This window comes from Artibeus jamaicensis, unplaced genomic scaffold, assembly GCF_021234435.1.
Source record: "Artibeus jamaicensis isolate MK-2021 breed Jamaican fruit bat unplaced genomic scaffold, CSHL_Jam_final scaffold_3128, whole genome shotgun sequence".
Taxonomy (NCBI): Eukaryota; Metazoa; Chordata; class Mammalia; order Chiroptera; family Phyllostomidae; genus Artibeus; species Artibeus jamaicensis.
Window position 1 is genome coordinate 2,066,446 of NW_026522036.1, and position 144,179 is coordinate 2,210,624.

Here is a 144,179-nt window from a genome sequence, read left to right on the forward strand (position 1 = left end):
TGTCTGTTCACTAATATTTCCCAAGTTGTCCTCTAACTGTCCCAGTATTTGAAAGGCAGTGAAAGACAAACACCATGTGATCTCACCTACCAGTGGAACCTAATCAACAAGACAAAACAAGCAAGTAAAATAGAACCAGAGACATTGAAACAAAGAACAAACTGACCGGAGGGGAGGAGGAGGGGAAATAATAGGGGAGAGAAGGGGAAGGGTCATCAAGGAACATGTACAAAGGACCGGTGGAAAAGGACAAAGGGGGGTAGGACTGAGGACGGGAGGTGGGGTGGGTGGGGCAGGGGAAAGAGGTGGTGGGAACGTGAAGATGACTGCATTTGTACATTAATAAAAAATATTAAAAAGACAAAAAGAAAGGTCTATTTAATCAAGCCATGGCAGTTAGCTATGTAAGTCTAATTCAAAGGAATGGGAAAATAAATACCACAAGTCTTAGATATGTATATTACATAAACAAACAAACAAACAAATAAATAAATAGTTTGTTATCTGTCTCCTCTACTTTGAGAGGAAGAATTTTATCTGCTTTATTTTTTGTTGTATAACTAATGCCTAAAAACACATTGCATAACATATAGAAGACATTCAATATGCATTTATAAAATAAATGACTTATCAAAGAAGTTAATCAAAAATAAAATAAAATTTTATCATTGTACGCTCGAAATTTATATCTGCTACATCAGTACATGTTTTTCATGGTTGCTCATGATAGATAAAGTTTGATTCAGCCTACAAACATTTATCTTTATTGAAATTACTTTGCACCAGGTACTATTCCAGGTACTTTATAAAATTATCTCAATCCTTACCACAGTCTGCCAAGTGGGTATTACAATGCCCACTTTATAAATACTCTGAGGCCAGGGGTCTAAATAATCAAGTCACACACCTGGTAGTAGTGAAAGGCCAATATTTGAAATCAGGCTTCTTTGTTGTCACATGATACGTGTAAATAGCACTAGAGCTGGTCAGTGGATTTGACTTCTGATTATTCCCCATTGGGACCATGGTTCTGGGAAGGAGCATAAGATGCCATATCTGCCCTGAAGGGGTAGGTGCTATTGGTTATATGAAACATGAGGCCATATTTAGGGTGACCTAAACAATCATATTTGAGAACAAGATATAATGTACTTAGGTGAAGTAAGTACCTAACAATACATGAGAACATAAGAACATGTATGATTGGTCTCAATGCTTCAGCCCTCACTCCATCCATGTCCTCTGCCCTGCAGCTTTGTAGGTCCTCCTGCTAAAGGGACAGGGACCCCTCCTCTCCACCCCTTGACTTTGAATTTTCCCATGAGCCATGTCGTGACCAATAAAATGAAGTAGAAGTAACGGTGCTTCATTCTGAGCTTAGACTTTAAAAGACTGTATTTGTTTCTGCTTTTCCTCTTGCTTTTTATCTCAGTGAAAAATCCTACCCTGATTAGCTGCTATTTTACACTTCTGCTTCATCCTGGGCTCAGATGGCCAGATATTCAGTAGACCTGAGCCCAGACTTCAGCAAAGAGCCAAGTTCAGCCAGATTCATAGCTTGAAGTAAAGCCATAAAGGTAAACCCAGCCTAGATCAACAAATGCCTCTGCCTTACCCCCATGTAAACATATTAATAATAACAAATACTTGTTACTTAAAGCCACTAAGCATTGGGCTTAATTATTACACAATAGTAGCTAAGTACTGATACAGAGTGTAAGATGGCATTTCTCTTTCAGTCCTTTAGTATCGCAAAGTTGGAGAAACCACCGTGAACACACAAACACACACATACACACCTCAAATCCTTTAGGCTCCCACCATCCTGTTGTTACTGGAGCTGACATGCAAGAGAGCTCCAGTTTGAAAACTAGACTTTATTCAGTGTACTGCTACAGCAGCAGACTGAACGCTCGATGGATCAAACATACAGAATTATACTCATTGCACTCAGCCGTAACCCATTGTGAATAAAAAGAATTGAAAGAAAATTAACTTCTAAATCTGTAATTCAAGATTCTATTAAAAAAACTGAAGGAAAATTGATGCAAGGCAGAGCTAATCAACATCTCACATCAGAATGTCTGATGTTATTAGGAAGAACAGAATGTAAAACAAGTAACAAGATGTAATTGGAAGAGATTCTTTATTAATTTCTACTGGTGACTTTCAGGGGCCATAGGATAGTACATTAAGGAGCTCCTCCATGGGGCATTAAAGTTAGATTTGACAGTGCAGATTCTAGTAAAGCATTTCATATAAACACACGCATGCACACACATCCAGGAGACTGATGTGTTTTCCCTTGAGGGTTTATGTAAGTAAAAATTAATGTTCATTGCCACATAAGTTACAAAAGTAGTCTATTCACTAACATGTTTTATCTGTTCCATTATTTGGATGGCCTATTTCAACAAAACGTGGCAGGTAGCCATAAAAATCAGGTACTGATTCAGAAGGGAGGGGAAATACACCATCTTGGGGTAAGAGCAAGGTGAGAATGTAGCACTGGACAGGGATGCTAGCTAGCTTCTAGGGGAGAAGCTAGCAGGTAAGAGCTAGCCAGCAGGTCATAAGGGAATAAGGAAAGCATCTAAGGGGTGTATATATATGGATCAAATCCATAGATATGGAATCCTTATGATATATACATATGCATATACATATATATATATATATATTAGGGTGACTTTGTAGAAGTTGAACAGTGTTCTATCATGGATGTTCACTTATGAGAATTACTAAGACAGCTATCTGTTTGGTGATGTTCTGAAGAACCATCTGTAGAGTAGTCTGGCTCTAACACAAATACACATTAGTCTAAGGTACTATTTAGTCTGTATTGTATCACCCTCTTTCTTTCTTTTTTTACACAGAAGATGGAAATAATATACAAAAGTAAATTTAATTTCCAATTTTGTCCTCATCATTTATTGGTTACATGGACTTGGATAATTCATAAACCCTTGTGGCTTTAGGAACAAATTTTATAATAGTGACTATCAATTTGTTTACATGATTTATATATATTATTACATGGAATATAGTTCTCACAATAATCCTATGGGGTAGATAGTATTAGTATCATTTAATAAATTAGATGCACAGAAGTAAAGGGACTGCCTGAAGGGTTTGGATCTGGGATTTAAATGCACGTCTACCCAACCTAAGGTCAGAGTATATTAAATTCTACTAGAGTTCAATGGAGGCTTCTATAATATCATACTCAGGGTTGCTGGGGAAGCACTGGGTCTAACATCTTCAATAAAAAGCTTATAGAGAACCATTCTTCATAGAAAGAAAATTTAGCTGAGTTTAATGGATATGCTCTATAGGCAGGGCCCTGCACCAGAATCATCTTGAATAAATAGAACACAGTTATTCCCTGGCAAAGACTTTAAGACAAGGTGAAAACGGTGGGGGCATGCTCCTAAGCAAAATATTTTGGAAACTAGATTGCAATGTGTGTCATAAATGAATGAAAGCCAATTACTTTGAAGATTAAGAAGAGGCGGGGATCCTGTTTGACAGAGGGGAAATCAGGAGAGCCTTAAAAAAGACGGCACTTTGCAGACAGGGCCTTGAGGAGTAAAGGGGATTGTCGAAGTTATTGTTGCTGGTTGTTGGAAGAGAAGGTGTGATGGGAAATCTGTTGGAGAGGAGCTAATTTAAACAGAATGTGGGACACAAAGGATGCTGTGTATTTTAAAAGTAAAGAGTTTGTGGTTTTATTAGTGCTTAGGAAATCGACAACATGGTTTGTGGAGTGAAGTTGGAGCGTGCGCTGATATGTCACATAGGATCTTAAATGGCATTTTTAGCAATTTAGATTATTTATCAGTTTATTGACTTTTACACGTAAGTGAGCATTGTAGTCATCTCCAGAGCTTGTTGGAACATAGATTGCAGGGCCCACCTCAAATTTTCTGACTGAGTAGATGTAGCGCAGGGCCTGAGAGAGAACCTGTACTTCTCTCCTGTTCCCATGTGATGCTGATGCAACCATTTGAGAGCCACTGCAGGAAGCAAAAGTAATCCAGATCCAGAAAAGGCTTTGGAGCAAGGAGATAACTGGATCAGGGTGGTGCTTTACAAATCGATGTTGTAATAAAGTGGCGTACAGTTTCCATTATGCAACATGAGTAACTTCTAGAGGTATTCTGTACATTGTTCCTATAGTCAACAAGACCGTGTTTTACACTTACAGTTTTGTTAAGAAGTTAGATCTCATTTAAATATTCTTAGCATGATAAAATAATTTTTAAAAATGGGAGGTTGCTCTTGCTTAGGAAACAATTACAATAGTACAGGAAGTACTTGATTTGGGTTGTAATAATATTAGTGAAGAAAAAGGTTAAATAAATAGTCAGAGATTTCCAATTTTATTCTCGTCCACCGTTATTTCAACCTTCATCTACTTCCCCCTGAGAATCTGAGAATCTGAGAAGGGAAAACTAATATAGTTCTAAGAAAGTAAACTAAAAAAAATGTGAATAATTTTATGCAAGTCAATTTAAAGAAATATGCATAGCCAGAGGAAGCCCCGGCTGTTATAAAATGAGAAGTAATAAATTCTGTGAAGAAAAGGCAGATGTATTCGGAGAATGCTGTTGAGTAGCCATCGTGGATCTCACACACGGGAGAGGGCCACAGAGTGAAAGGCTGGCATTACCTCGCCAGAGCCTGACCAGGGACAGATCCTGGCTTCCTGGCAGACATCTCTCCAAAGTCAATATAAATACATGTTTTCTGTAGGATATATCCTTTTTCCTAGTCAATGGCTAAATGAACATTCAAGCTGAAGATTCCATCTCGTGAACCATGGCCACAGTGAAAAGACCAGAAAGGAAAACCAAGCCAGTGACAGAGAAAAGAGTGCAGACTTTAGAAAGAAACCGAGCACTTAAGGACACACCCTAAACAAGTTCCACGTGGTCAGAGTAAGCTGTCACTGTGACTGGGGACTCGAGATGTTAGGTTAGATTGTGAACTTTGAGGACAGTGAGAGGTTTGTATTACCCAATTTGTATGGAAAGGCGGATTCCTGCTCTTCACTGTTTGTGATTGGGTTAACAAATTCAACCCAGACAAAATGAATCTAGTGATATTAAGTAAAAGAGCAAAGTAAAAAGGATGACAGAGGTAGATGCGATGAGAAAATTGATGGCAGGAGCATAGCATATTAAATTCAGCATTCATGTGTGCGTGTGTTTTATCAGAAGCAGGGAAGAAGTAGAACTCTCTGTCCTGTGCTAGCTAATACAGTCCTGCTACATTGCTACTTTTTAATTTGTTTAGCACAGCGATTTGTGCAATAAATGTAGAATTTAGAGGGAAGCACAGTTTCCAAGCTGTCTATATTTTGGACAGGGAGCTACACTGTAACACTGACAGTTTTTAGAGAAGAAAATTAGGGAGCCAATCAACCCATCCCAAGCAGGATTTGTGAGATCAGCAAAATGCTATGTGTATGGTGAGATCAGGGACTCTATAAATCCTGGGATTAGATTTTAAAGTGAACATTGCAACCCAGCGCCATGCCAAGAAAGAGGCAGGGGAGTTGGTAGTAATGGTGATATGTTGAATCTTTTGCCAAATGTTGAGAAAATGAAAAAAGAACAGGGAAATGTAATCCTATTGTGTCTATCCTGAGAGCTTGAGAGTATAAATCATTTGAAATTTATTTTGGTAAAATACAATATAAAACTCTAATCACTTGAAATCTCTATCACTAGATTCAAAGAGAAGCTTAGCTATCAATATCTCCAAAGACCTGGTTCTAATTGCTAATTTTTTTAAAAGACTAGAGACCAAGAAAAGGGATGGAGAGGGACCAAGATTTATATCAGATTTTATTCTCCAAGAAGTAGCACTCATATGTGACCAAGAAACCATGGTCAGTCAGCAAAATATTTAACACATAATTCTGCACCTGATACACTAGATGATTGGCATACTGTGGTAAATTTATTAAAAAGTGCAGAAGGAGATGGAATGTTAGGTACATAATTACAGTTATGATGGGTAACCTAAAAACAAGTTTCAATACAAATGTTAGACAGTGCAACATGACCCAGTTTTGGAAGCTAAGGAAATCTTCCATGGAGAGCAACTAAAGTTTGTCCCTGAAAAATGGGTTGTGATCAGCTAAGTAAATATATGTGTGAAGAGCATATTGGGTGAGGTGGTGTCATACAGACAGGCTCTAAAATAGGGAGTAGCTTGTTATATCCAAGAAACTGATGGAAAGTTGTAGTTACACATACTGACTGAAGTAAGAGAGAACTAGTGAGGCAGAAAAGGATGCAGTGTATAAAAAGCCAAAGAGCAAATAAATGCTGTGTGTGTGTGTGTGTGTGTGTGTGTGTGTGTGTGTTGGAGTATCTAGAGGAAAAGTAGTAGAATCATATATATGTTGCATTTATGTACAAGGTCTTTCCAGGAAGTATCCAGCCATGTAATAAGAAAAATAGAGACATTTATTGAAGAAGATACAAGATACAAGAAACATTGTACATAAGACAATGACACCTCAGTCCCCTTCAAAGTAGGCACTTTGGGACCTCACACAGTTCTCCCAGTTGCCATCAACCACCCCATCATATTTTCCTGAATCTCATTCACAGTCTGAATCCACTTCCTTTTTAAAGGTGGTTACAGTTTTGGGAAAAGCCAGAAGTCACAGGGTGCCAAATCTGGACTGTAGGGGGGCTGAGTCACCTGGGTGATATGATGTTTTGCCAGAACACTCTGCATGAGACATGGTGCATGAGTTGGCATGTCATTGTGATGAAGCTGCCAATCACCAGTTGCCCATGGCTGAGGCCTTCTGAATCATCTGAATATTTTCGTGGAGGAATGTTCAAGCTTAATGCAAAATCTGTTGCTGATTGGTTGGTCTACTTGCTCAGTGATTTTGAATGTGAAGGCCACACAGTACACAGGCTTGCTCAATGGTGTCTGCCACCCCCACTGACTAGTACAGTGAAGTTCTCATTCTTCACATGTGTGCATTCCAGTCCTCTCTCCTTGGCTGCCAGGTTACATTGATGTTGTGCAAACCATTCTTGTTATATTAACAATGGCTGGACTTTTTCCAGACAGACCTCATACATATACACATATATGTCAAATAGTTATTATTATAAGTATGGTTGTCACTATATGTTGGCCTTCTTGGCTTCTATACAACTAATAACAGGAATGATTTTGAGCAAGTTTTTGTGATATTTATTAGGACAATTCACAAGCACTAGAGTTTTCTCTTCCAGTCCTATGCAGGATTACACTTCTCTGGACCTTAGAACTTAGGTAAAGCCTTATGACTTGCTTACCCAAGGCAATGTGAGTAGGGCTTTGCGCATCCCTTGCGTGCTGATGCATGAAGAGTTTGTGTGCAGTGTACCATGTTCTCTTCCAAGGGTGTAGCAGTCACGGAAGCCCATGTAGGGATGAGTCCTTCATCATCCTGAGCTCATGAGGAATAAAGATGAGCAGAGTGCTCTGCTTGAGCTACAGCCCAATTTGACCCTTATTATATCAACAGGAATTTTTTTATCATCAAATGATGGTCAGATTGGATTATTATTTTGCTTCCCTGTAACACAACATGGACATTCAGAATATTCTGATCACTGGATAATTGGATTTTGAAAGTCATTCAAATGGTGAGATAAAGTACGGTCTTCTGGGTGCCAGAACTTACCTTTCCCTCACAATTCAGCAAACAGAAATGCTTGTGATCTGCCCATATACATTCTAGGCCAGTTTTAAACAGGTGTAGGTAAGACATTTGTGTTGCATTTATTTGCAAGCTAGATAATAAATTAAAATAGTAAATTGTTATTAAGAATATGGTATTATTAAGAATAATCTTATGAAGAAGTTTGTGAATTATTGACTTCAATAATTTGAGTAGATTTAGCATCATTCTCTTTATTTTGCATTATCATGCTGCTTTGTGTGAGAATGAAGAATGCTTGGAAATATAATATGCCTGAAGCCTAGGGTATACATTATTCCAGTCCAGGTTACTATGTATAATCATGGGAAGGTTGCTTATTTCCATTTCCTCATTAGCTAAATAATGAAAATCCTACTAACCTGCTTTCAAACAAAGGTAGTTCAATGTGTAATACAGAGTAATAGATACAGTAGTTATTTGTAATAATAAAGTTCTGTACGTAGGTTAGTGTTATTGCTAAATAAGTAAATAACTACCACTTGTATTAAGTATAATCAGAAGGTAGACAGCAAAGGGAAAATGTGCCTTTGTAGTTTTCTAGTTGTGGATATAAGTTGTACACAGGTTAAAAGATGTCTAATAAACTGAGACACACTACTAGGTTGTAAAGGGAGCAATCCAGAATTCCAAGGTAGAGAAGATGACTGTGGGTGAAGGAGCAAGGAAAAATTTCATCAAGGAGCAAATATTGGAAATGAGCCTTAATTGCCAGGGAGGATTCAGAAACTTGGATACGAGGGGGCACGAGCCTGTGGAATATCTGGACCTACATCCTCACTCTTGTCTGCATTAGCCCCACTGATATCTGGCTTTACACATCTTGTGGAAAGATACTCCTAAATTCACAATGCAGTTACTGCAGCCCTAATGCAAAAATTAAAATCAGCGGTTGTGGCTGCAGGGATATCTGTTGAGTATCCACTGAAAGTAAAGCAGAATAAGATGTAAATTTCAGGGACAAGGACAAAATAGAAGGGGCATTTTTGAGTGTCAACTCAAGACAAAGAACCAATAGGCATTTTGCATATATATCATCTAATTCTCAGAAAACCTTGTTAAGTAGATATTATTGTCCTCGATGTAAAAATTAAGAAACCGGGATTCAAAATGCTTAAATAACTCTCTCTAGATTGTATAGCATAAATGGTAAAGACAGCATGTTAACTCAAACCTGTCCAATTCCAAAGCCTGTGCACATCTCACCACACCATTATTCCTTCTCTCAAAGATTTTACAAGTTAGTGGTGGTTGATGGGAGGATGAAGGGGCTAGAAAATACACACAAGTAAAAAATGTAACAACACATGATCAGGTCCCATAGACTATATTTAAACTAGGGTAGAAACTCTAGTTGAAACAGACTTGAAGTACAAGGAGATGCACTATTTTGGGTAGGACAAGATTTGGGACAGGAATAGCAGGCAGCTTATTTGTGAAATACCCTGTTCATTTTCATCTCTGCCTCTGTGTTGTTTTTAAGCTTAGACTGACAACAAGATGACTCCAAGGGTCACAACCAGAACCAACAACATGCAGAGGGAATATGAGACATCCTTTGGTCATGTGATTTGGTTTTAGTAGCAATGGGACTTTCCCCACAGGCTTCCCAGCAATTATTCCTTTTTCTCCCTTATCCATAAATGTGCTGTATGCTCACTTCTGAATCCTGTAAGTAGGAGGAATGGGTTGCATTTAATAACACTAGTAACATTTATTGAGCACTTACTAGGTGCAGACAGTATTCTACCTTCTTCACATGCATTTAATTCTCACAAAAGCTGTATGATACAAACGTTGTTCGCTGTTTTTGTTACTATTCAACAATTTAAAGTTGAAGAAACTAAGGAAGAGAGAGATTAGGTCATCTTCGAAGTCAGGGAGTGAGCATGCAAGTCAGCCAAGTCAACTACGTACTTGAGTCAGCACTCAGTCTCCATACTGCACTGTGCCATATTGTTCTGCTTTAAACTAAACAGACCAGTCCTGGAGCGGGAAGTGAGGTCCGTGTCCCTGAGATGCATGGCTCCCAGTAAAGGAGGCAAGCAAAATGGAGAAATTAGCAAAATGATGAAGGAAGGAGATACATGCTCACTGAGACATGCCTGAAAATGGAAGAGGAGTTCATTATTCCTGAGAGAGTTAGTGAAGACAGGAAGGAGAAGGCATGGGACTTGATGGATAGGAAGAATCTCTTCCCTTTTTTTAGAAGGGTAGGGGTTGGTTATTTTTTTAAGTTTAGTTTTGTTGAGCAATTACACAGAGTCTGTCTGGAAAAAATCCAGCAATTGTTAATATAATGAGAACATTTGCATGCCAGTTATATAACCTGACAACCAAGGAGAGTGGACTGAAATACACATGTGTGAACAATGACAATTTCACTGTACTAGTCAGTGGGGCCAGTAGATGCTGTTGAGTGAGCATGTGTACTGTGTGGCCTTCACATTCAAAATTACTGAATGAGAAGACCAACCGATTAGCATCAAATTTTGCATTAAGTTTGAACAGTCCTCCACAGAAACTATTCAGATGATTCAGAAGGCTGCATCTCTGGGCAACTGGTGATTGTCTGCTTCATCAGGAAAATGTGCCCACTCATGCATCACATCTTATGCAGAGTTTTCTGGCAAAACATCATATCACCCAGGTGATTCAGCAAACCCTACAGCCCAGAATTGGTACCCTGACACGGTTTTTCCCAAAACTGAAATCACCTTTGAAAGGGAAGAAATTTCAGACTGTCAGTTAAATTCAAGAAAATACATCAGGGAAGCTAATGGCAATTGGGAGAACTGTGTGAGGTTCCAAGGTGCCTAGTGAGTCAGGTATACCAAGAGTACTGAGGTGTCATTGTCCTATGTACAGTGTTGCTTATATCTCACATGTTCTTCCATAGATGTCTCTATTTCTCTTATTACATGGCTGAAAACCTTCTGGACAGACCTCATTTATCAAGTGCTGTGGTAACAGTTTCATATACTTTTCTAATTTGATTTTTGCAACAACCATTTCAAGTTATTTCTGCTTTTCCAGGGCCCGCTTTGCAAATGAGGAAACACAGAGCTTGGAGATGTTAAGGTCCAACACCCACCACTAGAAAATGGTACTAGGATTCAAACCCAGTTATGGGTCTAAAGTTTAGCTTTTATAAACTACAATAGATTTCATATATGAAATACAGGTAGGAACTTGAGTAGGAAAATTTCCATGATTCAGTACAAGCAGCAGCCCTATGTCTGCATGGTTATAAACTCCACTGACCATCTAGTCAGACGTCACACAAATCCATTTCAAACCACCTGACCTACTGATAATCAATAAAATAAATTTGAAAATCTGTCTTTTTTTCCTGCTCTGCAATCCAAATTAAATAATTCACCTGTCTGTCTCTATCTTAGTTTGTACAGCAATGCAGAAATCAGGCTTTTGAAGGAACTCTGGATGTCCTTCCCTTGTCCATTTTTAAAGTGTTGCCAGGGGTAAGCATTACTCTTGCTAGGGAAGCTGAACCCATTGTGAAGTCCACTCAGTTGTATTCACAAAGCATGAGGCTGCCTTGAAAGACTGGGAGCACAGGCCATGCTAGTCCACAGATTGATTGTAACCAGATTTCAGGTAGTTATTCAGGTCAGCAGTCTGGCTCCATTACAGGCATTTAATAATGGGAAAATAAATATTTGCATAGCTTTGGTGCTACTTTGGATGTTGAAACCTACATCCAAAAATCCATATAAATCTTTAGGTTCCATGTGCTAAGTGCTGCCAAAGAGAAAAAAAATTGGCAGTCTCTGCAGTTCCAACCATCGCTTACATAGTAGCCCATAAAGTGGGGTCTGTGCAACTCAGAATTTCACTTTAGTGGACAGTCCCCTAATTTTCAATGGCAAATGAATACAAATGACAGCAATGACATGGCCATTAGCACAGATCTCCAGATTAAAAATTAGTTTCACATCTGTTAGAATTTTTTGAATAGTCAACATGAATCCTTTTAATGGTTACTTAATTAAAGGGAATTGGAACTTTAGCAATATGGCAATTTAATTTTAAAAAATGAGAGTGTGGCAGCTACATCTTTCATTTATTTTAATTTGGGGAAATGTATTATCTTTGCAGAGAATATAAAAGCAGAGCTGAAAATCATTTTTTTCCCAAAAGAAAAGTGGGTTATAATATGAATCACAAAGTTGCCTCATATCCAGTTGTCATTTAGTCAATGTTATTAACTTGGTTTTATAATAGCTTAAGTGGGTAGATACTCATAGAGTAATTCAATCAGCGAGAGCAAGTTCCATAACCCCTGTTATGGCAAATCTCTTCTATCGATCTACAGGGCAATGTGGCAAATGAGAAGAAATGAAAAGCAATCATAATGCAGTATGCAGTATCGGACCTTGCAAGTTGGACCTGGGAGCTCATGCTTGTGCATTCATTGCTACCTGAGCTTTCTAGTCCATCTACTTCAAGAGTGATTAGGGCACTTAAAGTACAACTTCTAAATGTCACACGCAATTTTAATTCCAATATTTTTTTCATTTCTTGGAGACCTCTGTATGTTGTGAGTTCAGTTTCCCAGCGGCACTGGTGTAGATATGTGTAGCCTTGTGAGTGCTACGTATTTGCAGACATGCAGCAAGTCAAGGGCTCCAAGCATTTGATACTGTATTTGTCTGAAATGGGTGTTTGGAATTATAACAGAATTTTTCATTAGAATAACAAAATCACAAGAATAGGCAATGTCTATTTTTCAAGATTTCAACCTGTTTTTTTTTAGGTGAGAGCATTGTTATGTTGCTGGCAAAGATATTTACCTTGTACAATCTTACCCTTGTCTGCACTTTAAAAATCTTCTGAGTGCCCTGACTGGTGTAGCTCAGTGGATTGAGTGCAAGCCTGTGAACCAAACAACCATGGTTCGATTCCCAGTCAGGGCGCATGCCTGGGTTGCAGGCCAGTTCCCAGTAGGCAACGACAGGCAACCACACACTGATATTTCTCCCTCTCTCCTTCCCTTCCCCTCTAAAGATAAGTAAATAAAGTCTTTTAAAAAATCTCCTGAGTGATTCCATGCCTTTAAAGAGATGCAGAAGCATCAGTCCTTGGGGCTGAGAAATAATGAAGAACAGAAAGAAATGAATAAGGAAAAAAGTATATCTGGGGTCTTTTAGGAATCAATCTCCTTTCAAATTCTGTGTATCTTATTTTTCCTGCTATCGATATACTTGAAATTTATTTAAGTGTTTGTTATTCAACTTCTCCCTTGGTGCAGTGCATACAGCAGAGAAAGAGCATGTAAGAGACAAAAGACTAAATAACATCTAAGAGTCCTGGCTCAGCTCTCCTTGAAGAAAATCAAGTAGACTAGTGTGCCTGGGCAAGGGGGTAAGTAAAGGATGGTGGGGGACGAATTTGGAGGGAGGCCAGAGGCCAAGCAATATAAGGCCTAGTAAGGACTTTAGATTTCTTTTCTATTTTAACACAAAGTTAGTGGTGGGGGGTGGTTTGAGCAAGTGAATGACATGATATCATACTGAATCTCAAATTTTATTATATTTCATATGAAAATATTCATATATAAACAGAGAATTGTACATTGAACAGTCATATACTTATCACTGATGTTTAATCACTATTAAGAATCACTATTTTGAGCATATTTTTCTATGCTTAAAATTATATCTATGAATCTCATTTTTGGTGCCATTTTATTCTTTTATTATATTTTGATGAATTACATGCATATCCCAGATCTCATATATATCACTTCTACTTGCTACTTTTCCACTTAACAATAGTAATATTTCCTTGGTATGTTTACTCTTTAATTCATATTTAACTTACTCTCCTAACCATGGTCTCCTATAGCTACCACACTGGACTAAGATTTCAAACCCGTCACACACATTGCACTTGATTATCATTTCTCTGAAATCCCCTTTAATTTGGAGCAGTGCCTGTTACCTCCTGCCACCACCATACTTTCAACATGCCTTTGATTTCTCGAATGCACCTGGTCACATTTGCCATAGAATCTCTCACAGGAGGCATTTGTCTGTTTGCTTCATTGTGGTGTCTCTCGACAAGTTTTGCCTTTCTCTCTCTCTTTTTTTAAAACCTTTGTAAACTAGAATTTAGCTGTGAAGTCTTCATCAAATGTTTTCCCCAAAGGAATGAGGCTGTGTACCTCAGAAGACATCCCAGGGGGAAGCACAGAGTGTCAGGCTGCCCCTCTGCCAGTGAGACTGGTCTGCATGTTTGGGGGTGACAGCCATGTCCCTGTGTTGGAAAACCTTCCATCTACACTTCATCTTATCATCCATTGATGATGTTTTGCCTCAATCAATAATATCATGAGGGTTAACTGAATGACAATTTTCTAATGGTCAGTTGTTCCATATCTATCACTTGAAATTATGCACAAAGAATTTTTTTCTAAATACTTAGTGCTGTTGTTCCCTTGAAATACAGTTCGCACAGGAAAGGCAAGATATATGTTGAAGTCTTTTTCTCAAATGGCCGTTCTTAAAGGACTTCGTTTCCCACTTACCATCAAGACTCTATCTGTGTTTCTTTTTCTTTTGAATGTCTATGTGAATTGATGTATGTTATATATTCATTCTGTTGTAATAATTAATCTTCTTAAGCTCAAATTCTCTCAGGTTTTGTTCCCTGAGAATCACTATAGTTAGGACATACACTCTTGTCCTATTGACACAAACTCATTCTTCTTTGAAAGCTTCTTTGCTACTTCTTTTTTCAATATATATTTTTATTTTATCGATCATGCCATTACATTTGTTCTATTCCCCCTCTTCATTCCCCTCCACCTTGCACACCCCTCCCCCATTTCTCCCCCTTTAGTTCATGTACATGTGTCTCAAGTTCGTTAGATTCTATATTTCCCATACTATTCTTACCCTCCCCCTATCTATTTTCTACCTACCGTCTATGCTACTTATTTTCTGTACCTTCTCCCCTCTTCTCCTTCTCCCACTCCCCTGTTGCTAACCCTCCATGTGATCTTCATTTCTCTGGTTCACTCCTGATCTAGCTGTTCTCTTAATTTGCATTTGTTTTAGGTGTGGTTGTTAATAACTGTGAGTTTGCTGTCTTTTCACTGTTCATCTTTTTTATCTTCTTTTCCTTAGGTAAGTCCCTTTAACATTTCATATAATAAGGGCTTGGTGATGATGAACTCCTTGAATTTGATCTGATCTGAGAAGCACTTTATCTGTTCTTCTATTCTAAATGAAAGCTTTGCTGGATAGAGCAATCTTGGTTGTAGGTCTTTGGACTTCATGACTTAGAATACTTCTTTCCAGCCCCTTCTTGCCTGTAAGGTCTCTTTTGAGAAATCAGCTGACAGTCTGATGGGAACTCCTTTGTAGGTGACTGTCCCCTGACCTTTTGCTGCTTCTAGGATTCTCTCCTTCATTTTAATCTTGGCTAATGTAATGATGATGTGCCTTGGTGTGTTCCTTCTTGGGTCCAACTTCTTTGGGATTCTCTGAGCTTCCTGGATTTCCTGGAAGTCTATTTCCTTGCCAGATTGGGGAAGTTCTCTTTTATTATTTGTTCAAATAGGTTTCCACTCATGACTGTTCCTCTTGCCCTTCTGGTACTGCTATAATTTGGATGTTGGAGCATTTAAAGATGTCCTGGATGTTCCTAAGCCTCTCCTCATTTTTTTTTGAATTTTTGTTTCTTCATATTTTTCTGTTTGGTCATTTTTTTCCTTCCTTCTGGTCTTCTCCCTTGATTGGAGTCCCAGTTTCCTTTCCATTACTTTTGGTTTCCTGTGCATTTCCCTTCATTTCAATTAGTTTAGCCTTCATATGTTCCTCTAATTTGTGACTATAATCAACCAATTCTGTGAGCATCCTGATCACCAGTGTTTTGAACTGTGCATTTGAAAGTTTGGCTATTTCTTCATTATTTATATTTATTGGCTCTGGGGCTCTGAGTTGTTCTTGAGCCATGTTTTGATCTGTTCATACCTGTTACTTATGAGGAGAGGCACCCTAGGTGTTCACCAGGGTGGGGCTACTCAGGTCACTGGTTTGTGATGCTGTATGTGGGGGCAGGGTCAGAGAAGGAGCAATGGTGGTCCTCTCTGCTTGCCTGGTCCGCCTTGCAGCTCACCCCCACCTGTTTATCTGAGTGCAAGTGTGCGAGCCCACTGGGCCTGCGAGCTCTGTCTCAAAGCTGTCTCTTCACTGGTTTATCTGCGCCAATGTGTGACCGCAGACAGCCAGCCTCGCCGCACCTCCCTGGATCCGCCTGTAGCTACCCCGAACCTGGGATCTGCACCCTCAGCTGCCTGCATGCAGCCTGGGTCAGGGGATCTTTTTTGACCGACAAGCTCTGCTGCTAGCTTTGCCCCTCTCACCGGTTTAGCTGAGCATTTTATTGTTTTCGGACTCCGTATTGTTCGATTTTCTGTGGTTTGGTTGCGTTTATTGTTAAAACTTTATTGTTTTCAGATTTGATTGTGCGAGGAAGCAAAGCGTTTCCACCTACGCCTCCATCTTGGTGGAAGTCCTCTTTGCTACATTTCCTACCCCATCCTGGAATGAGCTAATCTTTGCAGGACACTAAATTTATTGCAGTGAGGAATGATGGAGACCATTGTCAGAGAAGCACCTGTGCTCACTGTTATAATCTTGTTGTTTCTTGATATTTTCAGTAGCTAGAATCACAGAATCAGTATTTGGGGGAAAAATCAGAATTTATACTGGCATATCTAAATGAAATGTAAAATAGTTGATTTTAACTTATTTTATACTTATAACTATTTTCTCTTAACTGGGAAATACTAGTTACAAATGATATTAAATAATAGTGTAATTTTTTAAATTCTCTAATGTATGAAATGGTTTCAAAATAATAATATTACTACGTGAAATGATAACAGAGTGAACCTTAAGATTCTTCCAAGTCGTGTTTGTCCTTTCCATATATTCCAATTTACATATATAGTCAAAATATTGTGTTTTAAGTCACCTGACAAATAGTTTTTTTTCTTAATCTAGACTTATTGATATACAATTAGGTTTATTCATTTCTATTTGCTCTTACTTTAGGGATAAATTTTTCATCTCTTTGTTTAATTTTATTTTTGAAATTATACTAACTTTAGATGATTTCAAAGTCAAAACTATACTGAGGTTTGTCCAGAAGGTATCCAGACATGTAATATGAAAAATAGAGACATTTATTGAAGAAGATGCAAGATACAAGAAACATTGTACATAGGACAGCACCTCAATACTATTCAAAGTAGGCACCTAGGGACCTCACATGGTTCTTCCAATTGCCATCAGCTACCCTATTGTATTTTCCTAAATTTCATTTATAGTCTGAAATCTCTTTCTTTTAAAGCTGATTTTAGTTTCAGGAAAAAGCAGAAGTTACAGGGTGCGGAATCTAGGCTTAGAGGGGCTGAGTCACCTGAGTGATATGATATTTTGCCAGAAAACTCTGCACAAGACATGATACATGACCAGATGTGTTGTCATGATGAACCTGCAAATCACCAGTTGCCCATGGCTGTGACCTCTGAATCATCTGAATAGTTTCTGTGGAGTACTGCTCAAACTTAGTGCAGAATCTGATGCTGATTGGTTGGTCTACTTGCTCAGTGATTTTGAATGTGATGGTCACACAGTACACATACTCCCTCAATGGTGTCTACCACCTCCACTGACTAGTACAGTGAAGTCATCACGGTTCCTGTTTGCACATTCCAGTCTACTTTCCCTGGATGTCAGGTTACATTGATGTTGCACAGACCATCCTTGTTGTATTAACAATGCTGGACTTTTTCAAGACCTCATATAAGAAGGTATAGTTAGACCTCATATAAGAAGGCATAGTTAGAGGATTTTTGTTTACATTGCTGACCCCTCTCATTCTTTTGGTTGAATTTTGTGTTTGTTCATATGTCCAGTGTTTCTTTTTGTAGACCTAAGGAAACATATACCTATTTGTGCCAACCTCTTTCATACTATATGTACTAATCTGCATTTTGCCTTTCTCACTTAACACTGTATCTTAAAGATTACTTTCTTTCAATATATATACATCTTTTCTACTCCTTTCTACATCTTCATGTTATTCCATTTTCATGGAATTAGTGGACATACTAGTTTCTAATTTGATAGGACAATATGTTGTAGAGTAGGGATCAAGGGAAGAAGTAGGAAGACTAGTTGGATTAGAAGACTGTTTCAGTAGATCACATGAAAAATAGCCTAGACCAGGGCAGTAGTGGCAAAGGTGAGGAGAATTAGTCAAAATCAGGAAATATTTTGGAGATGCTGCTCTTTAGAGATACTGGTAAGTTGAATATGGGATGCAGGAGGGGAGGGAAAAGCCCACATGTTGTGCCTGGACAGTGTAGGACGTGAAGTGCTGTTGTACACACTGAAGGAGGAGCTGGTGTGGGTTCGGGGAATAGCGGATGTTCACCTTGGGTCTTGTTACTGTGGAGTGTTTTTTCAACATGCAAGTGGGAATGAGATACAGAGTGGGGAAAAGTAGGTATACAGTTTGTGGGGAAAATATAAGATTAATAAATAAATAATGATACAGGAATAAACTGTGTTTCATGTACTTGTATGTGAACACAGGTTTTTCTTATTATTTATTAATTATTGTATTTTCCAAATGAACAACTGTAAACCTACTTATGTCTCACGCTATATGAATAATTAAATATATGAATCTAAAATTCAAGGGGGAAGTCTAGGATGGAACTCTAAATTTAAGCATTAATAAGTTAGTTCTGTTATCTGATTCTCCATTGACATGATGATTAAAATTTGAAGTTATTTTTCCTGACAGGTTTAGATTTTTATCTTGACTCTGGTGTATACTCTGTGACCTTGGGAAAATTACTAGAGTATTCAAAATATTCTTTGAACTTATAAGATGCTGATAATAGTACCTATTTAAAAATTATTTAATGATTTAAGATACTTCTTAAATTTTTTTAGCATAGTGTCTAGCACTTTGTATACTGTTAATTAATGTTGGATATTGTTAAATTTATTATTGATTTGTCAGGGTACTATTAAGATATATGTGTGTGTGAAATTAATTTAGCAAATATTATTTTACCTTTTTATCTACCACCTATGTTCATCTAGTATCTACTGGGTATGGTCGTGTGTGTGTGTGTGTGTGTGTGTGACATAGACCTGTTTTTTGAGGACTTCATGGTGTTCTTATTTTTATAATTGGAGAATTTGGCTCAAAGGAAGACTTGCATTTGTTTAAATAATGAATTAGTGTAGTATTATTTCTCCCTTTTAGTTATGATTTGAACAAATTTGACCAAGCAAAAATATGAAACCTAGGAGCAAATTTAAATAAAAAGTGCATCTGACTATATTTATATTTTGTCAAGGAAAAACCAATATGTGGGCTTTTTATTTGGGATATTGGACTAGCATATTGATTTGTAGAAGCTACAGATCTCATCTCCATCTAATGGCAGCATGTGTGATAAATCAGTTGTTAGTTCAAATGGACAGGAGGATCCAACAAGCAGTGAGCAAGGGAAGCTAGAGGGCAGTAGAAAAAACAGAGCTTTGCTTGGAACTTATCTAAATGTATTAAGGAAAACGGGATGAAGTGCTGAAAGGGAAGAGAGCTGATTTCTGCAACCCTGAAAAAGGAAAACCAAAATAAAGTACTTAAAATATAGCCAAAGAATGATTGCGGATAGAGCAGAAAGATTACTCTATGCTCTCTTTACATATGTGCATTTTCTAACAATAACAATACTGATAACAATTCTGTTAGGGCTCCAAGTTACAGACAAAAACCTGAGGATTTAGAGAGGATGAATAACTTACCCAGAGTCATTCAGCTAATAAGCGAAAAGCCCAGATTCCCAATTGTTCATGTAGTGACTATGAACCCCCTGCTCAGTGTATCACACTGCACTGCAAGTCGCCGGAAAACTCAGAACTGAACGACTTCTGCTGGTGTCTTTCCTTTTACTTCAGAGTTGCTGTTCATTGCATTTGGTTGGAGGGAAAGACTCAAACATCTAATGAATATCACTTTATATTAAGAACTTATATATTTCTCTTATTAATCCACAAGCCAATTCAGCAAAGTAGAAAATATTTTTTCTTTTTAAATAAGAAAATCATGATCCAGAGATTAAATATGTGTCAAAGCTCTTACAATTCACACAGCCATTAATGAAGCTGGGGTTCTATCTCAGATTTACTGAATCCAAACCTCGTACTTTTTCCTCATCTAACAGAAAAACTGTGACTTAGAGCAAATGGATTCGAGCTGTCAGCTTTTTACAGCTTAGTCTCTGACTCCTTCTCTGCTTATTTTATGTTTTATGATGGTAGGAAAGCGTCATTTCTATAAGAACTTTTAAGAATGATCTGGGCAAGTTATTTATTCCCCCATTGTGCTCCTGCGGCAAATTGTCTATATTGCTATTCTCTTTGCTGCCCGTAATCTGCTGGAATGACTTTATCACTAGCCTTTGAGTTCCTTGTGGCAAAGAGGTTGCTTAAGAAACCTTTGAAACTTTAATGAACTAAATAAGTTTCTTTCCACAATTAAAACAGCATTGTTAATTAGAAGGCCGCATTATTCTCTATTTTTGCAGTTTGTATTTTTTAAATAAACCTGTTAGATATGATGAGTGAAGGAGATAATGGGATGCATTTAGGGTAGAGAAACAAAGCAACTTAAAATACCTTTTCAATAACAGAATCTCATGGGCAAAAGGCAGAAAAAAGTTAAAAATAAAGTCTCATATTTGACAAACTAGTGAATTATTTGGGCTCAGATGAATATTGATACTTTTGCTTCAAGAACTGACTGGAATGTAGAGGTAGCAGTGGTGATTAGGTAACCCAACATACTAACCTATTTTTTTTTAATCAAGAGGGTTGGTTAAAGATAAGAAGAGAAGATAAAACTGTTAGAAATGATTATTTAATAGTGTGTGGGGAATACTTGACTGGATCCTCAAAGCTTGACCTGAGCAGCCAATGCCACAGATCAAAAGAGAAAAGAGGTTTGCTGGTGGAAATGTGCAGATGTGTGAGACTCACTTCAGAGGCCTCAGCAGGAGGGATTAGAGAGAAGGGAGCTCTAAGGAGCTCAGAATAACTAATCTCTTCTGGAGGATGTTGAGTTGGAAAGACTTAAAGGATTAGTGAGGAGGTCCTGTGGGGTGCGAGCTGCCAAAGGGAATGCACAAGAAACTAGGATAGACGCCCCATAGCAATCTTTGACTGGAGGGACAGCTATAATGGATGTAACAGAGATGCTATAGGCTTAGAATTCACCCCAACTAAACAATCCTCTGAACTTTATTTTCTGGGAGATGGGGAACATGTAGACTAAAGAAACACCTACTCAGTTCTTTCAAAAGTATAAATGACATAATGCATGTAAAGAACATAACAGTGTCTGGTACATTCTAGGTTATTAATTTCTCTTCCCTCCTACACCCTGCACTTCTGCTTCCTTGAATATTATTAAAGCTCTACACTTCTCATCCACTTAGCATGAATTTGGTAATGGGAGCAGATATTGAAATCTATTAGGGTAATACAAGGAAGATGAGATAAACTAAAAGGAAATGATGTCACAAAATATCAATAGAATAATAGATAGTTTGAAATAAAATTCCATAGCAGATAATGCTTAGAATTATTTTATTGGTAAGACAACAAAACTGGCATTTCAGCTCCAACAACGGGACCTTAGGACACACATGACTAAACCCTTCTGTTTTCTGCCTCTGCTCTTTACATCTATAGAATAAATGCAGTAGAAACTGGACATCTCTGTACATACTTGGGAGAAGGTAGAATATGTATGTGTAAGTCCATTAAAGATTTTTAAATTCACAACCATTGAACTGATTGACTTCATCAAATTAGAACTGAATTGACAAGGTATACCCGTATCTGTTAATTTTCTATCCCCAAAATTCTGATTGCTACACACTTAGAGGTATGGTAACTTCCTAGGTGTGCGAGTAAATAAACATTGAAATTATGCTTCTATTACTAATGAGTGGGGAGCTAGAGATAATACCTGATCTAGCTAATTCACATGCTGCCAAACAAAACAAAAATTTATTAAAACATCAGTGTTGTTATTAATCAAACATTACCACAGAATTTAATTTTAAATGATATTTAATTCAATAACAATAATAGCATTCATAAATTTATGAATGATGTATATAAACAAATATATAAAATATGATTATTTCTATTATCAATCATGATGTTAATGTTATCACTTTTAACTAAGTATTACATATGGGATTCTCAACAATCCTGAAAATTGATAGTATTACCTTACTGTTGATATTTAATGCCTGAAAGAAAATGATGCTCAGACCAGGTTATTAACTCTCAGAGTTAATAAAGGGAGAAAACAGAACCAGGACTTGAACCAATTCTGCAGACATCACATATATACTAGTCAAACTATGCTTTGAAATATATATATATAAATTCAGGATAGACTGTTTGGGGACTTTTGTGTATTAAAGTGTGAAATATCACTATTTAGTCTCTAATTTTTTTATTAGAAACTATATCCCTAAATCTCTTCCAGGCTACTCTTCCTAATTAAGCCCCTGTGTTGGATTTCTAGGGCAGACATAACAAAGTATTAGCAAAAAAGGTAGCTTAAACAACAAAAATTTATTTCCTCACATTTTGGGAGATGAGAATTTCCAGATCAAAGTGTCATCTGGGTTAGGTTCTGCTAAGTCCTCTAGTCTTTTAGATAGATAACTTCTGGTGTCTTCACATAGTGTTCCCTCAGTGAATGAGTGTGTCCTGTTCTCCTGTGGACAAAAAGTGGTGCTGTAGCCCTGACCCGTGTGACTCAGTTGGTTGCTCATTGTCCTGCAAAGCAAAGGACCACTTGTTCAGTTTCAGGTCAGGGCATATGCCTGACTTGTGAGTTGGATCCTCCGTTGGAGCACATAGGAGGGGCAACTGATTGATGTTTCTCTCTCTCTCTTTTCCCCTTTCTTCCCCCTCTCTAAAAATAAATAAATAAAGTATTTTTTTTAAAGGAGGCACTGTAGTAAATACAACCAAAAGTAATCTCCGGAGTGATCTGATCCTAAATTCCTGACTGAGAAGGTCACTTTGGGTGGTCTGGTCTCTGGCCTCCCACTTCCCTAGTACAAGGTTTATATCAAGTGAATCCTGTACATTGTTTTTTGTGGTTTTTTTTTTTGCATAGGTTAACACATTTTTGAAATTTATCTTTTTCAGACTCCTGGGGCGTTTAAACATCCTCAAAAGAGCATATAATCCTTGTAACTATCCTGTAATTTAACCTTCCTCCTTGCTTTCTCCCTCCTTCACATAGTCTTCCTTATGGTCCCTTTTTAATTCCAAATGTACCAAGAAAAGGGAAAACTTGTCATTCTTGGGTGCATTTGACATCTTGCTTCACAGCAGTGTTGTCAGTTTATTTCACATAAACTCATAAAAATTCTCTACAAGTTTGAACATTTTTACGTTGATACAATTCTTACAAGAAACTAGCTATATTGAATTAGGGACCACACATACAGCCTCATTTTAGCTTAATTAAATCTTGAGACCCTATCTCTAAACACAATCACATTCTGATACCAGAAATTAAAGTTTCAATATAGGAACTTGGGAAAGGGGGCAAAATTCACTCCCCTATCTCCCCCCAATTTTTAATATCTAATTTATATTTAACATATATTAGTTTTAGGTATATAACATAATAATTTGAAATTTGTATATATTGTTAAATGACGATCACAATAACTTTAGGTAACATTCACAACACATAGCTACAATGTTTTTACTTGTGATGGAAACTTTTAATATCTATTCTTTTAGCAACTTTCAAATATACAATAGAATGCTGTTAATTATAGTCACTGTGCTGCACATTACATCCCTGAGAATTTATTTATCTTATAACTAGAAGTTTGTAACGTCAACATCTGGTAACTACCGGAGATTAAAAAATATTTTATTTATTTAAATCTAGAGGGGAAGGGAAGAAGAGAGGGAGAGAAATATCAATGCATGGTTGCCTCTCATGCATCCCCTGCAGGGAACTGGCCTGCAACCCAGGCATGTGCCCTGACTGGGAATTGAACCATGGTTGTTTGGTTCACAGGCCCATGCTCAATTTACTGAGCTACACCAGCCAGGGCTAGAAGTTTGTAACTTTTAGTCACTTTTACCCACTTTCCCCCAAACCCCACTTTCAGCAACCATAAATTTGTTCTCTGTATCTATGAGGTTTTTGTTTTGTTTTCAACAGTTCACATATAAGTGATATTGTATAGTATTTGTCTTTCTCTGTTTGAAATTTCACTTAGCATAATGCCCTTAGAATAACATTGTTGCAATTGGCAATTGGCAGGGTTTTTTTATAGCTGTATAATATATCACTGCATATGTATATATTCTTTATTTATTCATCCATTGATGGATGCTTATGTGGTTTCTATGTCTTGTCTATTGTAAATAATGCTAAGATGAACATGCTTGCAGATATTTCTTTAAAATAATAATACCATTTCCTTCAGACATATATCCAGAAGTGGAATTGCTGGATTATATGGAAGTTCTAGTTTTAACTTTTTGAGGAACCTCAAGTCTTGAATTTGGACATTGTGTGAAAGCACCAAATAAGAGATACAAAGTGATTCTGTCCTGTTTTTTCCTCCAGCTCCATTCTGGCAGCATTGAACAGGTGAGTGTTTGGAAGGAGCCAAGCATCAGGAGCCATCCCATTCAAATGGCACCTGGGGGAACTCTGGCTGCCATTCTGTTGCTAGCAGCAGGGTGGTTTTTGTCCATCTGCAGCAGGAAAACCTGAGCGTTGTTTTTGTGAAGGACATCTCCCTTTGATATCCTAAGAAATCGAGGAGTTAAGTTTACAGTTCACAGTCTTGTATCAGGAGTCTATATCAGCCAGTGTCTTGAACTACCTTTTAAGTAGACCCTTTGTTTTCTCTCTCTACTGACTTTATATGCTGAAAAATCCCCCATTGTTATGCCTCCACCATCTAAATTAAGACTGTAAAATTAAGCAGCAAACCTTCAAAGCTTGAATACCAAGTGTCTGCACTTCAAATTGCCAGATGTTTGTGGGGGTTGTTGATGGGGCCGTTGTGATGTAACAATAGTCTGGGCTATCTATTGGATAATTGAGTGAGTGAATGAACGAATGAATGAATGAATAATATAACCTCTGAATTCTTCGTATTCAGTTCAGACTATTTTTTATCAGTGATTCAGATATTTATATTACTGAGCAAAGGTATGGGATCCAATTATACTTTTTAATGCCTGATTTATAATGTAGCAAGATAGAAAAGAGGGCTTAGTGAAAGGTAGTCTTTGGATTAAATTCTGATGCCAGTCTTTGTTAATTGTGAAATTAATCAAGATATTTCATTTTCATAACATTAACCTCCCCATCTGGATAAACTTTCCTAGATTCAAATACTGGCTTTGTCACCTATTAGTTATAGTACTGATAATTCTTAACCTTTCTGTGCTTTATTAAAAGAAGATTAAAATGGCACTTATTCTGAGAATTAATCATGTTAACTGTAAAATAATTAGAAAATGACTGATACATGACAATATTTTTATTACAATCTGTGCTATTGTGATAGACGTCTCCTTTCATGGGATTACTGAACAGAGTTAGGTGGGCATAATGTAGGGTCTGTGATATAGCAGGTGCTAAATAAATATTGGACCAGTTTGAACTAGAACTCACATTCAATTTGAATTGAAGACACATTTTTTTTTCTTCTCTTCTGGCTAAGCAGGACCTCAGGCCATGGGTTTGGTATGAGGATGCCCCAGAGGTCTGGCCTAACATGCAGATCAACTGGAATTCGAGCTCTGGATAAATGTGCGAGGCTGAGACACTGCCAAGGAGAGAAAGCAAAGATCAAGTAGACTAGTTGGTACAAAGAAACCAAGAGACATAGTATCTTCATATCAGATAGAGATAAACTCCAAAATTCCTGAAGTACATAAAGATTTTGAAGGATGATAGGAGAGGAGGGGAGGGGAGAGAACAGAAAATATGCCAGGAGAAATGCATTTCTTAGTTTACTGGTTTATAATGCTTGTACTTTTAAGGCACTGAAATGAAGTATAATGTTGACCCAACAGTTGCTCAGTGCCTGTCCAATAGACTGTTTCACTGTTGGGGAATAGGAAGGGCCTCCTGGTGAACCTACTTTTTTGCAGCGAGGTGGAGGTAGGGAGCTCCTGTTTCAGCCCTGAGAGGCGCTATATGACATCTCCAGGCTCTCTGCCTTCATTGATTTCCTCCTCTCTACCAGAGGGAATAATACTTCTGACTGATGGAAGTGGAGCAGTGGTGAATTATATCTAAGCCTTGTAGATCTTGCTCGCTCCTTCTTGGAGCTATTTACATTGAGACGAAAGTAGTTCATTTTCACTCTTTCTCTTTGCTATAGCTGACCACCCTTAACTCCCTCCATGTGTTGCCAATGGAAGTCGGGCTCTTTCACGGGATCCTGAGAAAAGCATTTCATGGACCCACACACAGGAGGTTATGGTGTAGCAAGCGTTTTTCAGGTGGAAATAGAAGACTGCCTTTGGGTTTCCTGTGTCCTACTCTCCATCCTGCTATACAAAAAGTTCAACCATGTCTTCACCAAGGCCCAAACCAAGACCAATATCAAGAGTTTCTGTTTCATATTAGAGCTTAGTTTTTTGGGGTTTTCGGGTGGCTACTATGGGGTGTCAGTCCCCATCCAGGTAGCTTAGCACTATTCTTGGCTGCACTGTTGTACAAAGGCACCCTCCTGGAACTTGCTTTTGAAGTCCCTGTGGCTGCAAGCAATGCAGCTGCTAGACCCACATGGTTACTGCAGAGAGAATGAGCAAACAGGGTGAGTGTGTGTTCCCGAGAGAAGGGGGGTATAGAGAGAGAGAGAGGGAGGAGAGAGAGAGGGAAATTTTTAAGCTGGGTTTTATTACTTTGGGCTTGAGACAGACTAGGATTTTGTTTGTTTGTTTGTTTGTTCAAAATAACTAATCACTCTGGCCAGTGTGGCTCAGCTGGCTGGAGCATTGCCCCAGTGGACTGAAAGGCTGCAGGTAGATTCCCAGTCAGGGCACATACCTAGGTTGTAGGTTTGATCTCCAGTGAAGGTGCATATGGGAGGCAGCCAATCTACTTCTTTCTCTTACATGGCTGTTTCTCTCTCCTCTCTTCCCCTCCTTCTCCCCCCAACCCTCCCTCACTTCCTCTCTCTTTAAAACAAATAAGCATATTTATAAAATAATCAACATCTGAAGATTTTGAGAGCTCCTGATGGGTCCATTCTGTAGCGACTTGGTACCTTTCTCAGGCTAGACTGACAGGCCACTATGGTCAAGCGCCTCCCCACCCCCACCCTGCAGTTTTGACTTCTATTGTGCATGTGCTCAGTTCCCCTGCTCGCCCCAACAATCCAGTACAGAAGGGCAGGCAGTGCTTGTGGGGAGATTTGGTATCTGCTTGGAGAATGAAGTCTCCTCTGTGTCAGTCCCGTGGATTGTGTGAGTGAGTCTGTAAATGCTGTAGCTTCCTGACGAAGCAAACAGGCTCACGCTCTCCAGTTGATTATGTTTAACAATATCCAATTCCCTTTGCTGCCTTCCTTTATTAATGACTAGCTAACTACCTATGGTAACACATCCATCCACACCAGACACAGACAAAGTGGGGAAGCTGCACTTCTACAGTTGTTAATGCTTTTGACTACATATGAGTCATTTAATTCAATAAGCACAGAATTACTCCATTTTCTAATGCTGCTTTATTAGGAAACCTGCACTTTGGGTTATGAGGCTGATATCTTATTGTAATCCTTGTTTAGTGCCAGTTTCTATTTATTCTTTTATGGCCCCATGTGTTGTTGGGGCTTAGAATGTTAATTAATCAAACCCTTCCACCATTATCACCACCAAATGACTTAATCAGTTTGAAATGAGTCAGAGATGGGGGTGGAGAGTGGTACTGAAAGTCTTCCTGATGCTCTTCCCTCTTGGGTATAGATAAGTCAGTCATTCTCACCTCTGTGAAAAAAATAATGGGGATGGAAATATTAGGATAACTGCCATTTTACACCCAAACAAGAACCAACCTGAAATTATGGTGCTTGCATGTCACATATGGATATGATCTTACATTTCAATCTAACCCTCTAGTTCTAAAGCATTGATACTAAAATACCAATTATCCACAAAAAGCAATAAGCCTTACATAATTTGAGTGAAATTAAGACCGGGCATGAATTAGTTTTAAAATGTTTAAAGATGCCTATTTCTCTTTTTATGTACTCCTAATCTTTAAAAATAAAGTCATCTTTATAGACTGATGCCAGAGAGCAAGTTGATAAAAGACTAACAGCTAAAAGAACTGATAAATATAAATGCATCTTGTGGGGGTGTCCAGGTGGGTGTCTTGAGACTTGTAAGAGATCCAATTTAATTAGCAGCTTGGCTCTTCCTCAGAATGGTGTAAATATTACAGGGAATTTATAAATTAGGCCAATTTGAGAGATGTTTCATACACTAAGAAAAATAGAGAAATTGATCAGAAAAAGAAGTAGGAAAATAACAGCAGAACAGAGAAATTAAAGAAAGTATTTGGTGGTGAGCATAGAGTGTAAGAGATTGGAAGAGTCTGTGAAGATTTTTTAAAGGTTTCTTTAGATGGCAAACATGACCTTTATTTAATATGTGGACTTTTTACAAAATTCTACATAACTAAAGTTTTCTCATTCTAATAATTAAAAAAAAACCAGCTTAACTGAGATATATTTCATGTTCAATAAAATTCACTAATTTAAAATATACACAGGCTTTAGAATATTGATGATATGATGTCAATATGATATAGACATTATCACAATCTAGTTTTTACCTAATTTTTATCATAAGTAAAAGAAACTTTGAACATCCCCTGAAAACCATTGATTTACTTTGTTTCTATAGATTTGCTTGTTCTAGACAATACAAATAAGTGAAATTATATAACAGTGTTTTCTGTGGGATTTCTTTCACTTACCTTAGTGTTTTCATGGTTTATCCATGTTATACTGTTATCGTTATTTTCCATTGTATGGATGGATATTAATCTGTTTATCAGCTGATGCACAATTGAGTTTTTCCCATGCTTCTACTCTTATAAATGCACTGCTATAAATATTGATGTACAGTTTTTTGCATGGACAGATACTTTGATTTCTCTTGGGTATGCCAGGTCATATGGTAACTTCATGTTAACATTTTGAGGAACTACAAAATGGATTTTCAAGGCAGTTGAACAATATTATATCCCCAACAGCAATGTGTGAGGGTTTTAATGTTTCTGAATCCTCACCAACACTGTTATCTGCCTTCTTTATTATAATCATCCTAGAGGTTGTGAAGAGGTACCTCATTTTGGTTTTGCTTTGCCCGTCCCTGATGACTAATGATGTTGGGGTTGTTTTCATGTTTCTCTTTGCCACTTGAGCATATTTCTAGTGAATTTTATATTCATATCCTTTGTCCATTTTAAAAGGAGGTTATTTTTGATATACTGAGATAGGAAAGTTCTTTATATATTCTTGATGAAATCCCTCATAAGATACATGGTTTGAAATATTTTCTCCATTCTGTGGGTTGTATGTTCACTTCCTTGATTGTATTGTTTCATAAAATTTTCTATCTTTAAAAAATATTTTATTTATGTATTTTTTAGAGAGAGGGGAAGGGAAGGAGAAAGAGTGGAAGAGAAACATCAATGTGTGGTTGCCTCTCATGTGCCCCCCACCCAGGCATGTGCCCCACCTGGGAATCTAACCTGTGACCCTTTGCTTCACAGACCCATACTCAATCCACCGATCTACACCAGCCAGGGCCTGTTTCATAAAATTTTACATTTTGAACTTATTTTTTATTTTGTCACTTGTTTATTTTCTCATATGTAAGAAAATATTGTCTAACAAAAGCTCAAAAGGATCTTGCCTACATTGTTTTCACAGAGCTTTACTGTCTTAGCTCGTACATATCTTGGATCCATTTTGAGTAAAATTTTTTTATGGCATAGGTGGGAGTCCAGCTTCTTATTTTCCATACGAAACACCATTGTTCTAGCACCATTTTTTGAGAAGACAATTCTTTCCTCATTGAATTATCTTGATATTCTTGTCGAAAATGAAATGACCATAAATATAAGGAGCTATATCTGGACTTTCAATTCTATCTCATTTATCTATCTGTCAATATATATCAATGGGATAGAATATATAACTTAGATAACAGTGACAACAAAGTTAATGGATAAAAATGAGATAGAAAATATGTTATGTCTACTCTTATGCCAGTACCATACTGGATCAATTATTGCAGCTTTTTAGTAAATTTTGAAATCAGGTAATTAAAATCTCCAACTTTGTTCTTTTTTTCAAGACTTCTTTGATTTTTCTGTGTCCCTTGCATTTTGATGAATTTCAGAATCAGCTTATCAATTTTTGCAAAATAAACCCCCAAACTAACAGTAATAAATAAAGCCAGCTGGGGTGTTATAGCGATGTGTTGGATTTGCAGATAAACATGTGGAGTATTACCACCTCAATAATATTAAATCCTCCAGTTCATCAACATAATTCTGTTGTCCATGTTTTAGATTTTTTAAGATTACTTTCAGCAATGTTTTGAAGTTTCAAGGTACAAGTCTTGCCCTTATTTTGTCAAATATATTCTTACATATTTTATTATATTTAATGCTTTTAAATAATAAACATTTTAAAATATTATTTTTGGATTATTGGTTGATATTTGTATGTTGAGTTTGTATCCTGAAACATTTCTGATTTTTTAAATTAGTTCTAAGAGTTTTTTTTGTGAGTTTCTTACAGTTTTCTAGACACACAATTGTGCCATCTGCAAATAGATATGCAGTAGTTTTACTTTTTTCTTTACAATCTCGATACTATTTATTTATTTATTTAGTTAGTTAGTTTAATTGCCCTGTGTACTGAGTTGAATAGTTTCTCCCTCAAAATTCATGTTAACCAAAACCTCAGATTATGACCTCATTTGAAAATTGGATCTTTGTAAATATAATTATTAAATAAGATGAGGTGCTATTTAATGAGAGAGAACCCTAAAGCCAACAATTGGTGTTCTTATGAAAATGCCATGTAGAGAGACACAGATACAGAGAGAAGAATATGGCCATGTGAGGATTCGGGGGAAATTGGAGTGGTGCAGCCATAAGCCAAGGAAGCTAAGGATTGCTGGCAGCTACTAGAAGCTATGAAGAAGAAGGAAAGATCCTTCTCTATAATCTCAAAGAAAGCAAGGCCTTGCCAACTTACTTTTAGCTTCTATAACTGTGAGAGTATCAATTTCTGTTATTTTAAAGCACCCAATATGTAATACTTTGTTGTAGCAATCTTGGAAAACTAATGCATAAGATATAAAAAAGCATAATTTTGGAGCCATATTGACCTGAGCTGGATTCCAGCAGTCTGTCACTAATTAGCTTTGAGTCAGTGAGCAAATAATTTAAATTTTTTCAACCTATGAAATAGGAATAAAAAAACTACATACTGTGAAGTTTGAAATAGATAATTATTATGAATAGTATTTATTAGTTTAAAAATATTATTCTATTCAGTGAAACTATGTACAAAAGAAGCTTTTATCTACAGCTTCTCTAGTTAAGGGAAGTCAGGTCTTCTATCTACAGCTTCTAATGTTAAGAGAAGTCATGTCTTCTATTGAGAAAACTATAACAGTTAACATCAGTTTAACTACTTTCTCTACATGCTTTTGGCTAAACATGGATTCTCCTCATTTATGAATAGTTGCCTACTCTCTGCATATAAAACATAACTTAAACTCTTCCATGGGGACAAGTAGTATTTTTTGTGAACATCCACCCCATCATGGATCCTGTCCTCCATTTAGCTCATCACCTTTTCCCGACCTGCCTGTGATCATAGAGATGGTATCTATTTGCTCATTAACAGAGTTTACTCTACATCAGTTGAAGCTGCAGCATGGCTCTGACCATCCCAGAATGGAACATAGCCAACATCATTAGCAGGACAGGCTCTCCTGCTAACAGCTGCTTGTTTTCTCCTGTCAGGTTTATATTTCTCAGGATGAGGAGTTAGGTGAGATGAAACAGAGCAGGCTTTAGAAAGCTCTTGACAGATGCCTTCTTTGACTTGTTTGTACCCTTGGCAGGATCAATAGAAACTTGTCACACACGCACACATACACGCACACATGATCCTGCTCAAGGTAATGAGCACTGACTAGCACAATTTTAGTTGTACCTCTGCAAAATGTTCCCGGTCAAAGGTCGGCCCAGCATTGGTGGGTAAATACTTGCCTCTGGTATTTACTTTGTAGTGGAGGTTGTCGGACAACTTGCCAGAGTGGGATTATGAAAAATTGTAAATACACACACTGTAATTTGTTCCCACTACTGCCCTCTTCACACACACACACACACTCAAACATGTTTATTAGAAAACATTTACACTTACATGAACAGGGGAAGAGCATGGACTCCGGTAGCAGACATACTGGGGTATCTACTCACTAGCCGTGTGACCTCACCAAACCCCGATTTTTCTGATTTATAAAATGGAAATGAGTAGTATGGATGACATCCATAGGCTTTTGTTGAATTTGTTTACAAATCTGTCTCCTCCTTTAACTTAACTTTTTGAGAACTCCTACATTATGTTTCTACATCTTCAGCACTTAGCATAGTACTTGGCCCATGTTAAAAATCCCACATTTGCTGAATGAAGGATGGATAGACTTAAATTAGGTTTATTTCTTAGAAAGTGTGTGATTTTTGTTAAATAAACACATTTATTCTTCTATTTTTTAAGGATTTTATTTATTTATTTGTTTATTTATTTATTTATTTACTGAGGGGAAGGGAGGGAGAAAGAGAGGGAAAGAAACATCAAGGTGTAGTTGCCTCTCACACATCTTCTACTGGGGACCTGGCTCACAACCCAGGCATGTGCCCTGAATGGGAAGCAAACACATGACCCTTTGATTCACAGGTTGGCACTCAGCCACTGAGCCACACCAGCCAGGGCAAGAGTGTATGATTTTTTTGGTCAAGTTACTTGACTTTTCTCAGACTCTGTTTTTATAATGTAAGAATTATAATAGGTAATATGCAAATTAATGTCTCAGGTCTTTGCCACTCTTCATAGTGGGGGAATAGGAGATGGTATTTCCATATAATAGTTTCCTTATCTGAATTCAGTTTCACAGCCATTGGACTTTTTCTCCAATGCTTGCTCATTTATATCCAAAGGCAGGTACTCAACTGAGTAGAATATAATCCAGCAGAACATGCACTATTTAGGGGAACTTAGACCTTTATTTAAAATGTCTTGCTGGAGTCTGAGAGCATCAAGAAAGAGAAATTCATCATCACTCACCACTTTGTCATGATCTATATAGGCATTATCTCATGACAGTTTTCACATTATTTGCAGAATAATCACATTCCCTTTCATTTTTGTGGGGGAAATCAGAGTGAGCCAAAGTGATATTGGCTTTAGGCAAAACATATGCTTTGTATATATCAAAGTTTTCAGCAATACCTATATAATTCCTATTAATAATTCATTTTAAGCTATTCCTGGTCATATTAATTTCTGTCTTAACCCAAAATATCATAAGCAGACCACTTGGGACTACCTGCTTCCTCTCGTCCTGGGTTGGAGGAGCCAGAAAATATTAGAACAGCAGTTCTAATATTTTCTTCTTTTCACACTTTGGAAATTGGTCAATTTCAGGTCTACTTAAGGGAAAACAAAATGAATGAAGATATATATTTTTTCCTACAAGCTAAAAAAGATGCAATCTTGCTCTCTAATTGAAGATTCAGAGAGAAGGCTCTGTGGTATCATGAGGTGTCATGTATACAGAAAACACAAGTGGCAGCTGGTTGTTGTGGAGGTAGCTAATGTGCAAATGTACTAATTAGAGAAATGCAAATTTTGAAGACATGTTCTGTTACACCCTGGAGCTGTGTTGAAGAATTGAGCCTGAGAAGGATTATAAAAGTGCCCACTTTGGGGGATCTTGCAGCCAAGATGTGGCTGGTTTACATTTAAATTGGTACACACCAAAGCAGCAACTATTGCTCCAGATTCAGGGAGGCTGAGTACAGGAGAGGTTTTGAATTTTAAATCTGACGGAATCTGATAGACTTACTTTTAACCTGGGTGAGCTATTTGTGACCTCCTCTGACATCACAGAAGCTCTTATGTCCTAGATAGTTCAAGGTGCGCAGTGTACTGACGGTATGGAAAAGAAATGGGCTAAATGTGCAGGTATTCTTTTCACTTTCAAGCAACTGACCAACTGTGAGAAAAAAGGGGACTCAATTTCTGCTAGAGACACAAATTTAAATAATGCTCAAATTTTTATTGTTTTTGTTCTGTTTTGATTTTTCACAAAGACCTGTAGATTTTTTCCTTTATTAAATTAATTAATTTTTAATTCAATCAAATTAACTGGCTTATTGTTTTTGACATCATACTGCTTAAATGTCTCTTCTAAGGCTGAATCCCTTTCATAAACACATTGATTACCAGACTGTGAGTCAATTTCTTCTTAGTTTCAAGTTTGTCGATTTCACAGACTCTTAAATTCATACAGGGGACTCTGTAAACATTCCAGAAGTCTAGCAACTAGTCTTTGTTGAAATGCATTTGTACATTTTTTCTAAAGAGAAAGTTTATGACTTCCAACATGTTTTCATAAGGGTGGAACCCCAGCCTCCACATGCTAGAAGAATGCTTTTGCATTTTTACCTGTAGTATATTGTAGGCAACGCTCGGTGAGTGTGTCAGTCCATGTCTCCTCAGCTCTTTCATCTACATTCATTTTCGCAGGATATGAGGGAGATCTCATGACTTACATTATATCATAAATATAGATGTCAAACTCTTTGCCCTCCGCATAGCCCTTAATGCCTCAACACGCATTTTCCTAACTAGAGGAGTTTCAGTTGCCTGCTATGATTATCCGATGCTGCAGGAATACTGTCTTACGAGTCAGGCTGTGGGCTGGTCATAACTGTCTAAGCGCAGGCACAAAAGAGAATGGAATGAAGGCAGGACAGTGCCGTGGCATAGGAAGTTACTGCCTCATTTCATGGGCATTTTTCTGTATTGTCTTTGTTTCCACTGCACTCAATTCCAGAAGTGTGGGCGGTTTGTAATGCAAGTTGGCACAACCCTGAACCTAGGACCTTGAGGCAGTTTCCACCTTCTGGCTCCAGCACCTCCTGCTCTGTGATGGTGGCTTGTTATTTTTCCCTGTTGCACTTTGACTTCCTTCCTGCAAAAGGAAGGTAACAACTCATACCTTGTTTTCTCGCCAGGTTGTTGGGAAGATCAAATAAGATGATTGTGAAAACTGCAAAAAAGGTAAATTTTCCTAAAATATGTGCTGTTATACTTATTTTAAAACAGACCTAATATACGTATTTTTACATGGTAGAGAAAAATATTTTGGACCCTGGATGGTTATTGATGAGATGCCTATTTGAACTATTTAGAAACTTGGTTTTCCTTGTACCTCTGCTGAAATGGAAAAGCTCACCCAGTAGCAGGAGAGTGGGTAGGGTGGTTCAGCGTGAGTGTTCTGGGGTCTGCAAAGGGAAGGGCTTTCCATTTGTAATAACTTGGGGTATGTTTTGTTTTTTATATTAAAGACAAAAACATTTTACTTTATAAACATAGATATTTCTGAATCTATTTCTTTCGGTGTTCAGGGAGGTTAACCGTGTATCGATGGCCTCCTGAAAAACATTTCTTGAAATTTATCGTAATTAAACATGGGGAAAGCATGATGAGCCCAGTCTTGTCCCATCCTACAAGCTACCACAGTGAGCCCGAGAGAGGCTGCCTGGTGGAGGAAGGAGACAGTTTGCCACAACTGCGAGTGGGGAGCATATGGCAGATGCCTTAGTGAAATCTGCTATCCCAGCTTCCCACCCACGAGTTAGAGAAGTGGGTTTATCAGGGAGTGTTCCCTCAGCAACTTCCTTTGTACATTTTAAGGATTTATGTATGCAAAGAGAGTTCCTTCTTAATAACGTACTTGCATCTGTGTCATAAAATCATAAAAACCTTGAAGGAAATTTATTGCATTTATTAGGTAAAAAGGAAGTAATAACCCAATGACCTCCCCTCTTTGTAATGTTAACTCAACCTTTTTATAACATAGAGACACCTAAATCTCATTAATTCAGAGGCTATTAATATATAATTTGCACTTATTGGCCTGAATTATTCCAAAGCTTACCTTTGCATTAAATATGAAGAAAAGATATTATGAAATAACAGAAAATGTATATGTTGGTCTCTGCCCCTGGTTCCCGGCACAAAGCTCCTAAAAGCCTTGTAATTTCCTAAGTGGTAACAGCACTAAGAGCATCTTTTGTTTTAATATTTGGTCTTTTACCCTGCTTCCTGACAGAGTTCCTAAATCTCTTGAGACTTTCTAGGTGATAGGAGTGTATTTTATTCTAAAGAAGTGACTCTGGGTGGGCCTCCTAGATGGGGCTGGTCACCAGAAAGACCAAGGCATGATGATAGAAGCTTGGAACTTTCAGCCGTATCTTCCTTTCTCTGGTAAATGGAAAGGGGCTAGAAACTGAGTTAATGATCAATTTTGCCTATGCGATGAAGCCTCCTTAAAAAAGTCTCAAAAGCATGGGGTTCAGAGAGCTTCCATGAACACTCTCTGGTGACTCTATTTGGTTCGTGACTCTTTCAGTGCCAGAAGGTTGGTGCACCCCAACAGCACTGGGGTAGAACCTCCTGTACCCGGCACTCTCCTAGACTGCACCCTGTCTCTCTTCATCTGGATGTTTATCTGTATCCTTTGTCATATTCTTTATTTTATAATAAATTGTAAATGTCTTTTCCTGTGTTCTGTGAGGTTTGTTAGCAAATGATCAAATCCAAGGAATCTCTGGGAAACTGACTTGAAACCAAGTTGGCCTAAAGTTGTAGATAACCTGGGGACCTACTACTTGCAATTGGCATCTGCACTGGGGCTGAGGCAGGCTTATGGAACTGAATCCTTAACTCCAGGGGTTAAGTGCTAACTCCAGTTAGTTTGGGAATTAATTGTGCTATAGGACACCCAGCTGGTGTCACAAAGCATTACCTAGTTGGGGGTAGGGAGACTGCTGATCCAGGCTCAGGACTATTTTGTGTCTGTGAGTAAAGGAGAAACATTGGAGTGTCTTTTTTCCAAAGAGCTTATTTCAGCATTGTATATGGTACAATAAAGAAAATTGTACATAGGGTTTTATGGTATGTTTTTAAAACAAGGCTATATAAACTTCTTTTTTTCTGGGTTAGGAATACTAACTAAATATGTCTTACTTATTAAAACAGGTCAGGCTGGATATTAATTTATCAACAGCTTCTTTTCAATTATTTAAAGTATCGAGAAAAAAATTTTTAATAAAAATTCAGTGATTCAATTTTTTCACTCTTAGACTGAGTTCCCTCCCCAAATATCAAGAATTAGTAGCATTTGAATAAAGAGATTATATAAAGGAGATTAATGTAAGCAGAGAATAATTTCATCAAAATATCATATCAAAATACAATCATGTGTTGCTTAGTGACAGAGATATGATATCAGAGATGCACCGTTAGGTGATTCTGTCCTTGCAGGAGTGCTTAGAGGCGATGATGAACAAAACAACATGCATTGACTCAAGCACCAGAGAAAATGATGCAATGGAGAGATACGGTGAATGGGACATGTATGAGACCATGGCTGGCATAACATGGCACACTGCTGTACATCAAGCTTTTTCTTTTTCTATTAGTAGAAAGAGTGCATTTTAAAATATTGATAAGATGTATGGTATAATAAATACATAAACCAGGAACAAAGTCGTTCGCCATCATCATCCAGTACTGCAGACCAGACACAGCTGTCTGTGCTAGACTTCCGTAGGGCAGGCGCCGCCGCAGGTGTGCTTACACCGGCACCACCGCGAGGAGTGGGTGGTGCTATGATGGTGTGATGTCACTAGGCGATAGGAATGTTTTAGCTCCATTATAATCTGATGGGACCACTGTCATATGTGCAGTTCAAAATGTGTGTGGCTCATGATTATAATGCTAAACAAGTTTAATCCTTCAGTAATAACACCATAATTATCTCTTGAACCACTGAAGGTTTTCAACAAGTAATGTAACTATTTCTTAAGTCTCATACACTGCTTTTCTATTTAAAGACTGTTTATTTATTGTTATTATTTTAGATGTTTTTAAAAATATTTTGTTTACTTATTTTTTAGAGAGAGGGGAAGGGAAAAAACGAGAGAGAGAAGCATCAGTGTGCAGACACCTGTCACATGCCCCCTGCTGGGGACCTGGCCTGAAACCCATGCATGTGCCCCACTGGGAATCAAACCAGCAACCCTTTGCTTCACAGGCTGCTTTTCCATTTATAAGCCAATGTGTTATGCTTTTTAAAAACATGGTCTTGACAACAGCCTGATTAGATAAGTTTGAGAGGGATAGGAATAGAGACTCAAAACAGGCAAATGACTTGTCCAAGTCATATAGCCTTATGTTTGATAAGGATGAGGCTGTAAGTAAATTTTAGTTCCTGTATTAGGGAATTGAATCAGTACAAGCATACTGATTCATGTGCCATACAGGCACATGTCTTATGGTGCTTCACAGATGTTGTGTTCTGTTTGTTTTTTTTTTAAGGCAAAAGAATGCAACTCACTTTATTATGATATTCGCTTTATTGCAGTGGTCTAGACCAGAGAATTCTAACCATCGTGCCACAAGAACTTTTAAAACATGCAATACCTGACTATTTACTCATGGGCACTGACCTCTTTTCCCTTAGATTTTCAAATTAGAAAACAAAAGACAATAGCCAACACAACAACAGCTGCCTGGTATGAATTAATCAAAATTATACCTATTTTTTGTCACATCAGCAAAAGATACACATTTCAGTGTGCTGCAGAATTTTACTAATTAGTTTATGGGTGCCATGAGATGAAAAAGGTTGAAAGCCGCTGGTCTAGACCAAACTTTGATATCTCAGAGCTGGCACGTACAATGGCAAGGACAGTTTGAAAACTCAAGTTCTTGGAGTCAGATCTCTATCTAAACCTGTTCATCCTCTTACTTGGGAGGTAATCTTAGAAAAATAATTTCTTCTTGCTTCCCCTCTGCTTCTGTATTTGCAAAATGAAATTACTAATAAGAAAGTGGTAGCATTTGGACACTGATAAAATAACATAAGAACAGTTCCAACACATGGTAGCCTGTTGTTCCAGGTTTGTGAGGAGCAATGTGGTGCAATGGCAGGAGCAGGAGCTACACCCCAGGTTCGGAGAGGACCGGCTTCCAGTGTTGGCTTTCCTGATCCTGACAATTGTGTCCTTAGGCAAATATGCAAATTGTGTCCTTAGACAAATGGGATTTTGGCTTAACATGTGTATGGTGATTTCAGCCAGATTCAGGGTACACAGTCTCCAGAATCTCACTTTTATTTCTGTAAATTCTATGTTCACCTCTCTGTAATCCATATATAAGGTATCTTTTGATTTGAACAAAATAACACATAGAAAATGGTACATGATGGTTGACATATCATAGGTAATGCATAAACAGATGTCTCTATTATGCCAACCAGGTTGCCTGTACATTTTCACCTATATGTTTATAAAAATAAAATGCCAGTGTGTTGATAGACAGCAGTGACATGCCACTCTCACTTTTTAATACAACTTACATTAAAATATTTATCAAAAACAGAAAACAGTTTTTCTGAACTGATAAAGCTTGACTCTGCATTAAGTCTGGGAACTGATTTCTTGCACTTTATTTAGAATTGTATTCCTGAATCTTATGACTTTCACCTGTCTTGGACTTAGAACTTGAATTTAGCCCAAATGGGATCTTGGCTTAACATGTGTATGGTGATTTCAGCCAGATTCAGGGTACACAGTCTCCAGAATCTCACTTTTATTTCCGTAAGTTGGCTGTAAGTTTTGCAGAATCAGAGAATCATAGAAAATAAGTGGCATTTTGGCCACTGTAAATCTAACCTATGCTGTGACATCACTGTCAACACAATCCTGAGGAGATGACTCCAACCGGGGTGTCCAACTACAGCCCAGGATGGCTAGGAATGCGGCCCAACACAAAATTGTAAAGTTACTTAAGACATTACGAGATTTTTTTGTTTGTTTTTGTTAGTGTTTGTGTATTCAATGTGTGGCCTAAGAAAATCTTCTTCTTTCAGTGTGGCCCAGAGATGCCAAAAGTTTGGACACCCCTGTTGAAAATACCTGTGAATACTCTAGTACAATTACTTAAACATGTGAAAGTTCTTGGATTGTCCATCATTGCATCATGCCAATTATTTCCCTGAAATATTAGATCACTTCTCTCCATTTAATTTCACCCCAACTCTTTAGTTTTATATTCTTTTAATAATTGTTTGGGTTGAGTTTCGAATTTCTCAAGATATTCAACATTCAGCGATAAATATATCCTACCTTAGGTGTAGCATTTCAAAAATCATGCTCAGAAATCTACGGCAAGTCCACGTTAACTCTCAAAAGCATTTCATATTCTCATCAAGAATTCTATGCTTACATCTCCTAACCTGCTAATAGCTTCATCGTTCACTTAATCATTCTCGCCTAATCCAACCAAACACTCTGTCTCTTATGGTTTGCCTGAGTCACTTTTAGTATAGCAGAAGGGGAAAACCCCTTTCCTATAGTGTCTCTCCTAGGTCCATGTATGTCAATATATGTATATTTAGTGAGGCCTGCCAGATACTTACCACTGAGCTAGATTCTGGGCATTCAAAAATAGGTAAAAATTTCCCTCCCCTCCAGGTGCCCTTGGTGTAATGAGAAGACACATAGTAAACTGGTAACTGGACACACTATGCTGAGTGACACGGTGAAGGAATAGGCAGGATATGCTGGGAGTTGTTGGTGGGGAAATCCAGGCTGATCTGTGGTCCCAGAGGATCTGACATCAATCTCTCTTTTTCTACTAAAATATGGTTTCTTGAGTCTCTTCTCGATAGTCTAAACATACTCTATGTGTTTACTATTTTTACTACTATTTCTTTAATCCACACTCCTTCCATTTTTCAAATATACTTTTATACCCTTCTTTTGAATACTTTTAGGTAAATACAGTGGCTTTTAGATTGTCGAAACTGTGACCCACTTAATAAATAAAATTAACATTAAATCTAGCATATGCATATATATTTTATGTAGGCACATGCATATATTCATATAATACATAAACACGAGAGTGTAATGCACTCTAGTATTTTTTATTTAATTTTATTCTGTGTTGTTAATAGCAACCAGAAGAATGCTTGTCTTGACACACTGAATTTTATTTAATGATAAAATTGCGGGCTGAGGTATGTTGTTTGTAAAGATGCCAATGTATGAACAACATAGGAGGGGCCTAATAAACACACTGAGGGCAAGAACTGGATTATGGTTATTTTTTACTCTACAATATCACTTAGTTGGTTCTCAACAAATGCTTATTAAATTAATGAAACTGGGTGGAGTCAACATCACTTACAAATAATCCCCTAGTAAGGACATGGCTTCTTTTACTGCAATGGAGAAGACAAACTCCGGCATGTTCGCCACCACACTTGCCTGCTCATGGCGTCAATCCCAGTGACCCAAGGTCCTCTGAACCTTGGATTCTTTCTCAATATACTGATGTGGGCAGCTGCTACCAATCTCCCAGATCTGGTGTGGATGGTGAAATCTGTTTTTAGTGTATTTCTTTATAACTTCATTTATTTGTGTATTACTGACAGGTTGACCAGAGGCAGGTTTATTATCTGTCTCTTTTTGGATTTTCCCCTTTCTTAGAGGCAAACACAATGTCTTCTAATTCATGTCAACTCCACAGAGTGCCTAATATGATTTCTGGCACACAGTGGGTTCACATATTGAGATGATATAAATTTGTTGTAAATTCGATTCCACTTTTCCATCAAATGGGACTGTTAAATTGTGAACATATTTTTGCTTTCCTGATTCATAATATATGAGTGCTCTAATCCCAGATGGCGCCTCCTTCAGAAACATATGGACAAGACGATTTATAAGGAGTGCTCTTTCAGGAGCCGGTCCCACTTAGCTGAGGAGGCCGTGTGATTTTGCCAAGATGTTCTGAGCTACTCATTGAGCAGGAGGGTGAGTAGGTCTTAGTCATGTAGCCATGGGACAGAAAAAAGTTTGGCACAAACCTCCTTCCCTGAAGGATATGGATTTTCATCCTTAGGGAGGGGTGAGAGAGAACGTGTTGGGAAATTCCTCCGTCTCCAAGCACAGGGCACAAACGCATTGCAGTGAATTTGTAAGACGGCTGTGAGCTTTCTGGTGGTTGTTCTTTGCGACAGAAATAGGTTATGTTGGTCTTTCTGGTGCATGCTCAGGGAGGGCCCGTGCAAGGAGGAAAAAGGGCCTGATATTTACTTCTCACCTACCACACACCACTGTGCTTTGCATACATGGTGAGTGTTATATTTAGGATGAGGACTGGTCATAGAAAATACTTGAAAAGGGAAGAGCTGTCAAATGAGGAGAAACCTATAGACTGTAAGAATGGTTCCGATTTTACCTACCAGTGGGAGTAATAGGATTAGGTGTATGCTTTTCATTTCTCAGCATAGAGTTTACAGAGTTAGCAGTTCAGTCCTCCCCTGCTGTGTCTGTCACTGTAAGAAAGCCTCAAAGCAGGAGTCACTATCACTGCTTACAGGAACACAGCGTCTCAAAGTCTGCAAGAGAGGAAACAAAAAGAGTTATGTAAAAATATGCCTGCCCTATGTGTAAATGATTCACAGTTAATAGCATTGGAAACAGTTCAGTTTTTCAGCTTTCCTTGAGCACACCAATGTAACTCTGGTAAAGAAAGTTCCAGCAACAGAGATGACCTATGTGCCCTGATGTGTCTGACTTTACACTAAGCTGTGCTACCTTTCATGGTGAGATTTCCCCACGGTGTCTGATACATACCAGGTGGTCAGGAGGCGACGCTTGCCCGAACAACCCTCATTGCATCCCTCCTCCAACACCACGCCTATGCATCCACACTCTCAGCAGCCTCCCCAGACATCCCCTTTCCTTTGGGGCCATTGGCACCTGGAGCTGGGGCTAGCACAGCTATTTCTAATCCTTGCTGTTGCTTGTGACACTACCTCTTAGACCGATGGGCAGGGCTGAGTCCAGACGTTTTGCTACTTGCCATATCAGTCTGCTGAGGGGTTTTTCCTAGTCCCTGTAATCTGGTGACTAGTATTTGTAGGAGATTTAGATCATGTTTGCATGGCTTAACAAGATGGGATCAGAAAAAAATGTGTAAAATATCCAGTGAAAATGTCAGTGGCTTACCAATTCATCACGGCTTTTGTTTAGTTTCTCTTTTAAACAGAGGTTGCAGGTCACATAGTCTACATAGTCAGAAAAACGCTCCTAGAGGTGCAAGCTGGGGGGTTACCTCATATACACACTTTCAGTGCTGTGCGGCCCATGTCGCCTACATTAGTTTATTTAATCTTTATAGTAATTATAAGGTGCAGGCATTATTAGTTCCACGTTTCTTATGACAGACATAGAGACAGTTTAGATAACTTACTCGTGGTCTTCTAGCTCATAAAAGGAAGAAATGTGTTTTAAGCATAGACTGGAGCACCTACAAAAATCTGTAGAGACACAGTCTTTTATTTAAAACTCAGCTGCCTAAAAAGCCCTGCTGTGGCTTCTGTAAATTTCTACCATCTGCTAAGAAGCTGGAGCCTCACCTAGCCTGAGCACTGTCTTATTACCAGCAAATAAATGTCGGGGTAAAGACCGTGAAAATCATCTGTTACCTTAATTTTCAAGAGGGGCATCCATCCCACCCTGACAGTGCTCTCCAACGATGCTGGGAAACAAATAGATTGGCAAGGCCGATGTCTTAGGGGGTACGTAACCTTATGTATCTGAACATTTAGCTTATTAAAATTCACAAAGAAAAACCTTATGGTGCCATCATTCGACCCAGCTAACATCATCAGTATGGCTCAAGGGCTGTGGCTTTGTTCAGTCACCCTAGCAGCAGTGAACATATGGTTTTACTTCTCTCCAAAGCCTCAAGGCATCTGACGGTACCTTTCATGGATAATGGATAAAGGCTGCCATACCAGTAGGTAACTTCTGTTACATCAGTTTTGCCTTCGGGCCGAGAATGCTGAGCAAATTCTGGGAGGTTTCGAACTGACCTAGGTCTGTTCAGTCAACAGTCACACCCTCACAAGCAGCAGGGGAAATGCTTCCCCTTTAAGTGCACTCTGGAGTTCCCCTGTGTTCACAGGAGCTCCTTAAAACAGAAACCTCTGAAACACAGTTAAGCCACAAGCTGTAGCTGGTACATTTTTTAAGCTGCAGCTTTGATTGTGTTAATTTGTTCTTTTTGATACCTTCCCTACTACTTCTGGGTGAGAATGTGTAAGTTTTTGTTTTAATAGCCTCAAGGAACTATTATTACAAGTGTGCTTTGAGAGAATAACCAAAGATAGTTAAGTAATTGAAAATGTTTTGCACTATGTCCCAGGTTTCTTCCATCATCTAAACTCTGAATAGAATCACTAAGTATTTGTGTAAATATCTTCCTAGCAATTAAGTGCAATCCTATCTAATCTGCATTTCATTGTCAGTTGTTCAAAAGGGTCCACATCCCCTTTCTGCTTTCTTTCAAGAACTCTCATAATATTCAGAAATGGGTACTAAAGGCCTGGAAATCAGCTAAGCTCCACAGCGGATTTTCAATGATTTTGAAGAGGACAGACATCGGCAGTTTTCTTATCTTCCAGAGTTACTACAGTATAGCGAACGCAGAGGGTATATCAGAACTACATTGAGACGGCTCCAAAATCAGCTCTGCTAGTACTGCTTCGTCTTCAGCAGGTTACTTATTATTTTTTCTTTGATCGATTCTAGAGAGAGGGAATGGAGAGAGAAAGAGAGGCAGAGAAACATCGGTATGAGAGAGAGTGATCGATCAATTGACTCTTTGCCCTCTTCCCAATGGGAAACTGAACCCACGACCCAGGCATGTACCTTGACCAAGAACCAGACGTGTGACCCTTTGATCTGCAATATGTCACATTACCAACTGAGCCACACAAGCCAGGGCAAGCTATAAATTTTTCGATCATTGGTACTCTTATTATTTATACTCCCTTTTGCCTTGTTTCATGACCTTTTTCAAGCTCCCAGATTAAGACTCATCAGTGACTTCCTTCGCCCTTTCCTGCAAATCTGTGTTTATTTATTTTATTTTTTTTTATTTAGTTACTTTTCAAGTACATTTTTTTTCCCTTCCCCCCCCCCCCCCCGGTCTCCCCCTCCCTCCCATTCCCCCCCCATCCCCAGTCCTCAACTCTGTGTCTTTCATACTTGTTCCTCAAAATCCCTCCCCCTTTTTTCCCCTTAAGTTCCCTTCCCTCTCCCCTCTGGTCGCTGCCCACTTGTTCTCTATTTCAGCGTCTTTGTTTTTATTCTGTTTGCTTGTTTGTTTTATTCTTTAGCTTCCTGTCAAAGGTGAGATCATATGGTATTTGTCCTTCAATGCCTGGCCTATTTCACTCAGCATAATGCTTTCCAGTTCCATCCATGTTGTTGCAAAAGGTAGTAGCTCCTTCTTTCTCTCTGCTGCATAAAATTCCATGGTGTATATGTACCACAATTTTTGGATCCATTCATTTACTGATGGGCACCTAGGTTGCTTCCAACTCTTGGCTATTGTAAATTGTGCTGCTATGAACATTGTGGTGCATAGGTTCTTTGAAATTGATGTTTTAGGATTCTTGGGGTATAATCCTAGCAGTGGAATTGCTGGGTCAAAAGGCAGGTCAATTTTTATTTTTCTGAGAAAATTCCATACTGTTTTCCATAATGGTTGTACCAGTCTACAATCCCACCAACAGTGAACTAAGGACCCCTTTTCCCCACAACCTCTCCAACATTTGTTGTTTGTTGCTTTGTTTATGATAGCCATCCTGACTGGTGTAAAGTGGTATCTCATTGTGGTTTTAATTTGCATCTCTCTGATAGCTAACGATATTGAGCATCTCTTCATGTGTCTCTGAATGTTCTGTATGTCCTCCTTGGAGAAGTGTTTGTTCAAGTCCTTTTCCCATTTTTTAATTGGGTTGGGTGTCTTCTTAGAGTGGAGTCGTGTAAGTTCTTTGTATATTTTGGAGATTAAACCTTTGTCTGAGGTATCATTGGCAAATATGTTTTCCCATACAGTTGGTTGTCTTTTTAATTTAATACTGTTTTCTTTAGCCATGCAGAAGCTTTTTATTTTGATGAGATCCCATTTGTTTATTCTTTCCTTTATATCCCTTGCTCTAGGGGACATATCAGTAAAAATGTTGCTGCGTGGAATATCTGAGATTTTCTTGCCAATGTTCTCCTCTAGGACTTTAATGGTGTCATGGCTTATATTTAAGTCTTTTATCCATCTTGAATTTATTTTGGTGTATGGTGTAAGTTGGTGCTCAAGTTTCATTTTTTTGCACGTAGCTGTCCAGTTCTCCCAACACCATTTGCTGAAGAGGCTATCTTTACTCCATTTTATGTTACTGCCCCCTTTGTCAAATATTAATTGACTGTAGAGGGTTGGGTTGATTTCTGGGCTCTCTGTTCTGTTCCATTGGTCTATGTGCCTGTTTTTATGCCAGTACCAGGCTGTTTTGATTACAGTGGCCTTGTAATACAGTTTGATATCAGGTATTGTGATCCCTCCTACTTTGTTCTTCTTTCTCAAAAGAGCAGCTGCTATTCGGGCTCGTTTATGATTCCATATAAATTTTTGAAGTGTTTGTTCTATGTCTGTGAAATACGCCATTGGTACTTTAATAGGTATTGCATTGAATCTGTATATTGCTTTGGGTAGTATGGACATTTTGATGATGTTAATTCTTCCAATCCATGAACAAGGTATACGTTTCCATTTGTTTGTGTCTTCCTTGATTTCGTTCTTCAGTGCTGTGTAGTTTTCTGCATACAGGTCTTTTACCTCTTTGGTTAGGTTTATTCCCAGATATTTTATTTTTTCTTTTTGCTATATCGAATGGGATTTTTTCCTTGATTTCTGCTTCTGCTGATTCATTGTTTGTATACAAAAATGCCTTTGATTTCTGGATATTGACTTTGTATCCTGCTGTTTTGCCAAACTCATTAATTAGTTTGAGCAGTTTTTGGGTAGAGTCTATAGGATTTTCCATGTACACTATCATGTCATCTGCAAACAGTGACAATTTTGTTTCCTCCTTTCCTATTTGGATGCCTTTTATTTCCTTTTCTTGCCTGATCGCTGTGGCCAAAACTTCTAATACTATATTGAATAGGAGTGGTGAAAGTGGACATCCTTGTCTTGTTCCTGATCTTAGTGGAAAAGCTTTTAGTTTTTTGTCCATTGAGTATGATATTGGCTGTAGGTTTCTCATAAATGGCCTTTATTATATTGAGGAATGTTCCCTCTATTCCCATTTTGCTGAGTGTTTTTATCATAAATGGGTGTTGTACCTTATCGAAAGCTTTTTCTGCGTCTATTGATATGATCATGTGGTTTTTGTCTTTGCTTTTGTTTATGTTATGAATTACATTTACTGTTTTGCGAATGTTGAACCATCCTTGCATCCCTGGGATGAATCCCACTTGGTCAGGGTGTATAATCTTTTGGATATATTGTTGGATGCGATTTGCTAATATTTTGTTGAGGATTTTAGCGTCTATGTTCATCAGCGATATTGGCCTGTAGTTTTCTTTCTTTGTTGTATCTCTATCTGGTTTTGGAATTAGGATGATGCTGGCTTCATAAAAGGAGTTAGGGAGTTTTCCATCCTTTTTGTATTTTTTTGGAATAGTCTGTGAAGAATGGGGGTTAGGTCTTCCTTAAATGCTTTGTAGAATTCTCCTGTGAATCCATCTGGTCCAGGGCTTTTGTGTGATGGGAGTTTTTTGATTACTGCTTCAATTTCTTTTTGCTGTTATTGGTCTATTCAGGTGTTCTACTTCTTTTTCATTGAGTTTTGGGAGATTATATTTTTCTAGAAATGTGTCCATTTCCCCTAGGTTCTCAAATTTCTTGGCATACAGTTCTTCATAGTAATTTCTTACAATCCTCTCTATTTCTGTGGTATCAGTTGTAATCTCTCCTCTTTCATTTCTGATTGTGTTTATTTGTGTCCGTTCCCTTCTTTTCTTGATGAGCCTACTTAAAGGCTTGTCTATTTTGTTTATTTTTTCAAAGAACCAACTCCTGGATTCATTGATCTTTAGAATTGTACTTTTAGTCTCTATGTCATTTAGTTCTGCTCTGATCTTAGTTATTTCCTTCCTTCTACTTGCTTTGGGCTGTTTTTGTTGTTGTTCCTCGAGTTCTTGCAGGCGTAGAGTAAGTTCATTTGTTTGAAATGTTTCTGCTTTCTTAAGGTAGGCCTGTATTGCTATAAACTTCCCTCTCAGGACTGCCTTGGCTGTATCCCATAAGTTTTGGGTTGTTGTGAGATCATTTTCATTTGTTTCCAGAAACTTTTTGATTTCTTCCCTAATTTCATTCTTGACCCATTCATTGTTTAATAGCATACTGTTCAGTCTCCATGATTTTGGGTGTTTTGGGTTTTTTCCTTTGGGGTTGGTTTCCAGTTTCAGTCCCTTATGGTCAGAGAAAATGCTTGGTATGATTTCAATATTCTTGAATTTGTTGAGGCTTGTTTTGTGCCCTATCATGTGATCTATCTTTGAGAATGTCCCATGTGCATTTGAAAAGAATGTGTATTTAGCTTCTTTGGGGTGAAGAGCTCTGTATATATCAGTTAGGTCCATTTCATCAAGGGTGTTGTTTAATGCCACAATGTCTTTGTTGATATTTTGTTTGGAAGATCTGTCCATTTTTGATAGTGGGGTGTTAAAATCCCCCACTATAATTGTGTTGCTGTCTATATCTTTCTTGAATTCCTCTAAGATTTTCCTTATATATTTTGGTGCTCCTATGTTGGGTGCATATATATTTATGATGTTAATGTCTTCTTGGTGGATTCTTCCCTTGAGTATTATGAAGTGACCTTCTGGGTCACTCTTAATGGCTCTTTTTTGAAGTCTATTTTGTCTGATATGAGAATTGCTACCCCGGCTTTTTTTTTCTTGTCCGTTTGCTTGGAAAATTTGTTTCCAGCCTTTGATTTTTAGTCTGTGATGGTCTTTTGTCCTGAGGTGGGTCTCTTGTAGGCAGCATATGTGTGGGTCATACTTTCTTATCCATGACGCTATTCTGTGTCTTTTGATTGGAGCATTTAATCCATTTACATTTAAGGTTATTATTGATAGGTACTTATTCATTGCCATTTTTGTATCTGTGTTCCTCTCTGTCTGTCTCTTTTCCTTCCTTTCCTTAGAGCAGACCTTTTAGTATTTCTTGTAGAGCTGGCTTGGTGGCAGCAAATTCTTTTAGACTTCTTTTGTCTTGGAAGCTCTTTATTTGGCCTTCTATCTTGATTGAGAGCCTTGCTGGGTAAAGTAGCCTTGGTTGTAGGCCTCTGGTTCTCATTACTTGGTATATTTCTTGCCAATCTCTTCTTGCTTGGAGTGTTTCCATTGAGAAGTCAGTGGCTAACCTTATTGGGATGCCCTTGTATGTTATTTCTTTTTTCTCCCTTGCTGCCTTTAAGATTCTCTCTTTGTCTTGGAAGTTTGCCATTTTAATGATGATGTGTCTTGAAGTGGGCCTCTTTGGGTTCCTCTTGAATGGGACTCTGTGAGATTCCTGGATTTGTGTGACTTTTTCTTTTGTCAAATTAGGGAAATTTTCTCTCTTTACTCTTTCAAATATGTTTTCTATCCCTTGTTCTTCTTCTTCTCCTTCTGGTATTCCTATTATTCGGATATTATTACGTTTCATATTGTCTTGCATTTCTCTTAATCTCTCTTCATTCTTTCTGAGCCTCTTTTCCCTTTCCTGTTCTTTCTGTGAGATGCTTTCTACTTTGTCCTCCAATTCACTAATCCGATCTTCTGTTTCATCCACCCTATTTTTAATGCTTTCCACTGTGTTTTTTAATTCAGAAATTGTATTCTTCATTTCCTCTTGGCCCTTGCTAATAATTTCCATTTCCTTTTTCATGTTGATATAGTTCACAGTGAGATCATTGTAACTTCCCTGTAGTTTCTGGTAGCTGATTGTGAGCTCTTTGAACTTCCTGACCACCAGTGCTTTGAATTCAGTATCTGATAGTTGACTTGCCTCTGTTTCATCTAACATTCTTTCTGAGGATTCCTCCTTTTCTTTCATTTGGGGATTGTTTCTTTGTCTTCCCATTGTTTGTGAGACTCTTCTTGTTAGCCTCAGCTTCTTAGATTAATCTGTTTTGACACCCTGGGTTTATGGTATGAACTTGTGGTGGAATGCCTGTGAATTTCAATGGTGCAGCCTCTTTTGGTTATCCTGTTGTTCTCTGCTTCCACCTACTCAAATATGCAGCAACTTGTGGCTTCTCTCCTACAACAATGTGCAATTTGTCTCTCTGATTCTACTATTGGGAGGCCTCTTCTATGGGTCCAGCTCTGGTCTTTTTATATTTTCAAGTTGATTGTGACTCTTGTGGGTAAAAGAAATGATAAGGAAAGAAATAAAAGGAAGAGAGAAAAAAATGGTAGGGGAATGGAATAAATAGCAGTAAGTTTAGAAAGAAAAGAAAAAGAAATAAAACAGAAAATCCGGGAAAAGAGGACAAAAGTATGGAAAGATGAAACAGTAATAAAGTTTAAAAGAAATAACAGATTACTTTAAAAAAGCAAAAAGATAAAGAAAAGGAATGGAGAGGGGAGAAGGGTAAATAAAAAAAGAAAGAATAAAAATAAAATAAAGGAAAAAAAAAAAAGCACCAAAATAATCTCTCAAACACAGCCTCAGAAAAAGGAATGTCTCTTGTTGACTTCAAACTAGCCGAACCGGTTGTAGCAGGATCTCCCTGTGTGCTGGGATGCCGGCTCAAGTGCGCGCATCAGCCGGGCTACCGGATTGGGGTGTGGGTGCCTGCGCACTTGCCGGGCGCACTCCCGGGCTGTCCGGGACTGTGCAACCAGCGCCTCCCGGGACCGCGCCGGCCCCGGGCACTTCCCGGGTCTGCGCCGGTCCGCGCCGGCCCGGGCACTTCCCGGGTCCGCGCACTTCCCGGGACCGGCCGGCCCGAGCACTTCCCGACCCTAGTGGCGTCAGCCTAGAGTTCTCTGCGCCCCCGCTCGCGTGGGAAACCGTCTGGCGCTTCTAGGACCAGTAGCCCAGGCTCAAAGAACCCTGCGCCAGTGCGCGCCAGAGTCCAGCTATGGGTGCAAGCAGGAAACCGTCAGGGAGCGTCCTTGTCCTGCGGCGCCTCTCCGAACTCTCTGTGCCCGCGAACTCGTCCTTCTGGGACTGGCGCAACCGGCAGCGGGCTTCCCAGGCCCCTGGTGTTGGCTCAGAGGCCTCCGCTTCCAACAGACCTTCTGGGACCCGGAGTAACCGGCAGGGCGCTTCCCATTCGTGTGGCTAGTCCCCAAAAGCCTCCACTTTCCCCTTGGCTCCCTGCAAGGTCGGATAGGAAACTAGCCAATCTGCCTTGGCAGGAGAACACCTCAGTCCACTTTCAATAAAACAAAACAAAACTTTCCGGACATCCTGTCTCTCATTCCTGCTCAGTCCCCAACCAAACCCGTGAGGCTAATGCGCCTCTGGATTCCCTCCCAGGCTTGCAATCCCAGAGTCTGCAGTTGAACCGGGCCCTGTGTGTTTGTACCCCTCCCCAAAAATGCAAGCCGGCAAGCAAACGGGTCTCTGCCTGGTGTTATCCAGTTTTGCTTATACAGGATGAAGGGGAGCTTCTGGCCCACGCTGGTGGCCACTGGAGCCGCTGGGTGCCCAAGCTCCTGTGGTAGACCTCTCTGGTGTTGGTCTCAGACCGATGGTTCTGGACCCCGGCTGTAGATGCAGCACCCGGGCCACCTGGCCTGGGGCGCCAGCCCCCGCCGCTTCTTTGTCTTTACTCTGGACCCCAAAGCCCCACTGACCTGCCGTTTTCTGGTGTTTCAGTGTCCAACAGAGTCTCTGTTCTTTCAATTTCACAAATGCTGGATAACTGATGGATTAGTGCGCTGCTTTTCTATAGATCTGCCAGGATTTTCACCCACGAGTGCGGGAGCTAGAATCCGCTCCCTCTTACTCCGACGCCATCTTCCCTCTCTCTCCAAATCTGTGTTTAAAATGCATTCTAAATTTCACTTTTCCTCTTCAGCTCCATAGCCCCCAATGCCAGCCCAAGACATCATCTGCTCTTACTTGGGCCACAGCCTCCTACATGGATTCCCTGCTTTCACTCATGTGCCCTTTACTCTTTCTCCCCATTGTCCCTCCACAGCCAGACTGAACCTCAAAATTAAAATTAGGTTATATAATTCCCTTGATTCAAATTAAAATTTCCTATTTCTTACTGCTGCCTGCAAGACATACATGATCTGATCTGGCTTTTTTAGTCATCTTTTTCTACTTTTCATCTTGACTGTTTTATTCCAAACAACCTAAAATTTTTGTCCCTTTCTCCCAAATTCTCTCAAATTTGGCAAACACACTAAATCCTCCCCATCTCAGAGCATTTGGCCTCAACATTCCCTCCACCTGGAATTCCTTTCCCCAGGACATTTATGTGACACCCTTCCTATGACTAGGCACTCAGGGAGCCCTCTTTTTAGTCCCATATTTAAAAAGGCACTTACCCCCTGACTCTATCCTGTAGCTCTGGTGCAGTGCTTCATTTGAGTATCACCACCTGCCTCTATTTTGCATGTCTATTTGTTTATGAGACTGGGGATTTTTGTTTCTTTTGTTTGATGATGAATCCTCAGTATCCAGAAAAATGTTTGCAAATAACAGGAAGGCATTATATATTTATTGAATAGGTAAATTAATAAGTGAATGAATAAACTCTGTATTTTCTAAAAATGACATTGATACTTCCTCCTTTGCAGGAATTCTCTAAGGATTAGTGTTAAAATATAAGGCAACTAATCATGTCTAGCATGAGACTCTCATAAATGATTATTACTACAAAATTTGAATTATCTAAATGATTGAAAATGGATCTCAAGGGCAAATAGTACTTTCGAGCTTACACAGAATGTGGTGAATTTAAATAATATAATGGGGTGCCTGGGAGTTTTTGAATATTTACATCCTGAGCGGACCCTATGCCCTACACATGAGATTATTGAAGAAAAAGCATTTCATTATATTTCAGACTTGCATACATATGGATATTTTTGGACATATACTAAAATGTAGCATGCCTAGAATTATTTGCATTAATTTATTACTTATTATTACTATTACCTGTGATATCCAGAGAAATGTGGTGACCCCTAGGCTGAGATGTGGGTGTGATTGGCAGTGACTGTGGCCACCATGGTCTGTCAAGATGTGATTTGAGTCATGCAATCCTCTGGTTAAATATTATTTGCATTACTAGAACCACCTCCCAATTAATTTTAACTTAAAATCTGATCTATACTTATTATTTAATGCATCTTCCAATATTTACAAAATGATGTCATATTCAAGATAATTTTGTTTTATGCATAACTTTTGTGAGGAAGACATACGCAAACAGAGTCATATCTATTATTTTTCTAATTTATTTCCTGGATATATTTACATGACTATGCTGCTGGGATTTTATTGGGAAGCTTGGCTTGCCTCTCACATTCATCTTCTCATGGATTTCTGGGACTTAAATGGTTCGAGTCCTATTCACTAAAAACGTACATAACAGCATAGAAAAGATTACAAGGTAGAGATGATAACTGGAATATCCTTGCAGGCTTTGGCTGTCGCTTTGGTCATGGTGGCCAGTGTTACCTTTGAAGTTAAGTCCCATGGATATCATTGGAGCCTTGTCCCCAGCTACCTTCAGTCCTTCCCTGGTACCAGAGGGCAAGCTGCTGAGCTCCAGGCTTGTATTTATTTGTTAATGGTTCACATTTCTTTGCTCAGTTACATCTGTGCCAGGCTAACCATCCTTGAATAGCTGAGGACATTTCCATGCCTGTCTCCTGTATCACTCTTATCTCCTAATTCATTTTTCTTTAACCTTTGCAGAAGAGGCTTTTGTCTGGGCCACTAGCTACTCTTAGGAAAAGCTGCATGGCTAGACTGTGGGCCACTGAGCACTGAGTGCTCCAATGCCTCTTTCCAGTAGTGAGAACTAAGGACCTTCCAAAAGGGAGGGAGCAGGGCAGCCTTCACTAAAGCCACATATTCCACTCCAACCTTTCTTTGGACTGTGGGTCTACTCACTTTGCATGTACATAACTAATTGTAGTTCCTTAAGGGACTTTTCTTCAAACATCAGCACCAACCTACTCTTGATTTTAAAAAGGAAGAGAAAATGGCAACCAGTTATATCTCATTATTATTTGATTAGTTTACAAAAACAAGCAAACCACCAACAAAATTAATTTTATGCATTTACTGTGGTATTGTGTTCATCTCGAGAAATTATTCTTGAGTTGAAGGTGTATCTTAAAATTACTAATATTTTAGAACTTAGAAATTATATGTGCACAGAACAATGACCTTATGCAAAATGGAACTATTGGTGCCAAACCTGATGCCAGTCTGGTAAACTGTGGATTCTCTCCCCATTTTCAAGTTACCCAAAGTTCTGTTTGAAATATTCCTACCTCAAAGCACAGACCCTACTCTTGCTCCTTTGATGCAAATTAATACTTATCGGAAGTGTACTTGACAGAGTTTGCCCTCATGCCATCTGGCCTGGAACTCAACCTTTCCAGGCTCAGCAGGGAAGGCAGTGTATTTTTCAGAGTCTGACTGCACTTTAGGAACAAAGTTTCAAAAGGAAAATAAAGAATTTTTAAAACTTGGAGGCAACAAATATATTCTTCAGTAGGTGAATGGATAAATAAACTTTGGTACATTCGGACAATGGAGCATCATTCAACACTTGACAGAAATGGGCAAACAAGCCATGAGAAGACACAGAGAAAACTTAAAGGCATATTACTAAGTTAAAGAAGACAATCTGAAAAGGGTGTGTGCCATATGATGCCAAGGGTATGACATTCTGGAAAAGGTAAACCTATAAAAAAATTACAAAGATGGGTGTTTGCCAGGGTTGGGGTGGAGAGATGAATACGCGGAGCATAGAGGTCTTCAGCAGCAAACATTTTAATGATTGGGTATATGTAATTATATATTGGTCCAAACTCATAGGAGGTACAACACCAAGAGTGAACACTAAGGTAAAATGATGAACTTTGATGGATTATGATATGTCAGTATAGTCCCTTCCTTGTTTAAAAAAAACAAAAAACAAAAACTCAAGCGCCATTCTGCAGAGCAATGTCGATAACAGGGCAGTCTATGCATGTGGCTGAGCAGGGTGTGTGTGTGGGATCTCCACATCTTCTTAACAGTTCCATCTTAAACCTAAAGTAGCTATAAAAAATAAAGCCTTAAAAAGAAAAATAAAGGAAAGAAAGATGAGTGCTTTTGATTTTTGAAGTGAGTCAAAGGTAAAGAAACAATGCCCTTTGCCTTTTGCTCTTTATCAGCAAATGAGACTGTGCACGAGACAAATTCTGAAATTCATCCAGTACAGACCATAACTCTCCTTAGAGAATCTAACAACTCAACCTTGGTTCTGATTCATTCTTGCGGAGCATGCGAGTTGGGAAAGTAAAACTGTTGGGCTTTTGTTCTTCAGGCTTCCAATGACTAGACAAGACAGATCCAAATATTGGGATTCTGCTTACCACAGGCACTTTATTGGAAAAAAAAGTTTAACTATGGCTTTTTCTTGCAAGGATCCAATTGGATGGGATCTTATTTTATTAATAAAAGGAAATCAATAAATGTACAACTTCACGTGATTCTTCTTTTATTAAAAAAACTCACTATATTGTGGGGGGAGGGGTGGGGAGCATATACAGACAACTGTAACTGAACAACAATAATTTAAAAATAAATAAAAGAATAAGCACAATACTTTCATAGAAAAAAACCTCATTATATTGAGAACACTTTATAAAAACACTTTATAAACTATCAACAATAAAAGATATAATAAGATTTTTTTAAATCAGGAGAATCTTAATCAAGATTTAATTTTTTTAAATTTAAGAATCACATGGCCCCCTTCTGGTTACAAAACCGGGAGTTGCCACCCATTGTATGAGAGATGAGGGCAATAGATCTACCTTTTGTGACTTCATGAAGGTTACCTTTTTGTGGAAGCCAATGAGTTAATTGATATAAGAAGCTCAAGAAGGGAAAGGGATGAGTCCCTCTAATCTCTTTTCCAGATTTGAAATTAGGAACATTTGTCAGGGAAGACTAGTAGGCTATAAAGAATGCTTTTTTGTATTCCCTTAGATTTATGAAGTTTATACTTTAGATAGTCTTTAAAGATCACATAAAATTATGATGATAATAATTAACTCTCAGGATTACTATGAGGGTTAAATGAGGCAATGCATATAAAATACATTAAAAAGCACCCAAAAGCCCCTGTATTTGATAAGATAGCTGTAACCCACTGCCTTTTCAATGAATACAAATGGATTCAGTCACTGCCATGTAGACACCATTCAGTGAATGCAACTGTGTTATTATTTTTACTATCAAATTTCTATGATGTATATAGTGAGCTCCATGATAAAATCCTCATTTCCATTTTCCTCCAGTGGGATTAAAGAATCATTTGCATTTATTTAAAAAACTCAACCACATGGTATACCATTTTGAAAATGATCTAAAAATAAATTCTCAATGTGCATTAGGTTTAGTCCATTATTTTTTCCATTGAAATTTAAAGGAATTTATTAGAGACCCATTTGAACGTGAAATTACCCAGCAGGAAAAAAATCTCATTTTATAAAGAAACTTTAGCTAAGTCTTCTATCTTCCAGTTCCCCAGCTATAAAAACAGAAGCACCCAAGCAAAACTTCTTAACCTTGAGCTAAACTTAGATGTTTTCTGTTGCCAGCATCCCATTCATTCCTGCCTATGGTTTATACATTTTCCTTTTCTTTAAACGATGCTAAAATTTTAGTCATTACGACTTGGGTGTCTGTTTGAGGTAGGAAGATAATCAGATCACTGAATATGCAAAAATGACTATATGCAAATTTTGAGGAATACTTACTAAGCATAAACAGTGCACGCAACTCCCTTCCTTCTTGTGGCACAAAGATGTAGATTAGCAAAGTGACACTGATACTTTTAACAAAAAGGACATAAATCAGCTCCACTACTACAATATATGTATTGTGGATGTAATGGCGTTTCCTCTTGTGGGTTTTCTTGACAATTTAATTTGGTGTTTCACTTAAATCTCTACAGAGCTCTCCAGATTGCCTATATGTTTGCTGGTGTCTGAGTGTCACTGGCAAAATGTGTAAAGGAAGCAAAATCAACTGCCTTCTCAATTGATATGAAGAACCCACTTGTGATGATATGGCTGGAAAGTCTCTTCTGGACACAGCTGTGCTAACAGATTGCTGATGAGTCACTGACCTTTCTCACCAGAGTAGTTCAAAGCCTCTTTCCCAACTTTGCTTTTAATTTAATTATCATTTGAAGAAAGGAAAATCCTTTTATGCATCACTGAGAAAAGACTATATCTTGGGACGATAATGACAATGATTCTGCCTATTATAAGTCCTGAGAACTATCTGATAAAAGCAAAACTTTGTTCCAGATCAGAGGAGCATTTAATTTATAAAAAAAAAAATTGGATTGGTCTTCAAATATTGCAGAACTTAGGTAGATTGAAAATAGGAAAAGTGAATGTTCTCTGAATCACAGACCCTACTTGAGGCAACAAAATTCTTTGAGTTGACAGTTGTTCTATTTTAATTGATTGTTGAAAAGATTCAGTTTCGTTCCAGTGAGAACCTTTGTATATTGCTTTCCCATGTGAACCTGGGCCGAGAGCATCTCAGGGTCTCACTCATTCTAACCCTTAACTGACACGAGCGAAACATGAGTAACTTAGGAAAGGCTAAGTGTTTCTGACCAAGAGGTTGATAATTATGATATACTCAAACTAAAAATTCCCTCTACTAACTTTGAATAGAGGTCCCAAATTCATAAGCCTTTACTCTCATTCCGCTTGCAGTGGTCGCCCATTGTGTAGTAAAAGACTGATCTCCCTCTTTATATTTAAATGAGCTGTTGGTGAGGACAAAGTTTTCCTCTCTCTTGCTCAGTTCTTCTGGATAGTCTAATAATTAAGTTAACATAAGACAGATTAACAAGGAAAAATAAAATTTCATTATGTAGTTAGTGGGACCTCCGCAAAGTCAGTGAGACCCAAGGACTAGGCCTGCAATTGAGGCTTATATACTGTTCTGAACTAGGGTCGCGGATAAGGGCCTGGGGCTTCAAAGGTGTAATTCACAGAACAAAAGGAAGAGCAGATGGTTAGTAACTAGTTGTTTGTGCTGCTATACAGGTAGGTCCTTTAGATAAAAGCTCTCTCTCTTTCTGGGCCAGTGTTCCTATCTAACTTCTTCAGGTAATTAGGGAGGGGTAAAAGATTTTCCTGGGTCTGCTGGGTCTTGATGATCTTCAGCTCAAAATGGTCTGCATGCTAATGTGGCACACTTTGGGGAGGCTTGTTTTGAACCCCAATCAGAGTCTATGGGTCACAGGCCACTGGCCCATATCCATTATGAGTTAGCCCCTGACCCTGACTTCATTCTCACCCTGTGTCTTGAAAAACTATACCTACTCTGACTCCTGCTTCCCAGTCCGTCCTGCTGTCTTCCACCTCTGACCTCCTCAGTTCAGTTTTAACAGTTTAGTTGACTTGGATGAAATGTTGCACAACATGTGCTTTCTATTCACCAAACACAGTGTTTCACCACTACGGATACAGGGATAAAAACACACCCTCTTTCCTTGACGTGTTATGTCTCATAGTAAAGATATGCAAAACACCCTCTCAGTGAAGGGAGATATTTGTAAATGGTTTTTCACAGGTTGATTTATGAACTAAAGCCCCTTTCACCTCGCAGCCCTACTGCCTCAAGGTAAACTCCACCTCTAAGCTCTTGGTTTCCACCTCATAGATAGAGAATGGAGAGGGTGAAGAATTGTGTAGAGTTTTTAAAAGCTAGACCTATTGTTAGGTACATTGATTTCACGCATGCTCTCTGGTTAGATCTTACTCCCGTGGCTATACCAATCTATCAGGTTAGCTACATATGTTAGTTTCCCATGGTGTCACATTACCAAAAATGTAGTGGCTTAACAGAATTTAAAAAATGGTCTCTTACAGTTTTGAAAGTCAGAAGTCTGAAATTAGATTCGCTGGGGGAAACTAACACTCTAAGGGGAGAACAATTTTCCAGCCTTTTTCAGCTTCCGGGGGTTGCCTGCACTCTTGGGCTTCTGGTCCCTTCCCCACATCATTCCACATTCATATCTTCCACTTCTGATATTGAATTTCTCGTCCTCCTCTATAAGAACCTCTGTGAATGCATTGGACTCAACTGAATCTTCCGGAATAATCTCTCTAACTTGAAATTCTTAATTGCATCTGCAAAACACCCTTTATTATGTAATGTAATCTATCTATAGATTCTGAGGATCAGGACATGAGCATCTTGCTGGGCCACTCACGATACAGCCTATCACAAGAAGGAGACATTCTAGTCAGTGCCCCGGGGAAGAAGGAAACGGCTTTGGTGAACAGTTCTCCAACTTCTATATAAATAATGAAAATAATGGCTATTGTAGAATCTGTGTTTATATTTCCTATATGGTATAACACTATAAAAATAGATACTTTATATATGTATGTATATATATATATGGCATATATATGCTAAACACTTTATGTGCATTATATTAATTCATTCGACAATTCTTTGAGTAAAGTACTATTACTTTTCATTTACAAAGACAGAAAAGGCGAGGCTTAGAGGACTTAAATACTTGTCCAGAATATCAAGGTTAGTGGTGGAGCTGGACTGAAACCCAGATCTGCCTGACTCTAGAAGCTGCCCCCTGACCATCTTCATTCCTCTTTACTCTTTGTCCCTGTCATTAAAGAATTAAACACTGCAGATATTGGGCTAAATAGAGGATCCTTTGTCCCAAAGCAGATCTGCACGTATAACTTCACAATGGTGTTAGATGCAAGGACTGTGCTGATTCTCAGTTGGTGACCCTTAATTCCCTGGCACTACAATCTTCCCTTGTCTCTTGATTGGTGACTCTCTCAAGCTGTTTCTGGAAACCCATTAGGTGATGTATTATAGCAGTTCCTTGTCATCTCCATCTGTAACCCAAACGGTGCCTTAAGTTCTGTCATTTTGACCCTAAGCTGATCCAAGCAGAGGGGAAAAATTTATGACAGCAGGTCAGGAAAACTCCGTCAGACAAAACTGCAAGGCAGGGATCAGGGACAGCTCAGATAAGTCAGCATGTCCCTGAACAAAGGACCTGGATGACGGCCACTTCAGCGGGTCTTTCTGAGGCAGCTGGGCCAGTCGCTGCAAGAAGGCCCTACTGGCCCTCTGTGCTCTCCTCCTCCTTATATCGCACATGTCAGGACGACATGCCGGCATCTCTTTATCAAAGGTATTTTGATTTGTGTCTACCAGATAAATCATGGCTTCTGTATGGACTCTCTCCCTTGGCAGAAATTAAGTTAATATGCCAGCAAATGGGTGACCCAAATGACCTTTTCCCGAAAAACATCAAAGTGAGCTATTGTGGTTTTACACTAACAAGAAAAGAGAAGGGTAATCTTTCTTTCTCCTACTTTTTCATAGTAATGTCTGTTGACCTCTCCCTGACTTTCTCATAATGTCTATGTCATGAACAGGAGAAGGCAGGGTCATACAATTTAGCAAAATATTGGTGTCTCCTGTCTATACTTTTTCTTATCTAGGGAAACCAGGTTTTCTCAGAGGAAATCACCAGGCAGTGAGCCCCCAGTGTTTATCATGTTAAATGGGGTACATTGTTTTGTACTCAGCTGTGAAATACATTGAAGCAACACTGAGTGACCTTGCTTCTTCTGGGACCTCACTGTTCCCAAGTTGAAGGTCACAAAATAAAAATGACACAACAGACCAGTATTTAACCAGGCAAGTGCTTACAAAGATTCTTTTCCCTAGAAGTTGAAGCACTTGGCGAAAAACATCTACGTTCCTGAAAGACTACTGTCCAGCATTTATATTAGGGATATCATTTATATTGCTACTTACTCAATACTTTTCAGCACTTTGCCCTACTCCTACCATTGCCATTAAAAAATACACCCAAAAGAACTTCATGCCACATGTTGTAACAAAACACCAGAAAGTCACTGTTGCTAGGGCCTCCCCACCCTCACTTCACACTTCACAAAGATGACCTGCTATATTAAGAAGCAGCAAATACATTTGAAACTCTCAGTTGTTTGTGTTCGTTGTCAGGTACTTCAGTTGCCTGGTTAGGAAAACCTGAAGTCAAAGCTCTTCTAAATGCAGTCTTTCAGAGGACACCATTGAGAAGCATCCACATACAAAGTCACTGTAACTCTGGTATGTGCTGTGGACAAAGCTTTCTAAGTTAAAGCCAAGCTTTTAATCACAAATGTATTCAACATATATTTAGTTGAGGACAGTCTTTACCAAGCACCATGCTAGATGGTAAAGAAACTCTGAGTTCATGCTCTGGCATTGTTAATAATTAGTTAGCAGTGTGACCTTGAGGAAAACACAACTTCCTAAGCCACAGTGTTCTGAACACGGAGATGAGTATAGTAATAGTTGTCCAACCAGTGTCAGAGAGCCATTGTGAATTTCAAGGTAATATATTTAACATCCCTTTGTGAATGACAACGATGACTCTACAAGTATTTATTATCCATGTAAATGTGAGGAGCTTTACTTTCAATTCATACATACTGAATGCATTTAGTTTTCAAGATTGATGAAAGGGAATTTACTTTCCTAGCATAGTCTACGAAAAAATTGGTCCCCTGCTCTCCTCCACTGATTGGCAGATTTTCTACATCATTTCTTGATAACCAGTAGAGTAAGTCATTACAATGTAAATGTCTTTCTGGGCTACGGGGCACATTATATACAAAACTAGTGTTGTCAACATAGGAATGTAATACTCATGAATATATAATATGTAGCAATTCACCTCTGACATGTTTAAGTATATGCATGTTGAGTTTCCTGGCAAAATTACAGAGAGTACAGATTATTTCAATTAAAAATAAACATGCTTTTCATGAAATTAATTACACATTGCATTTAGATTTAGACATTGTGTAGTGAAATGTGGTCATAAACACAGCTATTAAAACTGCATTAGGAAAACTCAGTCAACCCAAATCTCTCTCTCCACCCACCAGGTTTGAAACTTTGCATTAAAGAATTGATTAACTTTTGTTTCTTACAAGATAGTGCTGTTCATAAAAGCAGTGATATTTTCATGCACATTTAGTCTAACTTTCTAGATAAGATACTGATTGATGGAATGGTGAACATTTTCACTGGGGAGAATATTGGAAAAGTTTTTACATAAAAAATAAATGTATCTCTAAGTAAGTAGTAATCTACCCCGTACCTACAAAAATCATAGGATTGGAAAAGACTGCACATTTCATTGCAGTCAGCACTCTCTTGGGATGAATGATTCCTCCCCTACAAGGCACTTGCAAAATTGCAAACCAATCTATCCTGAAAACTCCTGGGGTGAAGGAGGTCACTACCAGCTCTCAGGGCACTTTCCATTGTGGGTAACTCTCTTTGTCGAAACTTCATTTTCAATCTAAAGAAAGGGGGAGGGAATTTCAGGAGGGAAAGGGGAAGGATTTACAGGAACTAGTATAAAGGATATATGACAATAACTAAGGGGGGTGGGAATGGGAGGGAGGTGGGGAGCACTAGCGGGGTGGGCTGGGATGGGAGTAAAAAACAGAAAACTCTACTTGAACAATAAATAAATAAATAAAATATTTATTTAGCTGCCACAGTGGTAAGCTGAAGGGTAAACAGATATTAACAATGCATAGTTCTCATGTTCCAGGAATTTAGATGCTAGATAAAAAATATAAAATCTATGCATTTTTTTCAAGAAAATGCATTAATTCTCTCTATTGGCGAGTGTTATCATTCACTTATTTATAATTCATTATATACCTTCTTCCCAGGCATTTTAGAAATCACTTAAAACATAGTTTTGGTCATCTGAGTAAGAATACACGCAAATTAGTATAAATAGAACACAGTTTTTCTGAAATCAAAATCTAAAATGAATTTGCAGACCATTGTTTTATATAGAAGATATTACATAGTGTTTAGATGATATCATCACCTATGATTTTGATAAATACAATACATCTTCCTCAAAGGACATGCTGGTCTACAGGGATTAGATCAGTTTTGGCCATTGGACAAAGTGTTCATAGCACTCAGGACAGTGCATTCACTTCACCTCTCAGGGTATAGAAAACATGTTTTTTACGATAAATAATCCTCCCTCTACAACTTCTGAACAACTTAATACACTTGAAATGGTTAGGGGGAACAGCATTTTAATTTTAATTTTGACTCCAAATTTAAGTAACCTTAAGAAAACTGTCCTCCTGTGTCTAAACTTGATGAAACTCAGACACAGACAGCAGCGTGGTGATTGCTGGGCAGTGTGTGTGGTGGGGGGAGCAGAGTAGAACAAAGCAGAGGCAGGTGCTGCTGGAAGAGACTTGACTTGGGGTGGTGAGTGCTCAGTACAATATACAGGTGATGTACTATAGAACTGTACACCTGAACTGAAACCTGTATAATTTTATTAACCAATGTCACCCCAATAGATTCAATTAAAAAAGCATATCACAACTAAATATCTAATTATAGAAATGTGCACATGCAACAGAGAAGCTGACCTGCCTATTGCTTTCTACTTTCTGAGTTAACCTGGGACATCCTATTGTTTTGAGCAATTTTTAATTTAGTAATTATTATAAAAATTTTTAAAGATTTTATTTATCCTTACAGGGGAAGGGAAGGAGAGAGGGACAGAAATATTAATGCATGGTTGCCTCTCATGTGTCCCCTGCTGGGAACTGGCTTGCAACCCAGGCATGTGCCCTGACTGGGGATCAAGCCATGATCCTTTAATTTGCAGTCCTGTGCTTAATTCATTGAGCTACCCCAGCTAGGGCTATTATAAATTATTGAAGAATGAATAAAAGAATACACCATCTTTAAGAGAAACAACTAGAATTTACAATACTCATAACAGATGTATAATAAAGATTACATTTTGATGATTATAGGTCAATAAAAATAGTCTCAACACTTAATTTAGATATTTTTTATTTAATATATTATGACCTTATCCATTGTGACTCATTTTTAAAGCATCTTTATTGAAATATATCATTCATCTCTTTCAATTCACCCATTTCAAATGTGCAACCCAATGGATTTTAGTGCATTCACAGAATTGTATGACTGCCATCACATTTTAGAACATATTCATTAATCCTGGAAAGAAACCTGGTACCCATTAGCAGTCACACTCCATCTTCCCTGCAAGCTCAAGGCCAACTATAATCTATTGTACTTTCTGTAAATAGCTTAGCTTATTCTGGGCATTTCTGTAACTGGCTTCTTTTATTTACCATAATGTTTTCAAAATGTGTCTTGTAGTTTGTACCAGTACTCTTTCCTTGTTAATTGCTAAGTAATGTTCTGTGGTCTGATTTTACGGCATTTCACCCATTGACCAGTAGATGGGCATTTGGTTTGGATTGTTTCACATTTTTGGCTATTAAGAATAATGCAGCTATAGAGATTAGGGCACACATTTTTGTGTAAACATACACTGACATTTATCCTGTGTGTATTCCTGGGAGTGGAATTGCTGGGTCATATGGTAATTCTGTATTTAACATTCTGAGAACTGGTCAAACTGGTTTTCAAGGTGACTGCACCATTTTATATCTTGCCAAGCAGAGTAAAAGAATTCCAGTTTCTCCTCATTATACCAGCCAACATGTTACCGTTGCTCTTTTATTCCTTCTTTCTTTTTTTGGGGTGATTTTAGTGGGTATAAAATATCCCACAGAGTTTTAAAATTACTTTGAACTAATGGCTAACGATGCTGAGCATCTTTATCTTTGTAAGAGCTTTTTTCAGATATTCTAACATAAGTCCCTTACCAAATATGTCACATGACAAGTTTTTCTAATATATGTGTTTATTTTTAACTTCCTTGATGGTATAATTTTTAGAACAAAATTTTTGAATTTTTATGAAGTCCCATTTATTCATTTTTTTCTTTCATCATTTGCACTTTTGGTGACTATTTTATGGAGGTGTTGCTTAATCTAAGGTCATGAGATTTGTTCCAACATCTTCTTTTACTAGTTTTATTGAATTATCACCTACATTTAAATCAATGATCTTTTTCAGTTAATTTTTGTGTATTGGGTCAGGGAGGGGTTCGACTTCATTGCTTTTGCATGTGAATATCCATTTTCCCCAGCAAATTTTGTTAAAAAGGCTATTATTTTCTTACTAAATTAACTCAGCACTTTTATTGAAGATCAACTTACCATAAATACAAAAGTTTATTTCTGTACTCTAAATTCTGTTCCATTACCCTATGTCTGTCCTTATTCTAGTACCACACTGTATTGAGTAATGTAGGTTTGTACTAAGGTTTAAAAATTGGAATTTTGAGTCTAATTTTGTTCTTATTTTAAAGATTATTTTGGCTGCTCTGATAAAATGTTCATATAAATTTTATTTTCACTTATTAATTTTTACTAAAACAAAAGCTCACTAGGATTTTGATAGGAATGTGTTGAAGCTATAGATCAATTATAGGCATATCACCTGCTTAACTATTTTAAGTGTTCTGTTATATGAATGCTTAAAATATAACCCATCATATGGTTGCATTTATTTACGTATTCTATAACAATATTTTGAACTTTGAAGTGTGAAAGTTTTCTGTTAAATTTATTAAATTAGGAACAAAATTGTTATATTTATTACTAAGTATATTATTCTTTTTAAGCCATTTTCAAGGAAATTATTTTCATGATTTTATTGTCACATTCTTCCTTGTGAGTGTATAGACATTAATAATTTTTTTCTGAAATATCTTGCATCCTGTACTCTTGGTGAACTGGTCTGTCCTGGACAGTGTTACACATGTGCTTGAAGAAATACATATTCCTCTCTTGCTGGGTGGACAGTTCTGTAGGTCTAGCTGGTTTATAGTGTTTTTTTTAATCTCCCATTTTATAATGGGAGATTTAAATCTCCCACTGGCTGGTGTAGCTCAGTGGATTGAGTGCAGGCCTGTGAATCAAAGGGTCATGGTTCAATTCCCAGTCAGGGCACATGCCTGGGTTGCCGATCCGGTCCCCGGTTGAGGGTGTGCGAGAAGCAACCACACATTAATGTTTCTCTCCCTCTCTTTCTACTTCCCTTCCCTTTCCTCTAAAAATAAATAAATAAAAATCTTAAAAAATAAAATAAATCTCTCATTTTAATATTTCCTTCCTACTTAGATACCGTATTATTGTGAGTGGGGGGATTACAGTCTCAAACTCATATATTTGTCCATTTTTCTTTAATTCTATCAGCCTCTATTTCATGTGTTTGGGGAATTTGGAGGTTCTATTGTAACGTGCACATGTATTTAAAATTATATTTTATGATGGATTGACTCTTTCCTAATAAAGTACCCTACTTTATCTCTAGTAATATGTTTTCATCTTGAAGTCTATTTTATTAGCATAGCCATATCAATTCTCACCATTGCTGTTTATATGATATATCTTTATTCATCATTTACTTTTAACCTATTTGTGTCTTTGAATAGAAAATGTGTCTCTTGTAGACTGTGACTTTTTTAACCCAATCTGACAATGTATTTCTTTTGATTGAATCGTTTAGTCCATCCAGATTTTATGTTATTTCTGATATTGGAGCATTTACACCTGACATTTTATTTTTTGTTTTCTATATATTCCATACCTTTTTCTTCCCCTAATGACTTTTTCTGCTTTTTTTTTACATTAAATGAGTATCGTATTACATAACATTTAACTTTTAAAATTATGTTTTAAGTTTTTTGTTTTGTTTTGTTTTTTAGTGTTGCTCTACAACTTACTATACACACTTTTACCTAGAAGAATGAACTTCAAATTCAAATTCATACTAATTTAATTTCCATAAAATATAGAAACTTATTCCATATAGCCCTATTTTATCTACCCCTTTTTTGATGCTCATATTAGTATATGTATACCCTTTGTATATGTTGCAAAGCCAACAATATTGCTTTATATAATTTTATGTCTCAGAGAAACTGAAAGATGAATGGAGAGTATGGGTCCATTTACGGACACAGTATTCTCGGCCTGCCTCACTTACAGTAGACCTTCCACCAGTGAGCAGGAGCTAAATGGGAAAATGAGCCTTGAACCTGTTGGCAGCACTGCCTGGAATAGAGGGTCATCAATGGGGAATCGGGGGAGGGAGGAGGAGAATGAGAAACCCTGGTGGTCTGTTTTGTCCACTAAGAAGTGGTAGCACCAGATGGGGAACTGAGGGACAAAGAAGCCTGGTCTTCTTGGCACACGTGACCAGAGTGGAACTTCTGTCACACTCAGCTGGGGTGCAGGGAAGGGATACTAGCTCAACTGCCACAGACTTTTTGTTCTTAGAAGGATTTTGTAGAGTTTCTTCAATGAATGGTCCTTTATTGTCTGTATGCCCTTAAGATAATTTCTAGAGACTGACAGGGTTGTTTTGTTTGTTTTTATTTTTACTCATCTTGTGCAGGCACTGTTGGACTCCTCACGTCATCATTTCAGAAGTCTCGACTGAGACTGAGAGTTATTTCCGTTATTGACCTGACATGATTTGTTTGCAGTTCTTACTCTTAAAGTATGCCTGTCTCATGGACAGATCCTCTGTGCTATTGATCCACAACTGAGGGTGTACACAGTGGTCCATGCACTTTTCCCAGATTGACACCCCTGCTGTATGACCAGACTCCTGGATGGGGATGTGGCCCTTCATGCCTGCTTCACAGACAAGCAACTTTCATACACAGCAATCCCTGTATCTTCCTTTCCCGTAACCTCACCTTCCATGGTATATAAGACTCCTTTATATCTGAGTTTCTCTAACAGTTCTGGTATAACATGTTTTTTTTTAGTTCACAATAACAAATATTCTGTTTTGTATAAATTTTCATTTGTTTGTGTCTCTCTTCAAGTATGGTGTCAAAATTTCACATCACATTCAAGGTATGGCTTGAAAAGCAAGGCAGAAACTAATCCCTACACCTTGTGTTCTGTGAGAAAACTTATTTGCACTCTTTTCTTGTGAAATCCTCATTACAGAGTTGACATATAAGTCTGCATTATTAGCTAAAACAACATATTCTTTTTTTTTGGTTTGTGTGCAGTATTCTTTTTTATATCTTCCTCTAACATTTACTTATATAGTATCATCCGAAAATAATCCTGATTTTCTGGCTATCACACCGGAGATTGTGGTGGGGATGGTGGAGTCTTGGGGTCATAGCTTTGTCCTCTCCTACTTGGGCAAACTAAATATAAATGTGTCCTTTCTGGCCAAAATGCTACCCAGACCTGTGCTTCTCCCTGACTGTTCCATGACTTAAACTTGCCACTCCTTCTTTTTCACTGCACCCCAATAGGATTTTTTCAACTAGGGGTTAACATTAAAATGATATGATTTAGTTAATTTATATTACGTTGTAAGTAAATAACAAATTATCCTTCTTCTAAATGGTGTTTGCTTATTGTTTCTAACAGGTAAATAGCACATTAATAGTATTAGAGGCTATCAGAATAATTTGTCTTATCAATGTGGCTTTAGGGTATCTTTAAACTATATGATATAAATGATAGGTTTGTTTATCTACATAGAATTAAAGTACCAGAAAAGGGGATACTGCTGGTGATAACTACAATTTCACTGACACTTTACATGTTACACTGCATGTTTGTCATTATTATTTCATTTGATCTTCAAAAATATCTTGTGTGGTAGGTATCATTATAATCACTTCCACTTTATAAGTGTGTTTATTTGAAAATGAATATGTGTCAAATTAAAATTGCAGCATTGCTCCTGTCTTCTTGCAGTCACAGGTAGGGAATGCTGAATGACCTGGTTAAAATTACCAGTACTTAGCCTATAATTTTTATATTGAAGAATTTTTCACTGAAGATTTTGAGAGGCTGATTTTAAAACTGGATCATTGGCAGACAAAAATTACAGTGTTGCTAGTGTTGTTCCTTTAAAAAAAAAGGCTTGGAGAAGAATTATGAAGTAAGGTTCCAGCTGCCCCATGATAGGAAAAAAACTTAGCTGATTGGTAAAGTTTCAGACTTACACTCATGCTCCTCCAATAACTTCAGGAAGTATCACTGAATTTTGAATAGCCTGGTTCTTAATTGCTTCTTCAGCGGTGCAAAGGCAGTGTGAGAGTGAGAGGTGAGGGGAAAAAAGGCATGTGAGATGTCGAAAAAGTTCCCTTTGTAGAGTGTTAAAAAATAATGCACATTACTTAAAGGTTAAATAATGTGTAGTCTTCATTTTTTCATCTAATTTGTGACTAAAATCAACCAGTTCTGTGAACATTCTGATCACCAGTGTTTTGAACTGTGCATCCAATAGGTTGGCTATCTCTTTGGCACTTAGAAGTATTGGCTCTGGGGCTTTGAGCTGTTCTTCTCTTTCAGCCACAGTGTTTTCATCTGTTTGCACCTGTTACATATGAAGAGCAGAGCCCTAGGTGTTCATCAGGGCGGGGCAACCAGGGTCACTGGTTGTGACACTGTATGCACAGGGAACCAATAGTGATGGGAAGGAAACTGGGAGAGAATCAATCCAGTGGACCAGAAGGAAGAAAAAAACGACCAAACAGAAAAGAATGAAGAAACAAGGATTCAAAAAAATGAGGAGATGTTTAGGAACCTCCACTGCATCTTTAAACGTTCCAATGTCTGAATTATAGGGGTAGCAGAAGGGGAAGAGGAATAGCAATAAGTGGAAAACTTATTTGAACAAATAATAAAGGAGAACTTCCCCAATCTGGAGAAGGAAATAGAGTTCCAGGAAATCCAGGGAGCTCAGAGAGTCCCAAAGAAGTTGGACCCAAGAAGGAACACACCAAGGCACATCGTCATTACATTAGCCAAGATTAAAATGAAGGAGAGAATCCTAGAAGCAGCAAGAGATAAGGGGACTGTCACCTACAAAGGAGTTCCTATCAGACTGTCAGCGGATTTCTCAAAAGAGACCTTACAGGCAAGAAGGGGCTGGAAAGAGGTATTCCAAGTCATGAAAACCAAAGACCTATAACCAAGATTGCTCTATCCAGCAAAACTTTCATTTAGAATAGAAGGACAGATAAAGTGCTTCTCAGATAAGGCCAAGTTCAAGGAATTCATCATTACCAAGCTCTTATTATATGAAATGTTAAAGATACTTATCTAAGAAAAAGAAGATAAAAAAGATGAACATAAAAGGACAGCAAACTCATGGTTATTAACAACCATACCTAAAACAAAAGCAAACTAAGCAGACAGCTAGAACAGGAGCAGAACCATAGAAATGGAGATCATATGGAGGGTTAGCAACAGGATGTTGGGAGGAGGAGAAGAGGGGAGAAGGTACAGAGACTAAGTAGCATAGACGGTAGGCAGAAAATAGGGAAGAGGGCAAGGATAGTATGGGAAATATAGAATCTAAAGAACTTGTGACACATGAACATGAACTAAAGGGGAAGAATTGGGGAGGGGGTGTGCAGGGTGGAGGGGAATTAAGGGGGTAATGGGACAATTGTAATGGCATAATCAATAAAATATAATAAAAATAAAATTTAAAAAAATGTGATTGTGCTGGCAATATACTATATTCTGTCTAATGAAAATGTCCATTTGAAATATTTTGTGCTGGAGGTACAAACATTTACATAAGATTTGGCCATTATACTCCTGACAGACCTCATACACATGGGGGTACAACAGGTACACCTTAAGGGGAAAAGGGGAATCTATATCTATTTCACACAACTTGCATTTTATACTGAATAGGATATGCTTTGGTAGCCTTCGTACACTTGGAACCAATGTAAAATCAGGAACCGCATTTGGGGTTTTAGGACAATATGGATATAGACCTGAAATGTTTCACCTCAGAGAACTTGAAAATAAAGGTAAGAATGGTGCTTTTTAGATTTAAACAATTAATTCAGGTTAATACTGATGAGGTCAGATGTGTATGTTTTCTTATTGAAGGTACACAATGGCTCCAATATCCATGAGATTTTTTACTTTAATCTGATTGATCATTGACAAATCAGTGGGTTAAAAAAATCCTGTTTATTATGAGGGGGATTGATTACTAATGACAGGATAGATAAAAGAGGGCCCAAGAATCAAATGTTGCTCATATCCATCAAAACACTATTCCATGAAATCTACTGGCCAAGTAGGACACAGTATGTTTTAGAAAGATCAAATTCACATCCTATGTTCAGTTTGGAGAGTATGAATTAAGTTTTAACATATTCTATGACTTCATAAATTATTCTACTTTTGTAATTAGAGCTGATTGAATTAAGCATTATTATAGTTTTTCCATCTAATTTCTCAATTACTGGGGAATCATTTTTTATTTCTCAAAATAATGTCTAATGCCCTTTGGCCCTCACCTTCACCTCTCCTTCACTTCCCTGCCCCTTGCTGCCCTACCTGAGATATAATGTAATGATTTAGACTATAAGGCTTTGAATTTAGTGAAAAATCTAAGCTGATGAAAAGGAGGATAATAGCCACAATTTTGTCTGAGTTTATAAAATACCAAACACTCTGCTAGGGATTTTGTATAAATTAGCTCATTTTATTTTCACCACAACCTTATGATACAGACATTATTATTTCCATTAGGTGGTGAGGTTAGCTTAACCACTCAGGAACACAGTTATTAAATATCAAAATTGCATTTAAATTTAAGTCTGTCAGACCCCAGACTCAAGATTTTAATCCAGTGATGTGTGGACGTGGACTCTACTTATGATTTCATTTCATTAAAATATTTACATTGAACATTGATGGTGGTATATGAACTGATTCTCTCCTTATTAGAGTTGTTGTCATACTTAGCTTAAATTACAGTAATGGAGCCAGAAAAGAACATAATGGTTGATCCCACGAGCTAGATTTTGGGGGCATGGTTTCACCGTTTTAAGTTAACTGTCCAAATACAAATGAAAATGTTTCTTATGGTAAGAGAGATTACAAATTATGCCTTTTGAGTACATTTAATAGACCTAATATGTAAGTACATTCTCTTACATTACTCTGTTTTGACTGATAGTAGTATGACTGTACCATATTTATTTTGGTTATTTTTCTATGTTTAAAATGTATCTGTTTTAAGTATAATTTTTAAAAAATTTGCTTTGTTTTTTGTTTGTTAATTTAGTCTGACAATATTAGCTTTTAACTTGGAATATTTAGCCCATGGTATTTAATGTAACTGATGATATAATCGGGTTTATACTCACCATTTTATTATTTGAATCCAAATTATCCATGTTTCATAATTCTTTTTATTACTTTTTTATCTTCTTTTGGATTAATCAAATATTTTAATTTTACTTTTTAATACTTATGTGTTACAATACATATGCATTTTTGCAATTTTAGTGGTTAATTTTGAGATTAAACATGTATCCTTGACTTACTCGAGTCCAACACAAATTATTATTTTACAACTTCCTCAGTAATGCAGGAATCTGAGGGCACTTTCACTACATTTATCTCTATCACACCTTGGGTGTTAATGCAGTCAAGAATTTTTAATTTTTACATACAGGGTCTGGCAGAAGTAATGGCTGCTTGAGTGTGGTTGGTAAGGTACATGAATGTCTCACATGAGATGGACAGCAATTTGAACATTTCACTAAAATGTCATATTGTGCACTTGAGTATGATATTGTCATGTTACAGAATTACATGCTTATGATTTTGTAATAGAAGATTTTTATGTAATAAAAAGGAGCACTATTTGTGCTGGACCCTGTATTTTTTATCTCCCAAGGCATTGCAATTATTGTTTTATGCAGTCAAATTTTATCTTATTTTTAAAATGGTACTATTGAGGTGCAACTGATGTACAAAGAACTGCACATATTTAATAAGTACAGTTTAAATAGTTTGGAATTCGTGAACATTCATGTTACCATCACCACAACCAATTTAAAAGACTTGTCTTTTAATGTATGGATTTTGCAATCAGCTGTTTCCTTCTTATTGAATTTTTTGGGATGGTACTGTTTAACAAAATTATATAGGCTTCAGGTGCACAATTCTGTAACACATCATCTGTACACTGTATTGTGTGTTCATCACCCCAAGTCAAGTCTCTGTCCATCACCATTTATACCCCCTTTACTCTGTGATATCATTATGAACTATTTTGTTTATTTTTACTTATTAATTTATGTTTATGTTCCATAATACAAGCTCTATAAGATAAGAAACTTATTCACTTTATTCATCATTTTCTACTAGTATGGAGTAAGTAGTACAGTGTCTAAAACACAGAAGATACTCATTTAATATCTGGGAAAGGACAAATGAAAAAGTATTAAGAGAAATAGGAAACTTGCATAATAAATAAAGAAAAAATATATCACTGATAATTTTAGTCCTACTTAACTAATTTACATGTAGCAATCTCAAGTTTTAGCGCAACAAAAATGGAATGTGCCACTTAGCAACTTTCCCATTTGGTGTAGCTCTTGCAAGTGTAATTAAATATCAATAAACCAAGTTTGTAAAAGGCAGGCGACCTAATTGCCACAATTGTATTAGTTAGATGAAAAATAAATCTGTTAATAATACTGTAATATTAAATATTTAATGTGGTTATCAAAAGTCAATAAAAAGATCATTGTAAACCTGTGAGCCACAAATAATGTGAAGAATCCTCTCTTTTGGAATGGTTGTTGATGGGAAACAGCAATCCAAATATTCTTGCTTTTCTGCATTTAATTTAGAAATATAAAAACATAGAAAATATAGTTAATTTAATTCAGTTGTACAGCATATTGCTACATTTTCAATACTGAGATCGCCTTACAGTGGCAAAGTCAATATTACAACTCAAAGGGATAATAGCCTAGTCGTATTGGTTTAAGGAACAAGCCTCAGGAGTGATCCCTTCCTCATGCTTTTGTCTCTGCATGACTGTGTTCAAGTAGATTCTTTTCTCTCCCCACCCCTTTATACTTATCTTTGACTCATTTCTGGTGGAGAATTTGCATAGTTCACAACTTGAAACAGAGTTGAAAAATGCTTCTCTAACTATGAAATGGTTATAGTATCATGACTAAAAATTCTGCAGTTAAAAAGATTGATTGATTGATTGATTAGAGAGAGGGGAAGGGAGAGAGAAAGAGAGGGAGAGAGACATTGAAGTGTAAGAGAAACTGCAGTCCATTTGCTCAGCTGCTCTCCCAGACTGGGGACAGCACTGCAACCCACACATGTGCCCCGACCAGGACTCAAGCTGGTAGCAACCTTTGGGTTTTGCTGGACAATACCCGACCAGCTGAGTCACACCTAACAAGGCAAAAAGCCTGTTAAAAAATATATTCCAACAGAGAGTTTTGCCTTAATAACTCTCTTTTTTATTTTTTAAATTTAGCAGCATTTAGTCAAGGAACAGAGCAGTTTGAAGTAGGAATTGTTAAGACAGTTGAATGGAGGTGAATATACTAAAGCAAAGGCTTGCTCTATTAGTACACTGTTGTGAATAAAATTAAAAATATGCAAATTTAAATTTCACTGAAAGTTCAGCACAAGACTGAGCACTAGTACAAGTCAAATTTTTCTTTTTTAGTATTTAGAAGAACGGAACTTGTTCTCCATCAGATTTAAATCTTTCAAAAAGTCTTTTAATTAGATTCTCATTAGTTTGACATTTGGCTAAGCAAGTTTGCTTAGGTCATGGGTGTCTCCTATGAAATTTTACTCAATGAAAGTAAACTGGCCTTCAACAAAGAGTATGAAACATGGGTGAGTGTGAATTTGCAAAAACATTTTTGGAGGGTTATGAAAAAGCATATTTCCTCCATGTCCAATCTCAGCTCCACTCACAAGAATCTCACCAAAAAGCTGCTAGAAACCAATTCTTATATGTCCAGTAAGATTGCTAGGTTTCAATTTCTTACAATATTGAACAAGTAACAAGTTTTTATTATATCAGTGTCTGTATAGTTTCAATGTGAGAAAGTTTTACATACAGTTATTACAAAGTTTCCTGGAAATCTGTGAGATGGGTGACAGAGGAATGGGTGTCAGAGAGCTGGATGACGTAAGACAGACAACAAAACTAATCCTGTGCATTCTTGACTCTCCCAATGCACTTCTTATGAAACAGGATAAATGCTACAAGGTTTTTACTTGGAAAAAACGTGTTACTCAGCCCGGGCTGGTGTAGCTCAGTGGATTGAGCTCTGGTCTGCGAACCAGATAACCGCAGTTCGATTCCCAGTCAGGGCACATGCCTGGGTTGCAGGCTGGTTCCCTGCAGGCCAGTTCCCAGCAGGGGACGCAAGAGAAACAACCATACATTGATGTTTCTCTCCCTCTCTCCTTCCCCCTTCCCCTCTAAAGATAAATAAATAAAATCTTAAAAAAAAAAAAACGTGTTACTCAGATAGAACCAAACCCATATCAACTAAATTTAAATCAGCTAATTAGAAATTAGAGAAGAGATTCAGAAGGAAGCTATCACTCTTAGGTCCAAATGTAAAGCCCTGGGTGGGCAGGGTCAGGGACCCTAATTATCTGCCCCTTGTGACTAATATCAAAGATTACTTGGGTATCTGGCTATATTCAGTGTGAAGTAAAAAAATATTCCAAGTCTAATACTAGCGTATAGGCTTAGATATAGAATTATGCTTTTAGCTTTGCTTCCTGTTAAATAACACATTTTGAATGTCTCACAACGTTGAGACATAGTAACTCTTATTTTGGCAAGATAGCAACCAGAATCTAAAAAGCATAAGATAAATGTCCAAATGTAAGAGGTGTTAGATAAAAATAATCAAACCAGGAGAGAAAACATGGCCTTATTCTTTGGTGAATTCACCATTGTCCAGATTTTGGCCCTGCCTTGCCATCTCTGAAACGTGATTTCCAGAATATGTGAAGTTTTTCTGTCTCCTAGGAGCTGATACATTTTGTAAACTTTCAAGATGGGTGTATAAAGCAAGAATAAAATTGTACTTATTTATAATATATCCCAGTAGACTTCAGATTAAGCACCTGAATTCTCCCTCTTCCTTATGTATTTGTCATCATATTCAGCTATAATCTCAAACTCAAATTTAGGCACAATATCAAAGGGCAGTGTCTTTTCACTCTGTAATTCTCTTGCCCTTGGATGGATGATAGACTCTTCTTGGTAATCACTCCATTTGATATATTTAGGGAACATACGTACTCACCTTGTAGTAATTAGCCTTGGTGCAATTTGGGGATGATACATTAGGCTCACCATCTCTAGAATCAGACACGCTGGGTTTAAAAATCACCTGTACATATACTAGCTATATGATTTGGGGCAAATAAAGTTTCTACACCTCACTTTTCTAAAATTTAAATTTGCAAATATGATGATATGTGAATTAAAGTATTTTGAGTATACCAAGGGATAATTAAAAAAAATAAAGCATTTAGCACATGACTGTACCATAGTAAGGATTCAGTATTACTTGTTATATATTCTCACACAAATAAATCGTGGATTGTTTTAGTTTTATTCTCATAAGGTGATCTTATTTTATATTTTGCTAAGTTTGGAGTTCTAACAATAGAGCCCAAGTACTGACAACAGTACTTTTTTCTAATATTGAAAATAGATTTATTTGTATGTCAGTGAAATTAGATATTTTATTGAGTAAATCTTCTGCACCTGTGTAACAGGGTGCAGCCAGAAGGGGGACCCCAAATAGGGATTTGTAATGGGGTCCAGAAGAGCTTGGAGGTGATTGGCTCCACACCACAGGGCCGCACCGGCCCAGAATGCTGGCAGCTGTGGCCAATTGTGGGAGGAGCCAGAAATGAGGCTGCAGAGGAAGATTGGCGCTGGGATTTAAACCCAGGCATGGCAGTCATTGGGTGTCTTATCAAGGACCACTTGACTTCGGCATCTTTTGGGGGACCATGCGGCTTGGGCGAGAGTCAGGACCACGGAGGTTTGGAAGTTCTCCCTTTTTGCCACCTGCCTGAATCACGGACTTCTACTCTTTTCCTGAGACACGGTACCCCAGACTGGGCAGAGGGAGAAGGAAGAACTGTGTGGGTTTATGGGTATTCTAAAAAAACCTTTAGTCTGTATAACTTTTAAATAAATAATAGTTCCTTTCCTTTTCACCAGTCTCTGGCACTGAGAGACCTCTTTCCTCTGGCAGTGGGCAAAGTGAACCCAGTACAGGGGAGGAACCCCCAGAGAGAAAGGGGGGTCTTCTATATCATTCAGCCCCCTTGATCTGTTCTGTAACACCTACTCATATTGCCTTGGTCAATTCCACCTTCTACATTCTCTGCCTCTGCCAAGGCCTACTGATGCCAAAGTAGCCCATAAGATGTGTCTTCCAAGGCTCACCAGCTTTGTCTGGAATTTCTGGCTCTTTCTGGAACTTCCAGACATGTCAAGGTGACATAGCACAGGGTATGAGATCTGACTTCCTGAGATCCTACCAAAAGCTCCTATGACCTGGAAGTGAGTGTGAGAGATCCAGTCTGGCTAACCCACTGCAGAGCAAACTTTGAGCAAGGGAGACCAGTCACAGATGTAACAGCCAGGTGAATTCACTCTCCCTCCTCTCTTCCTTCTGATATACTGTTCTGAAAGGCAGTTCCTGTATGCCTCTCATATGACATCCTGAGTGGTTGAGCAGATGTACTGTGGGTCTTTTGGTGCTTTGTCAAGAACAAAGAGACAATACAGTAAGTCATCATCTGGCATTGCTTCTGAGGCCTCAGTTCTTTTTTCCTTTTGTTGCTCTGAAATTATATATCCTCCCAAAGCATTGATATTTTATTCTTGTCTGAGGCTTTGTTTCTAGGGATGTCAAACAACGCCCCTCTTTCTTAATGAGTTATTAGAGTAGCAGTTTTCTCACTAAGTCTCATTCACTCATTCATTTCTTCATTCATTCATTCCATCACAAAAACCATTAGTTATGTTATTTATATCACTGTGATATGTACAATAAGAGATATAAAGATGACTAAAATATGCTCCCTGGCTTTATGGAGATTACAATTCAATAAATAATGGTGATTCCACATGTATCAAATTTAAAAGCAATAAACTCCTTGCAGGGAAATACAGATGAAAGTCAGAGTTTAAAAGAAGAAATTTTAGCTTGGAGATTACACAAATCCAATACTCTGCTGGTAGCATTTGGTTCAGATTAATATGTCACTTTTGTTGGAGTCAATATACAGATAAACAAGTTGATAACATAATTTTTCTTTAAGCTCTTCTGCCTCACTGAAATAATTGACAATGTCAGAAAGTCTGAGAACTCAAAAGTGCTGTTGTTGCTTATAATGGGATCAAAACAATTATCGTTTATATATTTAAGGAAATACCTTTTGATATTTCCTTACATGAACATATAATTGTTATAGAAAATATAAACAAATAAAAAACAAATAACAAATTTATTTGTGGTTTTTAAACAACTGCATAATACTTAATGTAAAATTTTGTCAGCTTACTATTTTTTTGTAAATATTTTTATGTCAATAAGCTATAGCAGCTTTTAAATGGTTGCATAGTTTAAACGTTTAATCATTTCAGTGTAGAACTGTATCACTGTTTATTATCCAGAGCTTTCTCATGTGGTCATTTACTTTGCCTCAATGGGAGTATTCTGTCTTTTACTCCCATCCCAGCCCTACTTTGCCTCAATTTTTAAAATAAAATATTTTATATTATGTTACAGTAAGCATTTAAGTTAAACTCTTTCTGAATAATCTTAATTATTTTATTATGATACAGTTAGTTATAAAAGTTCAAAGGTAAGTTGAAGAATAAACACATTGTCACAATTTTTCATAGTTATTGTTTAATTGGCAGCCATAATAGTCTCTTAACATATAAAATTATCATCATTATTATAATATATAAAATACCACTACTGTTCTGGCATAGAAAATTGATTTTATAATTTAAAATATATGTCTGTTTGATTGGAAAAATTAATGTCTCATCAGTAAACTAGAGACAATAATATATATTTAATAGTATTTTCTCATATTTTAACTAATTTATTTATTTTAATTGTTGTTGAAGTACAGTTTACTATCTTTTACTCCAATCCCAGGTCACCCCCCAGTGCTCCCCACCTCCCTTCCATTTTCACCCCCCTTAGTTTTTGTCCATGTGTCCTTTATACTTGTTCCTGTAAACCCCCTTCCCCTTTTCCTCTGAAATTGCCTCCCCTTTCCCCTCTGCTCCCTGTCAGCCTGTTCTCTATTTCAGTGTCTTTGGTTATATTTTGCTTGCTTATTTGTTTTGTTGTTTAAGTTCTTGTTAAAGGTGAGATCATATGGTATTTGTCTTTCACCACCTGGCTTATCTCACTCAGCATAATGCTTTCCAGTTCCATCCATGTTGTTGCAAAGGGTAGGAGCTCCTTTTTTCTTTCTGCTTCATAGAATTTCATTGTGTAAATGTACCAGTTTTTTGATCCATTCATTTACTAATGGGCACCTAGGTTGCTTCCAACACGTGGCTATTGTAAATTGTGCTGCTATGAACATTGGTGTGTGTAGGTTCTTTTGGATTGGTGTTTCAGGCTTCTTAGGATATAATCCTAGCAGTGCAATTGCTGAGTCAAAAGGCATACCCATCCTTAGTTTTCTTAGAAAATTCCATACTGTTTTCCATAGTGGTTGTACCAGTCTGCAATCCCACCAACAGTGAACTAGGGTCCCCGTTTCCCCACACCACACCAGTACTTGTTTGTTGCTTTGTTTATAATGGCCATTCTGACCAGTGTAAAGTGTATCTCACTGCGGTTTTAATTTGCATCTCCCTGATAGCTAGGGATATTGAGCATCTTTTCATGTGACTCTGGCTCCTCTGTACATCCTCCTTGGAGAAGTATCTGTTCAAGTCCTTTGCCCACTTTTTAATTGGGTTACTTATCTTTTTATAGCAGAATTGTGTAAGTTCCTTGTATATTTTGGAGATTAAACCCTTGTCTGAGGTATCATTAGCAAATATGTTTTCCCATACAGTTTGGTTCTCTTTTTATTTTAATACTGTTTTCTTTAGCCATTCAGAAGCTTTTTATTTTGATGAGATCCCATTTGTTTATTCTTTCCTTTATGTCCCTTGCTCTAGGGGACGTATCAGTAAAAATGTTGCTGAGTGAAATATCTGAGATTTTCCTGCCTGTGTTCTCCTCTAGGACTTTAATGGTGTCACGGCTTATATTTAAGTCTTTTATCCATCTTCAATTTATTTTGGTGTATGGTGTAAGTTGGTGCTCGAATTTCATTTTTTTTTGCACATAGCTGTCCATTTCTCCCAACACCATTTGTTGAGGAGGCTATTTTCAGTCCATTTTATGTTGCTGCTCCCTTTGTTGAATATTAATTGACCATAGAGACTTGGGTTTATTTCCGGGCTCTCTGTTCTGTTCCATTGGTCTATGTGCCTGTTTTTATGCCAGTACCAGGCTGTTTTGATTACAGTGGCCTTGTAATACAGTTTGGTATCAGATATTGTGATCCCTCCTACTTTGTTCTTCTTTCTCAAAATTGCAGCTGCTATTTGGGGTCATTTATGTTTCCATATAAATTTTTGGAGTGTTTGTTCTATGTCTGCAAAATATACCATTGGTACTGTAATAGGTATTGCATTGAATCTATATATTGCTTTGGGTAGTATGGACATTTTGATGATGTTAATTCTTCCAATCCATGAATATAGTATACCTTTCCATTTCTTTGTGTCTTCCTTGATTTCTTTCTTCAGTGTTGTGTAATTTTCTGCATACAGGTCTTTTACCTCCTTTATTAGGTTTATTCCTATTTTTCTTTTTGCTATATCAAATGGGATGGTTTTCTTGATTTCTGCTTCTGCTGTTTCATTGCTGGTATACAAAAACACCTTTGATTTCTGGATATTGACTTTGTATCCTGCTTTTTTGCCAAATTCATTTATTAGATTGAGCAGTTTTAGGGTATAGTCTATAGGATTTTCCATGTACATTATTATGTCATCTTCAGACAGTGACAGTTTTGTTTCCTTTATTCCAATTTGGATGCCTTTTATTCCCTCTTCTTGTCTGATCGCTGTAGCTAAAACTTCAAATACTATATTGAATAGAAGTGGTAAAAGTGGACAACCTTGTCTTGTTCCTGATCTTAGTGGAAAATATTTTAGATTTGCCCCATGAGTATGATGTTGGCTGTAGGTATCTCATATATGGCCTTTATTATGTTGAGGAATGCTCCCTGTATTCCCACTTTGCTGAGTGTTTTTTATCATAAATGGGTGCTGTACCTTATCAAAATCTTTTTCTGCATCTGTTGAAATGATCATGTGATTTTTGTCTTTGCTTTTGTTTATGTGATGTAATACATTTACTGATTTGCAAATATTGAACCATTCTTGCATCCCTGGGATGAATCCCACTTGGTCATGGTGTATGATCTTTTTAATGTATTGTTGGATGCGATTTGCCAATATTTTGTCGAGGATTTTAGCGTCTATGTTCATCAGCGATATTGGCCTGAAGTTTTCTTTCTTTGTTGTGTCTTTATCTGGTTTTGGAATTAGGATGATACTGGCTTCATAAAAAGAATTTGGGAGTCTTCCATTATTTTGGATTTTTTGGAATAGTTTTTGAAGGATAGAAGTTAGCTTTTCCTTAAATGCTTTGTAGAATTCTCCTGTGAAACCATCTGGTCCAGGGCTTTTGTGTGATGGGAGTTTTTTTTTTTTATTACTGCTTCAATTTCATCTTCTGTTATTGGTCTGTTCAGATTTTCTGCTTCTTCTTCATTGAGATTTGGAAGATTATATTTTTCTAGAAATTTGTCCATTTCACCTAGGTTTTCAAATTTCTTGGCATATAGTTCTTCATAGTACTTTTTTACAGTCCTTTGTATTTCTGTAGTGTCAGTTGTAATCTCTTCTCATTCATTTTTTATTATATTTATTTGGGTTGTCTGTCTTCTTTTCTTGATGAGCCTACTTAAAGGCTTATCAATTTTGTTTATCTTTTAAAACAACCAGCTCCTGGATTCATTGATCCTTAGAATTGTGCTTTTAGTCTGTATGTCGTTTAATTCTGCTCTGTTCTTGGTTATTTCCTTCCTTCTACTTGCTCTGGGATGTCTTTGTTCTTGTTCCTTGAGTTCTTGCAGGTATAGGGTTAGGTTGTTTGTTTGAAATGTTTCTATCTTTTTTAGATAGGCCTGTATTGCTATGAACTTCCCTCTCAGGACTGCCTTCACTGTGTCCCATAAATTTTGGGTTGTTGTGAGTTCATTTGTTTACAGAAACTTTTTGATTTCTTCCCTAATTTGATTCTTGACTCATTTGTTGTTAATAGCATGCCATTCAATTTCCATGATTTTGAGTGCTTTGGGTTTTTTCCTTTGGGGTTGGTTTCCAGTTTCAGTCATTTTGGTCAGAGAAAATGCTTGGTATGATTTCAATTTTCTTGCAATTGTTGAGGCTTGTTTTGTGTTCTATCATGTGGTCTATCTTTGTAAATGTTCCATGTGCATTTAAAAAGAATGTGTATTTAGCTTCTTTGGGATGAAGGGCTCTATATATCATTTCATCTAGGGCATTGTTCAATGCTATAATATCTCTGTTGATATTTTGTTTGGAAGATCTGTCCATTTTTGACAGTGGGGTGTTAAAATCAATTCCCTACTATAATTGTGTTGCTGTCAATATCTTTCTTAAATCCCCTAAGATTTTCTTTATATATTTGGGTGCTCCTCTGTTGGGTGCATATATATTTACAATGTTAATGTCTTGTTGGTGGATTCTTCCCTTGAGTATTATGAAGTGACCTTCTGGGTCTTTCTTTATGGCCCTTTTTTTTTTCAGCCCTTCACTTTTAGTCGGTGTAGTTCTTTTGTCCTGAGGCGGGTCTCCTGTAGGTAGCATATGTTTGGGTCATGCTTTCATATCCATTCAGCTATTCTGTGTCTTTTGATTGGAGCATTTAATCCATTTACATTTAAGGTTATTATTGATAGGTACTTATTCATTGCCATTTTTGTACCTGTGTTTCTCTCTGTCTGTCTCTTTTCCTTACTTTCCTTAAAGCAGTACTTTTAGCATCTCTTGCAGAGCTGGTTTGGTGGAGGAGTATTCTTTTAGACTTCTTTTGTCTTGGAAGCTCTTTACTTGGCCTTCTACCTTAATTGAGAGCCTTGCTGGGTAAAGTAGCTTTGGCTGTAGGCCTGTGGTTCTCATTACTTGGAATATTTCTTGCCATTTTCTTCTTGCTTGGAACGTTTCCATTGAGAAGTCAGTAGCTAACCTTATTGGGGCTCCCTTGTATGTTACTTCTTTTTTTTCCCTTGCTGTCTTTAAGATTCTCTCTTTGTCTTGGAATTTTGTCATTTTAATTATGATATGTCTTGAATTAGGCCTCCTTGGGTTCCTCTTGATTGGGACTCTCTCTGATTTCTGGATTTCTGTAACTTTTTCTCCCATTAAATTAGGAAAGTTTTTCATCATTACTTTTTCAAATAGATTTTCTATCCCTTGCTCTTCTTCTTCTCCTTCTGGTATCCCTATTATATGGATATTATTATGTTTCATGTTGTCTTGCATTTGTTTTAATACCTCTTCATTCTTTCTGAGCCTCTTTTCTTTTTCTTGCTTTTTCTGGGAGTTTTTTTCTACTTTGTCCTCCAACTCACTGATCCAATCTTCTGGTTCATTGACCCTGCTTTTGATTTCTTCCACTGTGTTCTTCAGTTCAGAAATTGTATTCTTCATTTCCTCTTGGCCCTTGTTGATAGTTTCTATTTTGTTTTTCATGGTGATATAGTTTGCAGTGAGTTCATTGTAGTTCCCCTGTAGTTTCTGGTAGCTCATTGTGAGGTCTTTTAACTTCCTGATAACCAGGACTTTGAATTCAATTTCTGATAGCTGCCTTGCCTCTATTTCATCTAACATTCTTTCTGAGGCTTCCTTCTTTCCTTTCATTTGGGGATTGTTTCTTAGTCTTCCCATTGTTTGTGAGACTCTTCTTATTAGCTTCAGCTTCTTAAATTGATTTGTTCTGGCCCCCTGGGTTAATGGTGTGAACTTCTGCAGTAGAATACCTGTGAGATTTAGTGATGTGGTCTCCTTGATCACCCAAGCTCACTAGTCTTGGGTGTTCTTTAAGTTGGCTCTGTGTTTGTCTTTGGGTTGTGGTTGTTTTCGGGTCTTTCCTTTGTGGGACCTTACCACCAGTTGATTGACTGATGGTCACTCTGTCTACTACCTCTTGTAGTTTGTTGTGCTGGTGAGGGCAGGTTTTGTTGAAGCTAGTTCTTCTGTGTGTAAAAGGTTTTGAGAATTCTATTTTGGTCTTGTTCAGTTATTTGTACTGGGTAGTTTCTCCACTATTTAGTTGTATTTCCAAATAGGTCCTGGATTGAGGTTTGTATGGTTTCCACTCCCTTCTTCACTTTCTTCTGTTGTTATCTGTTGATGATTCTTTTGTTGTTGGGTTTCTTCTTCCAGTGGGTATCCTGGGTATTCTTTCAGTTACTCTTTTTTTTTTGTGATCAGTTGGAGGGGAAGGCAAAATGGTTTATGATGGAAGGAGAGTATTCGATAATATTTATAGTAGCAGCTGGTAGAGTAGAGGTAGGAGATCCTTTAACTATGTATAGTGTTAACTCTGATCTTCAACCCAACTAGACACTTTTAAGAAAGGATGGAAAGAAGAAGATAAGACTCTTGTTGGGGAGGGAAGGATTGTGAGTTGGGTTTAGAAAGCAGTGAGGTTGTGGGAAGTCAGATTCTGAGGTAATGTGAGAGTAAAGCATCGTAAATAGGTGTAGTGTGTGAGAGAATAGAGTTAACCACTACAGTAATAGAGTTCAGGAAACTGTGAAGTGGGAAAATTCTGGGAGGGGTGATGTGAAGTATTTACAATTGTATGGGACGGCTATTATTTACAATAATATTTGACCAACAATAATATGACAGAATGTATGTGATCTGGATAACATAAATAGGGGGTATAGAACTTTGAGTATTGTGCTAAAAGAACACAAGTGATGTGAAGGATAGTAAATTAGCAATACACTGGAAGAGAGAACAGGGGAAACCTGTCAGATGATACAATATAACGAGCCAAGCTTAGAATACTATACAGGAAGGAGAGGTGTACAAAAATACTATTAAAATAAAAGAGTAGTCTCCTTACCTTGTGGTTTTTCAGTGTCCACTACAATTTCTGGTCTCTTATTTTCATATATGCTGGGGTACTGTTGGCTGCTCTGTTCCTTTGTAGATCAGCCAGGTTTTTCTCCTGTGTGTAGGGGAAGTGGAATCTGCTCCCTCCTACTCCGCCACCATCTTCTAACTCTTCTAATTATTTAATATTATTTTTTTAGATTAAATAACCTAAGTGAAAATGTGAACTTTAATCTGGTTAAAAAATAAATGGACCAGTAAAAATAGAAAAGATATCATGACAGAGAAAAATATCTAGATAAAAGAAAGGGTAAAAAACTTATGAGAGAATCGTTTTACAACTCTAAGACATTTTATTTAAAAAATTGGAAGAAATGAGGGACTCCCAAGCAAAATATAAATTGTAAAAATTAGCACAAAAGAAGTAGAAATCTAAAATACAAGAATTACCATGGATGAAGTTACCATGAATGTTAGGAAAGTTATCTTTCCTTAAATAAGCAATTGGATCAGAAGAATTTGCTAAAAAGTGTTGTGTCCTTTAAATAGGAGATACTATTCACATGAGAAAATAGAAACAAATGGAAAACAAATGGAAAACTTCCAAGAATGCTTTTAAAAATCAGAATATTTTGGTAATACAATCTGCTAAGTATCTCACATAATGTGAAATCCATACAACAGTCTTGCATATGTACATAGATGACATTTTTTTAAATGTTAGACAATATATCCATCTATTAATAACAATAATATGCCACCGCAATGTGGGTTTACTTCAGGAAACATGATTCAACATTGGGAAATCTATCTTTATTATTCATTATAACAACCAAATGAAGGAAAAAATCATGATGATATAAATAAATGCCGAAAAGAAATTTGATAAAATTCAGCAATTATTTCTAATAACGCTATAGGTAATATATAAATGCAAGAAGTTACTTAATATTGCAACTATTATTTACCACGTTCCACAGCATGAATTGTCACAATGAAGAAACATTAAATTCATTCCAACAATATGACAACAATACTGTAAAGAGATGCCTGTTTTCAACCTGCCATTTAAAACACCTGTGAATGTAATGAGTCAAACATATAAAAGCCACTATAAACACCTGCAAAGGCATATGCTTTTTACTTTTTGTTAATTTTGGTATCGTATGTCCTCAACACCAAGAAAAGTTCTAGTAGTGTACTGGTAAAATTATTGAAAATCTATAAGGGAAATAGAATTAGATGTGAGTTAAATATTTATAAAAATTCTACTGACAAGACTAAACAAAGTTATACAACTTTTATAAATAAATTAAAGACAGTAAAGAAATTTTATGTAAAGAGACTATAAAGTTTTTATTGAAGAAATAAGCAGTATATGGACTATTAGAAACATATACCGCCTTCTTGGTGTATGAACTATAATAAAAGAATACTTGTCAAAAAGTGGTTAAGAATATTTTGAATCCTACTGTTGCTGTAATCAAATAAATAGAAGAAGGAGAGATAATTCAGAAATATATCACAGTGTATATCACTTATTATAATTTTAATTTTCATGTTCCCTTTGAGTTTGTGTATTATTTTCATAAGCAGTGAAATTTAGATTTGCTCCTCTGTGAATTGACTTTTCAAAGCTGGGTTTTAATTATATTCTTGTTGAATTTCAAGAGTTATTTATATTATAACTTAACTGCTTTTTATTGACTTTCTTGCCAATATTTCTTCAAATCTATTACAAAGTTATAATAAAATAGAACTTTATAGTAGTTACACTGGCAAAAATTAGAATTTCAATACTTACTACTGGCAGGATGTGGACAAATATCACAATATTCATGTATTTCTTACATAAAGGTGAATTACTTTAATTTATTAAAAAGTAAACTGGGAACATCTAATAAAGACATCATAGATAGAGACATTCTTTAACTAGAAATTTTCCTCTTTGGAATCAATCTCATAAATATCGGTGAGAATTATAAATACAAGCATATATAACATCTAATGTCAAAAAAGAAAGCTAAAAAGGTAATACTGGAAGCATAATGAGTGCATCTCAACGGCTCATTTTTGGGTTAAATCATGGAACACACTGTGAAATATGTCACAATCTTTAGCAACAAGGAGTTAGAATTCTCCCAGTTCACCCAGAGAAATGTACACAAGGTATTACTGATTTTTTAAAGCAAACTGGAGAAATATGTCAGTGCTTAAATTGTTCATTTTTGTAAAGCATAAACAATGGTTATAAAACTTCTTATTTATTTAAATCGATATATTTTGCATAATAATATGATCCTGAAGGAAAATATCGAAATGTATAAACTATGTTGTCATGGATTTTGGAAGGAGGGAGGAAGCAAAGAACAAAGGGACAAATAATAACTGACACAAACCCGGCCCTGGCTGGTGTAGCTCAGTGGATTGAGCGCAGGCCTGTGAACCAAAAGATCGCGGTTTGATTCCCAGTCAGGGCACATGCCTGGGTTGCAGTCCAGTTCCCAGCAGGGGCTAGTTCCCAGCAGGGGACACACCAGAAGCAACCATACATTGATGTTTCTCCTCCTCTTCTAAAGATAAATAAATTAAATAAAAAAAATACTGACACAAAACCATGTATATTGTCTACATGCAAGCGTCTATGTAAACATGTAGGTATGTATGTATATGTAAACATTAAAATGAACTAGGGGTGAAAAGCTTTTCTTGAAGCTTCCACGCCCTTCTCCAAGAAAGCTCAGCTCTTTATAGTTGTTCACTAAATATTAGATCCCTTATATTACATTTTCGATCTGTTCTATTTGCTTACCCATACTAAATTTTAACTAAACTAATATAAATAATGGAAGCAGGATTGGCATACTATGACCTGCTGGCAAAATCCAGACCACAATCTATTTTCCTTTTTAGAATTTTTTTTCAAGATGCAGCAACAAATACCAGTTTTCATTTTTAAGTGACTACATTTTATTGGTCATACATACCTACGCATAACTTTCATTTTGTAATTGGCACACACGACATAAGATATGCATCATCTTCCCCCTTCAGAAAGAGTTTCCGGATACAGAGATCAAGAACCAAGGTAAGGTGTTACTTCCCTGGTTATATTTTGTTATATAAGACTCTACATTAGCTAGAGAGAGACAGATTCTCCTGCTGGCCTTAAAGAAGCAAACATCCATATCGGGAACTCCCTCCCTAAGGAGAGAACCACATGGCAAGAGACAGAAGTTGGTCTCTTGGACCTGAGGGCACCTCAGCTGACAGCCAGTAAGAACCTGGGCCCTGCAGTCCTATAGCCTCAAGGAAATGAATAGTGAGGTTGGAAGCAGATTCTTTTCTCCTTGAGTCTTTAGATGGAATGCAGCCAGGAAAAAAAAAAACTTTATTACAACCTTGGCGAGACCCAGTTAAGCCGTGCTTCAAATCTCAACTCACAGAAACTATTAGGTAATAAATGTGTATTATTTTAGGTCCTTTAAATTTGTAATAATCTGTTGTGCAGCATAGAGACAGAAACAGTCCCCAATATTTTTGTACATTATGTTGTAAGATACTGGGATTAAATAAAGTCAGTGTCCTTTCCCAGACAATTTGGAAGTTGGACTGTGATTTTTCAGTTTCAGTCTGGGCTTGTGTTTTGACCAGAAGAAATTGAACAAACAAGAGCTGTGAATGAGTGATCTTTTAAAGCAGCAGTTTTCAACCTTTTTCATCTCATGGCATGCATAAACTAATTACTAAAATTCTGTGGCACGTCAATAATATATTTTTTGTTAACCTGACAAAAAATATGTACAATTTGATTCATTCACACTTGATGGCTGTTGTCACATTGTTGTTGTTGTTTTGTTTTTGTCAGTCTGAGGGAAAAGCCGTGAGTGCCTTAGACTAAATGGTCAGGTATTGCATGTTTTAAAAATTCTTGCAGCACACCAGGTGGAAATTGCTGTCTAGCATGTGGGCTGGGTAGTGAAAAGCAATTCTATAGAGAGACAATCAAATAGTAGACAAACAGAAGAGAAGTAAGAGTAGAAAAGGAATCTTTTATTGTTTTCATTTAGCATTCTATTTTCTGATTTCAATTCATCTAATGTTGGCTAGTTGCATTTTAATACTTGACTTGGCTGCTATGTTATATTCCTGCATCTTTGTAATAAGTCTTCCTCTTTTAAATAAAGTTGTTTCAGGTTATTACCTGCTACATGCAATCAAGGTGTCCAAACAATTCCAGTAATACACAAAGCAAGGGAATTTGAACTACTCTTGGTAAACAGTGGTAGTACATGGCAATACTACCTCCTGAAATATCTTTTCTTAAAACTATTTTTAGCTCTACAGGTTAAATTTATGTCCAGGTTACTTTGTAAAAATAGACTTCTCTTCTCCAGGCTAAATAATTCAAAATCACAATTCCCGTAATGAGCTATAATCTTTAAGTGTCCAAATTGGGGTACTTAAAACAAGTATTTTATGTCTTTAAAACCAGATATTTAATCCAGTACAATGTCTACTTAGAATAAAGTTAAAACAAAATTTGGGAATAAAGAGGCAAGAGTAAACACTGTCTCCCATAATGTTACTTTTAAATTTGACTAAAATAAACTGGCAAAAAGTAGTCCATATAGATTAGTTGTCAGTGAAGACTTAAAATCCATGAATAATGAGATAGGAAATTATATTCATACTATCAGATGATATTAGCAAGGTCACTTCAGAGAAAAAATGACATTGATTTCACATACAATTCTCAATTAGAAGGCAATATAAACAGCCACCATGAGTCAGAAAACAAACAGCACCAAATTGGGGCATGACAAGAAAGCACACCAAGGGGAAGGTTGTTTGTGGTAATATTTTTGAAGGAAGAGCTTTGTGACAAATGACCCTGATGACATAAGACAGAGAAAACCTAAGAGAAAAACTATTTCCACCTTTTTTATTTTTTGTTTTTTAACTCTATTTAAAGAGCTTCATACATTCTACAGTTCCCCCACCCTAAAAATACTATTTTCTTATATTGTGATACTCCAAATACATTACCCATCAATACTTAAAGTACATTATTTAATCCTAATTTCTATACAGCACCAAGGGAAAAGTTAGAATTTTCCAAATAATTAAATAATTTTCATTCAGCCATTACACATGCATTTATTGAAGGCCAAATGTCAAGTCTTGCGCTAAAGAGACTCACTTTGTCACAATAACATAAAGTTTTCTTTTATTTTAACTTTTGTCACAACGATATTTGTACATAGTTTAAAAAGTCTAACAAAGAACAGTACTACTTACTATCAAAACTCATACTTAAAAGAAGGTCCAGTTCTCCCCATTGCCCCCATAATCACTTCCAATAGTGTCTGTAACTTTATCTTCAAATATGGCTTTAAAACCATGCTATCTCCTTAATAGCATGCATATTCTTCTATTTCTTTTATTTTTAATTGTATTATCTTTTAACTTTCTACTATGAAGGCAGGTTTATGGCTATTACTCCCCGTATCCTAATTCTGTCTTTCCCTCCCGGTACACCACCATCTTCATTCCTCGTCCTTACAACTCTATCTTCCTAACATTCAATGTGGTAGGAAAGGAGCTCCCTTTTGTCTTTACTTGATTATTGACACTATTCTAGATGTCCCCATTTGTGCCCCCTCTGCCTACCTCCACCCAGCCCCTCCTCCCCTTGCCTCCAGCTGTCACACTGTCGTCTGTGTTCATGGGTCATGCATATGTGTTCTTCACCTAATCCCTTCACCTTCTTTCATTCAATCTCCCCACTCCCCTCTGACAACTGTCAGTCTGTTCCATGTTTCTGTGCCTCTGTTTCTGTTTTGTTTGTCAGTTTATTGTGTTCATTAGATGCCACTTGTAAGCAGGATAATATGGCACTTGTCTTTCTCTGACTGGCTTACTTCCCATAGTATAATACTCTCCAGGTCCATCTATGCTGTTGCAAAAGATAAGATTTCCTCTTTTTTTATGGCTGCTTAGTGTTCCATTGCATTAATGTACCACAGATTTTTGACACGCTCATCTACTGATGACCACTTGGGCTGCTGCCACATCTAGACTGCTTTGGACATAAAGGAACATATATTCTTTCAAATTAGTATTTGGGTTTTTTAAAGATATATTCCCAGAAGTGGGATCACTGGGTCAAAAGGCAGTTCCATTTTAATTTTTTTGTGGAAACTCCATGCTGTTTTCTGCAGTGACTGTACCAGTCTGCATATCACCAATATTTAAAAAAGAATTGTTCTGGACTGAGGGGATAGTCCAGGCATGCTTGTGTGCATGATGCAGGAAGTGAGGGAGCAGAGCGATCAGGTAGGTAAGCCTGTGCAGAGCATGGGGTGTGTAAGTTCTGGAGCGTGGCGACCAGCATCCCTTCCCCTGTATGGCTCTCAAAGCTGGTCCCCCAATGCTTGGGGACCTGGCCAGAGTACCAAAGCATCCTTAGTCTTTGTATCCTGCCACAGCTTCCAGTCAACTCTGGGCTTCAGTTTCCCAATCATATGCAGTGGGGAGCCAGGACTGTGATCCACAGGCAGGGTTCTGTAATGCCAAAGTCCTGTACTTCCACCCTCTTCCTGAAAGTAGTGGTTTCAAGTTTCCTACATGCTTGGCTATGTGGCCTTACTTTGCACCCCTACAGTGAGAAGGTAGCTGCAAGTTTGAGGGGTGGATTGAGACCAGCCTAGTGGGGTAGGGTGTGGAGTGGTGGCCAGAAAAGAAGGGTGCCAAGGGAAGGGGACTATGGGCCCGATAACTCAGCTGGAGCTCAGGACCTTAGCAGCTCCTTGTGTACTGAGTTGAACAGCTTTGGAATTTGAACATCTCATATAGTCATTTGTTCATTCATTTTCTGAGCAATTGTTAATCTGGCACTCTGGCTACTGGTGATAAAATGGTGAGCACGGACCCCAGCCCTCCTAGAGTTTACAACCTAAATCTAGTGGGAGAGATAGACATAAATCAATAAATCAAGGAATCACAAAAGTAACTGTGTACTTAATTCTACATTAAGTACCAAAACGAGAGGCAGAGAATACTAAGACAGGAATGGCAGATTGCCCTTGTCAGGGGTTTCCAGGACTTTTTTCCTGGGAAAGTGGATGTTGACTTAAGATCTGGGAGAGGGAGGTGGATATTCCAGACAGAGGTGCTAATGTCCTGTGGTGGGAGGGGACTTGTTGCTGACATATTGGCCTTGGGCAAGTCCACTGTGGACTTGTGAAGCATAGGGGTGAAGTGTAGGGGTGATATAGGTCTCTTAGCAGAGGGGATGCTGGTTGGACCACTATTGTAGGCAGCTTGGTTTTAATTTGCAGAGTAACAGTAAGCCTGTGGGAGGGTTTTAAGCTGGTAAAATGATTAGTTAATACCCTATTGGGTATTAACTAATACCAGTGGAAGCTCTGGTCCTGGAGCTTGCTCTCAAGACTTCCTGGAGAGACTAAAGGGTGAAAGGCCCTAGGTATTATCTACGTTTTTTCCAACCCTCTGTAGAGCTTGGTTTCCCTTCTTACTCCATTTGTATCATTTAAAAGCTAAGGAGGACAAAAGACAGTACCTGTCCTCATTGGGGCATTTGCCTAAGAAACAGTATCCTGCTCCTGGAATGTGAATTCTAACAGGGGCAGACAGGTGACAAATATGAAAAAGTTAATCATATAGTGTGTTGGGTGATCATAGGTTCTAGCTATAAAAATAAGACAGGTAAGGGGAAATAGGAATGTACAGTTACAAATAGGGTGGTCAGGAAGCCCCACTGAGAAGGTGACATTTGGGCAGAGACCTGAAAGAAGGGAGTGAGCTGTGTAGTTAGCAGTAGAGACAGGAAAGAAGGGAAGGGAAGGGATAAGATAAAAGAAGAGAAAAGTAAGAAAGGACAATAAAAGAAGAGCAGACAAAAGAAAACAGATAAGATAAAAGAAGAAAAAGAAGAGAGAAGAGATGAGAAAAGAAGACAAAAGAAAAGAGAAGAGAAAAGAAGAAAAGAAGAAAAGAAAAAAAAAGATTGTCCCATAGTGACCACAGGTACTGGCTTGTGATTCAGTAGCATGGGGTTTAATGTATGAAAATTGGCTCTTGCAGGGAGGGAGGAAGGTGTAACTGGTAGCCTTTACTGATTTCCACAGAGGAAAGAATCCCATCCAAACCAATTTCAAGCTAGCAATGTGAAGTCAGTGAACATGGAGTAAGGGAGAGATATGCACAAAGAGCTCAATCCAGCTCCATCACAGATAATTTCCCTGGGAAAGGCCATCTGGATCCCACTATTAGGCCTTGGTGGCAGTGGGTGTAAGGCTTCTAATGAAGTTAGCCAGTCTTTGTATTAGAAATTCATGATTCCCTATCTCTTCACAGAAGAGGAAAAGGGGAGATTCAGGTGGTTCTTGGAGTATGTCTATTGTATCTGTATAACAAAAATATTAACAATTATGTACCACTGTCTATCAGGCTGTGGTGACTAAGAGTATGAAAGAATATAAAATAATTTCTGAAGTTAATCACGCACAATGTTTTGTGTACATAAAAAAGTCTTATTCCATAGCTCTGGGACTGAGCACAGGAATCAGCTCTTTAATCAGCTCTCCTAATACACTGCTCTATCTGAGCCAGAGAGGAACACACTTGAGAACCCCCGGATTTCTAAGTGGAACTCCATTTGTGACCAGCATCACTCTGCCAGGTACGACGCTAGGCTCCTGAAACCTGGAAGAGAATTAGGAAGCATGGTATATTGTAGAGAGCTGAGCCTCTGCCTGTGTGCTTGCCTGGATTTCATTCTGTGCTCTACCGTCTGTGAGTCCTGTGACCTTGGGCAGTGACTATATGTATTATCTGAGCCTCTGTTTCTAATGTAGAAGACATTACATATCTCTTCAAGCGAATGAGATAAAAATGGAAAGTATTTAGTGCTGTGTCCTGAACATCAAAGGAAACTAATGTCAATTCATTTTTATACAAGGAACTGTCAAACTATTTAAGGATGTAGTTAAGTAAAACAACTATTAAAATTTAGTCTGCAGCCGTGAATGGGCTGTACAAGGTTAAAACACGGAGGAAGTCCACCTGACTCAGTCAGGGCAGGTCAAGTGAGGTTCAGTGACAAGGGTCTGTTTGAACTCAGTGTTTTGATGTAAGTCTGGGGAATAGAGTTGAGGAAAGACAAAATATAATGAAATCAAATGTAGGAATTTGTATAAAAGGAAAAAGTGTTTAGGAATCAGTAAACGGTTTGCTTTGCCTGGAGCATTGTAGTTCATTTGGTAGTATTTGGGGAAGTTGAGAAATACATATCAATATTTTGCAGAATATGAAGATGTTTAAAGTAACAAAGCATTTAACTTTATCTTCAAAATGGAAGGAAACTATTAAAAGACTCTAAGCAGCAAGGTGTCATATAAAGATTCGGGTGACTTTGGGTGGGTAGCTCAGTTGTTTAGAGTGTTGTCTGATATGGCAGGGTGGGGGTTTGATCCCTTGTGAGGGCACATGCAAGAATCACTCAGTGAATGCATCACTAAGTGAAATGACAAATTGCTCATTCCCTCTCTACCTCAAACAAACAAACAAACAAACAAACAAACAACAAAAGATGTATGCAGGCTCCTTCTAGCTTCTGAGAGAGCCAAGACCAGGACACAGTGAAGCTTTAACAGGCCAAGAAAGCAATTGTTAGGCCCAGACTAGGCGGGGTAGTGGCATTTAGGATATGGTGGAGGGATAGAGTACATTCAACTGTATGCTGAAATGAGCTCCCACTGGCTCAGGAGAACCCATTGTTAAATTTTCAAGAATTTTGCAAACTGGTCATTAAACATCACTACTAATAAAAACTAAATGATATAAATTACAGAAGCTTGCATACACTCTATTTTAAAAAGAAGCTAACAAATACTAAAAACATCACTTTCTTGTTTTATTACATTACTATTTCTTACGCTCTTGAGACTGTTTACATCTGTATCCATATGGCTGAAATACTATGTAATTGTATGCGCTGTTCTTCTCATTCCAATGTTGTATTCACCAGTATCGCATTGGTAGCTTCAAGTAAGGCATGGTGGAAGTATTTGTGCCACAGAAATCTGAAAACACTATAAATTAGGCTTAATGCTTTGTTTTGTTTTGTTTTTTTAGACTTCAGAAAATGGTGGGGAAAAGTGAACAATGCAGTTTAAACATAAAAGTATGTCATTCAGTACTATTACATTCTAAACAGTGCAAAAAATAAAATATTCTACAGTAGTCAAAAACTATTATCTAATTTAGCAAAGATGTCACTCACAAAATTTTGTAGTCATTTAACTTACCACATACATCTTAGCTGGTTCACTTTTGTCTTAATCATTTATACAAATGAACTGACATTTCTGTAGGAACTATAATTACTTACTCATTTTCTTCAATTGTAGCCACAGATTGGCTCTGCATGCAACACTTCAGCAAAAATCAACTAAAGCATCTGTGGGATATGATTGGCCATATGGAATTTCAATAGAGTATTGTATATTTTATGACTATTTGTAAATTGTAACACATCCACTATAGCAGTAAAGTGGATAATAAACTTATGTATATACATATACATACTTTTTCATTGATGTCATTATTAAATATTTAACAGCACATCCTTGGAATGGGAAAATGCTGATAGAATTATATGAGGTTCTAGAGGAGGTAGAGAAAAGAGAGAAGTTTTAGGATTGGAGTACCAGAGAAAATGGTGCTGTCATTCACTGTGATCAGAAGCACATTCGGAGGGCCAGGAAAAGATTCTGTTTGAGATGTTCCAAATTAAATCCTTGCCTACAAAGCTCCACTGGTTTTATGGTGTACAAATCTGAGTGCTCTATGGCTTAATGATTCTCAATTCCAGATTCTGAGTTTCAGGGTGTTGCCCAGAGTCCAAAGTTCCTGCCAGAGGACCTTGGCAGTGAAGGGGGTTATTGGGAGTACTAGACTCTATGATCCTTTCATCTCCACATCCTGAGAAATAGTACCTTGCTACCTCCTTACTATCCCATGTTATATTTTCTCAATTTTAAAAATAATCAGGAATAATTCTATGTAGTAAGCATGCATAAGCTTCTTGGACTTACAAATCTTTGTGGTCTTCACAAGCAAATTGAGCTAGATACATCAAGAACTTTGTATCTTCAAAATAGTGCTTTTTCCTATGGCCTAGTAATGTAGTTAGAATAAATATCATCATTAGTGCAGAACTAGAATTACACTAAAAGAGTGGAGAAAGAAAAAGAAAACATGAACTATGAGTTTCTTTGATAGAAAATATGTTATTATTCTGTCCCACCTCTGCTTGCATTTTGCTAACTCATACTACCCTTATTCTTCTATTATTGCATAGACTGACACATTTTTTTTACTTCTTTGTTGTTTTTTTTCTGGGTGTGTTTTGTTGCCAGTTTTATTCTTCTACTGAAGAAAACACATCTTAATAAAACCTTTTTGGCTGAACTATTAGAGAGACTATGAGGTATTTTTCCAAACGGTTTGTCTAAGTCTATGTCTGAATTGGTGAAGTCCTCAAATTTGTTAAACATTTTACTGTTGATAATTGTATTTGTCTTTATTGACTAGAGAGTGCAAACTTTCAATGTTGTTTTGCTCATATACCCATTTAGGTGTGTGTGTGTGTGTGTGTGTGTGTGTGTATTACAAGTAATTTTGACTTAATTTTATTTAATTATTTGGATAGGCAATAAAAGTTCGACATTTCTAGGACAGAGATAGGATATAATAAGAGTAGAAAATTTCCTTCATATGGAATATTCTGGGAAAACAGGTGCATGGCGTGTAAAACAATACCCTTGGAGAATAAGATTCTAATGTACTCACTGGTTCAAGTTCAAAGATTTGTTTCTTTAGATCAAAGCACTTTGGTCTCTTAGAAGGCACTTCTGTTGCCAGCTGCTTATAATTTTTAGTCACAAAGATCGTAGGGAAAAGCTATTCTTTGAATGCAATAGAGTTCTCTTCTGGATAACAAATTCACTAGGACTTTGTCTCTGTGTCACTTCCATTTTACACTAAATGTTTAGTCTGTATCACTTTAGCCTTTTGGCTAAACCCCACAGGAACTGGCACATGGAGTCATATTAATTGTTCATTTACTCTATTAGCCCTGTCTGGCAGAGCTCATTTCTGCTGTTTCAGGGGCAGACAAAACATAGACCAGAATGTATCTAGCCAATGGAAGATTATAAGATTACATTTGTTGGGAAAGAAATAGTGTATTGAGAACTTTCATCAGCCATCAAAAGAGACTGATTTATTTTGCTGGCATTTGCATGCACATATCATAGCAATTTTGAGTATCTGCATACAAGTTAAAAATAGAACAAACATATAATTTTCTCAAGAAATGAAACCCATAAAATAAATTCTTATTTCTATTATTGATATATTTAAACAAATTATAAGTCATACCAGACTAGTAACATGTATATTATGGTCCTAACCTAACCATGCCTTATGTTAGTAAAGAAACTTCTGGTTCAAAGTGTAATTCATAGATCAGAAATGTAAACATTACCTGGAAGTTCATTATAGTGAAGGTTAGACATGAAAGCAAGGTATGATCATCTGATTCCTTTTGCATCTTAGCAGTATAAGAACTTTTTTTTCTATATTTATATATTCACTTATAACCCATCTCTAAGAATTCCCTTCTGAATTGGTGTTTCAGGATCCTTAGGGTATAATCCCAACAGTGGTATTGCTGGGTCAAAATGTGAGGGTGTGTGAAAATGGAGACAATTATACTAGAACAACAAGATATATATATAGACCAAATGTAATTTCAACTCCTTAACAGTTATTTGACACCCCTGATCTTGATAAATCCAAATAAAATTTAAGCAGGCCCAATCTTAACATCTCATTTTGATTGGATACTATCATTCAGCGTAAAAACGGTTGCTGCTCTTTAGCTTATCTGAGTAGGTGCTGGGGTTACTCATCCATCTGTCAATAAGCCTTTGGTTGTGGTGAAGGTTACTACTGATTGGACCACAAACGACATCATCAATGGGTAGAGATCAGCTGCTCCCATTACCATGGTTTTGGAAGAGCCAGAGAACTATTGCAAACATGTAACAAGTCAGAGGAAGGGAGGGAGTACTACTCAATTTTTGGGTATATCACAACCATATAAAAGATCACCACCCATGTAACAGATACTGGGAGACCAAATGTCCGTCATCCCGAATTACTAACAAAATAAGCCTTTCTTCTAATATTAAACTGAGCAGCAAGCTAGATATCCTTGCTACTGGGGAATGCACTAGTGAAAGATAAATCTCGCTATAAGAAAAAAAACTTTTAAGGAAAAAGGCATATATGTGTTTGGAAATTTGGAATATTATGGACTTATCCTCCTTCACTCAATTTAGACAATATAGTCAGTTATAATAATTCTTCAGTAATATTTTTTCATTTTATGCCATAATAACCAAGAGTACTCTTTCTGATTTATTTGAATAAACATATCCATTGATTATTTTTGTTTTTTTCCTTGACAAATCATTTAGTTGTATACTTTATGACTGTCACTCTGAGTATCATTTCTCAATGTCCATGTAAAACAAAACAGCCTGACTGATTAGGATGGTTAAATAGACTTTTTATTTTTTGCCTATATATTACCAAAATTTCCTTCCCTGCAGCTAAGGACGTAAACATTGTATAAACTATGTTGATTGATTTGGCATTACATTGATTTGTCGATGAGGCCAAAGCATATTAATTGATGTCCTCAGATGGTCAGGTGTAGTTTACAAATATATGGATAATGTAATATGGAGATAATCAATTGGATATCTGAATGCTTTCCTTTCCCTGCAGATGTTCTGACTCATTTTGTGGACAAGAATTTGTTTGTATGTTTGTTTTTTCTTTTCTAATACTGTGATAAATTACTAGCAATTCAGTAACAAACTGCTGTGCTGTTCTGAGAGTAATGATTATGTTGAAATCATTTTCTTTTTTAAAATAAATCAGTAAGTAGGCACAATTCCATTTGAGCTTTCATCTTAAAAGAAAAACAATATTTAAGATAGCTTTTGTGACTGATTCTAAACATGTGTTTGAAAGTGGCAATAAATGATCAACCTAATTTTTAGATATTTTACTAAATATTTCAAAATATCTTGATAATTGATTAGTTTCTTTAGTTCAAATTTAAACATTTATTGTCATGTGTGCAGCATTTATATAACTGAAGAGGATGTGCTCTTACAGTATCTTAGAATGTTGGTTTTTGTTAATCATCAACTTAATGAGGGCATGTTTTAAAACATATGGGATTCCAAGAATGATTTTTTTGCCATTACAATCTTTTTTATTTTGCTATTCAAGTCATATACATAAATTACAGAAATGTTGAGAGCCCCCTCAAACCTTCTTTAGGAAAGGAAACACATGATTTTAATTTTTGTAGGGAATTTCTTAGGGCAAATGTCCAAAAATGTCTATTTATTTTTATTATCTGAACAGCCTCTTTATTTTTATTTGGTGTATATTTTTTTTTATTTTATGATCATAAAACTCTAACACTCCAGCTCTTAATATTTTGTATCTAAAGTCATCACTGAAAAAGAGAATCATAGCTTACATTTCATGAATCGAGCTCTCAAAAGATTTATCTGTGCATGAAACACCTTTTATACTGAGCATTTCCTGGGTCCTAATAGATTTAGTCATAAGAAAAATATTGAAGCATAATATATATACATTAAAATTTAAGAAGAGTAACCATTGAGGTATTTAGAGTATGTGAGGGTGATCACTCTAAGACACATTTAGACCTAACATTATGGAGTCTCCTGGAAATGTAAGAAAATAGATGTGATGTATGTGTTCCAGTTCAGGGTTCAAGTGTACCGGCTCAGGTTAAGAAAGACACTGAAACTAAAGAAAGAGCTTAGATGTCTGTGTAAAGCTGTGTGAACAGAACTTTAAATGAGTATTTCCCCAAAGCCCTCTATTACTACCACAAGATAGAAGTCTTTTGCACTCAATGCCACTTGCTCTCTTCATTTTGGTTGACCTGTGAATTAATGACAAATGTGCCTCAAATGTTCACATGATGACAAGGGAATCGTTTATTTCATAAGTGCACTAAAAGTGTGCTGAAGCATGCACAATTTAAACTCGCCAACCAGCCATTCTGTCCTGCTGATTCAGTGGTATCAAGGACACTGTATTCAACATTTTGCTTGGCTGCAGCCCTCTCTCTGAATAGGGTCTATAGAGCATGGAGCTTGGTGTTATGAAACAAATCTTTCCTCTTTAAATGTCAGTGTCTCATCAGACCTTTGCATTGGTTCATTTTAGTGTTGTTTCCCCTGCTCTGTAGTAAAACGAGGTATTTAACAACCTCTGCTGTATTAATAGTTAACAGTATTAAAAGTACAAGCTTGTAATTTGACTCTAGGTAGACTGTGACTTTGGAATAAAGACTACACATGCATTTCTGTCATGGTGGGATTTAAAGATCACAAAAAACTTGATCAAGACATAGCTTATAGGAGAGTAATGGTAATTTCCATGTTTTATAATGCTGAATTAGGAGTCTCCGTTTAACCTCTAAAGGCCTTGGCTGAATTAATACTCAATTGTTAAAGCATCTCTTGAGTGTGGGTACATTTTGGTGATATGTACTATACAGGTGTTATTCATATTGTTAGCAGAAGGTTTCTATCATTCTGTTTTCTGACTTTTAGGCAAAAACACAATTTCAGCTTTATCAGACAATTTTATGACATATATTTAAATTGATGTGGGAAGATTTTCAGGGTCTGTCAGACGGTACTAGGATATTAGCCTGTCATTTTCTCATGAGAGAGAAGCAATTTGTAAAATACTGTGTTGTGGATTAATGTATGCATTATTTTGACAAAATTTGATAGTTTCATATGAAGTCAGAAGAAACTTTTTTGGCATCACACTAACAAATAGTGTTTTAGCCTGATATTCACATTTAAATCAACTGTTTTGAAATGGTGTAGAATTGTTTCCAACAATGACAACAAGGACAAAGGTCATACCAAATTTTAAAAATTCTTTCTTTTTCATTTAACGCATTCATAGAGTTTAAACTACCCACCAAACATTTTTTCATAACTGTAAAGGTAATAAAAGTTTTTAACACTGCTATTAATATGAACATTGATGACGATGATGACAGTAACAATAACAACAATAAGAAGGAATTCCCTTTCCTGGCCACCTTTCACAATACCCTCCTTCCTATGCACTACCCTGGTTTTAACACCTAAAAGCCTGTGGCAGGAAATCCTTACATTCAGGCAAACCAGGAAGACTGATCACTCAAACGAAAATGCCTTTTAAGATAGATAAATATCTAGAACTCAAACAGTACCTCAAAAGTTTTATCTTTATGTCAGTATTGTTGAATTAGTTTTTTAAAATCATTATAACTATGTAGTTACAATGATAGAGCCAAGTAGTAGTACGATGATATTCCCTTGTTCATGTTGCTATTTGGCCCTTTTGGAGGTAAAATTTTGCCTTTATCTTCACTTGAAAAAATTTGCTCTCCACATAACCTTATATTTGTTTCAAAGGCTGTGTTATCCCATTATATATACTTTTTAAATGAGGATCTCTTTCCCATAATTTTTTTCTTCTTTTCTGAGTTGATCCACCTTGTGGTTTAACCCTTTTTAAAATAGATTTTATTTATTTATCTTTCAAGGGGAAGGGAAGGAGAGAGGGAGAGATATATAAATGTATGGTTGCCTCTTGTGTGTCCCCTGCTGGGAACTGGCCTGCAACCCAGGCATGTGCCCTGATTGGGAATCGAACCTCAATCCTTTGATTCGAAGGCCCTTGCTCAATCCACTGAGCTACACCAGCCAGGGCTAATCCTTTACTTTCTGAAGCACATCATTCTTTCCTCAGGAAAATAGCACAAGAAGGTGTATCTATAAGTCATTCAATTAAAAAAATAGAAAAATATTCTACCCTCTACTGAGTGGATATTTTGGTTTGGCATAACATTTAAGGATGAAGTTTCTGCTTTTGGAATTTTGAAAACAATTGTTTTCTAGAATCTGCAGCTGCTGTTAAGGCATTTGCAGACATGATCATTATCCCATGCATTTTCCCCTCTGTTAAGAAGAGTTTAAAATCTTCTCTTAACCTCTGATACTTAAAACTTTTATGACAATTGGCCTCGGGCTAAGACTGTCTCACTGATTATATCAGGCAACCTGTAGACTAGTGTACTTTGCTCCAGAACTTCTCTAGGGTGACTTCTTTCACTTAGTTCTCCACCAGTCACTGTTGTTGCTCACACTCTGAGCAGTTAGCATATGTCTGCCCCCTCAGTGTACAGATGTGCATTTTACTTCCTTGTTTTAAACTATGGGCCCCACCTGCACCTTTCCTCAAATGTGCTAATCTTGAGTCTCCTGCTTCTAGATAAATTTCTCTAGGACAATGCATAAAAATTCTGCCTGTAGACTAGACATGTAATTGCTGACATTCTTCTCATTGGTTTGAGGAAAAGGTAGAGTCATATATTCAGTATAATGGATTTCAAATGATCTCCCATGTTTCATTCCCACTCTTTACATTTTGCCAGGTCTCGTAACTTTCTGGAATTTTTCAGGGAAAAATCATTCAAATTCCTTTCTCCTAAACTCATGCTGTATCTTCTTCATCATTATAAACTCCATGACTGCTTTTTTAATCTGCTTTTCATTTTTCACTTTTTTTGCAGTTAGTTGCCACATTATGTCACATCGCTATTGATTTATGCAATTTTTATTCCTCTACAATTCTTTTATAATAGATTCTGGAAGAGGTAGAGATAATCAAGTGACCAACTGATCACCTCTGGACAGAAGTGAACATCCCATTCACTAAAAAATGGCCTCAGTATTGGAAGTGGTACTAGAAGTAGCAATAGTTGATTTAGCAAAGAGTGTTGTAGTCATTACATCAGTTACAAGTAAGAGAATCTAGTAGCATTTCGCAGTTACTAGCCATGCCAAAAAGCCACATAATTTATAGCATTTTTTAGCGTATAGACATTTTTACAGACATTTGCTTTTACTTCACTTGATTCTTACAATAACTCTGTATGAAGGGATGGATATATGTCATTAATCATTGCATATACATCTCACTTTACAGAAATCTAAGGATCAGGGATGTTGAATAATTTATTTAACTTTGCTCAACTAGCATGTGCTGAAGAAAAGTTTAGTCCGTCCTTCTACCTTTTCCAATGTTTATCACTAATAATGTCAATTTGCAGAGGAATTCTGAAGTATTACTGTGAATCTTAAACACTTTCCAGACTCCTTACAGGTTGTGGTTTTTGCTATTGTAATGGAATATAAACACTTCCTTTAAGAATTAATTATTTAGAAAATTATAGTAGCTCAGACACTTTATTATTATTACAAATTCTGAAACAGAGGGAAATTTGCTTATTAAAAGATTTTACTATAAACTGGATATCTCAAATAGTCCTCAGGTAACTATTATTAAAATCAAATGAAATAGTTCTTTTCTATTCCTTGATTTCAATTTATCTAGGCATCCACTTTCAAAAATACAGTATGTTCTTTGACTCCTTATTCCTCACTTAGCCTTCTCCCTGCAGCCGCAAATTTCCAATAATATGGATTTAACTTCTTCACTTCTATTGATTCCACTATAGCTTCTGTCCTCACTGAGACTTCTTTCCAAGCACTTGTCTGTAGGTCACACAGTAAGCTGGTGCCAGCTTTTCTCACTGAAGCATAGCTCTGTCCCAGCCGCTGCCTTCTTTACACTTGCTAATTAGGGTCAATATTATATAACATTTTTTTCATATCTTTGAACAATTTTGGAACATCTTCCTGCCTATTCCCATTCTTGAACATCCGTACTAGTTTGCTAAGTGCCCTTCTTTATTTTCTCTTCCCTGATACCTTACATATAATATCTCTTCATGTTAAATGAGTATCATTATTTGGGAACAATCTCTAAGACTATCTCCCCTACAAGATTCTTTATTACTAAATTTCACCAATTGTATATGTCTTTTTTTATCTTTGCAGTTTGTTTTTCTTCATACTGCCAAAAAATGCAATATATTCTCTAGTATATAATAGACTGCCCTTGACAAGAAGTTAGGAGAAATTAAAATTATTTCCATGAAGTGTAAAGGAGATATTTTATTTTATTGTATAAGTGAAGTATATGCTTTTAAAATAGTGGAGTCATAATAATGTTAGTAATGGTCTTTTGTCCATATATATCAGTGCTTTAAGCTTTTTATTGCGTTAGTTTGAGTTTACGTGGAAGGAAGATTTTGAAGAAAAGAAGAATGACGTGGAGAGAGAAGGTTAGCATAGATAAGAAAGGCCTAAAGAACAGAAACTGTGAGCTTTCAGATGAAATGCAGATAAGTGATAAGGAACCATGGTTAAATGACATTTGTCCACTCCTTTCTGGGTACAAAAGAACCTCAAAGGCACAGATTTTATACTATCTATTTTTTTGTTCTTTCCAAATACACATAGTTTAAATTCTAGCCAAAATAAACCTGGTTTACCATGTTAATACAAAAAGAATTCTTATTTTTCTTGACTACTCTGATCACAATAATCTTAACTGTATAGTTGAACGCTATTTTTCTCAATCCTGTTATCCTTCCAAATAGGAGTGTCATCTTCACTTTGAACCCTCATGAAGTTATTCAAAGGACATCTTGGAAAAGAGCCCAAACTATGGAATAAAAGCTGTAAATTGTTTCCTGTGTAGTCACTGCAAACATGGCTGTATAACATGAACAGTGAATGTTTTATAATGACTTCATAGTATAAGTTTCCAACTCTTCCTTTTAACTCTTTCTAACTCTTCCAAGTTAGCCAATGCAGTATAGAGAATTTTTTCTGTTCAGTTCTGGTCCTTATTATTTTCTTTCTGTTTCTGCTGAGTCCCTGGGATATTTGTATACTGTATTTGCCTCATGGAGTTTTATGCTGCAATGCAACTCTTTTGTATCAAAATCCATGTGATCATCTCTGTTCACATTCTCAAACTTTTATTACTTGTTTGGTGGAAGGAAATTTACTTCTCTCTAATGGGCCTTAAAAATGGCTTCTATAAATTATTGCTTCAGAAATAGTTTTCTCATCTCATTCATGAGATGCTGTGCCTTATTGTCCTTCTCTGTCTCCAAATTATTTTATTTTTTTTATATTCTTCCCCAGCTGTGATAAAGAGGAGGACAAAATGAACAACAGAAGTAACATATGATCCAGCAATCCCTTTGCTGAGTATATACCCAAATGAAATGAAAACAGTACCTTAAAGACAAACCTGCGCTCCCATATTCATTGTGGCATTAAACAGAATAGTCAAGATATGGAAGCAACCTACGCATCTATCAATGGATAAATGGATAAAGAAGTTGTGAGATGTGTGTGTATGTTTTTGAGCAGCCTCCATACTGTTTTTCATAGTGACCATACCAGTTTGCATTCCCACCAGCAGTGGGAATGAATATATATATACATACATATATGTTTACCAATCAAATACAAAAAGAATAGTATCGTACTATCTTCTACCAAAGAAATTGGAGAATTTCTGACTAAGATCTGGCCTTAAAATGACACTTCTACTGAAAGATGACATTACATATGCCATGTGACACCATTAAACAATTTGCTTTAATCAACAACTCAAAAGTTTACTTAAACTATCTCATACTCACTTCCATTCAACTTAGATATAAATAATAAATAGTAAGTTTGCTTAAAAAGTATTACAATGAATAAGTTTGGAGCTTTTGGCTAATAGCCTTTACTAGAATGTGTCCTCAATGTACACAATGGCTATTCTTTAAACATTTTTTTCGCATAAAAACACAGGCATTATTTATGCTTAGCTCACTCAGCATTTGCCCTATGATAACATATGCTTCATCTTTTTATTAGAGTGGGATTTACCTTTAAATTCCCCTTCAGGAATAGATTTTTATCTTAAATCTAAACTTCTTTGTAGCACCTTCCGCCTTCAAAAAAAATCTGAAGAACATCTTACCAAGTATTGAAACCAGACCTCCTGAATTTCTTTCTTTCCTGTTCTTCCGTGAAAAGAATACATTTGCTCTGACTTAATGTCTCAGAGATGTGTCTCACCCCAAAATCATTGGCTGTCATCCAAGCAAGTTTCTTGCAACCTTGTATGATTTCAGAGTTTAAATGCTTTCCTTGTCTGGAGGGAAATTTCATGGTCAAGAATCAGATAGTTCTTAATTCTCTCTGGGAAGACAGGCTTCTCTCCAAGTCTGTTTCAGTTCTTGCTTCCATCTTCTACCGCAAACACACATACACACAACTCTTGGGAGATGTCATTTTTCCCCCAGGGTGTTGACAAGAGAGTCAGATTGCCTAGCACAGGGAAGGGTATATAGATCAACTACTAAGGTAATGAAATGTGTGTCTCCCCCTCCCGACCAACCAGCCAGTGCTGATTTATTTTTGTCTCAGCTTGGATAAGCTAGTTTCCATGAGTTGAGTTCTCTATAGTAAAACTTTTATGAAATATATTGAAAAAGCCAACTCAGTTGTGTATATCTTATGCATCTAAAACTAGAATATGCTTACATCAGTGACATAGTAATTATCAGGAATTTCATAGAATTGGGATCTTAGGGCTCATTTGAAGAAACCATCTAATTTTATTCCTAACTCTGTCAGTAAACAGCATGCCCTTCATGTGTATGTTGATGTCATGTATGCATCAGTGACATAATCCTCCCATAGGTGTGGGAAATTGTTAGAAGTCTACTCTTCCAGGCACCTTTCTCCAGGCTTCAAGTAAATAGAAAGTGCTATAGAGTCAGTTTGAACACAAACTCTAATAGACAAGTAGCCTTGGGAAAACTGAAGGGCTGTAGATTTCTATCTTTACTGCATATAGTGTTAGAATAAAAACAGATAGTACACAAAGCCATGTGGATAAGGCATTGATAATAATGGAGATAACATATACATTCTAACATAGTGCCATTTAACCCTGCAGAGGTAGTGGTCAAAAAAACTACAGCTTAGGTTGCAGTTTGTCCAAGAGATACACTCATCATTAGCATGTGCTGAATGCAAAAACAAAACAAAACAAATCCCTGTAAAATAACGGTAAATTTTCATTTATTACATTTATACAAAATACATGCTTTTTATTTTTATTTGAAATCTAGAAAGGATTAAGGAAACATAAAAACAAAGAAAAAACTTTTATTTTTAAATAATGGAAACATAGATATTACTTAATAATACAACCAAAAAGTGTCTTTAACATCAATTAATCAGAACCTTCAATAGTTGGCTTTGCAAAACATTTGTAATAGTCATTGCAAATGACCTTGCTCTGCTCAAGGCTTAAATACTTCTCATAATATTTGCAAAAATATTTTGATAAGCAACTCATTTTGGATGCATAGCACCTAACACATCTTTTGTTATAGCCAAACTAATGGCTTAAACATTATGGCTTGATGTTAGTCACATACAAATGCACAGCTAGTCATGACCTTGAACCTATGCACTGGCTATATGTAACAATATTTAAGAAAAGAGTTTGTATCTCACAGATCTTCTGTGACCTCTGCAGGATTAATAAATATATTCATCTGTTCACCTTTATTTTCTTCCAGTCTGTTCCACTCCTCTACCTTTCTGGTTTATTTTAAGAGAAGAACTTCAGAGAAGGTTGTAGTTTTCTATTTATAAATTAAGTTAAATATATGTATTCAGGTAAGAACAACCTTCTGAAAGAAGGGTGTATCTCCTTGTAATGAATTGTGCCATCTGGTCATCATCAGGCCAGTGTGCAAGGTAGAGAGAAATATCAGGCTCTTTTTTAAAAATTGTCATTCAGTTACAGTTGTCTCCATTCCCCCCTATTACTCTCCCCCTGCCCTATCTACTCTCACCCCCCACATTCAATCCTCCCCCCACACCATTGTCTTTGACCATGAGTCCTTTATACATGTTCCTTGACTTAACCCTTCTCTTTCTTTCCCCTGTCAAGCCCCTCCCCCATCCCCCCTGATCACTTCAGTTGTTCTTTATTTAAATGTCTCTGGTTCTATTTTGCACACTAGTTTGTTTTGTTGATTAGATTCCACTTAGAGGTGAGATCATATGGTATTTGTCTTTCACCACCTGGCTTATTTCACTTAGTATAATGCTCTCCAGTTCATTCATGCTGTCATGAAAGGTAAGAGTTTCTTCTTTCTTTCTTCTGAATAGTATTGCATTGTGTAAATGTACCATAGTTTTTTTTTAAATCCATTCATTTACTGCTGAGCACTTAGGCTGTTTCCAGCACTTGGCTATTGTAAATTGCACTGCTATGAACATTGGGGTACACAGGTTCTTTTAAGTTGGTATTTCTTAATGTATGATTCCAAAAGCAATTGCCAGGTCAAAAGGCAGATCCTTTTTAGTTTTCTGAGGAAATTCCATACTGGTTTCCACAGTGGCTGCACCAGTCTGCAGTCCCACCAACAGTGCACTGGAGTTCCCTTTCCTCCACAACCTTGCCAGCACTTCTTTTTTGTTGATTTGTTTGTGATCAGGCTCTTTATAGCCAGAGAGTAATGCACACAATCCATAGCCTTTTGTGGTCTGCTCCTTCTGTTCCTCTATTCAGTTGTGCACAAGGAAGACAGGGAATAAACTAGTCTTAATTTGTGTCTCTAAACTATAGAGTTCAAGGGCGTGTGTGCTCTTCTGCTAATCCTACATCCCTTATTCCCTCTTGAAGAAGATCCTATGTTAAGCTCCAGGATAGAATGTGCTCCTGTGGTTGATTCTTATGTGTGTTTTTCTGAATATTTGCTACTACAATGGTAAGATGTAAATGTTTCTGCCATGAGAAATTTTATTATTGTTTAGTGATTACAGTGTCAAATTTTAAAGATGAAAAAACTGAAGATAGATAGATGGTTGTACCATATTGTGAATGTGTTTAATGCCACCAAACAATGATTAAAATGCTAAATTTTAAGTTATACATTCTTTATAATAATTAACTTTTTAACTTTATAATTAGTAAAGGAATAATAAGCATCTCTAAGAAGTATACTCCAATGTAGGCTGAACTATGTAATTAATGTGTTTCCAAAGTCATAGGAGAAAAGTGTTCATGAAAAGATTTTCTCCACCTTTCTATTGAATAGGAAAAAACATTGTTTTGCTCCTCAAACCATGAATTTGTTAACCACAAAAGTGTTTTCAGTCTCCCTTTTTTTCCTGAATTAGAAATCAGAAAGCAGGGAATCCAAGATGGCAGTGGAGTGGTTGTATGTTATACTCACTTCCTCCAAGGACAAAACTGGAAATATAACTAAAATATAGAATAATGAACCTGCATCTCAACTGAAAACTAATTGTAGAGAAGACATACTAAGGATATACTGATGAAGTCACACTGAGTCTAGCAGCAAAGGAAGAGACACAAAAAGGACAGGAGTTGCTCCCATGGGTGTGACTGAGATTCTGGAGGGATATCTGTTTTGAAGATTCCCCTTGAGAGGCATGAGGTCTCAACCCCAACTTGGGCTCCCCAGACCAAGCACCAGTGCCTAGAAGAGGCTCTCACATAACGTCAGACTGAAAATCAGCAGGGATTCTGTCCGCCAGGGAGAGTCATCCCTTCACATGGCCATATCTTGTTCTTTTTGGGCCTGAGAAGCACTGCTGGCCTCAGTCTGATGATTCCTGAGACCTTGCCTCATCACAAAGGTGGGAGACAGCCAGACTTGGTATATACCCTGGAACATTTGCTAAGTGGCTTCAGACCCAGCACTTGTACCAAATTTGAACCTGTATTGGTCTGGTGAACACCATTCGCCTCTACCTACTGACTCCCTGAGAACTTACTTTGTTCTCAAATACTGACAGCAACTCAACTCAAATACTGACAAGACTTCTTTCAGTGACTGAGGCTTACAGGAGCCTGCAGGTGGTAGGAGGTGGAAACAGATCTCAGAGTGCCTTGGGACTTTTGCTGATGTACCCCCAGGTCCAGTGCTAGTAAAAGCCAGAGTTGTGAGCAACTTGTTCCTTTCTACACATAGCCATGTCCAGGAGAGGCAGCCACAGATTGTGGATCACTCTGTAGCTCCAAACAGATTGTCCATGTCCAATCACAGGGAGCACCTGAAAGTGGCACGTACCAGAGTCCCTCCCTAGAGACTGCAGAGTCAACACACCCAGTGGTCAGCTACAGACAACATTAGAGCAGGATCCAATTAGCTTCATAAGCAGCACAGCCAAAGGAAGATCTCAGATGTGCTGAGGCAAATTCTGCTTCATGTAATTAGCACCTACACAGCAGCGTATGCACTGTTGTCAGAGTTCACCCTGCCAGCCAGCCTGAGGATTGACCCCATGTGTGACTGGGGCAATAGAAATCAAGACTCAAGTACAACAGGAGGGCCTACATAACCCACACAATGGACATTCCTGGAGCACCCAGCTTAACTGATCCAGGTATGTCACAGGATACTAACTACATAAGACCACCCTACCAAGACTATGAGTCATAGAAGATCTATCTGATGTATAGAAAGAAACACAAAGAGGCAGCCAAAAAAGAGGAGCCAAAGAAACATGCCCCAATGAAAGAGTAAGATAAACTGCCAGAAAAAGAGATAAATGAAATAAAGGCAAGCAACTTATCAGATATACAATACCAGAAGGAGAACAAGAAGAATAAGAAGTTGAGAACCTATTTGAAGAAATAATGACTGAAAAATTTCCTAATCTGATGAAAAAAAAAAGATACACAAATCCAGGAAATGTAGAGGCCCATGCTGAGACACCTAATTAAAATGATACAGTTTAAATACAGAAATAATCTTAAAAGCAGCAAAAAAAAGAGGCAGTTACCTGGAAGGGATCTTGCATATGACTGCTGATTTATCAACAGAAAATTTCAGGCCAGAAAGGATTGGCATGAAATATTCAAAGTAAAAAATGCATGTGCACACACACACAGACCTGCCACCAAGACTACTTTATCCAACAAGGCTATTATTTAAAACTGAAGGAGAAGTAAAGAGCTTCTCAGACAAGAAAATGCTAAAGGAGTTCATTACAACCAAACGGGTATTACAAGAAATTTTAAAAGGTCTTCTTTAAGAAAAAGGAAAAGGGGAACAAACAGAGGAACATAGTTAAAAGAATAAAATGAAAATAAGTACTTACCTATAAAAACCACTTTAAATGTAAATGGTTTAAATGCTCCAATCAAACAACATAACATAGCTGAATGAATAAGTAAGCAAGACCTGTATGCATGCTATCTGTAAGAGACTCACTTTACAATGAAGTTACATACAGACTAAAAGCATAGGGATGGAAAAGATATTTTATGCAAATGGATGGGAATAAAAGCTGGGTAGTAATACCTATATCTGACAAAATAGACTATAAAATAAAGGCTTAACTAGGAGACAAACAAGGACCCTCCATAGTGTTAAAAGGAACAATCCAACAAGAGGATATAACCCTAGTAAGCATTTATGCACCCAATATAGAAGAACCTAAATATGTAAAGCATACCTTAATAGACATAAAGGGAGAGATTGATATAAATATAGCCACAGCAGGGGATTTTTAACACCCCATTGACTTCAGTAGTTAAATCTTCCAGAGAAAAAAATTAATAAGGAAGCAGAGGCCTTAAATGACACACTAGGTCAGATGGATTTAATTGCTATCTTTAGAGCTTTTTATCCCAATGCAAGATATGCATTCTTTTCAAATGCACATGTAACATTTTCTATGATAAACCACATGCTAAGACACAAGATATACCTATTAAACAAGACTTAATAATTAAATAATTGAAATCATATCAAGTATCTTCTCTGACCATAATGGTATGAAACTAAAAATTAGTCCAAGAAAAAAACTGAAAAAGTGACATGGAGGTTAAATGCATGCTATTAAATAGTGAATTAATTAACAATGATATCAAAGAAGAAATTAAAAGAAACAAATGAAACAAATGAAAATGAGACCAAGACAACCCGAAATCTATGGGAGACAGCCAAAGCAGTCCTAAGAGGGAAATTCATTGCATTACAGGTGTATCTCAAGAACCACAAAAGTCTCAAATAAGCAGTTTAACTTTACACTGAAAAGAACCAGGAAAAAGGAAACAAACAAAGCCCAAAGTAAGTAGAAGAAAAGAAATAGTAAAGATGAGAGCAGAAGTAAAACAGAAAACTGTACTTGAACAATAATTAAATAAAAAATGTTTATAAGGTTGAAAAAATAAGTAAACAAAATAGATTTTAAAAAATAACACTAATACAAAAGATCAATGAAACCATGGGCTGGTTCTTTGAAAAGGTAAACAAGGTTGACAAATTTTTACTATACTCATCAAGAGAAAAAAAGAGAGGACTCAGATAAGTAAAATCAGAAATGAAAGAGAAGTAATTACTGATTCCACAGAAATACAAAGGATTGTAAGAAAATATCATAAACAACTATAGGCCAACAAATTGGACAATCTGGATGAAATGGATAGATTCCTGGAAACATACAATCTTCCAATCAGAGAATCTAAATAGATTACAATTAGTGTGATTGAAGCAGTAATTTAAAAAAAAACACTCCAACAAACAAAAGTCTTGGACAAGATGGCTTCACAGGTGAATTTTAGCAACATTCAAAGAGCTAACACCTATCTTTCTCAAACTATCCCAAAAAATTCAAGAGGTTTGAACATTACCAGGACATTTTATGAGACCTGCATTATCATAATTCAAAAGCCACATAAAAATACTACAAAGAAAAAAATTATAGGCCAATATGAACATAGATGCTGAAATCTTCAACAAATATTAGCAAGCCACATCCAGCAATACACTTAAAATACCATACACTGCAATCTAGTGGGGTTTATTCTGCATCTGGGGATGCAAGTTTGGCATCAATTTTCAAATCAATAAATGTGATAGACCACATAGACAAAATGAAGGATTAAAAATGATCATATTAATAGCAGAAAAGCTATTTGATAAAACCCAGTGCCCATTTAGGATAAAAACTCAGCAAACTGTAACATATTTGTTACACTTTGGAGGGGGCATACCTCAGAGTAATAAAGGCTATATATGACAAACCCACAGCCAACATCATACTCAGCAGGCAAAAACTAAAAATGTTCCTCTAAAGTTCAGGAACAAGACAAGGATGTCCACTTTCACCACCCTTATTCAACATAGTACTGAAAATACTAGCCACAGCAGTCAGACAAGAAGAAGAAATAAAAAGCATCCAAAATTAGAAAGGAAAAAATAAAACTGTCACTGTTTGCAGATGACATGATACTATATATAGATAACCCTAAAGATTCCACAAAAAAAACTACTAGAATTGATAAATGAATTCAATAAAGGAGCAGGATACAAAATAAATATCTAGAAATCAGTTGCATTTTTATACATGAATAATGATATATCAGAAGGGGCAAGTAAGAAAATTCCATTTACAATTACATAAAAAAAAACCCGCCCAGGAATAAATTTACCCAAGGATGCAAAAGACCTGTACTTGGAAAATTATAAGTCCTTGAATAAAGAAAGTGAATAAATATACGAATAAATGAAAGCATATACCTTGTGATGGATAGGAAAAATTACATAATTAAAATGTCTATAATACCCAAATTAATCTGTAGAGTCAATGGAATTCCTACCAAGATACCAATGGTGTATTTGGCAGACCTAGAATAAATATTCCAAAAATTTATATGGAGCCACAAAAGACCTGAATCTTGAGAAATAAGAACAAAGTTGTAGGAATCATACCACCTGATACCAAAATATACCACATGGTCATAGTAATCAAACAACATTGTGCTGGCATAAAAACAGACATCAATGGACCAGAATAGAGAGTTAGAAATGAATCCATGACTTTATGGTCAATTAATATTTGAAAAGTTGTCAGAACATACAATGGGGTAAAGATAATCTATTCAATAAATGATGTTGGGCAAACTGGACAGATATGTGCAACAAAAATGAAACTAGACCACCTTCTTATACTATACACAATAAAATAAAATTGGATTAAAGCCTTAAATATTAGAATTGAAACCATAAACACCATAAAATAAAACATACAAAGAAAAATCTCAGACAATTCCTGTAGCAATATTTTTTTCTAATGTATCTTGTGCAGAGTTTTCTGGTGAAACATCAAATCACCCAGGTGACTCATCCTCACTAAGGTCCAGATTTGGTGCCCTGTGACTTCCAGCTTCTGGACAGAAGCCATATATATATATGAATGATGGATATTCCACTGCAAGAATACGATTATATTATAAGTGTAAGAATGTCCATAGAATCTCTTAAGATGGAACAGAAATATAGTTAACCCTAGAACAACATGAGGGTTAGGGACATTGACCTTCACATAGTATAAAATCCATGTATAACTTTCTATTCCCCCCAAATGTAACTGTATCCGGCCCTTGGTACCTGCAGGGGATTGATTGGCTTCAGGACTCCTGGGGATACAAAAATCTGTGGATGCTCAAATTCCTTACTTAAAATGGCATAGAACAATGCATAGAGTCTCCCCTGCACACTGGCAGATAACCAGACACAGATCAAAACTACAGTTTTCAATCAGCAGTTCATTGAATTCATGGTTGTGAAACATGGAGATATGAAGGGCTGACTATATTTTTGGAAAAAAAAATCCATGTACAAATGAACCTGCTCAGTTTAAAGCCATGTTGTTTGAGTCAACAGTATAAGAGTGTTAGAAGACTGGAGAAAATTATAAAGAGATGCCATGTAATACAGTCCAATTTTATGTCCTGAGGCAACAAGCTTTGGCAGATTCAGTGATTTCCCCAAGTTCTTATGCCTTCTCAGTGGCAGAATCACAAACAAGTTTTCATTACATTGCACAATAAGTTGTCCCCATGAAAGACCATAACTTCTACAGGAAGAAAATGGTAGAATATTCTTTGTGGGACTTAAATAGAAAGATCAACTGTCTTGGACACCTTAATATTCAAATTCCACACATTCAGATTAAAGACAAAATCATCAATACATTAATGTGAATTAATACACAAATAGCTTTTAATATCCTCAAAATTTTATCATCTCAATGCTCATTTAATTGCATAGAAATTAAATAAATGACAAAGGAATACCTCCAAAACTTAGCCATACAAAGCTAGAGTAAACTGCTGTGAAGCATAAGATATTTCAGTGTATTTAATAGCTCCTTTGAAATAGAGGAGGATAAATTGGGCTCCATATGATGTGACCTATGTTCATGTTGACTATAGATTTAAGTTTATAGTTTGGATATTCCAATTCATTCACCCTTTCCCAGCTTAACTCCCAAACAATGCTATCCTTTTTTTAAATGCATAATATTTATCTGGTTTTTATACACAGGATTAAAGTGGTCACTGCTAATAATCTTTTTCATTTTGCTTTAGGTTCTTTGGTTTTCTTTCAGAGACTTTGCACTTGTGTTTATCTCTGCCTGGAATTTCTTGCTCCTGTAAAGCTAGCCCCTTCTCCTGATTTAGCTTTTTTAAAAATATATTTTATTAATTGTGCCATTACAGATGTCCTATTTCCCCCCTTTATTCCCCTCCACCCTGCACAACCCCTCCCCCACCATTCCCCCCTTTAGTTTATGACCATGTGTCTCAAGTTCTTTAGATTCTATATTTCCCATACTATTCTTGCCCTCCCCCTATCTATTTTCTACCTACCATCTATGCTACTTATTCTCTGTACCTTCTCCTCCTCTCACTCCCCTGTTGCTAACCCTCCATGAGATCTTCATTTCTATGTTTCCGCTCCTGATCTAGTTGTCCTTTTAGTTTGCTTCTGTTTTACATGTGGTTCTTAATAACTGTGAGTTTGCTGTCCTTTCACTGTTCATCTTTTTTATCTTCTTTTTCTTAGATAAGTCCCTTTAACATTTCATATAATAAGGGCTTGGTGATGATGAACTCCTTGAATTTGATCTTATCTGAGAAGCACTTTATCTGCCCTTCCATTCTAAGTGAAAGCTTTGCTGGATAGAGCAATGTTGGGCGTAGGTCTTTGGATTTCATGACTTGGAATACCTCTTTCCAGCCCCTTCTTGCCTGTAAGGTCTCTTTTGAGAAATCCACTGACAGTCTGATGGGCACTCCTTTGTAGTTGACTGTCCCCTTATCTCTTGCTGCTTCTAGGATTCTCTTCTTCATTTTAATCTTGGCCAATATAATGACGATGTGCCTTGGTGTGTTCCTTCTTGGGTCCAACTTCTTTGGGACTCTCTGAGCTTCCAGGATTTCCTGGAAGTCTATTTCCTTTGCCATATTGGGGAAGTTCTCCTTTATTATTTGTTCAGATAAGTTTTCCACTGGTGGCTGTTCCTCTTTTCCTTCTGGTGCCCCTACAATTCAGATGTTGGAACATTTAAAGATGTCCTGACGGTTCCTAAGCCTCTCCTCATTTTTTTGAATTCTTGTTTCTTCATCCTTTTCTGTTTGGTCATTTTCTTCTTCCTTCTGGTCCACTCCTTTGATTTGATTCCCAGTTTCCTTTCCATTATGAAAGTCGGACAACAACAAACCTTTCAGCCAAACCAGTAAGAGGGGCAGAACCAACAGCAGAGTGGGGTTGGCCATGAAAGATCCACCAGACTGACCCTGGCGCATGACCTAGGCTCATGACCCAGGGCGCCGGCAGCCGTGGGTGGATCCTGGTGTGGAGAAGCAGGCGGATCCACTGAAGGGCTCAAGGCGGCGGATCCACTGAGGGCTGATTGTGGTCACACATTCACAAGCAGATAAACCGGTGAAGGAGCGAGCAGCGAGATGGACCTCGCAGGCCCCAGCAGCAGCAAGTGGCAGATGGAACTGCCATTGTCCCTCTCTGACCCCATCCCCACATACAGTGTCACAAACCAGCAACCTGGGTAGCCCTACCCTGGTGAACATCTAAGGCTCCGCTCCTCATAGGTAACAGGCACAAACTGATTTACCTTTCAGGTCAACTCTTACTTTTTCAGAAGAGGCATCTCTTTTCCATTTCATCTCAAATACTTTCTGCTTCTATAGTCTTCTATATTGTATCATCTTCTGTCTTTATGTAATACTTTATATTATCTGAACATTTTTGTTTGTTATGTAAATTCCCTGTTAACCCAGGCTAAAAATAAGTTCTTCCAGATACTTTTTAGTTAATCTAATTTCTTCTCCTTTTTCTAGAACATTCATTCTTCTAACCAAAGCATTGTGGGACTGCTACTTCCTGAGTATTGGAAATTGAACAAATTGCTCAAGATGCTTTTCTTAAGCACGTATTCTCATTGACTTATGTGAAACTTCTGTTCCACAAAGAGATGTGTGTGTGTCTGTGTGTGTGTGTGTGTGTGTTGCTATAAAGACTGTTCTCCCAAATTCTGTAGGTGCTGCATTAATTTTAAACAAATTTAAATGAAGGAACTTACACTTAAGTGCCACAGAACTACAAAAAAATAAACCATATTCCTTAGGTGTGTCTTTATGAAAGTCATTGTGGAGCTGTCCATTAATCGAGAGAGCAAATAAGAAGTCCAAACTTTATATCATATGCAGTTTGCATTCCTTTGTACTTACTGAGCACACCTGATTCACTTTACCTCTCCTGTGTAACTGTGTTTTATGAATATAGAAAACCTGTGTAATACCAATATCAGAATGCATTTAGAGTAACTTGGGAAAGTATTTTTAGAATCTAGTTTTAAAAGGCAATAATATAATAGTATTATTTCATGTGGAGTGGCAAATTACTTGTATTTTGTGCAAGGAAAACCATTGGCATAGACTTGATGGAATGTTGTTTAGCTATTTGTGAACAAGTATTGCTGTTAATATATTGGGTATGGTTTGTCTTCTACCCAAACCCATGCCTTATTAGACTCTATAGAGAGTTAAGTAGGCACTGAACTAAGAAATGTGAAACCACAGGCAGCATAATCCCATTGTGATTTCCCTCAGCACCTCGTAGCCTTTTTTTATGATATAGAAAACTTCATAGTTACACATTTTCTGTCATTGAGAGATCCAGTTATAATCACACAGTTCAAATTAAATAGTACTGGTTACTGCTCAAATACATGCAGCTACATGAGATTAAAATGTATGTAACATCAATCACATGTAAAAGTGCTGGGACCTATTACTGATTTATTCTGAATATGAAGTGTACAGGTATAATCAACCCCACTTGTGTGTGAAGGCAGTGTCTACCCCTGTATGCAACATCGCACAGCCATTCAGTTAGACTAATACTCTTGATATTTTAACACCTACTTTATAAACATTATACAAGTAAATAAATTAAATTCACAGTGGGGTAAATTTGGGGTTAGTAGTGTGTATTTATTACTTGTGCATTGTGGAGGTAACTGATTTTTTTTTTTTTTTTTTTGCAAAAACCATCAGGTAATCTCATTAATGAACACCAGATGGCACTGCATTGAATAGCATTACATTTTCAATTGCCAGTAAATGCTGAAAACAGCATTTTGGAAATGAAGTAAGTGCAAGTTAGAAATAATCTTGCCTAGTCTCTCATTTTGCAAATGAAAGTACTCATAGTTAGAAAGGTTATTATCATTTCCTCAAGATCAAGTTAGAGATAAATGTTTGACCCTGCATTCAACCCCCCTGTGGGTTTTGAACACACTATCCTAGCTTATCATGTGTTGATGGTTTCATTACATAGAAGAAAGGGTAATACAAGGATAATGATCAAGTTTTAAATCCTAGCTGTGACACTAAGCAAATCAGTTAGCCATTTCACACTCAGTTTTCTTTGTGACAGTAAAGGATTAAAAGCACACATACCTTAGAGTTTTAAGTTTATTAAATAATAATATAAAATTTGCTAGACGAACACTCTAGACGTATTAGTTCTCCAGTGAGTTCGAGAAACTATATGTATTTCATCTTTTTCATAATCCTGAAGCCTTTATTATTTACCTAATTTGTTCAATACTTTACTCTGTATTGAACATGGGCAGCCTTTTGCTCTCTAGATCCTCACACTCAGAGATCTGTAGACAACCAGTAGAATGCAAATACTCCAGATAACCACATGGGCCTGTGATGTGGAAGAGGGATAAGTCTTTTCGTTTTCATCAGGGCAGGCAAAGGCACATTGCAAGTCTAATGGATTCTCAAGTGGGCTCCTTTAACTTCTCAAGACTGGACTTTCAGACTCTTCACCATCTGAATCTTCTCAGTCCTCTTAAGCCTCATTTAGCCCTTGCATTCTTACATTCTAAAACGTTACTCTATACTGCAGTCTCTCTCTTAGGGCTTCTACTTTACATTTTGGTGTGATATGCATTCTGAGTATAGTATTTACCAATAATTAAATCTGTGACTTTACCTAGATTCCTTTTCCTATAGTGGCCTCTACTTATTTCCATGTAAAAGGAAGGGCTGGACTAAATACATGCTTACTCTTTGAACTTCCAAAGTTCTATGAATTTTTTTCTAATTTTACCTGACTTACCATCTCCCCTCTGCATACCCATACATGCAAGTTTGGTACACTTGCTTCTCCTGATGGGTCTCATCGCCCCTAAATACTCGTATCATTTTTCTTATTTACTAGACTTTGTTTAATCCTCTCCTGCAGTGATATGTGACTTGTGGTCAATGAGACATCAGCAAACATGATGCACAGGTTAGAAAACATGATGCAAGCAGATGCTTAATAACTATGTTCCCAATAGAATTATCTTTTGGAATCTCTTCTCTAGCAAGCATTGGACCACCATGCAGAGAAGCTCACACTAGCCTTACAGAGAAATGCCAGGGAACCCACATAGTAACCAGAATTCAGACACTAGAGACAAGCCTCATCCCAGCCATCCCATCCAACCCCAACCACTTAAGCACCCCAATGAAGTCCCCAGACATTGTGGTGTGGCCCTGACTGTGTCCAGACAATCTCTGACTGTTAATTGTAAGCAAATGAATCAATTGATGTTATTAAGCTATTAAGTTGTGGGGTGTTTTTTTATAACAGTAGCTGACTGAAAAACTCTTGTTACCTGGTGGATTGGCTTTAGCTTAGCCTCACTTAGCCTTAATTTTATCGTCTATAAATGGTACATAATAATGGTTCCAAAGGAGCAGAATTGGTATTTTTAAATAAATTAATACATGGGTGATGATTAAAACAGTGACGGGCACAGAAGATTTCAGTATATAACAGTAGTTATTATTAAAGGGATTAGTCATAATTTGATAGATTTGGTCCCCAAATTTTCATTCAAGTGAAATGAAGAATTGGCTATAAGGAGGTTAGTGAAATACCAGTAGTAAACCTGCACAGATAGTGACTGGGAATTCCAGGGTAACTGTGATTATCCAAATATGCCCCAGTCCCAGGTGTTGTTTAGTGTAATCTGGTGGTATTTTTAGCTGTAGCTTAAAAAATGATAGGAATAATTCTGAGTTCTCCAGTTGGCTGGGACTTTCCGGAAATTTTTGATTAGATGTCATGTTTTCCTGGCTCTTTTGGAGGGAGATTAAATTAAGACACAACTGGGGGCACAGGGACCTACAATGTGCCTGCTTGCATTCTGACATGAGGTACCCGATATTATTTCTCTGCCTGACTTTCCCCTGCTCTTGCCTTTTTCACTTTCCTCTCCCTTCTAATTCCTTCCAACTTATTCCCATCAGTTATAAGAACCACAGCCTGCGTCCATGTGGGAGCTTAGGTTAGGTGAGAGAGAGAGGATGGTCAATTGCAAATCATACTTGATTCAACTCTGCCTTATTGCAGGTTATGTTATCATGGTGTTTTGCTGTGTTGTGATGCTTTACTGTCATTATAAATAGTATTATGCTTACTATTTTGCACAGTTTATATATTAAAAGACATATGTAATAAAATGTGTGCATTACTATCACACACATTTTACATTAACAATTGCATCTGAAATGAAGTTAAGTCATGTACCCAAACATTATTAACAAGAGCTGAACTACAGCAAGTTATTATTTATTACTTAGAACATTTTCCCATATGTACAGTAGAGATAGTTGTACATGCCTTCTAGGGTCATTATGAAGATTATCGGTAATGATACATGCAAATAGCCTGTGATAGTGCCAGGCATAGAACTATTATAATATAATCTTATACTACTCTGGACAGTACCTTCATCAGAAACCTAGGACCCCATTACTGTGTCTTCATGAGATGCTCCCATGATCCGAGATCATTAAAAGACCTCTTATGAATTCTTATGACCATTTAGCTCTGTGCAATGCATATCTAGATTACCTAATCTATATGCAATAAAATAAATATTTGCATTGTTATTTTCTGAGTTGGGTGTTAAATTACTGCCCTGGATATCTCTTCTGCTGCAAGCATCTTGCTTTAGAGTTCCCCAGTTCTCCTGTGCATTGTCACTGCTCTATAGATCATTCCTGAGTTACTTTATTCCTATAGTAAATTAGATTGAAAGACTGCTAGCACTACTCAGCACACCCATGAGACAGCCGTAACTTGATCAGGGTCATGCAGCCCATCAGTAATGGAGGAAAGCAGAGGTTACAAGACCTCAGGGAAGAGTATTATTAGACCAACGATAAGCTGTTATTTGATCCTCAGGGGAGGCAGGGCATTGAGCAGATATTGAGATGAGTAACACAATGTACTTGCCTAAATCATATCACTGAGCATCTCTTGGGGAACCAAGCATCATGGACAATGGAGTTGTGTAATAGTGAAATTGAAGATGCATTGCTGAAGTCAACAGGGATTGTTTGCTTCTTTCTCTCTTTCCTCTCTGTTTGGTAGCCATTCCTTGATTACCTTGGATCAAAGAAAGGGGCCAGGACAAAAGTCCTGACAGACTAGTCCAGAGATTTTTCTGTTATGTGTATTATGTGTATGCTTTTAGAGTATCATAAACTCATAAAAAACACCCTCTGAGAGCTGGAGTTTAATGCCATCTAGTATGGTCATTTCACAATATTTAAATCTCTTCTGTAATAAGTCTGTTGACAAGTAATTAGCCTTTACCTGAGCACCTTTATTGTCATAAAACTCATTACCATCCAGGTAGCCTATTTATTTCTTAGGATTTTTCTGGCTAACTAGATAGTTTCTACCAATTTGTTCCTTTTTTATTATCTTCTGTGTTATTAATGGTCATCAGATATTTAAAACATAGAATTATGAATTTTCCTTGACCTCACTATTTTTCATGTCTTCTAGTCCCTAGGAGAAACATCTATAGTTCTTCCAATGTTTACTTATCTTATATCATGGTTTTGAATTCCCTCAGAAGAATGAATGAGGAATTCAGGAAGAGAACCCATAGATCTGTAGTCAGATCTGGCTCTAGTTTCAGCTGCAGTAATGGATTTGTGACTTGGGACAAGTTACTTGGATTTCATGTCTCCGTTTCCTCTTCCTAAACATAATATTCAGTGTTTTATAGATTAATGCATCAGACAAGTATCCATCTGTCTTGCTTCTATAGTTGAATCTGGTCAATCATATCATATGATTGATTGATTAGCAACTTTTACCAACTAAATATCCTAGATATTTCTTTCTATTTTTTTATGCTTAGCTCTGAACTCTTTACTTTGTATTTACATAATTGGTGTTCAGAACTAAATGCAGGTTTTTAGAACTTTTCTAAAGTTTTTTTTTTAAAGATTCAATAGACATACCCCATTTTTCCAGAATAAAAATATTCAAAAATTCTTCAGATATTTATGACAGGATACCATGGTATTGGCCAAGGCTATGGAAACTAATTGTATTTTTTGGGTGGGTGCCTGTTGAAGTCCTAGACTATGCTCTATACCTGGCCAGCCTTACTGAAATGTACAACAGTGCTACATTGTATAAATAATTTGTAGTATATTGCATGTTTATGGGAAAAGAACAAATGTTTCCTTAACAGTAGGATGCTTGTTTGAGTTTGATCAGCATAGTTCTTGCTATTAAAATGGAAATTTCAAAGTGAGTGGTTCAAGACATTAAAAGCAATGTAGTTGCTCACTTCTTTCCACAAAAACTATAAATCTACAATAACATGTGGAATAATTTATCTGAAACTGGATGAACACTGCACAGTAAGAGATTAAAAAATGGTAACATCTATATGGATCGGAAAAGCAGAAACAAAGTCTCATTGAAAACAAAACAAATAAACAAACAAACCCAAACAACTCAGGTGTGAAGATTCACAGTTTGGGGGAATCACAAAAATAAGGATCTTTTTCCTCAGGAGCAAGGTGCTTGTGCTCTAAATCAGGTACCCAAACCCTTACATCCTGAACAGAAGAGATGTATCCTTAAAATGCCTGGCTTTGACAACTAAAGATTACATTAAGAAATACCATAAAACTGCAAGGAATGGGCAACCCACATTTAAAAGGCTCGTGTGTAGAGTTGCTCACCCTGGGACCCATAACAAAAACACAAGTTTAAAAAGTGCCTGGACCATGTGCAAAGGAGTCACATTATTAATATTAAATGAACTGCCAGAGAGGCAGAAAATAGCTGGGACTCTCAAAAACACTGACAGGTGACTTTTTTGCAATCTCATACTGCCTTGCTGATGCCAGCTCTTTCATGCTATTATGCAAGTCTCTATCTAATCTGCTAGGCTCAGTGGAAGCAACTCACAGAGTCCCCTCAACCCTCATGCCTCAGCTGTGCATCATACAGCCAGGCTGGAAAAGAGTCCTGCTCACACTTGAGACATGCTGTACTTGGGTACCAAATAGTCAGGCCAGGCAAGAGTCCCACCCACCATGACACCATGCCACAGCTATAGCCATGTACCATGAAGCCAAGCCAGGCGAGAGCTATGGCTCCCAATATCAGGTGGGCAGCTACAGCCCACACAGGGTATACCCATTTGAGCACCAAGCCCTGGTGGAGAGGGTGAATTGTGTTTTGGTGCCTCACATGTATATCTTCTATACAAGATTTCTCCTTCAAGATTGGGAGGGGCAGTCAATTTGCCTAACACACAGAATTAAACACAGAGAGCTAGGTAAAGTGAGGACACAAAGGAATATGTTGCAAATAAAAAAAGATAAAATCTTAGAAAAAGACACTAATGAAATTGAGATAAGCAATGTACCTAATAAAGAGTAATAACTAATTATTATAAAAATATTCACCAGATGCTAGAGAAGAATGAACATAGTGAGATTCTCAACAAAGAGATTGAAAATATGAGGGTATTTCAAACAGAAATTACAGAGATAAAGAATACTATATCTTAACAACAACAACAATGCTAGATGGGTTTGACAACTACCTGGATGAAGCAGAAGAGTGGATGACTGAGCTAGAAGTCAAAACAGTGTAACTTACAACATTAAGAAACAAAATCTTAAATAAATGATTTAACCTTACAAATAAAGGGAGTGAAAAATAAGACAAACAAAGTCCAAAGTTAGTAGAGGAAAGGAAATAATAAAGATCCAAATGGAAACAAATGAAATAGATATGAAAAAGTATAGTCAATATCAATAAAGTTAATAGCTAGTTCTTTGAAAATATAAGAAAAATTGACAAACTTTTAGCTAGACTAACTAAGAAAAAGAGTAAGAGGGCTCTAATAAACAAAGTTAGAAGTGAAATAAGAAAAGTTATATCTGATAGTTTATAAATACCAAGGATTATGAGAGAGTAATATGAACAAATTATACCCCAACAAATGAGGCAATCGGGAAGAAATAAATAAACTCCTAGAAACAGTTAATCTTCCAGAGTTAAACATGAAGAGAGAAAATCTGAATAAACTGATTAGTAGTAATGAAATTCAACTATTAGTCAAAAAACCTTCAACAAACAAAAGTCTAGGACTACATGGCTTCAGTAGTAAATTTTCCCAAATATTCACAGAAGATTTAATACCTATTTCTTCAAATTTCTCCAAAAATTAAAGAAGGAAGAATGTTTCCAAAATCATTTCATGAGGTAAGCATTGCCTTGCTACCAAAACTAGACAAAGGTATCATAAAAAAATTATAGGCCAATGCCCTTAATAAACATGGATGCAAAATTCTCAACAAAAATATTAGCAAATAGAATTCAACAGTGCATTAAAAAGGTAATACACCATGATCAAGTAGAATTTACTCCAGGGATGCAAAATTGGGTCAATATTGATTGCAAATCAATCAACATAATATACCACAATAACAAAATTAAAAAAAAATTTACATGGGCATTTTAACAGATGCAGAAGAGCATTTGACAAAATCCAATATCTATTTATTATAAAAATTATCAATAAATGTATATAGGGAAAATGTACATCAACATAATAAATGCTATATATGACAAATGCACAGCTAACATAATGCACAGTGGTCCAAATCAGAAAGCTTTTCTGTAAGATCAGGAAACAGATGAGGAGGCCTGCTATTGACACTTTTATTCAACATAATATTAAAAGTCCTAGACACAGCAATCAGATAATAAAGAAGAAATAGAAGGCAATCAAACTGAAAAAAAGGAATAAAACTTTCAATACCTGCAGACAACATAATAACCCTAAAGACTCCACCAAAATAATATAAAACTCATAAATAAATTTAGTAAAGTTGCAGAATATAAAATCATTATACAGAAATTTCTATGTGGAATTTCTATGCACAAATAATGAACTATAAGGAGAAATTAAGGAAATAAATCCATTTATTATGGCATAATAAAGTATAAAATAGATAGGAATAAATTTAACCAAGGAAGTGAAAGACATAAACATTGAAAACTGTAAGACATAGATGAAGAACCAAAAGATGACATAAATAATTAGAAAAGCATTCTATGGTCCTGAATTGGAAGTATTAATATTATAAAAATGTCTACACTACCCAAGACATTTTACAGATTTAATGGAATCCCTATCAAAATAGCAATGACATTTTTCAGAGAATTACAGCAAATAATTGTAAAATATCTATGGACCATAAAAGATCAAAAATAGGCAAAACAACCTTGAGAAAAAAACAAAGCTAGAGGTATCAGGCTCACCATTTTTAAAGTATACTACAAAATGATTGCAATCAAAACAGTATGATATTAGCAAAAAACAGACCCACAGATCAGTGGGACAGAATTGAGAGCCCAGAAATAAACACACATCTATATGAACAATTAATTTATGACAAATGATCCAAAAATATACAATGGGAAAAGTACAGTCTCTTCGATACATGGTTTTGGGAAAACTAGACAGCCATATGCAAAAGAATAACACTCAGTTGCTATCTGACACAATACACAAAAAAATAACTCAAAATGGGTTAAATAATTGAAATGTTTCAACATCTGAATCATAGGGGTGCTAGAAAGATAAGAGGAAGAGCAAGAAAATTAAAACTTACTTAAATAAATAATGAGGGAAAACTTCCCCAATCTGGTGATGGAAATAGACATGTAAGTCCAGGAAGCTCAGAGAATCTTAGTGTGTTCGCATAAGTTGGACCCAAATGGGAACACACTAAGACACATCACAATTATATTACCCAAGATTAAAGATAAGAAGAGAATGCTAAAAACAAGAGGAAAGAAGAGAGTTACCTACAAAGGAGTTCCCATCAAACTATTAGATGACTTCTCAAAAGAAACTTCGCAGGCAAGAAGGGGCTGGAAAGAAGTATTTAAAGTCATGAACAGCAAGGACCTACATCCAAGATTACTCTATCCAGCAAAGCTATCATTTAGAATGGAAGAGCAGTTAAAGTGCTTCCAAGATAAGGTATAGTTAAAGGAGTTCATCATCACCAAGCCCTTATTATATGAAATGTGAAAGGGACTTACCTAAGAAAAAGAAGATCAAAATCATGAACAGTAAAATGACAACAAACTCATAGCTGTAAACAACTGAACCTATAAAAACAAAAACAGAAACAATTAGAGCAGGAACAGAATTACAGAAGTGGAGATCACATGAAGGGTTATCAATGGGGAGGAGGCAAGGGGAAATTGGGGAAAAGTTACAGGAAATAAGAAGCATAATTAGGAGGCACAAAATAGACAAGGGGAGGTTAAGAACAGTATAGGAAGTGTAGAAGCCAAAGAATTTATATGCACAGCCCATGGACATGAACTAAATGTGGGAATAATGGAGGGAGTGAGAGTACTGGCTGGAGGGGGAGAAAGAGGAGAAAAAAATGGGACAACTGTAATAGCATAATCAATAAAATACACTTAAAAAAACTGAAACCATAAAATAATAGAAGAAAACAGGTGGTAAGATCCTTGATCCTTGATCCTCGATATTGAAAAAAAAATCCTTGATTTTTTTGTGTGTGTATATCTAACTCCAAGAACAACAGGAATAAAAGCAAAGATAAATAAATGCAACCATATCAGACTAAAATGTTTCTGCCAGTGAAGGAAACCATCATCAAAATGAAAAGGTAACCCATTGAATGAGAGAAGATATTTGCTAATTGTATATTTAATAAGGGATTAATATCCAAAATACATAAAAACTCATACAATTCAATAGTAAAACAAAACAAGCAACCTGATTAACACATGGGCAAAGGATCTGAATAGATTTTTTTTTCCAGAGAAGATGCACAGCTGGTCAATAGGCACATACAGAGATGTTCATCATAACTAATTATTCAGAAAGTGAAAATCAAAACCACAATGTATCAGTTCACACCTATTAGAATGGCTATTATCAAAAAAGATCGGAAACAGTGTTGGAAGGGATATGGAGGAAAGGGGACCCTTATAGTCTGTTGGTAAGAATGTATATTGGGGCAGCCACTATGGAAAAAAAGCATAGAGTCCTCAAAATATTAAGAATAGATCTACCATTATGATACAACCATTTCACTTTTTGGTATTTATCTGAAGAATAGGAAAACACTGATTTAAAAAGAAATATGCATCCTATGTTCATTGAAGCATTATTTACAATATCCAAGATATGGAAACAATCTAAGTGCCCATTGATGGATGAATGGATAAAGAGGATGTAATATAGTAAAATACTATTCAGCGATAAAAAAGTAGTAAATCTTGCCATTTGTAACAACACTGATGGACCTTGAGGGTATTATGCTGAGCAAAATAAGTCAGAAGAGAAAGACAGACACCTTAAGATTTCATTCAGTGAGGAGCTGTGGTGAGATGAAAATGAAGACAACTGTACTTGAGCAACAATAAGTGTGAAATCTAAAACAACAAAACAAATGGACAAATTTAAAAAATAATCTTATAGATGTAGAGAAAAGATTGGTCCTTACCAGAGTGGAAGTGGGTTGGGGCTTGGAGCTTGGGGCTTGGAGTTTTGTGAAATATGTGAAGAGGGTCAACTATATTGTGAAGGAATGCAACTAGACTTTTGGTGGTGATCACTTTGTAGCATGTACAGATATTGAGTGTATACACTTATATACCTGAAACATACAGTGTTGTGTGTGTGTGTGTGTACACAATGTATTTATTTTACTTCAATAAAAAAATTCACTGTAGACCTATTTCTCCATTTTTGGTAGTAGTGTTGTGATCCATAAAATTCCTTTAATTTATAAAACAAACACTTATTTTCACCCTCCACTCCAACATCAACCAAATGGGAGTTATCAGACCAGCTAGTGAAAGTGAGAACATGTTGATGATTTTGCTATACTTGCTCATCTTTATGACCTTGAAGATAACTTTTCTTGAGTTTCATTTAAAAGTTTGAAGTGGCTAACATTTTCCACAGGTAATTTTTAACTAACTTTGCTGATACTCATTTGACCTTTTTTTATGTTGTTTGAGTATAAACCTGAAAAGAGCTTTTCTTGTTTTGGTTTTCCTGTCCAGAATGCAGAATCTCATGAATACAAACATTGCACCACGTGACCTCCATGTGGAGGCCCTCCATTGCACCATGTTCCTCAGTTATATGAGCTTGTGACAGTGTGTGTTTGACATGTGATCTAGTCTCATCTAAAACTGGATAAAAGTTGTTTCTTTATGATATGCTGCTTCTGATCTGATTGTATTTATAGTTTTTCTTTGCCATCACTACTGTTTTAAAAATGTTTTATATGCTATTTATTTCTTAAGCCTTGTTTTCTTTCTATAAGCCTTAGCAATTCATTTAGTTCCAACATCTGGAAAATTAGCCACCCTATAAATTTTTCTTAAATCAAATTTATGGCATCCAAAAAGTAAGTAGAGTGTTGAATCCTGAAATGACTTTTAAAAACATGTCACTGTGTAGAGGAGATTGGTTATTTGTTCACAAATGAATATTGTGTCCTCCCCCAGCTTCCTGTCTTCTTGTCTCTGCTCTTGAACACTCATCCTTCTAGTTTTTCTAGCTCTTTATGAAAAGCGCTGTTGGTTGATCCCAAATTCATTTTCAGAAAAATCATTATAATTTCCAAAGTAGTCCAAGGTTTACAGAGAAAAGAACATAATCTACAAAGAAGAGGGACAATAAATAACATTAGTTTTCTTGGAGTGCAAAGTTCTAGGTCTCATTACAAAAGAGCTATATGCAATTGTCTTTTTAAAAAATATATTTTTTACTGATTATGCTATTACAAGTGTCCTGACCTTTCCCCTTCTACCCAGTGCCCCTGACCCCCTCAGGCAATTGCCCCACCATTGTTGATGTCCATGGGTCCTGTGTATAAGTTCTTTGGCTACTTAATTTTCTGTATTATACTTTTCCTCTCCATGGCTATTCTGTAACTACTATTTGTACTTTTTAATCCCCTCACCTCTTCATGCATTCTGCCCCTGCCCCTTCCCATCTGGGAAACTTTCAGTAACTAAATTCTTTTCTTTTTCTTTTAAAAGTCTCTCTTTCTTTTTAACCTTTGGCCTTTTAATAATATGTCTTAGAGTGAGCCTCTTTGCATCCATCATAATAGGGAGTCTGCATTTACTGGGCTATTTCCATGTCTATTTCCTCCACCAAATCAGGACAGTTTTCTTTCACTATTTTTTAGATATATTTCTAATTTCTTGCTCTTTCTCTTTTTCCATGCGGCAAATGTTGGACATCTTAAAGTTGTCCCAGAGGCTGTTTATACTATCCTCACTTTTAAAAAATTCCTTCTTCTTGTTCTGTGTAGTTATTTTTGCTTCCATATATTCCAAATCATTGATTAGATTCTTCAGTTCACCCATTCTGTTGTTTCCCTGTAAATTGTTCTCTATTTCAATTATTATATCCTTCCTTTTTGACTGAGTCTTTTTTATGCTGCTGAAGACTTCGCTAAGTTCCTTGAACATTCTTATAAACAGTGTTTTGAACTCTACATCTGAAAGATTGCTTATCTCCATTTCATTTAGTTCTTCTTCTGGAGTTTTGATCTGTTATTTCATTTGGGCCATGTTTCTTTTTCTTTGTCTCCTCATTTTGGAAGCCTCCGTGTGTTTGTTTCTATGTATTAGGTAGAGCTGTTTAACTCTGTATCTTGGTAGTGTGGCCAATTGTAGTAGATGTCCTGTAGGGTACTGTGGCACGGCCTCCCCAATCACCCAAACTGGGTACTCAAGGTGCACCCTTTCTGTGGGCTGAGGACACCCTCCTCCTGTAGTTAAGCCTTGGTTGCTGTTGGTGTGTCAGTGGGAGGAATTTACCCTGGCCAGTAAGCTAAAAGATTGGCTGTGACCACTGACCATCAACCTCCGCCCTCCCTGGATGATCAGTTGTTCAGAGGAATTGTGGTGGTGCTTTGATGTGGTCTGTAGCTGTACACTGGGTATGTTGGCCCTCGGATTTCTGAAGTGGTGCAAGCAAAGGTCGGCCCCTGCCTGTGTTTTTCCCAGGCATCCCTGAGTGAGCTGTAAAGCAATCTGGGATGGCTACTACTTGTGCTGGGCTTAGAAATTTGCAGATGAAGCCAAGCTGTGACTCTAATCTGGCTACAGCTAGGGTTCACTGAAGCCAGCTAATGCTTATTTGATAGGATTTAGGAGCCAAGACAAGCCATTCTTTTAGAAAAGCAGATTGGGTGGGTCTGTAAATTGGGTAGGGTTGAGCCTCTGTGGATCTCCAAGGTGGATCATACAGTGTTAGCCAGGTTGAAGGAGTCTCAGATATGGCACCAGCCTACTGGCTCTGTGTGAGAAGGACTCAGCTGGGGACAATGGCCACTACTCACCCCAATACCAGACACTTCAGTCTCTTCCTGTATTACACTGGTGCCCTTCAAGCTGCCATCACAGTGCTGGATCTCAGAGGGACCGAGTCTGAGTAGATGAGTCTGTGTGAATTCCCCAAGAGAAACTGTTTAGGGCTCTGGCTGCCTCTTCACTGACTCAATCCCTGCTGGTTTTTGCAGCCAGAAGTTGCGGGGACTTATCTTCCTGGAACTGGAATCTTGGGCTGGGGAGCCTGGTGTGGGTTTGGGATTCCTTGCTCTCAAGATATCCCTCCTGAATCTTTATCCATGTGGCTATGGGGCCAGCCCTCCTACCAGTCTGGATAGATGTGGTTTCTTCAAGTCTATAGTTGTCAGACTTCCATTCAACTTGATTTCTGATGTTCCTGAGTGATGGTTTTTCTATATTTGAGTCATAATTTTTACATGGTTGTGCAAAGAGGTGATCCATGTCTGTGTATGTCACCATCTTGACTGGAGGCTGATAATTGCTTTCTAAATCATGTCATATGAGATCCTGTGGCAGGAATGTGTATGAGGAGCTATTTCTTCAAGGAAATCTTTTCTAATAATCTATGAGCCAATGTACAAGGTGTGTTCTGTCATTTTCTATGACAATACTTAATATGATGAAAGAGAAATCTGTGGAAAAGAACCAAAGCTGACTGCATTTCTTTTGATGGAGGTAATGCTTTAAGAACCTCTTTTGTGGATGTAAAGTCATGATTGAAATGGCAATTTTTTTATTTGTGTACAAAGTAGGTTAGCTTGGATTTACAGGAAACCTCTCTGGAATATTAAATATTTGCAAAGTAATTCTTTACTATCTTTTACATCTGTAGTTCTCTGTGCATTTAAATGTTTTTTTCAAACATATTGACCATTTTAGTTAGCATAAAACCTCTGTAAATTGGTTATTATCACCTTCAGTTTTCTAATTCAAATTATAGATTAAAAAACTAAGTCTTAAAAGTGGTCAAGTGACTTGCTTGAGGTTATTCAACTAATAAAAACATTGAGCTGAGAGTCAAACCTTGTTCTTCTCAATAAAATAGTAAACCATGAGGTTTCATAAACCACATCTCTTCCATTAAAAAACTGGATGCCACCTTGGAGAGCATCAAGGGCTCAGGGAAATAGAGATAAATTTTAACCACATGATATTACCTAGAGGAGCTGTTTAAATGCTTTCAGTGAACTAAGTTTACCAATGAAATGATTATATGTCCAACAAACCAGGAAGTGTGATTTTAAGGGAGAACCAATTAATTATAAATAAAGAAGTTTTGGGTTTTTTTTAAAATATATTCTGGTTGTATTGCAATTGAATGTTGAAGCTCTACTACATTAGTAAGGCATAGATATATTTTCAAATCCTATTTCCTCAACTTTGGCAGTTAGACAACTGAAGTTCCTACTCCTTTGCTATTTTATAAAAGAAACACATATGATAAAATTGTGTAGTATTCAGACGGGAAAAATATTTCAATCAAAAATTGGTGAATTAGGCTTTCAGTTTTAAGTCCCACATGTGAAGACCTAGTCATCACTCTATTCTCAAAACAAGAAAAACCTGGACAAACTGAAAATCCATTACTTTTCTTGTACTTACAATAGAACTGTTATTATAAGGTAAAGGGAATCTCTCCAAATGTGGGGAGAGAAGTGCTTGCAAAGAGACCCAGCTGAGATTATTTGGAGCAAAATCTGTTGGACACCAGAAACTGTTAGAAACAGTTAAGTGGTAAATTTGGTAATGTTCTGAAGGTTGGGTACAGACTAGCATGAACATAATAAATACTACGGATTTTTATTCATAAGAGAATTCCTTCATTTTCACATGTGTTCACCCCGGTAAACCCACCAGGTTCCCATTATGGGGATCTGAGAAATATTTCCTTTCAGTCCTGGCAGAAAAAAAGTGCCATCATGAAGCCCATTCTGGCCTCTTCTCTCTAACTAAGACTTAGTATCCAGGACTAGGAATTTCCCAGAGCACAGCGATGCAACTTGACACTAGCTGGAGGGAGGGGACTTCTCTCCACAGGGGAAATGGCTTCAAGGAAATCATTAATCAATTTGGAAATTGGAACAAGGAGCGAGGAAGCAGAGAACAAAAATAAACAGAAAACCACAACAGTAACAACTATGATCTTGGAAGAGAGACTAAAATACCTGTTAAGGCCATCCATAACCCTGAGACACTAGCTTACTAAAAGACTGAAACATAATCAGATTATGTATAATTTTCCTCTCATCCATACTATACCACATTACCAATGAAACCTTAGAATGATAATGGATTACAAGTGCAAGTCTTGGATCCTGTCTAAGGAGAAGTACAAAGGGAAACCCCAAACCAAAAGGGAGAACACAGATTAGAGGTATTTGAAGCCTTTGATAGTTATAGGTACAAAACCATCAAACATAGGCAAATGCCTAGCCAGATTAACACTAAAAACCTCAGAATCTACTACCCATAAAAATCTGTCCAACCATAAACAGAAATGTCACAAGGCATGCCAAATGGTAAAAACAAAACAAAACAAAAAAAAGTCTAAACAGAAAAGCAAGTATAACAACAACAATCATATGAAACAAGTGTTGGAATTATCAGAAATTTTAAAATAATTGTAATTTGTATATTAAGGGTTTTAATGAGACAAGAACATAATATGCCAGAGCAGATGGCTACTCTCAACAAAGATACGGAAACAGTAAGAAAGAATTAAAAAAATACTACAAATATTTTTTTAAATCAAGGAAACAGTAATTAGAGTTGAAGAACACATACAAGCAATTCATCAGTACATTCAGCATACCAAGGAAAGAATCAGTGACCTTAAAGATAAATCAATAGACATTTCTAAAACTGAAATTTGAAAAGAAATAAGAAGAATCAATGATAAATAAGATTAAGCAACAGAAGCAACAACAAACAGATCAGAACATCCAAGAACTGTCACATGGTATCCAAAGGTATGACAGATGTATTGGAATACCCCAAGAGAGGAAAGAACAATCACAGAAGATCTAAGAGCTCAAAAAAGAGCAAACAAGATATATCCTTCTCCACCCTCCAGCCTCATGCATGCAGACATCTAGACAAATAATATTCAAACTGAAGAAAATAAAGACTAAAAAAAACCCCAAAACCTTGAAAGCAGCAATGGCTCAGGGTGGGAGGAACACTTCATCTCCAGAGAATCAGTGATAAGAACTGCTCTTGACAGAAACCAAGTAAGCAAAGAGGAAGTAAAATAAAATATTTAATCTGTTGAAAAGAGACACTACCAAACTGAATTTATACAGTCAGTGAAATTATCCTTCAAAAGTAAAAGAGAAGTACTTTCTCAGACAGACAAAATCTGAGGGAATTCATTGCCAGCAGATCTGCCCTCTAAGGAACATTAAAAGAATGAAAATGAGAATGCCAGAAACTAATATAGTGTTGTATGCCAACTATACTTCAATTAAAAAAGTTAAAAAAATGATATAGGTTAGAAACTAGGGTATACATAAAGAAAGGAAGACATCATAAAGAAATGAAAGTAGAACAATTATCTTAATTTCCATCATTTGTAGTTGATGTAAAAGACAGCTGTTTTCTTAAAGCAATAATAAAAATATGTATTGGATGATGAGTGCATTTGGATAAGGGAAATGAATGACAGTTATATCACAGGGGACAGAAGGGAGGAACTTGGGATACTCTTATAAATTACTAACACTATGTTTGACACAATGCAGCTTTATTTGAAGGTGGTTTTTGATTATTTAACAAGATATATCGTGAACTATAGAGCAACCACTAAAGAATTATGCAAATGGGTAAAACGCAATGCTAAGGCAGGAGATCAAATGGAAATAAAATGCTCAATTACAACTAGCGGAGTTAGGAAAGAAATAGGCAGTGCAAAGAATAAATGCAATGAACAGAAAAAAGTTACAAAGATGGCAGATTTTTTAGTCCAGATGTATTAACAATCATTTAAGATGTCAGTGGTCTAAGTACACCACTTAAAAGACATCAGATGAGATGAAAAGCACACAAGCCAAAATATATACTCTCTACAGGAAACTTGCTTTCAACTTAAAGACTCACATAAGTAAAAAGATAAAGGCCTGGAGGAAGCTATCCCATGCTAAAACTAAACAGAAGAAAGATGGACTATCCACATTAATTTCAGATGAAGCCGACAGCAGACCAAGGAATATTATCAGGGACAGCCGGGGACGTTGATTACATAATGATAAACAGATCAATTAACAATTCTGTATTTGCTCCCTGTGGCTTCCTTACAAATTACTAGCAGACTGTGGGTCAGAAAACATCAGGAATGCAGTCTCTTGCCGATTTCTGAAATTAAGGTGGCGGCAGGCTCAAGTCCCTCTGAGACCCCTTCCAGGTCCTTGTGGTTTAGTTGTTCCTTGGCTTGTGGTGCCAGGTGTTGCTTGGCTGTCTGCTCCTGTCTTGACACAGCTTTTCCCTCTCTCTGTGTACTTCTTCTCCTTGTGTCTCTTACAAAGTCACTTTTCTGGATTTATGATCCACCTGGACAATTTGGGATGAGCTCATTTTGAGATGCTTAGCTTAGCAACATCTGACAGACCCTTTTCCCAAATAATGTCACATTCACAGGTTCAAGGGTGTGGACCAAAGTTCTGGCAGCTACCATTAAAGTCACTACAGCACATAAAAACAGAATATTAAAATATCTGAGATGAAAACCAGTAGGACCGAAATGATAAATAGACCATATGATGTTTGTAAAGTTCAAACTCTTGTCAGTAATTGCCTGTCAGTAATTGTCTGTCAGTAATTGTCATTACAGAATATAACAGTAGAATATTGAAATACCTGAGACAAGAACTGATCATATGGAAATGAAAAATAGACAATATTATAGTTGTAAATCCCAACCTCTATTACTGATAGTCAAAGAGGCAGAAAAGCAGAAGGGATATAAATGACCTAACAACATTATAAATCAATTGAGAAATAATGTTAGTCTAGAGGGGTCTAAGAAGAAATGGCTACTAAATGTGGTATCCTTATAGGATCTTAGGGGGGAAAAGGACATTAGTAAAAACTAAAAAAAATATGAATAACATATGTACTTTAATTAATATGTAAAACAGTCCATTACTTTTGATAAATGTGCCATACTAACATAAGGTGTTAACAACAGTGTAAACTTGATTGAGGTTATACAGGAATTCTCTGTACTATCCTTGAAACTTTGTATAAATCTGAAACTATTCAAAAGTGAAATATTTAATTAAAAATCCCATATTGCCTTATAATATTTAGTAATAATGAATATAAACTCTCACTAAAACTTGGGAACCTATTAGCCTTGTTAAAACCTATGGAGTGGATGAAAAATAGAAATATATTGAGTTTCAGCACCTGTATATGAAGCACATCCCCTCCAGGTTACAGTCTTTACCATTTCCCATTACCTTAAATACAGCCTCTTTCACACATTTATGCCCCATTTCTAGCTTCTTCAGGTGTGTGTTTACCATTGCTGGTGTAAGGTGTACAGTAGCTTAGAAGTAGTTTTATACTTGTTAAAATCTTGCCTTAAAAAAGTGTTTTAATTTGAAATTTTAAGAATGGCTAAGGAGAATTGAACCAGAGTCTTTGCTTTAAATTAGCCCACCAAAGCCATTTCTGCCAGGTAATATGATATATTGATATTTACAAAGAACATGTTAGTCCTAACATGTAGTAACTATTCAAAAGGGGCTGACAGATTTTTAATTCAGATTGAGAGTAAGTCTATAGCATATATTGGGGAATGTAGAATTGGGGTGAGGAAGAATGGAACCTGAGGCAGAAATAGCTGAGGAAATTGAAAGTATGCGTAGGGTGATTTTGACAGAAGCAGAGAATTGTTTAAGTTCTACTAGCGCAGATTTGTGAAATATTTGCAATGTATGTTATTACAATATCTTGTACCACCTAGAAAACATTGCAAATAATGGTAATAGCAAATGTTTATTTTTTTAATTAAAATTTATTGGGGTGACTTTGGTTAATAAAATTATACAGGTTTTAAGTGTGTAATTCCATAACATATCATCTGAGTATTGTACTGTGTACTCACCTCTTAAAGTCAAATCTCCTTCCACCATGCATATTTGACCTGCTTTACCCTTTACTGCCTACACCCCCTTTCCATAGTGACATCTGTGTTTATGAGTTTTTATGAGTGTTTGTTTTTCTTGTCTGTGCATTTGTTGCTTTCAGTTTTATATCCCACAGACAAGTGAAACCAGGTTTATAAAACATTTAACTGGTTTGACTTTAAGGACAAATCTTAATGGAATATTTTAGGGGTACTACTATAAATTCTGGCTTCATACAAGAAACTGGAAGATTTTTAAAAAATGTTGCCATGGATACAGGTGTTTGATTACATAACAGTTCTACTGTAAAATGTGTTTCTGTTTGTATGTGTGTTAGTACAGTGTACTTTTTATTAAAATAATAGACCTTCTGAAAGCCACTTACTTTGGATATCTCTCTCCATTTTATTAGATTTTTTGTTAATTTATTTGAGACTATATGTAAATAAATAACAAAATTTAATGTCTACTAATGATTTAAAAAGCAACTAGTTAATTTTTTACTCAGCCTATATATTTTTCCTTATGAAATAAATTCTAAATTTTTTACCTATCCAAACATTCCCTTTAAAAATTATTTTAATCCATGCACATCCTTGATTTTTTTCTCTACTGTTGGAATGAAATTGATGTATTTTTATATTAAAAAATAAATTAAGTAAATAACTTATCAAAAAATAAAAGGATATGTTTTAAATGAAAATTAAGCAACAATGGAAAGAAAAAGACTCTCTACATTCCTGAGAAAGAGATCAAACTTTACTCAAAATCTTCTCCAGCAGTACCTTCCTTCCTCCAAGTTCTTCAAGTGCTTAAAGGGGAAATTCAAAAGAGATCTTGCTTAGATGTAAGGCAGCGCAAACATAGAAATTCTAACCTTTCTATTTCTTCCTCTCTTTCTTCTTTCCTGGAATTCCACTAGCCCTATCCATCTTAAAATGGACTGATTCCTGTGAAACATAGGAAAAACAGGGGAAAAAAAGATTTTCTGATAGATAAGAAATGGCGCTTCTCTAGGTATAACAGTTGCATAAGCAACTACGTAATTACCATGTGAAGGAATAAGTTCTCTATGATCAGTCTGTGGGGGCCCAGGGAAGGAAATGGTTAATTACTTAGATGAATGAAATAGACATTAAGAAAAACACTCTAGTAAGAATATTTAAACTGGCTTATAATAGTAAATAAGGATAGCATATTGAAATTGATAAGGATGATACGCCAGGCTCAGAGAAAAATGAGGAAAAGACAGAGCTGAAAAATATATATCTGATTGCTTTGGAGGAGCAGAAGTGAGTTCAGCATGGTTGGAATGGGGCTTATATAGAATAAGAGGATGAGGTATAACTCTTGAAAGTCCTGAGGGCAGTATTACTACATATTCTAGGAGGTCAGTCAAAGAAATAATTACTTTTACTCTAAGTCAAGGCACATAGAATAAAAAGTTGAGCAACATACCATTCTTGTGTTGATCTTACAATTAAATGTGTTGTACAAAGAAGCGACAGTTTCAATGCAGTAGGATATTTTATGATTGAATGATTCACCTCATCCTAGTCTGAAGGCTAAAAAAAGAACTAAGATGCAGCTTTCTGAACCTGGACATTGGGGTTGTGAAGTAGTTGTGGTAAGAGACATGCAACTAAAGGAGTAGGTGAATATTAAATATGACCAGATCTGCTGTGCCTTTCCCCAACCTTGTTTGCCTATCTGACATACCTCCCCTCTGACTTTTGAAGTCATGATGGAATCCTTGGCCTGTACTTTCCCTGGATAAATCAGATAGAGATTCAAATCACTGTCTTCACAAGTCACCTTTGTCAAGTCTGGAAAGGATGCTGAATGTCTTCACAACTCAAGACCACTGCCTGCCTCTCCTCCCCAAAATACATGCCTAATTGCTATCACCTGCCTTGTGACCAACAAGACAAAACCATTCTTTTAGCTTAGCTTATAGTAGTTGCCATTAAAGTCTTTGACATCTAGGCCATACCTCATCTAGGTCTGTAAACTAGTTCACTTATTTTCTCGAGGACTAGTTCACTAGTCCTCTAGTTTCACTGGAGGACTTATTTTCTTCTCATGCTTTTTGCCCCCCTCTGTGGCTTTCTAGATCAGCTGGTAGTCTACATATTTTTATTCTTGAATGCCTTACCCAACTACAATATATTCAAGTGGGTAAGCAATTTGGAAGTTTGCTAATTTTTTTCACTGCTATAATCGAAAATAACTGTATAATGGTATGAAGCACATTAGGAAATCAACAATTATATTTTCAAAGGAAGAGCTGATTGAAGACAAAAAAGAATAGGAATAATTAAAAGCAGCTTATATTTCTGAAGAATTGTGGCTCTATATTATCAATACAGAATATTTAATAAATTTTTAATTTCTAACAAAGTCTGGTATTTAGCTATGGACATGTTGTTTTATAGGAGGCAGTGAAATCTGTGCGTTACAGAGTGGGAGAGATGGCTAAGGAAATATCAGACCAACAAAAATAGCCCCAGGAGAAAAGTTTTTAACTCAATATTTAAACAAAGAAGAACTTTTTGTGAGAAACATGGTCTTTAATCTTGGAAGTCATTTTCCTTCCTAAGAGAAATACCAGCAGACTGTTCAATGATCAACTTACTAACTTCTGCCTGCTCTGTAGAAATATTAGGCATCATATGTACACACAGTTCCTGCATTTAATTTTCTTAAACATTTTTCAAAAGTGGGATTAATGAGTCCTCTTTGCCAAGGCATTTATGTCAGGGCTTAGGTGTCTGTTCATAGTTTTAAGGAGTGTGAAATGTCCTTTCCATAACAGAAAATGGTCTATTCTCAGTAGGTCTCTGCAGCCTGCATGTCTAGAAGGCAAAAGCCACCAACAGTGTCTGGGCTTTGTCAACTGCCTAAAAGCAACATGTTCAAAGGTAATCGTGATATGCAAATGGACAGGGGCCATTCCTCTGCCTTTCCTCTGTCAGCACTGTGCACGGGACTCCAGGCTTTGCCCTGTTTTCCGTGACTCTGTATCAACTCTACAAAATGCAAAGTGAAATAAGGAAAGGGCACATTATTTTTAACTTCAAATTCAATCATTTGAATTCAAGGTGATTTCCAGCCAAATTTATCCAAATGAGTGTTAATGAGCTGAGTTCTCCGATCGTTATGTTAGAAAGGTAAATATAAAATTTAAAAATTTAAAAAATTCTGCAAGAAACACTAAAGTGTTTTGTAAGGGAATTGTGAGTATCCGTATGTTTTCTTAATAAAAATATCGAAAGAGTCAAGTGGTAGAAGTAGAGAGAGAGAGTACAGCAGCAGTGGGTTGGAACATGCGCTTTGCAGTGAGGGGACAGATGACTGAGGGAATTAAGTCTCAGCTGTTTACCCTAAGCAAGTCATGGAGTCTCGTGCTGTAGAGTCTTCTTCTGTGAAATGGGAATCATCACCCTTGTGAGGTTCTCTTGAGGATTGAATGAGATAATATAGGCAGAACTGGGGAGAACTCAGTACAGTCATTGGTAGTGGGGACAGGCAGGGACTGTGGAGTTGAGAGAGCTGGAATTTCTTAATTTGACATTACTGAAAGTAGAGGCTGTGATTTTCTAGGCCAGGGGAGTGATTTTTCAACCTTAGGTTAGGAAAGACATGTATAACTACAGACAACTTTATAATCTTTCTTATGTAACTAAAACATGTTTGTTTGTTTTTCTTTTTTAATTTACGAAGAGCTCTTGGGAGCTGCAACTGAGATCTCTGCAGCTTACAAAAACCAGGGATGTAGAAAGAAACATCAGATCAATTCATTCAGGCAATAAAACTACTTCCAGATTTTTGGGCAGGAGAGGTAGGCATAATAGTTTTAGATAGTCTATGAATTCCTGGTAGAAAGGAAGGAGAACCTATGAATCTATGTAAGTCTTGTCTGCTAGATTTGGAGTCAGTTCCTTTAGAAGCACACTTGTGAATTAGTCCTACAAGAAACTTAGAACAAGACATATTGTGGACTTAAGATAAAGAACAAAGATTGGTACTAGTACTCTCTGATTCTGGGTGTTCCTGTGTCGCCTGAGAATACTTTCATTGACCTCAGTCAATAGGATGGACAGACCAGTGACCAGGTACTAAAGTGCAGTAACAGTGTTGATGGAGGCAGCAAACTATATGGGTTAACATTGGCTTTGAAGTCAGAGTTCAACTATCAATCACTTGTTCACTGTGGCACTAGATTCAAGTTACTTGAACATTCAGTCTTACGTTCCTATTTTAGATAAGGGGGTAATAATACCAGTTTCACAGGACCCTGAGAAAATGACATAAGCTACTTCATGCAAAGCAAAGAGTACTACCTAGCACATAATAGCAGATTATGAAATGTGACTATTATTATACAAATAAACATAGTTTAATACTTTGATTTATAAAAGATAAAGAAAACACAGCGCTTAGTATGAAATACATATCTCAGAGTCCCAGTTACATTTAAGAAAGTTTGCTTTCACACTTACCTATTTTCTTTTCAACATTCTCTTCTGGGTGAAAGATTTTCTGTACAGACAAAATTTCAGGGAGAGACATTTATGATGGGAGATTTTATATAATATTTAGTGAAACCATTTCAATGTCTTTTAGATTTCCTGCTGTGGGAAGGGGCAGAAATACAACATTAAAGAAAACCAACTCACTTGTCCCCTGGGTCCTGCCAGCCTAAGGTGAACACACCAAGGAGGAATGGTTCTGGAGCAAAGAGGCTGCTGGAAATGCAGTCTCAACACACTCCACCAGACGACAGCATTTCCCCGAATCTTTGAGTAACTTCATGGAGCACTTCAGGTCACCAGGCTCAAGTTTCACAAATGTGAATATACATTTCTGTTCCCAGTCCTTTAAAGACACTTTCTGCAGCTCTGCATCTGACTTTAAAATAGTATTTGCAGCTCTAGTTATAGACCAAATTCCCATGGGAAACAAACACATCTTCGGTTGTTGCTGAGTTTTTTGCAACTCCCAATGACTTCTTTTGTCTCTATATTTATTTGAAAACATGGAATCTCATTTATTCTCCCTCTCTCTCACACACATTTATTTATTTACCTATTAATATATTTATGTACTGACTAACTTTGTAACATAAAGGAAAAAGATTTATCTGGTGATCTGCTATGCCCAGAGTGGTTTATGGTATTGTCCAATACTAACTTTCCCTTTATCAAAACAAATAATAAGAAACACAATTTAGTATTTTTTTTCCGAGTTTGCTACTTCTGAATCAAGATAAACAAATATCATCAAATATAAAATTAAGAATAAATCTTTCAAAAGCATCTGGGCTTCCTTTCAAGAAGTGCCCAATGATGTGTGAATAACTTCATTTTTATTATTGACATTAAAAAGCTCTGATACCAATCTTGGATGTAGGTCTTTGGATTTCATGACTTGAAATACTTCTTTCCAGCCCCTTCTTGCCCGTAAGGTTTCTTTTGAGAAATCCAATGACAGTCTGATGGGAACTCCTTTGTAGGTAACTGTCCCCTTATCTCTTGCTGCTTCTAGGATTCTCTCCTTGATTTTAATCTTGGCTAATGTAATGATGATGTGCCTTGGTGTGTTCCTTCTTGGGTCCAACTTCTTCGGGATATGGAGGGTTAGTAACAGGGGAGTGGGAGAAGGAGAAGAGGGGAGAAGGTACAGAAAATAAGTAGCATAGATGGTAGGTAGAAAATAGATAGGGGGAAGGCAAGAAAAGTATGGGAAATGTAGAATCTAAAGAACTTGAGACACGTGGTCATAAACTAAAGGGGAGGAATGGTGGGGGAGGAGTGTGCATGGTGGAGGGGAATGAAAGGGGGAATAGAACAACTGTAATGGCATAATTAATAAAATATATTCAAAAAAAAAAATAAAATAAAATAAACTATTACAATTCATAAAAAAGCCCTGGTACCAACTAGAAGGGAAGAAAATTTGAATTTTAGAATAAATTTCTTACTCAGCCTGTTCTGTTATAGTAACTTGTGGATACAACAAAATACAGACCCCCAATAAGTCTCTGTATAAGTATGCATCTTAGAAAATTGAAGATGACTACATAGTAGTCTTAAAATACTAGCGTGTATATAGGGTCCCAGGATATCATTTACACATTTTCTTCACTCATTACTCTGCCCTTACTTTTGTTGAACATTTTCACTAACTCTAATTCTTCATTTTTGAATCCAGAAAACCATAGTAACATTGAAGTGATAATTTGCATAGCCCATTCACACAAGT